At 33.8% G+C, this 136454-nt stretch overlaps 3 protein-coding genes across 5 annotated transcripts in view; 1 reads left to right on the plus strand and 2 right to left on the minus strand.

Moving 5' to 3' along the window:
* The window catches only part of LOC132706128 (uncharacterized), a 51298-nt gene extending 27348 nt beyond the window's left edge, over positions 1 to 23950 (minus strand). The window contains exons 1-3 of one of the 2 annotated variants that reach the window (XM_060677269.1): positions 23733 to 23950; positions 12944 to 13183; positions 11291 to 11430 (exon numbers count right to left, since the gene is read on the minus strand). In XM_060677269.1, the coding sequence (XP_060533252.1) occupies positions 11291 to 11430; positions 12944 to 13066 (263 nt within the window). In that variant the 5' untranslated portion in view covers positions 13067 to 13183; positions 23733 to 23950. Of the gene's footprint in view, positions 1 to 11290; positions 11431 to 12943; positions 13184 to 23671 lie in introns of both variants that reach the window. The other variant, XM_060677268.1, reaches the window with a different exon arrangement.
* A 6021-nt stretch (positions 23951 to 29971) lies between these two features.
* On the plus strand, positions 29972 to 100357 carry LOC132706108 (uncharacterized). 2 transcript variants are annotated; one of them, XM_060677219.1, is made up of 9 exons: positions 29972 to 30271; positions 80286 to 81274; positions 84063 to 84300; positions 84630 to 84834; positions 84887 to 85376; positions 86725 to 87230; positions 92907 to 93443; positions 94484 to 94694; positions 98532 to 100357. In XM_060677219.1, the coding sequence occupies exons 2-9, from the start codon at positions 80331 to 80333 to the stop codon at positions 98845 to 98847; spliced, it is 3447 nt and encodes a 1148-aa protein (XP_060533202.1). In that variant the 5' UTR covers positions 29972 to 30271; positions 80286 to 80330; the 3' UTR covers positions 98848 to 100357. The 2 variants fall into 2 exon arrangements, with proteins under 2 accessions (XP_060533202.1, XP_060533203.1); XM_060677220.1 differs by lacking the exon at positions 98532 to 100357 and having other exon boundaries at positions 92907 to 93447; positions 94491 to 94620.
* A 554-nt stretch (positions 100358 to 100911) lies between these two features.
* On the minus strand, positions 100912 to 121672 carry LOC132706112 (rabphilin-3A). Its single transcript, XM_060677229.1, has 13 exons — positions 121116 to 121672; positions 119225 to 121058; positions 116262 to 116350; positions 112087 to 112225; positions 111849 to 112033; positions 111095 to 111336; positions 108729 to 108777; positions 107706 to 107836; positions 107530 to 107645; positions 106846 to 107244; positions 105900 to 106117; positions 103251 to 103459; positions 100912 to 102250 (listed from the first exon to the last, which is right to left on the minus strand). The coding sequence occupies exons 3-13, from the start codon at positions 116339 to 116341 to the stop codon at positions 102159 to 102161; spliced, it is 1860 nt and encodes a 619-aa protein (XP_060533212.1). The 5' UTR covers positions 116342 to 116350; positions 119225 to 121058; positions 121116 to 121672; the 3' UTR covers positions 100912 to 102158.
* Positions 121673 to 136454: the final 14782 nt, after the last annotated feature.

Here is a 136454-nt window from a genome sequence, read left to right on the forward strand (position 1 = left end):
TGCAAGGTAATCAGATTTTTTAAAGCTGTATACTAGTGCGATATCGCAACACTGTTTCAATGTAGTGCCCATATTTAATGCAAATGTTGGAGCTTGATATGTTTTGGAATCCTTGTCAAATCGAGATGCAGCTTTAGTTGCCGAGACTAAAATATCGTAGTTATCCGGTTTAAGGGCCTCAAAGAGGCCCTTAATAGTGGGTTTAATTTTTTTTATCTCCAATAATAATCTGGCTAATTCTCTCATTTTTCTTGAAGCCACTAGAATGAAATGGTTCTCTCTGTGAATTTTTAAATATCTAGATGCAAATGCACATATTAAGGGATCCTTCTTAGCAACTAGCGATATCTTATCGGCCCTCATTCTTGGGAAAACATTAATTTTTAGTTGAGAGTCCACTTTTAAATTCCGAATTAGAAAGTTTTGAGCTTCAGCCTGAGAATTTCTCATAGAGTATCCTTTATTTGGATTTTCGCTGCAATTTTTGCGGTGTCTCCATAAATTTTTAGACGAATAATATCCTAGGCAATGTACGCATGGTAAATAATTTGTATCTTCATTACCTTTTCTAACTGGTTTACTGATATCGCTACTACTCTGCAGGTAATTTCCTTTCTTTCTTAAAGCAAAGAGTAATTTTTTTCTGTCTTTACTTTGCTTAATTTTTTTCTGTCTTTACTTTGCTTATCCAGTGATAATATTTTTTGTACATCAATTTCAGATTTATGGTTTCTTTCGATATGTCTAGGAAAATTTAAGACCTCCGTCTCGCAATAGTAACAAAACGTACTTTTTTTAGATTTTTTTTTAGAAGTTGTTACAGTAGTTGGAGTCGTATTGCTAATATCCTTATCTAAATTCAAATCTTCGCAGATTAAGGGACTGTCGGGTGGCGTGCAGCAGATTAAAGGGGAACTAACGTTAGAAAATATTTCCTGAAAAAACATTCATTTGATTTTTCTTACAACTTATTATTACTAATGCTGCCTAAAAATTTGGTAAAAATTAGTTTAGGACCGAAAGAGGCTGAGCTGGTATTTTCATGAAATACATAAGATTTTCTAAAATGAAGATACTTGGGTTATAGGTTACCATGAATTGCGTGGGATGGTTTTATTTTATACTGCAAATATTTTTTTTACTTTATTGAAGATTTTATTTTTCCAATTAATTTGTTCAGACGTTCCTTTTTATACTTTTTATACTTTTATATTTAATGAGATAACATTTTTTGTGAAATAATAAACGCCTTCTTAACATTTTAAAATCTGAAATAGATGTAGGAACGACAAGTTTTACAACCAGATCAGCATAGTAAAAAAAAGGAATTCGGAATTTGTTTAAGAAGAGAGACAAGTTATTATCCAAGTATGATTGAATAATTATGAATATTATTTATTCGACAATTTATAGTACCACCATAAATCATTCGATTCTTGTGGCTTCAAAAACAAATTGACAAATTAGTCAGATTTTAGTTGGAGATAAGAAGAGCAAAAGTACATACAAATTCCCACCTCAGCGTTCATTACCGACCACTATCTCGAAACTATGTTGCGCTATCAAATTTTATGTTTCTAATCAAGCCTTAGTATAAATAAACCTTAATATTCCACGTCAATATTCTTCAATATTTAAATATTAAATAAAACTGATTGTTTGTAAAAGATGTAGGAAAACTTTCTTTAGTGCAGAATAATCTAACGTAACAGATTACTCCGGGGAAGCAGGGTATGCAGGCTAGTTTGGTGAATATTTATAATCACTCTGAGAATATTCACGCAGATGAAGGATTTGGTGAAATTATTTTAGTGAAATTATAGAAAATTTATTCGATATCCCAGCAAAAAGGAAAATTTCATCTACGAGAATTGATGTGGTCTATTAGAAAACAACAATAAAAGTCAAAAAATTCATACGTCAAATTAAAAATTGTTCCCAGTATTTTCTTATCCTCTCTGTCTAATGTGTATTTTAAAGGGAAACCTTTAGCCTATTTCTAGTAAACGCTCTCCAACGTGGCTTATTTATTGTAGAGAAATGAATCAAGGCGCCTATTACATTAAAAAATGTTTCCATTTTAACAAAAGCGGAGAAACATAAGTCTGAACAGATTAATTATATAAGGTTGAACATATCATAAATCTTCCTCCGAAGATGGTAACTTAGTTTTTAAGTAAAATTTGTAGAGATGCGCATATAACTTCAAGAAATAAAATATGTTTTTTTTTTTATTTTAGTAATATATATCATTTCGTGCCTTTTGTTTTTCAAGTAGCATAAGTTACTAACCGACTCATTATCACTAGGAAGATATTCTGGATCTGCTTTGGAATTATTTGAAGGCAAACAATTAGAAGAGGATTCGTTTTCCTAAAAACATATTCCCTTTTGAATATATATAATAAATTTACGAATAGGACAACTTACGTCATTGATGTTTGCCTTAAATGAAAATGAAGCTCCAAAATCCTGCACTGGTTGCTGGTTTGATAATCTAATTTCTTCACACTATAGCAAAAGTAATCGCTTAGACGCAAATATAAATAAAAACATACTGTGTGTCGGAAGAGAAAGCAAAGCAATATCCATCCTTAAAATTTTATCTGAAAATTGGAAGCTATAGTGGAAGAACGTATTCAACGTTCACTTGCGTTTCACTATGAGATGTGGTTTTAAACAATCGGTGAGAATGTTTAAGAATATTTAAATAGTTGCTAAAACTTCTTAATTGTTTCTAAATCTAACAATATTTTCAAAAACTTTTAAATACGAATTTATAAAAATATCTGCAATTTCCTATCTCTTCAAAACGTACACTTACACTTTCAAAATCATTTGTGTTTAGATCTTTTGAAACGGCATTCGGTGTAAGAGGTGATGGTTCGTCCAGGGGTTTGTTACAAAACCACCTATTTTTTTTCTTTATTGAGTTTGCACCACAAACTGCATACTATAAAAAGTTATATTTAGATATGGATATTTAACAATAATGTAATACTTGCGTATTCTTCAGGAAATAACCTTCGCGCCATGCTGAAATAAGTATCCCATTAATATTTTTTACTTAATAAAAATCATTCAACAAAAAATAGCAAATTTGCAATGCCTAAATGGAGATCACAATCTCAAATTTTAATTACTTACCTAACAATTTTCCAACTACGAAACATGCACAGAACCGTAAAAACACGTGAAAATTAAAGGACGCACACAGCTTCAAACAGAAGTAACCGCCTTCGATGCTCTAATAAACGGTTCCAAATTCTGAGACATTTGGCAACGCGGGTGGTGAACTTATCCACCGTAATCTGTAATATTTAAATATACTCGGAAGACCAATATTGCGTAATATGTAATCCATTTATACATGAGGAGGATTCTTGACCGCTGGGAAATATGTGAAAATTGAAAAAATAAATAGTCAATTATTTTGCAGAACACGTTTGTATAGTTCCCAATTATCCAGTATACGCGCAAAAAATTTAAATATACACTCTCCTTCTCGGAGAAGACCTATTGCTGCGCCACATGTGGACGAGCTATATCATTACGGATGTAAATATATATATATATATATATATATATATATATATATATATATATATATATATATATATATATATATATATATATATATATATATATATATATATATATATATATATATATATATATATATATATATATATATATATATATATATATATATATATATATATATATATATATATATATATATATATATATATATATATATATATATATATATATATATATATATATATATATATATATATATATATATATATATATATATATATATATATATATATATATATATATATATATATAATAAACAGTAGCCAAATTTAATCACAGGGTCGGTATTAAAAGCACTATATTTTTGGTGGAAGTATACACTTGCATTTCGATTACGAATCGTGGAAGTTCCATCGCTAAAAATTTTGTCAATCTACTGTGCTATTAGCCGTATCGTATCGTATAACAATAATAATAATAATCTGAGAGCTAAGAGTTTGTTAAATAAACTAATTAGCAATTGTCAAACGCAATCGTCAAATCTTATTCGAACAAACCAAAATTTTCGCAAGGAATTTAGACGAGATATATAAAATACTTATTTTAAAACGTGACAACGCCGGAAATGAGCTCGCCATCAATTGTAATGATCGCCGAAGATTTTTTTTACGGATATAAAAGTGGCTTCGGATTCTTTACCAACCAGTGATTGTATATCTCGTATAAACTTCTTACGCAATTTTAGAAATTTTCTTAAACGGCGAGGTCAGCTCTCTGCAAAATGACAATATTTCAACTTTTTGAGTTAATGCGATTTATCCGTTTTTTGATACAGCACTCTCATTTTGTATATTTTTCGTTGTTTGGAGTGATTTGTGTGGATAAGAGTAAGACAGTTTGAAATTTTTTATACAGAAAATAACCCTGGCATTGGAAATTTAGTACAAATCTGCGATACGTCTAATGGCATACTGTACCAATTAAATTATAAATAATTGCTATTACAAAATATACGCAGCTTTATCGACAGTTCGAGTTTAATATACTATTATAAGCTTACAATAAAAAAATACATCACAACAAATACTTTAATTTAATTCCAAGAACCTTTGATTACGGGAGCATTTTTTTTAGTTTTCGTTATTTTGCATTTGGGAAAATTAAGTTCAATTGCGAACCATTTTGGATAAGTTTATATTACGAAGAGTAATTACAGACAAAATCTGGAGAATCGTATAATTTGTTCTTAAGTTTTTGACAGGTCAACTTTGTGATGAAAAGAATCCGGTGCCATAAATGTATAGCCGGGTTCGAAATATTTTATAGCAATCCCATTAGCATATGTTACCACTCCACTCGGATAATCATGGATGTCACACTTCCTCCTCAACTTTGCAATTAAAACCAAATCAAAACCGATTTCTATTGAACATTGTTTTTATTCTGTAGAGGAATATAAACGGTGATAAGATGTGATATTGTCCGATTATTGACAGTGTCCACTATTTGATTGTGATCGATATCTTCCAAATTATTGCTTTGCTAATTTTGTGTTTTTTATGTTATGTAATATGTTTTTATACCTATATCTATACATAGATCTACTCATCTATCTATTTGTTTATCTATCTACCAATATCTACACTAACATTTGTATCTATATCTATATCTATATCTATATCTATATCGACATCTATATGTATATCTTTTCATATTTTTAACTCCCTAAGTTTATACTTTTCCAATTTTTTTTTAATGTTAATAGGCTTCTCGTCTTCACGGATCTTGAAACAAGATGCAGAAGAAAAGTTTTCTGTCTTTATCAATTGATTTTTTCAAAATGCAAAAATCAAAAATTTCTATTCTGATATCATTGATCCACATTTTCTGAAATCAATCTTTTCCACAACTATCTATCGTTGACACAGTGTACCGAATAGGAATATTATTTTTTTAAAACTCGTCTAATTTTATTATCATTTCTTAGGCACTGTGAAGGGTCTTTTTTCAAAATGGTGTTTCCTCAGGTAATTTTTTTTGGAAATTAAAAGTTAGATTGAGGTTTTTAAATAATATAAAAAGCCTGATAGAGCAATGTTACTAGAAAATCAACTGACACTATAAGAGATTAAAGTTGTTTTATTAATCGAGCATAATATTAATAGAATTTTTGATAAATTGAACTGAGGTGGCTTTTACTTGGTGAAAATCCATTTATCAAAATAAATAAGAACTAAAAGTTCAGATTTTCACGAAATTATATATCATGTAAAAATATATAATTTCGTGAAAATCTGAACTATTAGTTCTTATTTATTTTGAGAATTTTTGATGATTGAACAGGGCCGTGTTGCAATTGACTTGGCAGACGGTGTTGCAAAGTCGCAATTGTTGCATTCGGTTAGTCTCTGCGGTCTGTTATTCGGTCGGGTTTTGTAACTCTACAAAGAGCAGGCCCGACGTCAGTCATGCGTTCATTTCGTAAGTGGAAAGAGAACCAGACGAAAGTTCAACAAAACAGAACGCTCATTTTGTCCCGTTATGGTAGAAAAACTCGCCTTATTAGCCAGTTTATCGTCAGGTAACGTTACCACCGTGACATCCCTTTATATAAACATTATAATCAAATCGTGAAATTTGGAATTATAAAGTTACGAAATGAATTTGGAAATCTAATGCATAGATTTCAGACTTAAAGAATTTTTCGTATTACTGTCAACCTTTTACGATGTTTTGCCCTATTACCTTTCATCGTTGAAAAGCACTTTTCGCTTTCAAATAACAGTGCACGGTGAGTAAGTAGTTGTTAAATATCAAAATTTGTACAAATAATAGCGATATCCAATGGCAAGTTTTTTAAATATCTCGCGCACCCTGTATGATAGACGAAACCTAAAACTATATCTCCACACAGTTTACGTTTACGACACTGTTTAAAACAAACTATCTTATCTTTTTTCGTTTTTCATTTACACAAAATAATTTACCCAAAGAAATGGAATTTTTCTGCATTTCTTAGATATTTTTGTCCATAAACGAAACATCTTGCATATAATTTTTAAAAAGTTCGAACTAAAGGTTATATCCCTGAATCTTCCACGTTTCCTGGGCGATCAATTTTGCCATTGGAGTAAATGGGTTTCGAGAAAATAATTCTTTTTTGAACTCCGTAATACAGCGTATGTGACGAAAACCATAAATACGAAAATTGTAGCCCTCGATGTGGCCTATAATACTATTTACACCAATCAGCCATATTTTTTTTACGAATATGGATTTATTCCCGAAGAGAGCGATTTTCACGGTCTTTCAAATTTGTGACTCGCGGATGTTCCACATCGGGTTAATAGTTTTCCGGAAGCCAAAATAATACAAAACAATTTTTCAAAAATTTTAAAAAATATTTGTGGGTACGTACTTTTGTTTCCCTTTTAAATTTGATGTTGTAGGCTGCGAATTTGGGACATCTACTATATATTTTAATATAGAACAACCCGTACAATACGTAAAATCCCTAAATACAAAAGTTTTCTAGTTCTGATCAACAACCATTAATAGGGAACCCCAATTTTCAATTTTTGGCAAATACCGGCCACACATGAAATATAAAAAGTTATAGAATTTGATGTTTTGGATCTTTTTGGTCGCGTAAGCCGTATTCGAAAATTTACTTGCCAAATTTGAAAATGATAAATTCAAATTTTGGACGCTTATCGTGTTTCATAGCAATGTCCAAAGGAACAGAGAACGGACAGACAACAAATATGTTTTTTTCGACTCTGATAGTTTCTGTACCAATGGGACCTGTATACACAAAAAATTAGAAGTTAAGGAAGCTAAATAACACTGTCCAAGTTTTTCATTTAACTTTCACTAGTAAATTCTGAATTCTGATGGCGTAGGAAATCTCATTTCGAACGCATACGAGTATATGGAACAATTAATTAAATTTATCTTTAGTAAGTGGTAAATAAGTTCGCTAATAAAAATGAATAATGTCTTTCGCCCCTTCTAAACGGCGAATATTTGATTTATCAAGGGTGGCCGCTATCGCGTTTGACTAAATGAATCAATAAATGAAGAATCAAAATTCCCGTTTCGTGTGGTTAATAAACTAAGAACATTTCCGTGGAATATTAAACCCACACTTCGTTTAACATGAAAATTAAGTGGGTAGCGGTTTTTTTTATTTTATTTCCCGAATTCATCTAACGCTAGTTTCACAAAACGTCATAAATTTCTGATTTAACGTGGCCAGTTTTGCGTTTTTATTACACGAATTCTCAGCGGCTAAGGTCGCACCGTCGTAGTAGCTGGAACAGCTTTAATCGAGAATGTTGACTTTTAACCTTGAAAATACCGCTAGTGTACGCGACAGAGCCGTCACACTGTCGGAAAAGTGAGCAACATATGAACGATTCGAGAGATCGTTCAAACTTTGAACGGTTTTTAAATAAATTCAACCACATTTTCATTGTGCAATCTTACCATCCCTATGTATATATTTTTTTAAATAATTTAATTAATTTCAGAAGCTATGTCCATTCATGGTGGAGTAAAAAAGCCTGTAAAAGCCGCTTAGTTCTTGAAAAAAAAATGTTTTGGTACCACATGCTGAATATATTATGAAAAGCCGATGATTAGGAGAATCAAGAAAGTATAGACGTAAGTTTAGTGAACTAACGTTTTTATTTCCTAATTTTTGAACAGGCAAAATATATATTGTTTCCAGCAGTCTTCGTCCATGTTGCTACAAAATTTGCAATTACATATTTCGTAGCACTTCAAGCATTGCGCTACACATTTGCATTTATTGCTGTCGCAGCTAGCATCAGAACATTGCAAAACCAAATTGTTTCTGATTTGTCGAAAATATTGGTGTCCAGGTATTGATCTAATTGATTCATCCATAAGGCACTGCAATACCGTTGATCAATGCATCGATAATAATTTTAAAAAAGTATCATAGGACTGAATTGGTATATACTTACGTTTCATTATAAATCGTCTACCTATTTAAGTGTTGAAATGCATTATCAGTTGGTGGCAGTTCTATCGGTAAATTAGACAGATAATTAAAAACTCAATATTCTTGACTAGTATGTCAAAGGCTATCTTCTTGCCAATTTCGAGAAATGCACTTGTTTTTTGGGACTATTTTTCTATTTCCAACCGCTATTTAATATTAGAGTTTTTTATAGGAGCCGTTTGTAAGTAAGTAGATAGACTTTTTTCGATTACTTATGTGGCTACTTTTAGTTGTTTGGGAACATCCTCCAAATCGAATGGATTGCACCAATTATTTACATTTCCTTCATCATCCATTGAAATAATGCTCATGGGTTTTGGGAAAAATATCTATATTAACAGCGGGCTTTCACTTACGATCCAAAAAATTCTATTTCAAACACCATTATAGATAAAAGACTGCGTTTTTTTTTTTGAATGTATATATATATATATATATATATATATATATATATATATATATATATATATATATATATATATATATATATATATATGCCATTCATTATGCTCCCATGTCCAATACCTGAGCATGATGATAATAATAAAAAAAAGCTCTACCAACATATTACGTAAAAACAGTTAATAATAAACCGTCTTCTTTTATTTGAATGAATCGGAATGATCGTTTACAATCGAGTTGCGGTTTTTTCTACTGTGACCGGCGGTAAATCAGTGTTTACATTGTTCGGTAAACATTTCACCTGAACCAGAACATCACCGTTTTATGGCAAACAATAGATTTTTGTATTGACGACGGTCTGCAGTGGCGACATTTTTTCCTGCAATTTGTCGTATGCGAACGCTGCTAAATGCAGCGTGTAAACAACTTGCCGCTTTCTTGTTTTCGCTAATTGATTTCGTCAGTTCTTAGAGAACGATACACATAACTTAATTGTGTATTTTCCTGTTTGCAGGATTCACTCAAAAGTGTGTGACGGGTGTACAGGGTGAGTCGACGAAAGCTAAACTTAATTTAAAACAAAGTAAACAAGATGGCTCAAGTGAAACATATTTTTTTACATGGACTACCCTATTTTAAAATTTTGTTTTGAATTCCTTTTAATATTCCTCTAGTCTTTTTTTATTAATAGTACATATGTACCGAAACCTGCCAAATAACTTAAATGGCACGTACATACATATCATTGTTTTTCCTGAAAGCTCTTGCAAAAACCTACAACTTTTATGACGTATATCACATCTTTAATATTTTGCGATTCATTTTAACCCTCCCAATATTTACGCTTCTTTCTGTCTAAGACTATTGCTGTGACGTGAGTTAGCAATGATAGAATGATATTGCCAATTTTTTTTCCAACATATGATTTACATACTGGTTAAGGCGGAAAAAATATACTTTAAAATATAATAGAATTTACTAACCATTCAGATAAGTTATACAACAGCAAACGGTACGTCCAAAATAACAAAGCATTGATATGGAGAAGTAACTAAGAACTATCGTTTACAAATCTAATATTGACAATACGGAAAATACGAAAGTTCGTTATAGCATATTAGGGCTAAGCATTCAACAGCTTCAAGTATTCATTAGTGTTATAAACGATATTCTGAATAAAAAAGTCTGTTAAGGTCTTTTCGGTAACGTTCCCAAAATAGAGCTAATAACAATAGGCCTCAAGAGACATCGATTCACGATTAGACAAGATACCCTGTCGAGTCGAACCTTATAAAATTAAAATTAAAAAGGCTCAAAATGGCCTTGCGAACACTATATTAGCTAATAGTTATATAGTTCAAAGTATCCAATCTTAACAAATATGCACAAATTGAATAGAAGAGATATCGATACACGATTAGACAAGAAACCCGGATGTCAACTTGGAGCTTTGTCAACCAATTTCATGCTTTAGAGAATTAGGTGAGTGGAGTTCTCAATTTATAATAAAAAAGGCTCAAAATACTATAACTATATTAGCTAATAGTTATATGATTTAAATTACTATTAAGAAGATTCTTTACATTTTAACAATGTTACGTTACCTCTTTGAAAAATGTGCTGATTTGAATAGAGGAGGTATCGATAAACGGTTACATAAGAAACCCTATCGCTTAGTTGCGACTACAAGCAGTATTAATTTCTTGCCGATATTTTGGTCGGTATTTTCAATGGTCTATGATGTCCGATTTTTTATAGTACTATGTACAGTACCAAACCATGACAAAAATTTTAAGGTTACGACACCATCACCAATGTTATCCCCAATTTGAATTGCAAAGATATCGATGGATGAATAGACAAGAAACCCGTCTGACAACTCGAGCCTTGTACAACCATTTCATGCTATAGAACCATGAAAAAAATGTCGAAAAGGATCCATTCAATATTGTTATTCAACTAAAAAGGTCTCTAATAATGTTACGTTTCCTTTTTGAAAGATTTGCTCGATTCGAATAGAAGAGATATCGATACACGATTACGCAAGAAACTCTTCTTGTTTTGGATAAAATATATCTATAAAAACAACTTTAGTGTATTCCATAATTCAGTAGGTATTTTGAATATTTTGTGATGTCCGTTTCTTTTATCAACACGACAGTGAAACAGGGTTTCTATTTAAATATGAAATTGTTAAATTTCAAAAAATAGCCTGTTACTGGGCAAGAATCTTCATGTTAGCAACAACTCTGGCATCTTTGCATTTCGCGTTTGGTATTTGGGATTTTTAGAAATAAATTAAAATTATTTATTTACCTGACTGCCGCACAGTAGTGGAGACTTTCGATCGGGAAAAACCGCGTCACCTTTTTGTGATTTTCGTCTACATTCTCCAATAGAATGCCGTTGGACCACACGCTCAACCAACTGTCAATGCCTTTAGCGCCCATCGCTCCCTAAAACAGAAAATTAATGTAAAAAAATTAAATCTTCCATCCACCTGTAACTTTATTTGAAAATTACAATCTTCATTAAATTATGCGGCAACTATAGTTTCACTCATAAACTAATAAAAATTTGTGTCTATATTTGAATATATAGTCCCCAATTTATTAACTACATTAAGAGTTCTAAGTAGCGGTTCCCTTTTTTAAATCCTTTATCTTCATTACATTTTCTGGAGATTTTTTTTCTTTCGATTTTACATGTATTTTAAATAGTTTTATCCATAAATTAATAGAAATTTGTATCTATATTGGAGTATATAGTATACATTTAAATAAATAGTGCGTAATTTATTAACTACATCAAGAGTTCTATATAGCGGTTCGTTTTTTAAAATACTTTATCTTCATTACTTTTTCTGGTGCGTGTTTTCCATTTTTCTTACTTTTTGTTTTATCTTCCGATTTTACAGGTATTTTCCATGGTTTTTATAATATATAATATAAATATATATAATATAAATTAATAGAAATTTGTATCTATCCTTGAATACATAGTGCGCGAATTATTAACTACATTAAGAGTTCCATATAGTGGGTCCCTTTTTTAAATTCTTTATTTTCATTTCTTTTTCTGGTGGGTATTTTTTTTTTTCGATGTTACAGGCATTATCCTTAGTTTCAGTAATAAATTATTATGAATTTGTATCTACATTTAAATAAATAGTGCGCAATTTATTAACTACATCAAGAGTTCTATATAGCGGTTCGTTTTTTAAAAATACTTTATCTTAATTACTTTTTCTGGTGCCTGTTTTTCATGTTTTTTTCTTTTTGCGTTATCTTCCGATTTTACAGGTATTTTCCATGATTTGTATAATATATAATATAAATATATATAATATAAATTAATAGAAATTTGTATCTATATTTGAATATATAGTTCGCGAATTATTAACTACATTAAGAGTTCCACATAGTGGGTCCCTTTTTTAAATTCTCTATTTTCATTATTTTTTCTGGTGCGTATTTTTCTTTCGATGTTACAGGTATTTTCCTTAGTTTCAGTAATAAATTATGAATTTGTATCTACATTTAAATAAATAGCGCGCAATTTATTAACTACAATTAGAGTTCTATATAGCGGTTCGTTTTTTAAAATACTTTATCTTCATTACTTTTTCTGATGCGTGTTTTTCATGTTTTTTTCTTTTTGCGTTATCTTCCGATTCTACAGGTATTTTCCATAGTTTGTATAATAAATTAATATAGATTTGTATGTAGATGTGAATAAACAGTAATTTGTTGACTACATTAAGGGTTTTATATTCAGTTCAGTAGAGGAACTAGATTACGCCAGCTCTCTGATTGGTTTCCCATGTTGTAAAACGCCGTGAATAAGTGTGTTGTTACCTTTTTTTAAAATAAATTATTTAATTTTTGTTATTGTTTTTATTAAACCCTTCACCCTGCAACTGGGTGTTATTAATATTTCGTTCTGGGAAAGAATTCATAGAATGTTTACCTGATCCGGGTATAACTCTTGCAGAGGTTCCTGTATCCCTTGAAGGCCGTCTTTTGTCTGGTGCGGTACCGCCGAACCCAAGTAGAGTACGCGGCACCTGCATATCGGGGTGGATTCCGACATTTTCTGTTGCTATTCCCTCGAAACTCGAGCACACTTCAGACCTTTGCCTCCTTTACTTTTTATCACGTCATAGCCGGGCGTTGAACCGAATGTCACCCGATGCCCTGTTGTAAAGCGCTGCAAGAAATAAAAAAAAAACGCTATAGAATCTAACGAAAGCGAATAAGTTATTGCGTAAAAAGGCAGACGACAATTAAAAAATATACGCTACTCTCTCTGCTTATTTAGAATCGAAAGCTTTATTCCGTGTACATTGTTTTTGCGTTCGTACATGTTGTTTCGAGTAGCGTCGCACTTTTGCAACAAAACGTATCGATTATGATAAGTATTATATATTTTTTCAGTAAATAGAACTTTTTTTGAATTTTTATAATATTTTGAATTTGAATTTTACATACACAGATATCATAGTTAAAAAATACGAAACTTAGGGTGCAATGATTAGTTATTGCCGCATTTGGGACATAATATGCCCGATAAACTATATAGGTTGAATCAATTTTAGAGTTAAGGTATTATCTGATTAGATTCAGAAGTCATATAAAAATATACTTTTTTAAAAATTTATTAATGCATACCCAAAAAAACTAGTTTTTGAATAAACTGCTACAAAGTGTTCAAAATAAAGGTTGTTAAATTGAAAAATCTCGATCTTGCAGAGAACTACAATTTTTATTAAATAACTTTTCCAGTAGTTACCCAAATGTTAAATCATTATCAATACAATTACAATTAAATATTAACTATAAACATGAGCGATCTATCTACCTTCAAAAATAAGAGCTACTATTCCGTTTAAAAAATATATGTTTTATTCGTCAAACTTTTTTGAGCCATCCTGTATACTTTTGTGCAATAGTCGGCTGCTGTTTTTAAAATTGCTTTCAGTATCAACGCAAAATACGACTAATATAAACAAAAAATTTATTATCTATTCATTTAATTGTTCAATATCACATCGATGAAGTTTATGGCGTTTGCGGAGGGATGTAGAAGCTTAGCCCTCTAAAAGTGACATATTTTTTGTATCACATCTTTCGTTATACAATATCAGTATAGTTAACCACTGATTTATTCGATAGTATATGCTTTGTACAGCTATGTACACACATGTACACACACTTAGAAGAAAATTACATAGGTTAAAATGACAATTTTTCTATTTTCAGTGTATTTATCGTTTTTCCCAAAAATCCCATACATTTTCTATATTATAATTGCATCTTATTTGCACTCACTACCCTAATAAATTTCATAGTTAGATGTTTGCGATAAATATAAAGTTACTTGTCAAAAGGGCGTTCAGAATACAAATTTGTTATTCAATACATAACTTATATAATTGCAATTCCTTCTGTGGGCCCCAGGATATTATTTCCGGTAACATTATGATAATGCGGCAGCGCTTTGCTTCTAAATTTATTACCGGCCTCACATTTTATGTGAATATGTACAGAGGGTGTGAGTACGTACAGGGTGTCTGAAATAATGCTCCTAACTGAAAAACTACGATCGATAGAAAAAAAGTTATATGGTTTCATACAGATTTTGTAATTTTTAATTTTTATAAATTAAATAGTGTTTCAGAGAAAAATGTCAAATATAAAAGTTATAGATGAGGCAAAAAAAAAACAATTAAAAATATAGGAAATCAAAATAATATATTTTTAAATGGAACACCCTGTATATTACGCCATAATATACTCTCTTTTATACTCATTCACCCAATGTTCGGATTTATTTAGTTTTTAAAATTTAAACACTTAAAATTACACAAAAATTAATATTTTTCATTTTGAGTCCGCTGTATAAACGATTCGACAAGTACAGGTATTAAACACAGGGAATTTTTGACGAAAAAATGGCGGTAAGTCCAGAAATGCTCCGTATAGAATATAACAACCCTTCATTGGGTGAATGAGTATAAAATGAAGTATATACTAATGTCATAATATACAGAGCGTTCTATTTTAAAAAATAAAGTTTGTCTTTTCACATTTCGTTCCCGAATTGATATTCTAGTTAATGTCGATTATCGTCACCTTGGTAGTACGATTGTTATTGTTTATTATATGAACAATTATACGCCTCACACTGTTCGAAGAGTTTCTTTTTTAATCTACGAAAATATAAAATTATTCTAGGCTTGATAATGATAATCTTTTTATCAGTAAACAACTCACAAAACGAATATAACATAACCTTAAATACAATATTAATTCGTCTTATCATATTCAAAAATTTTGAATTTCTGTCAGAATACTGCGTCATATGCATTAAAAATTAATATGAAAATTGTCATCAACGTAGAGTTCCCGTAATTTTAGTTAAATGGAACTGCAATAATGCAGAATCCCTAGCCGATCCTGATGTTTGTTCATAAAAAAAGTGTTTGTTTTTTTCAATCGTAACGCTCTTGACAAACTCATTCGTCTTTTCACCCACAAATTATACAAAATCAAACCGAAAATCAGATGGTGTCGACGCACTTTAAGTCACGAATCCGATGATTTCAAGAATTATCCGCAGAAACAACGAAAAATCACCAAAGCACACAAAAATTAAGCCAACGTAACGGGAGCTTTTTTGCATTTTTTGATTATCTCGAAATCTCTCCTAATTCGATGACGCCACAGTTGGCACTTTTTTTTCATCCTTTCATAACAATACCAGTATTCTGCCGATTGTGAGCGAAAGACAATGGAATAATTAACGAACCGTTTTCGCATATTGCCGATTCATAGAGACAGATAGCTGTATAGCTGTATGCAATTGTATATATGTAGGTATCGTTCACAATATTCAACATAAGAATCGGTGAAGTATTATGAGGTCAGTACACGGGTGAAAAGTTATTAAATTGGACAAACCATATTCATTGCAGCTTGAGTCTTTTCATTTTCAATTTCAGAAGTTTTTTCTGCAATTACGTCTTTTTTAAAGTATCATTTGAAACTTTTATCAATTTAATTAACTTATTGATTGATTGATTAATCAATCTGATACTACAGCCGGTGAACAATGTTTTCGTTTCTAAAATGACAATAACCTGGTTAAGATATTTAGATTCCCTCATTCTGTTGCAATTTATATAGGGTATCTTAATGTTAGTAGGTCAAACTCAAAGTTTGGTATTTATCATTATCTGACACAGTTATTTCAGTTCTGAAATATCTATTGACAGCTGTCGAATTTTGAAAAACGTTTTTTTATATATATGGGCAAGAATTATAACTGATTTGCGATTGTCAATTTCATCTATGTAAGTCTGGTAACTGAGATTGAATGTGTATTGACTTATCTAACAATAGGTACACTTGCACTTGCACTTTTTCGAATAGATCTTCATGAACTACGTAATAGCGTGACCAAATAATAGAACATTTGTACCGTGTTAAATTTATTAAATTTGAATGAATTTCTGATTATAAATCCCAACATTCCAGTGTCACTCCAAAGCCTATATCATCATATTGTTTTATCACAGTGGATTTAAACAAATCGATAAATGTTTTTAAGCTATTTGAAAACAAGCGGATATTAAGATATATAATATATAATAATAATAATAACATTCAGGTTGAGTCAAGCTCTGAAGAAGCCAACAGGATGATTGGTGAAACGTCAGCAATTTCGACTCAGCAAAAACCGACGCAGGAGGAATCCAGAAGTTTTGTAAAAGGTAATAACGTTTATTTTCAAAAATTCAATTTCATAATAGTGCAACATAGAGCCCCAGAAAGGACAGATTAGTGTTCTATGGCACGGATATAAATTTGAACCTTTCAAGCCAATAATATCATTTAAAACCCTGTCGATAAGTCGTAAATATCCACTGTTTTGTTTTATAATTAAATTGGTTAAAATTCTGTTTTTCTTGAATGTTGTACAGTATGGGCATATAATATTAAATTATAATATTTACTATTATAATTAATTATTTAATAATTTAATAAATCATAAATATTTAATGTTATGATAATATTAAATTATAATTATTACTTAATAATTAAATAATTAATTATAGTATTAATTATTATAATTTATTATTTAAAATTAAATAAATATTTAATGTTATAATAATATTAAATTATAATTATTATTAATCATTTGGGATTTTATTAGAATCTGCAATGTTTTAGCAAAGACTGATGACGTTTATATTGGCCTATAATTAACTATTTCGTCTGTTTCCGCTTTTGCATAAAGATTTATAATTCCTTTTTTGAGACACTTGGAAAACATAATTTAACCATCGTCACCTCAACCAATAGTTATTATATTATCGCAGAGACTCAACTCTGGGACGCGATGAAAATAAAAATGCATTTTCCATTTTAAATTTATTGTCCGGTCCCTTGTTTGTGTAGGATCGTTTGAAAAGCTGCGCATTTTTATGTGTGTTAATGTACCTGCCTCGCATGCCGATCATGTTTCAAACATACTAAACTGGTAATGGTTCTCTTTCGATAGAAAAAAACCTGAATTTCAAGGTAACACCATTGATGCCTATATATATTTTGTCTGAAGCATAAGCAATTTTTAACATACATACATTACATATTATTTGCCAGTGGAACAAACCCTTTCGGTATTTTAGTCACGACTTTGTATCTTTCTTTTTATATTTTTTTTCTCGACAGAAGTCTTTAACGAACACTTTTTAAATAATTTAATGAGAGTGAAAGCATTTTGGCTAGTTTAACTCCGAATTTAAAAGAAAAGCCACTTAAACTAAGGTAACATATTTTTTTTTAACCAAAGTGCTGTTGCAGCAATTCTGAAGATCACTTTCGGTCTTGTTCCGGCCTAACGGAAACAAGGGGTTCTTGAATTACATTCAAATCGGGGTTTCCTTCAAAGATGGTTCTTCAGAAGTGGGATTATTGATGACAATATCCAGCTCAGTTAATGAAGTGTTCTTTCCTCTCTTCAGAACAGATTTCTTTTCCCTCTCTTTAATACTCTGTAATACCGTAATATTTTATATTTTATTTAATTTCACTTTGAAGATAATGAAATATAAAAAATTAATCCTAGTTCATTATGATCGGCTAATAATAACTACGAACTGCACAGACTTTGGGCTACAGCTTGTACAATTTCACTTTTGCCGCGGGCTTAGTAAACCGTATGTTTGTTTTATCGAAATTTCTCGCTTTTTGACACACATTTTTCCTTGTCTAATTTATTTAAATGTTTCACTAATTGATTTTCGAATGTTATGGAGGTCAAACTACATGGCGGTTTATGTCTGTTTAATTTTATTAAATTTTACACTAAGTTAACAGCACAGTTTTTACTTTAAATTATTTGTGTATTAGATTTCGATAAGTTAATGGACTTAGGCCAGAATCACATCAAAATTTGTTGTATTAGGAATTAGCGATCATAACATACTGTGAATAGAAATAAAAAATACAAGCAATGACTTCTTATTGCCGATGCATGAAAAATTACAATAGTGACTTACCGCAGCAATCGCTTCTCGAAACATCGTGGAATAATAGTATTACAGATGTAAACATATTGGCTGGTGAATTTGTAGATAGTATATCTAATATAATAAACCAAATGTGTTCGAAAGTAAAATTGTATGTTCAACGGTACTTGAACAAAATGATGATACATTGCGTTCCTACAAAAAAGAAATCGCATTGTAAGCTGCATTAAATTAGAAAGAGACAGATGTTTTAAAGATATTATTGATAGAAATAAAACAAACTTTAAAGAAATGTGGAAACATTTAAAAACGCTACTTGCAAATAAAAAAGGTATTCTTCCCGATGAATTGCAGTTTGGCCAGCGAACTGTTTCATTTAAGCAAGTCATAGCTAATGAATTTAATAAGTATTTTATAGACGGTGTTAAAAATAATTTAAGTGGCATTCCGCCATCCCAGGCTATGAACGATATCACTGATAATACACCATGGAGAAATAGATCAGTTTAATACCATAACTATGCAGGACCTAAAAAAAATAATAAGAGATTGGTGATAAGTGTGGTATTTCAAAGAGTGTATTGATCGATGCCTGTGCAGTTGTTGTGAACAGCTCATAATCAGGGTGATCCCTGTACAGAAGGTTCCCAACACCAATTTATGTCAAGAATTTAGGTCAATTAATACCGTTCCAGTTTATGAGAAGGTTCTTGAGGCTGTGGTGAAACAGCAGCTGCCAAGTTATTGTGACGTAAACAACATTTTAGTGCCTACCCAGTCGGGCTTTCGCTCCAAACAATCGTGTGAGTCTGTCGTTGTTACTGTCTGTGATGATTTCTTGGAGGCCTAGGAGGATGGTAAATTTGTGTTGGCTGTATTTTTGGATTTTAAGCGTACTTTCGAAATAATAAGTAGAACTAGACTGCTAAGAAAATTGTACAAATTGTTAACAGATAGGGTACAAAAAATTAAAGAGACAGTTTTGGCACCATTGTTGTTTTTTATGTGTATAAACGATATTGTAAATGTTTTAGATGATACTAAAGCGGCATTACTTGCGGATGACACCATGATTTTTATTGTGGGTGAAAATGCGGATGAAATGCAAAGAAAAATGAATGCTGATCTGAAGAATGCTTTTGAATGGCTGCGCACTAATAACCTTTGTATAAACACGGACAAGTCAAAATTTTGTATTTTTCGTAAACTACATAAATTGAGTAAATTAAATTTCGATGTAAACATTTATATTAACAACAAAAAAGTAATTCAGGAAAACGAAATTAAATATCTGGGTGTTATATTTGACTAAAATTTGACGTTTCACACACATGCCGATTACATAATGAATAAATTTTCTAAAAATATTAATTTTATATCTAGAATAGGGAAAAAATTTTCAATTGACACCAAAATCTTATTGTATAACAGATTAGCTGCTCCCCATTTAGAATTTTGTTCACACTTTTGTTCAATTTACTTAATTATAAATTAGATCAATTGCAGATTGTTCAAAATGGTGCCATGAGAAAAATACTTAAGTGTAACGCCAACTCAAAGCATGTTGAGTGTTCCTAATTTCTTGTCTGTAAAACAAAAAGTAATGTTTAATGTCTATGTATTTATTTTTAAAATTAAACAGCAGTGTGTTCATTTCAGAGATATTCATTCTTATGATACAAGAAATTGTGGTAATTTTATGTTGGGAGAATGTTATTCTAGTCATATACAAAACTCTATATTACATAAAGGCAAGACAATTTGCCGCATGATATTAAAAACTTTGATACTCTTAATAAATTTATAAGACTTTTAGGACCCCATGTATTGTCCAAATTCTGATTTTTGTGTGCTCAGCTGTTGAATTCCGTTTATCTGGAATTTTATATTTTATATTTAGAATTTATATTTTGTATTTTTTATGTTGCATAATGCTAAAAAAAGGTTATATTATTATTATGATAAATTAATAAGTTTTTTGAAAAATATGATTAATTGGTTTCGTACTATGAAATTTATTGTTATAATTATTCTCTGAACTTTTTGTTTTCGAAGCAACTTCCATAAGCTACTGAAACAGTTGGATACATCTCATCCTCTCAAGATCAATGGTTTGTTCTAATTCGACTTAAAATGCAAAAATTTAAAATCATCCAACCTCCGATACGCCTCAGCAACTTGCGGCACTATTTATTTACATAAGCTTTACGTAAACACTGTAAGCCACCTCTTCGACTTTGTTGAATTTGTCGGGTTCATTTGCGTGGACAAATTTGAATAATTGTCAACGTTGCTTAGTAAATTTAATAAACGGCGCTGTTTGGTTGACTTGCCTATAAATCTGGCCAGAATAACGCGCTAGTTGGCCTTTACGTCAGACGGTCGAACCTTGTCGGTAATTCTGCAGCTTCCGCGACTGAAACTCAGCATCCATTTCGATTTCTAAACCACCACCAAAGGATTTATTGTTTTGTAAAATATTGTGAAGTATCCACAATATTTAACGATAGATATCCGACATGAAATAATACGCCATTGCTATTACGATACAATTAATTTAAAAAAAAAATAAATGAAAAAAAAATCGAAACTCAAATAGCGATACTGAAATCAACGAGAAGTTATGCAAAAACTCCTACAACTTTTTACTATCATATTCACAACTTTCTGTTGGTTGACTGAATTTAGGTAAAGTACATATTATACAAGAAATGTGCATACATTCTAGCCCCGTTAAAATATATATGACTTTTATTTGTGGTGGCTTACCATTTTTCGAAAAACTTTTGCATTTGTTGTTGAATAAAAAGGTTAGAGCAATAAATGATCATCCGGTACATAGAAGTGTACTGTATAACAGCTTCGGATTTCTTAAAGCAATAGCATAATAGTTTTCGTTAGAAAAATCGTTTTACGGGCCACTTTGTATATTCTTAAATTTTAAATAAAGGCGTTAATATTATGCCGCTCACTGTATGTATAATTGAAACGTCCGCCTCTGGGTTCGGTTGAAAACAACAAAATATTTTGAAACTTGTGGTTATTTATAGATATGTTTCCGATGATGCATCACCTTTTTAACAAACAGGACTCCACAAGTGGTCATCGCTAATTTTCCTGGGCGTATTTCTGCGCAGTTATTTTATTGATTTTATATTTTATAAGCGCTGTAAATTCCTTTTTCTGTCTCGCACGATCCTATTCAAAGTTCAAGTTCAAATACAACCCTAAATAAAAACTAGAAGGGAATAATAATTTCTGCGACATTTTTTGAAATTGCTTTTTATCAGTACTTTCAACGAAAATTCCATAAACCAAAAAACATGATATGCGATAAGACTCTTTCATTAATATTATAACATATAAAGGCTTAAGTAAAAGTAAAAACATTTGATTTTCACATTAAGAAAAAACTTAAAGCTTGTTGCTTGCGTTTAACTTTTTGGCCAAAAACAAACCCAAAACCATGCCTAGGCCGTCAGATTTACCGGATATGGCCCCCTGTGACTTTTTTCTGTTCCCAAAACTCAAGAAACCCATAAAAGGAAGGAGCTTTGGAACACATCATTTAAGAACATTTGCAGATTCAAGCGATTTTTAAATCCAAAACAGAAATATTTTCTCTGCTTGAATACACAGATGCGTCACACGGAGAACGTCTGTATTGGCAAATTAAAAGGTCAATTCAAAAATTGAAAAACTCTTGCTTCCGTTTTGCCTATAACATACTTTACCGTTACCATATCTTTTTTGAATAATTTAATTAAACTGGATATATTTGTTTGTAAAATTACGAAATCAGGTAAACTGACTTATCTTAATGAGATGTTCTAACTTCTTCCGTATTCCCAAAGAACAAGAAATTACCTACAGAGAACCTATTAATTAATTAAGTAAAGGAGTTGCTCAAGTTAAAGAGACATTTGTAAAAAATATTGTAAAGAAGGGCTTGGTTTTCTATTGCCTAACACCAAATGCTTTCGCAACCACAAATCAGTTATTCTAATTTATAATAGCATCATCAAATCCATCATGGAATGGAACCCGATGGAATCCGATCTATGGCAAGTATGCGATGGAGAGTATTAATTTTACATATAATAGAGACAGACACTATTTTTCTACGGTTGAAATATGCAGAAATTGCTCAGACGTTTGGTTATTTTAAATGATACACCGTGTATATTTCGGAATTTTTGGAATCCTTAGTTAAAATAAAGGTCACTTTCTTAAGAAATTCCTAATCGAATTGTTCCCTGTTTAGGCAAAATTATGTGTTTTTTGTTTTCATATTTTGATTGCCCCATATAAAATTGTGTTGTGATGATACTGATGCAGGTATTGCAAAGAAAAATTTTAAGCACAGACTAAGGAAACGATGCACTACTCAATCGATTTGAGAGATCCGCCTCAGCTTATACAGGGTGTCCCAAATAGGGGGTGCGGTTTTGGCGAATTCAATTAACAACATCTCAAGGTTTTCAAATGAAACACCCTATATTTTTATTCAGCTATCAATTTTAGGTCAATAAGCAAGATAAGTTTATAATTTATCTTATATTTAAATTTTACATACTATTTGAGGTATTCGAGGTTTAATATAATATCCGTATAAATTCTTGAAGAATTTAAAGCTGCCTACATTAGGTCAATTATGTGTTTTTTTAATAGCGAAGACATGATACTACTTCTTTTAAAGATTTGTCTCTTACTTTTCTTCTACGGTTAATAGCGATATCTCCCTGACATTTTTCTGAGAGCGACTCCTATTTGTCAAAATTTGATTCGTGGCGCAATTCATTAAATTAGAATGTTTACTTTTTTTGACAAATAAAGGATAGAATATTATTATTGTTTAAAAAATTTTTAGAAAATGTTTTACTTGAACATTGCTTTTTGCAATGTACCTATAAGTTTTCGTTTCAAGCTTATTGTACGACTGTCCGTGTACTGCTACGTAAATAAGGGTCAATAAACCCCGTCGTATTCTACTCGATAGTGAGTTATAGTTAAGTCCAGAAAATGTAAAGATTTATTTTGTTAATGTGATCTGAAAAGCATCCAACCTAACATCTGGTGCAAAACAACCTTCGAAATTCAAACCGCAGGCCGCGGTTTCCATTCCGGGAACCAAACGGCAATACTTTGCCTATTACACGTACCTTGGAAACGCGGAAAATGGTAGTCCGGGCACAGTTACGCCAAATTCTTCGCGATACACACCTAGAAATTCTCGAGAGATCTTCCTACACCTCCACACGCGTGAAAGTCTTTCCGGGTGCCCGGAAAATGACGCGGTTATCACTTCGGGCGCCCTCGCGGTACTCTTGTGCGATAATACCACGTCTAACACCCCTAAAATGTGCCAAATGTTTGGCTTAACGGTACGAGGTGACGCGGAGATTCTTGCGCTTGACGTGTCTCAGGTAACTGCGGTCGTAAGCAACAGGTAAAGGTTAGGAATGCGAGAATGGTGGGGAAAGACCACTAGGGAAGAGGTAAGCAGCCGATGGCGGATGCGCTGTAATAAAACGCCATTTGCAACATTGAAATCGTCGATGAACATCGTAAGCGAGGTCCAAAGCAACTGGCAAGCTTCACCCACAGCGCACAACAACAAAGTTTTTGGTAAGTATGTATACCGGCTGATCTAAATTAAGTGTTCATCATGAGTAACTTTGTTATTAGTAGATGGCGAAAACGGTAAAACAATTGAGTTTAGGGTTTAGGAAAAATAAAGAAAATGCACTGTTTTTAAACGGAACGCTCTGTATATTTTTTGCTCTAACGGTCGTAAACCACCAACACAGCACAACAACAAAACAAAACAACAAAAATTGAAAATTATGGGCTCATTTTTCCATTGATTTCATTTACTAATGTTAGAGTGAAAAATATACAGCGTAATTTAGATCAGCTCGTACATGTCTATTTTGCAGGCTAATTTCTCTTAAAATAAAGATTATTCTTACAATCTCGTCATTTCTACAAAAGGAAGTAAAAACCCCTTCCCTGTATGCTCATGTCAATATAGTTAATATTACTATTATTACTTAAGTAATTGTCTTTCTGTTTTATTAAAACACTTCAAAAAATCGAATACGAAGTACTCTAAGGTGTATTTTTCAATTAAGTCTTACAGACTGAAGCACGAAATAATAGCACAAAAATATAGGGAAAGGACAAACGATAAATTAGAAAATCTCAAAGAGACTCTAGTAAATAAGGACTTGGAGGAACTTTACAAAAGTACGATACTTAATTCAGCCGGAGACGCTTGTGGGATAAACAAACAAAATATTAAAAAAAAACAGACAGTATGGTGAACAGAAGCAATAAAAAACCCAGGTTAAAATAAAGAAGGAGAAATGGAAAGCATATTTAGGGGAAATTACGCACCGAAGTTATGAACTTTACAAAGAACAAAGTACGAAAGTAAATACAGTCTAAAAAAGGAAAATGGAAAGAATTTGGAGATAAATTAGAGTCAGAACGCAAAACCAATCAATAGCTTTTCTACAGAGTACTGAAAGGTCTTCGAGCCAATAAAAAAATAGAGACTGTAGCAATTAAAAACGAAGCAGGTGAAAAACTAACAACGGAAGCAGATATAATGGAGTGCTGGAGAGAATATTTTGCAAAACTGCTCAATTTCGAAAATAAAACAAAGGGCAAAAAGACAGAATACGAAGGTAAACAAATGGTAGACCAAGAAGAGACAGAACCAAATGAACAACCTATAATGAGAGAAGAATTAATTACCGCAATAAAACAGCTACAAAACGGCAAGTCACCAGGTGAGGATAAGATTACAGCTGAGATGGTAAAAAACATTGTTGTTAAGAATTTTCAATATGGTATGGGTAGAAGAAAAAATACCGGAAATTTGGAAAATGGCTTTAATACTGCCACTGCACAAAAAAGGAGATAACAAGAACTGCAACAAATATAGAGGAATATCATTGCTATGTACACCATTGAACCTGTTCGAAAAAGTAGTTGAAAAGAGACTACGATTAAAAGTAGAACCAACCCTAACAGAAACGCATAGTGTTCACTTTAGAAAAAATAATTTCGAGAAAATTGGCAAGATCTAAAGCAGTATACGTGGCATTCTTAGATATCGAAAAAGCGTTTGATAAAGTACCGCGAATAAAATTCTGGAAAAGCCTACAAGCCAGAAACGTTGACAATAAACAACAATAAGAGTTATCAAATGTTTATACAACGAAACAAGAAATTGCGAAGTAAATAAGAACATGAAATCAAAGGCATTTATAACACAAGGAGTGAGACATAGGGATAGTTTGAGCCCTTTATTATTCGTAACTTATACGGACGATCTAAGTAGAATGGCAGAACAGCGATCAAAAAACCTTTACGTTGGATAGCAGGAACCTCGAAGGATCAGGAGAAAAATCCAAATAATTGGAATCAGATACTAACAAAAAACGGAATGAAAATGAACATAAATTAAACCAAAGTTATGGCAGCATCACACGAAAAAGAGAAATTAGAGGTGAGAATACGTGGGACACTAATAGAACAAGTTAGTATCTTCCAGTACTTGGGAATTATGTTCCAAGAAACAGGACAGGACACAGAATTAAATAATAGAATACAAAAGGCAAACAAGGTATACTATGCATTGCGCAAGGGACTTATAAATAAAAAGGAAATTTCTAAGGAAACTAAAATGAAAGTTAACAAAACAATTTACAGACCAATCCTTACATATGGCTCCGAATCTTGGATATTGTCAGATCGGGACAAGAGCAAAATTGGAGCAGCAGAGATGAAATACTCGAGGAGAGTGAAAGGAATAACCAGAAGGGACAAAACTAGAAATGCACTTATAAGAGAAGAGTGAAAGGTGGAATCCATAGAAGAATTCATTGAAAAAAAACAACTTGGCTGGTGGGGCCATTTAAAGAAATTGGGCAGCACTGTACCGGTTAAGTTTGGCAGAGAAACGTGGGACAGTACATTGGGAAAGATTTTGAAAAAGAGGGGACGACCATGTGTAGAAGCAAAAAAACTTGGCACTAAATCGAAAAGATTGTAAACTTTTTATCGATAGCTAAATTGCATGCTGAAATGTCACCCTTACATCCTACGGCTAGAAAGGGACTGGATTATAGATAGATATAATTATCATATTATGTTATTTCATTGAAACTGTAAACGCAAAAGGAACAGTCTTCTAATATTTTTTTTCTGTTGGTAACTAAAAACAAGATATTTTGTTTTAGATAGATATTGTATTTTTCACAAAAATTTTTCTGCGTGCTGTCATATCAACTATATAGTTATGACCATGCAGTGAAGAGGTTTTTATTTTTTTTTAACTAAAAACGTTCAATGGATTGAAAAAACTGAGGAAATAAAATTCCCTTAGAAATGATTGTAGATTGCAAAAAAAATATTTTAAAAGAAATCAGTGGCGTACCATTAATATCTGCCATAATAGACGATGTCAAATTCCGTACACCCGCTACTGGTGCCTCTTGATTCATTGAAAATGTGTGCCAAAAATCATTAAAATTAAAATATCTCAAGTAGTATTTGCTAGTAATAAAAAGTATTATTTTCTTCTTTCTACCGCATTGGTTTAGAATGTAACGATATTTAAAAATGTTAATAAATAATTAAATATTTATAAAATGTTTTTAGAATGTGTATTTTTTTTAAATTATTATTTGTTAACACAGAGAATAAGTTGGAGTTCTTTTCTGTTTTGAATAAATATTATTAATATTATCCGGGGTTTTAATTTAAATAGTAATGACTAAAACTCGTTAGAATAAAAATTTGTGACACATTACATCAATAAATTGTTATACTGCTTTTAGTTTATCGATTGTAGAGAGTGATTCTTCGTGAACTTGCTCTATTTTTATGAATTCTTTTCTGGGGTTATCATATAAAAAGTGCATAAAACTATTCAAAAAATATCTGAGAATAGTTCAAGTTCAAAGCAAGTTAGTTTTAAGGAGCCTTTCTCATTTTGTGTGTCCCTCTAGCGAGCGGGAGCGTTAGTTAGTTTTGAAAACTTCCTGCAGTTACGAGAGTTCGCTGTAGTCAGCGGATAGATGGCGCAGCTACCTAGAGAAGGTTGAAATACGAATTCTAAACAATCACCAATATATTTTTCCTCTTTCCGACCAATACGACTTTTAATTCCGTCAATAAGGATTAAAACATTTAAAAAAAATCATTCACCACGAATCAATCTCGTATTTCAAACATTAGTTTCGATAGAAATGAAGGGCAATAAAGACATAGTAATATTTTGCTGTACAGAGTGTTTTACAACATACGCTTTTTGTTATTTACTTTCAATAAGCCAGTAAATTTATGTTTTTTTATCCCTAAGATATATTCACTATATGTATTTGCAAAAATTGCTCTAGACTAAATTAAATGCTTATAGGGCTGCAAAATATGAAAGATAAGTTGGATTCGTTTTTGATATAAAAATTAATTCTCATCATTTAATTGTTCTATCTTTAAATTTCTTAACGTAAAATGAATGGTATAATGGTATTATTATATTCTAAGAAAATTATGAAAGTACGCCATTTTAAATTGTTACCCGGCTCATAAAGAACGCATTTTAAGAACTTTCCCTCTGGATTAAAGTACTTGAAAACTAAATAATACTAAAAGATGATTTTTACTCTATCTCTAAAAGGAAACTGGTTGGGCTGGTCCAAATTTTCAGGAAATAAATATTTATAACTTCAAAAAAGCTTAATAGATTTAAATAAACTTGAAATTATCAAAAAGGGCTTGTCCTGGGATACCAAACACACTGTGATTGAATAATCTGCCGCCAGAAGACGTTTTCTTACTTATTGGCAAGAAAAATAATCTTGTGAATAAAAAAATAAATGCAACAATGTGGTTTTTGTTTAGGTCATTATCCTAACCTAACGCAACGCTTATTAATTAATTATATTAATCTTATAAAAAATAAAATTATAGAAACTTTTGATAAAGATAAAACACAACAAAATTCATTGAAAGAAAACGAATTTTTTTTATAAATGCTAAGTTTCTATAATTTCATTTTTTATAAAATTAATATAATTAATTTATAAGCATTGTGTTAGGTTGGGATAAAGATATTGAGATGCGATCTCAATTTTATAAAAGATAAATAGTAACTTAACAGTTATAACAAAAATTTACCCAAAAAATAACTGCAACAATATGATCCTAACTTACTCAACGCTTATAAATTAATTGTATTAATTTTATGAAAAACAAAATTATAGAAACTTAACATTGATAAAAATAAAACACAACAAAATTTATTGAATCGACAATGATTTTTTTTATAAATGTTATGTTTTTACGTTATTTGAACAGCATCTCAATATCTGTATATAACCTAGAGCACCAGTTATAAATTAATTAAATTAATTTTATATAAAATTAAATAAAATCATAGATAATTATAGTTTTTTTTATAAAGGTTAAGGTTCTATAATTTTTTTTTAAATTAATATAATTAATTTATAAGCTTTGGATTAAGTTAGGTTAAAGATATTGAGATGCGATCCTAATGACGTAAAAAAAATTATATTGTAATTGTATGTAAAATAATTAATTTTGTAAAAAATAAATAGAAACCTTACATTTATAAAAATGAATTATGCAACAATATGATTTTATTTACGGCACTAGAACAGCATCTCAATATCTTTATCCTAACCTAGCGCATTATATAATTTTCTAAAAAATTAAATAAAATCATAGATAATTATAGTTTTTTTTAATGTTCATTTTCTATGCAGGAATTTATGCTGCGACGCGTATTTAATACGGCTGTACTAATTTCAGCTCTTCCCAGGTTGCACACAGCATTTTCGATACGATCAACCGTATTTTCAGCGGTGGTAGGGCAAGTTTAATGAAGAATAAAATTGCACTACAGTAAGGTCTGGCGATCTTGCTAGTCACGGAAACAAACTGGCCATTCGCATAAAACTAAAATAATTCTAATTCATTGACTTTGGAATTAAAGAAAAATAGTCCTATAATTCGATTAGCGAAAATTCCATACGAGACGTTCACATTCTATAGATATTTGGATTGGTATCCCACACCTATCATAGAATTTTGAAAAAAACTGTCTATCATGACGAGTAATTTTATTTAATATGTTATTTTTTAGAAAATTTAATAGGACACATGTTGGATTTGTTAACCCAAAAATGCCTACTAGCAGATAAAAACGCACCATAACAATGAGAATTTCTGCTGACATTGTCAAGCAGTTAGTACGACGCGAAACTGTAAAACCCGCGTATTGACCGATCAAAAAAAAAAAAACGTGACCATTTTTGTACAATACAGTACCGCAGCCGAAGCTCGTTTGCGGGTACCACAATGAGAAGGGGGTACCACTTGTCCAGGTTGCCGAAGAAAGAAGCAGTCAGTAGCGAACCCGACGATTTTCGTTGGTACCGCACGAGTTTCTCTATTGTCGGTGACACACGCGCGGTGGTACCACGAAGCGTAAACGAAATATATTTTTAGCGCGAAATTTATAATTTTTTTCCACGGAGGGCCACATCGATCAGGTGAAAACTAGAGACAGTGCAACAAAAATCCATTTTTTTTTTCGCTATTATTAACTTTATTTTTATAAAAAACTTTCTATGTGGCTTATAAGTAAGTGTCGTGTTGAGGAATATGGGGAGATAAACGCCGTTCGAAGGTGGATTCGATTTTCACGAGACCTACCATTACAGGTGAGTACCTACTGGAGATGAATATTAGCTAGAAATTTCCTATTATTATCTTCGTCGCGATACTCTGACGGACGTGATTCGAGGTTGCTTTATTACGACGTAAATCGAGGTTTCCCCACTCAACTTGAGCTTTAAAAGGGCGAATTTAATTGTGTGTGCTCTGAAGGAGATTTTATTAAACAGATAGCGTGTCTTATTTTTAAAGATATTATTATTATTATTACCAATATTTATTATCATTAAATATTTCTACACTCTGAACCATTCGTTGCTACCTTTATTTATTGGCTATATTTAAAGAAACTCGGGCTGAAAATATTTCATTTTGTTCATTTAAACGGCCTCCTTCTGTTTTAACTCTCCTTTATGTTTAAAACTAAACATTTTCAAAAACTACTAAATGAACAAATTAAAGATATTTTGCGCGCTGGAACTCTATACAACATTTTAGTTTGATATTAGTTATGACGTATAAAATGGAAATTGATGTAGATACTTCACTTCAGGGTGGTTCAAACAAGTGCGACGAATAAAACAATTTTTTTTAAAAAATGAAACCGTTTTTTATTAATAATAGTACATACCGATAGCTAATAGTTTTAAATATATATTATTATTTTAAAAAAAGACGACGTATCAAACATTTTGATTGCAAATTCAGAAAGTAACAATCCAGTAATACAGAAGTGTTTGGCAGTTTCATGCAGTCCAATTGAGCTTTTTTTTTTCATGCTGATTTTAATAAAAACAAAAGTATTTTTCAAAACAAAAACTAAGTAATGGCTAAAGTACTGATAGTAAATAAAACCAATTCAAAAGATAATTTATTATACGCAACATTCAGAAGAAAGTAATAATAATTTTTGTACAAAAGAGATCTATTGAAGATCATTGAAGATACTGTTGCTGTAGATTTTTGTCCATCCGGATTTTTCCAGTAACAACGTACTACGAAACAACGTACTTTTTTATATCTCTTTAAATAAAAAATTTCGTTTTTTTTTCGATAAATACCTTCAAACGAACTTAAGCAAAACTAAGAAAACGTAAATTTTGTGAAATAATTATTCGTTGAGCCAGAATAAAAATTTATTGAGCTCCTCATTAATTCGTATTTTCCTATAGAAATGTGCGGCTTGCAAAAAAAATTTTTTTTCTGTTCTCGTTTATGCGTTCTCCGTTTCTCTGTAGATTTGTAGTCCACGCGGAAGATCCGGGGCCATAACTTTTATTTCAGGCATTTTTTCGATTATATACAGCGTTTTTCCGTTATAGACAAAAACATAAAAGACCCTGAAAATTGTTCTTTTCCAGAATACATTATTAGGCGTAAATCGAAATTCGTGAAAAATATGGCTATTTGGTTACAATTTTTCTATTTAGGGTTACCGTCTAACGCAGATGCTTCGCGAGAAATTTGAAAAAGTCCATGTAACTGTCGCTATATCGCACTCATTTACTATTACTGCATGATGTCAAAAAACGAGTATTTTCTCGAAAACCATTTATTCTACCGGATAAATTCATACACCGGGAAACGTGGGGGATCCAGGGCTATAACTTTTGCTTCGGGCATTTTATTGATTATGTACAGAGTGTGTCGATTATGGGTAAAAAAAAGATCCTGAAAATTAACGTTTTCGTGGATAAATAATAGTATAATTCGATTTAAACGGTATCGAATTGTTCCGTGAAGGCGAATTTAAAAGTCGAGACCACGGATGCAACGCCGGAATAAATTAACCAAAAGTACAGTTGCGGAACCGAAAAGCTGCTTTAAAAATATCGTAATAGTCGAGCCTTAACTGCGTACCGTATTCTTCACGATTTTCGTCACAACCCGATGGATTTCTACGTGGATTCGCTTCTTTCTGCTGCTTCCCATTTACATATTTATTGCGATAAGTAGACTGAGTGAGGTACGGCGCATACTTTTTTTCTGTTTTCGAAACAGTTCTAGTATTTTTTGGTATTCGATAACAATAAAGTAATAATAGTTAGTTAGTTAGTTAGTAATAATGGTTAGTTCCATAAGCTTCTTAGAAAAAGTAGTATCAACATTGAAAGTTTAAATGGGACACCACGTATATTATTGCACTTTCCGATCCGTTAATACTTTGTGGTAGGTAGCAGCGCTACGCAGGAAAAATACACATAAAAAAAATAAAAACCTAGTACGATCTGTGCAAATTGAGAGACTTACACTTTGGAAATACAGTAGACATTACTTAAATATTTAATTATAATAATACTTCACGCAGCTATGTGGAAAAGCTATTGTTTAGTAATTTAAAAGACTGATCCAATGCATTCTATGTTTTAGCCATGTCATATGTAAAGGATCTTTCAAAAATTCTAGAGGTATGACGTGGAGAGGTGAGCAGGGCTTTAAATCTTAAATTTAAATTGTGAACGTCCGTGCGAAAGCTGATTTTTTTGGAAATATAGCGTGGAGACTTCAATCTTATCAATCTTTTGTGATACAAATTACATTTATGGAGATATCGTCGATTTTTCATATTAAACCATCGGACTTCCTTCAGTTTATGATTAACAGGCCTGCCGCGTTTAATTCCAAAAATGAATCTTAGACAGTATTTCTGGATTTTTTGAATCCGTTCTGAGGCAGCCGCTGTCAGAAACGGGCCATAGACGACATCATAGTGGTTAATAGAAGATAAAACTATCGAATCACACAGGACCTTTTTTAGTGATTGATTTAAAATATTTTTAGAACCATATAAGCATTTTAAGTGGGCAATGATTTTTTTAATACATTGTGTAACGTGACCATTAAATCTTAGCTTATTGTCGAGCATAAGCCGACAGTTTTTTGCCTCCGTTTTCAAAGGAATGCACACGTTCGATATTTCTATTTCAACTAGTTGAGATAATCCACGGTCCTACCAAAGAACATTGCTATAGATTTTTTTGGATTTAGATAGAGTGAATGATCTAGGGATACCGTGTTAATGATTTCTAGATTATTATTTATGATTTGACAGCTTTCCAAAATTCTATCTCCCGAAAATGAACAATAAACTCTGCACACATTTGGGTTTTGCAACTCTGTAAAAAACTGAAAAACGCGGACGTATATATACAGAAAATTGGCCCCAGAAAGGAGCCTTGAGGCACCCCAGATATTATAGCACGGCAGTCTGATTGCTGTCGTAGCTACCTTTAGCGACCGAAATAATTAAATTTTTATACTACGACACTGGAGCCAGTAGGAAGTTTAAATTTTGGACTAATCTTGAGGAGATACTGTACGTTATTTCTTAATATCGAAATTAGTTCTGTATCATACAAGGTTGGTCAAAATTAATCACTTGCCTAAGAGATACAAAGGTGGTGGAAAATGCGTTTTTTGCAAGGAATACCCTGTATATCTGAACAATTTTTTGTGATATAATTAAATTTACAAAAATAAGTAAAAATTTTGCTAAAACTGAAATAATTGGTGTAATGTATGTACCATACAACACCATATGAACTCCTTTTATGCTAGGGAACGTCCAAGAAAATACACCAATAACGTGTGTCCGAGTAAAAGAGCATATTTTTGAAAATATATTGCTCCATAATAATGATTAAAAATAAGATAAATTAATTTGCAGTGTTAGGTTTTAATTATTATTTACCTTTTCTTTAAAATTTGACGGTTATTTTCTCCAAAATTGTCAATTACTTACTTGTTGGTTATCGGTTTCGTCAGTATTATAGCAATAGTTTTAGGCAGAAAGAACTGTGAAATTAAATCGCAAAGTTTCAAAAATAGATATGTTGCAGGTAGGAGTGATATATGTTGTGTGCCACCCAAGAGATTTTCAGAAATTTGGCAGATAGAATTTCCATGTTTCGTGGGTGTAAATAGGGGCAAAGCGTTTGATTTAATAAACCAGTAGGTTTGACCTCAACGAAAAATGTAAATAAAGTTGAAAACACCAAAGAATTCTCTTAAAAGTCCAAATAAATAAATAATAGTGTGTGTGTATAGATTGTGAAAAGAGCCAATGGACAATTTCTTTAAAAAAATCTGTATTTCAATATGTAACCCTAAATAAGTTCTGAAGAACACATGAATTAATATAATTTTTATGTATTATATATTAATTGATATATACAAGGTGTGTTCAAAAAGGAATTTGACTTTTGTGATTGTGATTTTTGAACACGCTTCGTATACATTGGAATATTGGCGTAATGAATTTATCATCATTTATTGTAACAAAATTAAAAGCGTGTATACGGTCAAAGTCGCGATCGCGTCTCAGTTGGTAAGTTGGGCTACGAGAGTACCGTACGAAATCTCTTTTCTTTACTGAACGAAACGAATTAATTAAAGCGCTTCTTTTCGAAATACAAAAATGGGCTCGGACGTTTAGCTGCGAGCGAGCGATAAAAGCGATGTAGATCTCTCGATACTCGCCTTATCTCGCGTTTTGCGATCCCCATCGACGCTCTAGTTTGTTACGTATCTGCTTTCCTACCAGTCAATTCGATTTCGAAAACAATAAAAGCAATTTGCTTCCCATTACGGTAACCATAATGTCCACTTTTAATCTGCCCGTATATCTTCGTCCCATTCGCATGGAATAACCTAGAATTGGAAATTGATATTGAAGCCAGCGGCGCCGCCGATGCTCTTATAAACATATGCTTTATAAATTTATTGTCTTAATAGCGAAAAAAACTATATTTGGATGAACGATAATATATATTTTATATTTTTAATCACCTAGAACAAAAGACCGAGGTAATACAAAAGAAATGGTCTTTCTAAAATCTTGTTATGTAAGTAATCAATAATAATTTTAAGTACTGAGCGCATAAAACAAACCAAAGTCATAACAACACGAAAAAAGACATTGAGGTTATTTGGTTGTTCTTTTATAGGCAAATTACAACGAACAATAGATATTAAAATGTCATCATAACATTTAAAGTCTTAAAAGCACATTAAATAACAGAAAACAAACTCTTATACCTTAAAAACAAATATAAATTATAAATCTGTTGTTAGTCGTGAGATACTCTTGAGTAAGTTCAGAGGTGTGCGGAGTGCCTCAGGGATCTATACCAGAGCCAGCTTACTCATTTGGTCTACAGTGACTTAACAAAATATTACAAAGAAACCAAAAAAAAAATTAAAACGATATCAAACTGTGGTAATGAACAAGGTTGATTCAATCGAGTAGCCACATAGAAAATTTCAAAAACAAAAAATTAAATGTGGAAAGTTCTTAAAAAACAATGTTAAATATAAAATTTACAATACCTTTTTAGGTATTAAATACTCCCTATGATTTGTATTGTCGGATTCACACGTACGATCTCTTCACTATACTAAAAGTTTTGATGACCTTTATGATCTTTAACTCAGTCAAATCAAAATTGAAAGCCAAGACTGAGGGTAATGTTTAAGTTGATTTTTTTAGGACATTTAGAAACAAAAAAACAGCAACGGTAAAACTAAACCCATACAAAATTGAACAAGTGGCGAACCCGCATATTCTGTATACTATGGTTGCCACCGAATGTGTGTAACAGTTACACACAAATTTAGGTAAGTAGAAAAAATTGTGAGCATCGTTTTTCAAAGAGAAATTATCTTGATTACGGGAAAATTACAGTTTTTAGTGCCACTTGGTGTCCGAAATCTTTGGCTAAAAAATATAATTTGTACCTTAACCGTGCACGTTATATATATCACGCTTTCTGCTTTATCAGAGCTTCGTTAATTGTTAGTTTTACGAGCTGCCGATTTTAATCTCGAAAGGTGGAGCTTAAGGGAATAATCACGGCAACGTAAATTCAGATTTCCGATAGTCTCTTATTATAAGTCGTAAATTAGGAATTGAGACGCCACATTGCTTCGCTAATACAGTTAGGCGGTAGACAGAGTATACTTCGACCAGAAATATAGTGCTTTTACAACCGACACGTGATTAATTTTGCCTAGTGATTATTACTCCAAAACCGCAGCCCCTTACCCGCAACCAGTCCAGGGCCGTCCTAAAATTTTATCTACCTAAACTAACAAGCGCTATATGTTTTTAATTTTTTTCCTCGAACAATTCCTGAAACAGTACAAAGTGGAAATTTATTACGTTCAATATCATTACATTTATACATAGAATCATTATTAATATACAAAATATTAAATATAATAATAATAAAAAAAAGATTATTTTCAAACTTACCTATAAGATAAATAGCGTACAGGTACTCCCTTGCCCTTAGAACAACCCAGTTAAAACATTTGTTGAAACAATTGTCTTGTGAAAATATATAATTTCGTAAAAATATTTTCTTAAATAGATTATGCACATTTTCTGTATAACATGTGCCATACCCGAATGCAACAGTTTTTGCCATAAAAGCAACATTCAAAAAAATTCTAGAATTTATAATTTACATCTTGGGTTCTTAAATCAAACAAATTCTCTAAAAGGGCACTGCGTGTAACTAACCTCCGATTGGAAGCTTCAACTTTCATCGAGTCTATGAAAAACTTCAACAAACATACAGGCCTAGCCATTAAAAAATATTCTGGAACTTATAATTTAGGTAGGTAATTATTTTTGCAATTAATTAATTTAAAAAAAACTTCCACATTTTACAAAACTTTTGGATTCCTGCTGAGTCTGTTTTCATTAAGCTAACGTTTCGCCAATCATCCTGTTGATTTCTTCAGGGCTTGACTGAAACTGAAACAGTAGTTTTGCTATTGGAATTGTTCAACTGGTCCCCCATTTTCTTCAATATATCTGATGTATGTTCTCCGTAATCTTTCTAGATTGCGAATAATCTTCATTTCGAATTTGAACTTCTGTTCCAATCAGGTTTTTTTGGATGCTTCCTGTTTTAGACGGTATTTATGTTTACGCCATATTTTAGAGTTCAATAAATTAATTTCACCTTAATTAATTTATTAACAGTCAATTTTGTTAAAAGAATAATAGTATTAGGTAGCGTTTTTTTTTAATAAGAACAGTTGATTATTTATCTTTTTAGGATTTTATGTTTTGTTTTGGAAACTTCCTTGCAATATCACTGAAACAATTCCTTATCGAATTTTCAAGATTCATCTTCATCTAGATGCAGATTAATTGCCCTCACTAATTTGACCTGTTCGTTACGCTCGTTCGTAAGTGGGTTTAAACCGATCTTCTTGCGAATTAACAATCGGATATAAGAAAGCGAAATTAAAACTAATTTGCGTAGTAATCGCATTCACCATGGGTTTTGTTTTAAATCTGATTCGATGGTCAGAAAGCAAGGAAAACTGTGTGCTCGACGAACCAGCAAATCTTTGGAAAGTATTTGGTTAGTTTAAAAATAAGTCTAAGCTTGCACGTAAACTGGCTTTAGTTGGTTCTCATAGGGCTAATAAAACTCAAGAAAACATTTTGCAATGTTTAGTGGAGAGCATTTTCTCATTAGCAAACGATTAATTAAGTAGCAGTTACGAATGTAAAATATACAATTATACCGTAAAAACAATTCCGCACATCATAAAAAAGGTTGTTAATTTCATATTTACTATTTAAATAAAAATTAAAATTAAGATGATTGCTAAAAGTTGGGTCAAAAGTCATATCTTCTGGTATTCTTATTGAATTCTTATTATGGTGCAAAGAGCAAGCGAAAAACCTCAAAAATTAGAAATATTAACGTTATTTTAAATGATGAAAAAGAACCATTTCCCTTTAATCCCATAATTTCTTACCCTCTCCACAAGCCTACTTGAATAAATATAAATAGATAAGAAAAAAGCGGTCTTTTGTTACTTGGCTTGATGGTCAAGAATTCCTACCAGATTTTCATAGCCATTCATAACCCAAACATACGTTTTACCATTGAATTAGAAACTAATAAAAACCTTCCCTTCTTTGATGTTCTTATTAATATCTGTCTGTGAGCGTAGGTTTTTTTTTCTATTAATAAGAATATCTAAGAAGGGAAGGTTTTTATTAGTTTCCAATTCAATGGTAAAACGTATGTTTGGGTTTATGAAAATGTAGTAGAGATTCTTGACAAATATATATATATATATATATATATATATATATATATATATATATATATATATATATATATATATATATATATATATATATATATATATATATATATATATATATATTTACGTATTGATTCACGGATGGAAAAATGTGATGCCAATATACATATTCAGATTCATAATTTACATTGATGAAACATGGTTCGATACCCACGACATTGTGTCCAAATAATGCATGTGGTTATACTAAAAACTGTCGCTGTGTGAGAAGGCAGGTTTGCCTCAAACTGTTTGCTGTTGTCTTCGAAGAATGTTAAGAATTTTAGCTTGGATTGTCATGAGGTTACAAGTGCCGCACTTTTTGAAAATTACTTTCAAAACAATCTATTAAAAAATATTCCCGATACTAACCTCGATAAATTCAAAAACCTGTACATTTGTTAGAAAATGATTTTTCTTTTGAATTCAGTTACAAAAAAGCGCAACTCTTGGAACATACTGCGTCTTCCTCCACCTAAATAAACAAAAAAAAACTACTACAACAGACTACACTTCTGTTGACGGTCTAATCTAATGTAACGTTGAACAATTTTGAATAACTAATTCAGATACATTGCCGGGAGGTAACTATAATTCTAACACTGACGCATATGTAGGTCAACTAATTACTATTATTATTAAATACAATTACAGTGAAACAAGGCGCCAAGGAACACATCCACACATCCTAGCTTATATATTTTGAAACCAAGTGGTAACAATATAAAAAAAGAAATATCAAATTAACCGAGGTTCTCAAAACAGAATCTTTTGCATTTACTCAATCATAACCCCGTACGAATGGAACACTGATACCCCATTTACACATTTTGTTTTTCATTTCGCTTAAATATATGGTTACGCGTACCGAACCGAACCAAGCGGCGTTATGGTTTCGTAACCGTTATGAAAAAATCAGACGGTAACACATTTGCAAGGCAAAGCGTGTAATTATTACTTGGAGCGTGCTTAACATAGTTGGCTAGAAAAATCGAAAAGTTTGAATTCGTAATGAATTAAATTCTCGGCAAATTAATACCGCTAAGCCGATTGGTCTATTTTTTCGTTTGGGGTAAACGAAAGTAAATGGACGTTTATTATTTACGTCACGAAGGAGGTCAATTCTGCAAAATTGTTTATTTAAGATCGGTTCTGCGATTTATACGGTGTGCGGCGGGCAACCAGTTGCTGTAACGATAAAACGCAATAAAATTGAACGGAAGGACTTATTAATTTTTCAAGAAAAATTCCACGGGGCGAGGATGGCACGGTTGGGAAGGCGCTGACCTGCCAACTCGAACTTCCGGAGGTTGTGGGTTAGATTCCCGTCGGGGGAGCCTACGGTGTCATTTGCAATTCTTTTTATTTTTTGCTTTTTACAAAACTTCTGGATTCCTCCTGCGTCGGTTTTTGCTGAGTCGAAATTGCTGACGTTTCGCCAATCATCCTGTTGGCTTCTTTAGAGTTTAACCGAAACTGTATTTGTCCGGAGTTTATCAATTAAAAACTAATGTGCTGGCAAAATGCTAAAAACTGCGCCAAAAAAACTTCCACGGGTTACTGTGATACTTTTTTTTTATAAAACTTGACTTCTTCAGGGCTTCAGGGATTTTTATTAAAAGCATTTTTTCAATATTTTTTCAAGGGCAAATCTAACTGTTTCGCCGATTTTGTCTCAAAGCCTTTAGTTCTCGAGATATAACACAAAGTTATTTTTTTTTAATTGAATACTCCATTTTTTTTTAAATTTTAAATTAGTTTTCTAATAAAATTTCCTGTCAAACGAAGTGACATTCTGCAATTTTTAATAATTACCATAGTAGGCTAGGCAGTCATGGTCAGATAAAAACAATTGCCATGATACACAAGCCCAAGTGACAGACGGCTTTAAATCTATATTTCCAGAGATATCCGGAAATGCGTCAACCTAGCTCAAAAATATTTTTGAAGATAGAACGTCATCTACAAGAATACTGATCCTAGCCACAGACAGAGAGTTGGAAGAACTAACGGTTCTGGGGGAAATAGAAATTAACCATAATATTTCCACCATCGCTATGGAGAGAAACAGTGGAATTCCACGCAGCAATGTCGTGCGGGTGCTTAAAAAATATTGTACTTGCACTTTGCAGGTGGTACCTAAATAAACGACAAGAAGATTCCGATTTTGCCAGGAAAGGTATTTGTTCGGATGAGGCAACGATTTCTAGTGATGGATATAACTATTACTGGAAAGAGCAAAATTCCCATATTATGATGGAACATGCGAATCAGGGAAGGTTCAGTTGGGTAGGTATCTACAGAGGACAAATTATGGGGATATATATTTTTTATGGAAATTTTAATGTCGAAAGATGCTAACAAATTCTAGAAGAGCAGCAAAATAATAAGCTATACTTTACTATACTTTATTTTCAACATGATAATTAATAATTTTATTTCCGTATATTATTTGAAGGTTGGTAATTATTGTAAACTTGAAGCTAAAGTGTGAGGTTTTGATTTTGATTTTCTATGAAAAAAAAACAATAACATTTTATTTACACAGCACCTACTATGGTAAATATCAAAAATTGCAAATATCTTTTAAACTATTTAATAAAAATAAAAAAGTTATAAAGGGTTTTTAGATGCACACATTTTTAAGAATCACCCTGTAGCTTAAAAACGTCTTCACACATCACGATGCGGTTTTTCGTTTTTGACTTCTTTCGAAAATCGAGCCCTTAACATGCATACTAGTTTTGGGCTAACTATGCTGCAAATGCCATAGAGGCCCCTCGAATTTGGACCACTCGGTACATACGGTTTTGCCTAAGAATAAAATCCTTTTCGATGCTCACAACTGAATGTAAATGTCATGTGCCTATGAACAAAGAATATTTTGGTGAGTTTGGTCGCCACTGCACTGGTCAAATTATTTTTTGTGAATAATAAAATATCCATCTAAAACGAAATAGTTACCAGAAAAACTGTTTTTTTTTATATTTTCACAGTTTTAATAAAACAACATAACATCTGTAAGACGCATTTTTTTTTAAGCTACCCTATAAAATTTTTGTAAGTACTAGGCAACCACTTGAGGGGCAGACTGTCGGTGTGGTTATTTGCGTGTCTCTGTCCTTGCGTATCCATTGCACGATCGGAATAATCAGTACTAGTGATTGAAATAACTACTATACCCTTACTACCAACCTAAACTCAGTTCCACATTTTATGCCATTACATATATATATATATATATATATATATATATATATATATATATATATATATATATATATATATATATATATATATATATATATATATATATATATATATATATATATATATATATATATCTGTTATGTGTGTTTTCTGGTAATATTAATTAATATTAAGTTTGTTTTATTATTTTTAATAATCTTTCGCACTCAGGTTATTTTTTTGTTAGTTTCAGATGCGAACTAATTAATTAATTAAGAGCTTAATTAATAATTAAGCTCTTATACGATCCTTCAACTCCTCCACAGTGTTAAGATGCCCCATACATAAAAGTACAAACCATTTATAATAATATATACAATATCGCACAGTTAATTATTGACAATAAATTAGAGATCACCCTATATACTATTTACAGTAGAAAATTTAAATGTTTGAATGTCGTTTGTTTTAAAACAAAATACAAACATTACTTACAGGTTGATGGGTAATACGGTTAATATCACTTCTGTTGTTAATTCAAAATCTAATATTAGCTCAGCTCTTATTTTCGTCTGGATACGGAAATTGTTTTTTTTTTTTTTGTTTTCGTTCGTTTTTACATACTTTTAGGGTTAAACTTTAATCAATCCTAAATTGCCTGCAGTTCCGTTTCCCGGATAATTAGAGGAATTGATGGATTTTGTGAATCATATATTTGTAAATTTATTTAATATTCTTACTTCTAAATATCAATTATTTGCAAATTTCTATGATTACGACCGTTTTATAATCTCATTTTCCTTTCACTATTTTAATAACACAGCGTCTGAAGTAAGGAAAGACCGCTACGGCTAAGCTAAGCCAAGAAAAATTATCGTCAGGGAACTCGGATCTATCTCAAGTGAAACGAGCTGATGGTAGAGAATCAAAGGAAAAAAAATCAGAATATCACCAACATTTGCGGGGGGGGGGGAAGTTAAATGAGACCATAAACACCGTCACGAATGATTGATTCCCATATTGGTGACAGTTAGAGACCTGAGTCGCGGTTAACATTGTTAGGTTGTTTATAGATTTCCATAGACTCTCGAATTTTTATTTATTAATAAACTTAAGCGAAACTAGATTTTCGACGAATTTTATAAGCGGATGAGGTTTTGACGTGATAGGATACTTTAAGAAAATTGGAGATAACGTTATGGTCTCTACAACGTAACAAAAAGGTCAATGTACAGAGTAATCGGAGAGAAGTTTTGTAAAGGGTATTACAGTAGCCTGTGGAAGTTTCTTTGAAAAATTTTATTGGACAAATTTTTGTTGCCTAACTTGGCTAAGGCTAGACAGTAATAATTCTGGAATTGTCTAATTTAGGTTTCCCTAGTAGTTGAATAGAACTTTTCACAGTTGACTTGCAAATTAATTGTTGTAGTAATAAATAAAATAAATAAGTGTTTCTCAGGCATGTCATCTTTAGGCACATTCCTGGCTTCCCAAACATCGAGGTTTGTAAAGAAAAAAATATTGTTTGACTTGCGTAGTCCCGATGAATTTGAATTCCGAGTTTTTATTTTAAAATAATCGGAAATTCAAAATTTGAAATAGAGATTTTCGGTCACTTATTTTTATTGAAAGTTATAATAGCAAAGTCCTCGATGTTGCTACCACTTATAAAGCATTTTTATTTACCAGAAGAACAACCAAACATGTATATATATATATATATATATATATATATATATATATATATATATATATATATATATATATATATATATATATATATATATATATATATATATATATATATATATATATATATATATATATATATATATATATATATATATATATATATATATATATATATATATATATATATATATATATATATATATATATATATATATATATATGGAATCCTGCAAAACTTGCATCCGACTGGAATCCTGCAGACGTTTCGCCAAAATCTCACTTGGTATCTTCAATGCTCGCGCTCCGAAAACACTTCGAACACTGGGAGGTTATCGGTGGTGCGTGCGGTGTTTATACTCTGCGCCGGAGATGGTAACGGTGCTGCTTGTGCGTGGGGGGAGGTGGCTCCGCCCCCTGAATTGTCGCGTTGTTAATTTCGCCCGATCGTAGTTGCGATGTCCCCGTTGGCTGCTGCGCATCGCTCTGCTGTTTGATTATCGTTCTCCACGTGTTGGATAAATGCAGAGCGTCGTCTCTCGTATTGAGGTGTCCGGACTTTTCTATTTCGATGGCCTCTCGTATAATCCTAGTCCTAAAATCAGCTAATATTAGCTATTTGTTTGCAGGTGCCGAAATCAATTTTATGGCCTGTCTGATGTTGGTGCTGAAACAAAGCAGATGTTGTTTGTTTGTTTCTTATGGCTAAACGATGTTCCTCGAGCCTGGCTGAAATCCTTCTGTTGGTCTGTCCCACATACGTCAGGCTGCACGATCCGCACGCTACACTGTATACTCCTTGGTTTTCCATAGTAATTTTTTGTTTTGGGTTCCTTAGTATAGCTCCGATGGTATGGTCAGGTTTGTATGCCGTTGATATGTCGTGTTTCCGTAATATTCGGCCGATTTTGTCAGTAACCCCCTTGATGTATGGCAGGACAGCGATCGATCTTCGTTGGGTCTCGTCCTTCACTCTCTGCTGCAGCTGTTGTTGTTTACTGATTGCCTTGCTGATGGTGCGCCTTTGGTATCCGTTTTGTCGAAGACAGGAACTAATTTTCTTCAGTTCTTTATCTCTGTTCCTCTCGTATGTGAGCCTGAAGGACCGAGCAATTAATGTATTTGCCACTGCCTGTATCTGTGATGGGTGGTGATGAGATTTAGCGTTCAGATATCTATTAGTGTGTGTTGGTTTTCTATAGACAGTGTGTTCCAAGTGCCCAGCTTCGGTCCTTGTGATGTGCACATCTGAAAAGGGCAGACTGTTATCCTCTTCAAGTTCTATTGTAAATTGAATCCTTGGGTGAATGTAATTCAGATGATCTAGGAATTTCAAAAGCTCCTCCTTGCCAAAAGGCCATACAACAAATACGTCATCAACGTATCTTGTCCATAGTTTTGGCTTCAGATTTTCCTTCTCTATTGCTTTCTTTTCGAAGTAAATCATGAAGAGGTTGGCAATCACAGGTGAGAGAGATGATCCCATTGCTGCTCCATCTATTTGTCGGTAAATTTTCCCGTTGTACATAAAGTAAGCGTTTTTCAGGCAATGTCTTGACAGATCCATTATGTATGGCGGAAGATCTTCGTTTTCTTCTATAAGCAAGAGTGCCTCTTCTACTGGAATACTCGGGTAGAGGGATTTGACATCGAAACTTGCCATAATGTCGTCCTTGTCCATCCTGAGAGAACCTAAAATCTGAGTGAAATGTTCTGAGTTTTTAACATATGAATCTGCCTTTTCCACTATAGGCTGAAGTGCACTGGCCAGATGTTTTTCCAGCTTGCATAATGGTGAATTAAAGGCGCTTACGATTGAACGCAGGGGAACCCCGTCCTTATGGATCTTTGGGAGCCCATAGAATTTTGGGCAACGACTCGATTTTTCCCTCGGAATAAGTTTCTTCTTTGTATCCTCGTTTATTGATGAATCGAGAATTTTGGACTTAGTTGTTTTTTCTAAATATGTCGTGGGATCTCTGGTGACTAGTTTGTATATTGGGTCGTTCAAAATATCCTCCAATTTTGCATTATAATCCGACGTATTCATGACGACAGTTGCATTTCCTTTGTCTGCTGGCATTATTAGAATGTTTTCGTTTTTGTTTAGATTCCTTAAGGCTTGCATTTCTTCTCTGCTTAAGTTTGGTTGCGGTGGTTTTGACTGTCTTAAGACTCTGGCGATATCTTGCCTAATCAACTCCGCATCTTGTTCGTCTACGGTGGAAAGACTTGCGTCGACGTTGGAAACGATCTCTTCGACGGGTACTCTTTTTGGAGCTATTGCATAGTTAAATCCTTTATTCAGTACGCTGACTTCTGTATCGGAAAGATGGTATGCTGAAATATTATGAACTGTACTGCTTCGGTTTGTATTTGGCACTTGTCCTGATTTTTTGGAATTTGACTGAAGGATTTCTAATTTCTTCCACAGTTTTTTTGACGTGATGTCCTTGTCTTTCTCAGTGCGCCATGATGTTAATAATTCTATGCGGTCCCACAGCAACTGATGGATCTTGTTGCTCAGTTTCAGGTGGAGTCTGAAAAGTTGTAGCTCAGTCTCACTAATTTCGTACCGGGTCCGCCTGATCTGGTCTTGAAGTAGGGCCTTGCTAGCTTTGTCCAGGATAGCTTGTGTCTTTCTAGTGCGTGTGTGATAAGACAACCTTGTAAATGTTGGCAGCAAGTTCTGGTTGCGGCAGTTTTTAAGAAAATTCAAGTTGCACAGCGAAATAACCCTTATTTGTCTTAGTTTTTCATAACACTTGGTGGCTGTAAAGGTCTCCTTCCCGTAAAGGTGTATGATATTCTCACGTATTCCAACGTCGAAGCAAGTCTTTCCACCGTAGACGAACAAGATGCGGAGTTGATTAGGCAAGATGTCGCCAGAGTCTTAAGACAGTCAAAACCACCGCAACCAAACTTAAGCAGAGAAGAAATGCAAGCCTTAAGGAATCTAAACAAAAACGAAAACATTCTAATAATGCCAGCAGACAAAGGAAATGCAACTGTCGTCATGAATACGTCGGATTATAATGCAAAATTGGAGGATATTTTGAACGACCCAATATACAAACTAGTCACCAGAGATCCCACGACATATTTAGAAAAAACAACTAAGTCCAAAATTCTCGATTCATCAATAAACGAGGATACAAAGAAGAAACTTATTCCGAGGGAAAAATCGAGTCGTTGCCCAAAATTCTATGGGCTCCCAAAGATCCATAAGGACGGGGTTCCCCTGCGTCCAATCGTAAGCGCCTTTAACTCACCATTATGCAAGCTGGAAAAACATCTGGCCAGTGCACTTCAGCCTATAGTGGAAAAGGCAGATTCATATGTTAAAAACTCAGAATATTTCACTCAGATTTTAGGTTCTCTCAGGATGGACAAGGACGACATTATGGCAAGTTTCGATGTCAAATCCCTCTACCCGAGTATTCCAGTAGAAGAGGCACTCTTGCTTATAGAAGAAAACGAAGATCTTCCGCCATACATAATGGATCTGTCAAGACATTGCCTGAAAAACGCTTACTTTATGTACAACGGGAAAATTTACCGACAAATAGATGGAGCAGCAATGGGATCATCTCTCTCACCTGTGATTGCCAACCTCTTCATGATTTACTTCGAAAAGAAAGCACTAGAGAAGGCAAATCTGAAGCCAAAACTATGGACAAGATACGTTGATGACGTATTTGTTGTATGGCCTTTTGGCAAGGAGGAGCTTTTGAAATTCCTAGATCATCTGAATTCCATTCACCCAAGGATTCAATTTACAATAGAACTTGAAGAGGATAACAGTCTGGCCTTTTTAGATGTGCACATCACAAGGACCGAAGCTGGGCACTTGGAACACACTGTCCATAGAAAACCAACACACACTAATAGATATCTGAACGCTAAATCTCATCACCACCCATCACAGATACAGGCAGTGGCAAATACATTAATTGCTCGGTCCTTCAGGCTCACAAACGAGAGGAACAGAGATAAAGAACTGAAGAAAATTAGTACCTGTCTTCGACAAAACGGATACCAAAGGCGCACCATCAGCAAGGCAATCAGTAAACAACAACAGCTGCAGCAGAGAGTGCAGGACGAGACCCAACGAAGATCGATCGCTGTCCTGCCATACATCAAGGGGGTTACTGACAAAATCGGCCGAATATTACGGAAACACGACATATCAACGGCATACAAACCTGACCATACCATCGGAGCTATACTAAGGAACCCAAAACAAAAAATTACTCTGGAAAACCAAGGAGTATACAGTGTAGCGTGCGGATCGTGCAGCCTGACGTATGTGGGACAGACCAACAGAAGGATTTCAGCCAGGCTCGAGGAACATCGTTTAGCCATAAGAAACAAACAAACAACATCTGCTTTGTTTCAGCACCAACATCAGACAGGCCATAAAATTGATTTCGGCACTTGCAAACAAATAGCTAATATTCCTGATTTTAGGACTAGGATTATACGAGAGGCCATCGAAATAGAAAAGTCCGGACACCTCAATACGAGAGACGACGCTCTGCATTTATCCAACACGTGGAGAACGATAATCAAACAGCAGAGCGATGCGCAGCAGCCAACGGGGACATCGCAACTACGATCGGGCGAAATTAACAACGCGACAATTCAGGGGGCGGAGCCACCTCCCCCCACGCACAAGCAGCACCGTTACCATCTCCGGCGCAGAGTATAAACACCGCACGCACCGCCGATAACCTCCCAGTGTTCGAAGTGTTTTCGGAGCGCGAGCATTGAAGATGCCAAGTGAGATTTTGGCGAAACGTCTGCAGGATTCCAGTCGGATGCAGGTTTTGCAGGATTCCAGTCGGATGCAGGATTCCAGTCGGAGTTCAATATATATATGTTATATATATTCGTATGACAATTGTTTCGACAACACCGTGTCTTTATCAAATGTAATATGACAATAAAACCTTAATTAATGTTGTGAAAATTTAAGTTTAATAATGGAGAAGTATTTAAATCTAATTGATCCATAAACCTTCACACACAGACACAGTCAAACGTAACTGCTCAAATCACCCTTATACACACAAAATGGCTGCATTTCACTCTTAATATCATTAAACAAATTTCACTGAACACCGGCTACAATCCGTCCATTATCAATAAAATTATAAATAAAAAACAAATCTAGACAACAGTACACTCTATTTATCCGAAAACTAATACGGAACACGAACACTTTAAAACAATTACATAGGAGACCCCAGTGAAAAAGTTTCCAAACATTTGTAAAAATGTGGTTTAAAAATAGCTTTGAGAACTAACTACACAATAGGAAAATTTTTAAAAAACAATAAAACGAAATGTCCGAAATCTCAAGAATCAGGTGTCTACAGGCTGAAATGCGGATCTTGTCCTAAAATTTATATTGAAGAAACAGGTAGATCCTTCAAGAAACGCATTAACGAACATAAGAACAATAGTCCAGATTCTAATGATGCTACACACTTAAACACAGAAACACGCATTTTTGACAACAATTTTGATATTTTACATACTGCCACAAAAAGTAGAAAATTAAGTTTATTGGAAGCCATGGAGATTAACAAAATGAAACATTCAAATGAATTAAAGTTAACTACATTATTAAACTTAAATTCTCACAACAACATTAGTCAAGCTTTTATTGACATTTTTTGGTAAATATAGTAGTGAACTTTTAGTTCTTATTTATTTTGTTAAATTCTTATCGCCGTTTTAAAAGGACGATGGCAAGACTCTAGTGAACAAAATGTTTTTTTGCTGATTGGCTGTTGTCATGCAGTTCTTATTTATTGGTAATTTCTTCCGTTTCTAATATTTTCATTTTGACAATTTTGATCGGGCAAGTTCTTTGACTACTACCGAATTTGAATTCCGAAAAACTAGCCTTGACCTGATTTGAAGACGATGCAAATGATCCCACAAAAACAACGTATTCGATTACAAGTGGGCAACGGTAACTCTCGAAACCATTGTGGTTAATAATCTCGGCATTGCGCGTCAGGTGTTTTTGGATTGTGAATGATTGTTACGCAAGTACCGTTCAGGCAGATGTTCGACGGGAACTCCGCTTTTAAAAAAAAAGGACAAAAACAAACGGGATGGCACTTTTGGGATAGTTACGACGCCAGACTGCATGCGTGGTTACCTGGGTCGCAATTGTACGATGAAAGGAACGACTGAGAAATGTTTATTAGAAGGGGACTTGTGGCGTATTACCGTTTCGAAATGACCCTTAGCTAAACATACATATTGTATTATATTTGTAATTAGGCTGCTAGTAAGTTAAGTAAGTGAGTAAGTTACGTGTGTTGGTAAAAAAAAAACACTTTTTGAAAAACTTTAATTTGTTTAAAGAATTTTATTGTTGTTAAAAACGGGAACAACTTATAACAACAAAAAGCGAGTTTTCTGTTTGAAGTTAAGAACAGAACCAAACTTTTCGTCTCAAAAGTATCTTAACGTTAAGCTATATGTAAATGACCTTATTTTTAAAGACAATAACCCTGTAACTAACATAACAGAAAAATATAATTATTAATACATTATAGATTATTGTCCAGATGCTGACATCTCTTATTTTAATAGGGTTAATTAGCTTTTTGATTTCGTGAGTCTGTAGCCTAGGGGTGGTCAGGTCTTCCAGTTGAATATCGTCTATGACGAGTGGTTCACTATTCGACGTCGGTTTTTCCATTTCTAAGGCTGTGAAGTTTATTGACAGGAGTTCAATATTTTTATGTCGTATCTTAGATTCTTCAAAGATTTTTATAAGGGTCCCTTCTAACTTTGTTTGGCACCAATTCCAGTAAATACGGTACTTTTAGAAATTTATTGTTACGACATTAACACTGGGAAAAGTTTACAGTTTGACACATTTTGTTTAAAATGGAGATGCTGAACTTCACAAGGCGATAATTTATCAATCTGCGTTGGATTGCCATTATTGCAAATAAATTCCCTTTCACTAATTTATTTACAGGGTATGTTCGTTAAAATGTATTTACTTTCACTTATCACCAGGAATCGGGCCATGGGAAGGATTGATTTATAGGAATCTGTTTTTGGAAGTAATTGTAATTTTCGTTTTTATAATATTAGTATATATATATATATATAGTAGCAATAGTCAATGCGAAGTTATTCTCAATATTTACTACAGCTCGGGCTATTTCTATTTCGCTACCTAAGATAGTATAGTCCGAAATACCTAAACCATTAGATTGGTTTACAGGGACTTTTATTACATTTTGGGATATACCGTGTAGTTACTGAATATGAGAAATTTTGAAACGGTTCTGACCTATTATTTTGTATGGACTCTCGTGTGTTTTCGAAAATCATTGGTATTTCAGTTTTTGTGGTTCTAAACGCTTTTTTGTTAAACCATCGTATTTTTCGGAAAAATTAAAGAGATAAAGTTTTATAACTTCGTTTGTTTTAAATATTTTAAATGCTGCAATTTGTAATACCTTGTATTAACGATCTAGAACTACCTGTATCTATTACAAAATATGAGTTAATTTCTGGGTTATAAATATATGGTAATTCAAATTTGTGGTGGTTTATATCAATTACGTTTATTGATTGGTATTGATTTGTCAGGTGAATTGTTGTTGGTAGAAGCATCCACTTGAAAATTTTGTTCATATAATTCAATTATGTTGTCGATTGATCAGGAATACTCTGATTACTTTTCACAGATTGTGCAAATACGTGTATTTCCTGAGCTCGTATCCATGGGTTCCAGTTGATTATTTTTTAGAACATTTTGGTTTCTAGCGGCTTAATTTTTTAACGTTTCATTTGCACTTTGATTAGCAATCGGTAAGTAATAGGTCTTGGTTGATTCTGTGGCGGCCCTTGGAATGGTCTAAACATTGGCTTATAGTTAAATCGATTTTGATTTGGGATTTGACGAGTTTGATTAGAAATTCGCGAAATTACCGAAATATCCGCTCCTACTGCGCCAGTGTGTTGGTCAAAGAAACACTTAAAAAAAATTGTTTAAAGAATTTTATTGTTGTTAAAGACGTGAACAATTTATAACAACAAAACGCGAGCTTCCACCCTGAAGTTAAGAGCAGAACTAAACTTTTCGTATCAAAATTATCCTAGCGTTAAATGAAATGTAAATGCATATTGTGCGATTAAATTACATTGGGGTAAGCAGGTTGTTGGCATGTAACTAGTATATAAAAGTTTTCCAAAAAAAAGTTGGTATTTTTCACTCTTCACTTGGAAGAAAAGTAACGATACAGACCTTTCTCAATATTTTAGATGTCAAAGGGACCTTTATTTTAAGAATTTCTAGAAAGGTTTGAGAACGAGGTGAAAGCTACATGGATGCTGATAAAAAATGAAACAGATAAAAACAGTAATATAATTGTGCTCTAAAACTTCGTCAAATTCACAGGTTTTAATTCAATTAATAGTATGCTGATCCCCGTTTTTATTCCATTTTAAAATACCTAAATTTTGTACAATAAAATCTTCTCAAAAATTTCAGTGTTGAGGTCCTATCTGGGGTGCCTCAAGGTTCTGATTTTGGACCACTTCTGTAAAACCCAACATCAATATTATCAAAGTTATACCAAAACTTTTAGAATAACTTCCAGTGAGTAAAGTCTAAATATCTCGGCATAGCGGTTTCTATCAAGTTAATGTTCAGCGTCAGCGTCAGCTTTTACAATTACAAATATTATACAATAAGTGCCAAAATGATGACGTTTCACAGGAATGTCAAACGACAAATTCTTCAATAAATCATGTCCATATATTGCCTATTTTTGGTTAAGTTTAAGAATAAGAGAGTAACCGTAGTCGTTTAGATGATTGAGATATACCGGCATCACTTACAACACTTCCTCGGGGAAAATGGAAGCGATAAGAAACAACAATATAAACAAGATCTTTTAGATAAGCTTAATCGCTCGGCTCTCTGAAGAATCGACAAGGTTAAACTATAATCACGTAATGATTGTAAAGACTTTGCTGACCGTTCAAGGGCGACACTATCAGCCGCTAGAAAATATGCAATGCAATGCAAAAACGAACATGGTAGTGGTACAGGGTGACCCAACAAATTAGATAGGTTTATTTCTGAAACACTTCCAATGATTCAACACAAAGAAGAGGAACGAAAACTAGTCATCATAGGAAAAAATATAATTGAAATTGCTATTAAAGTGGCTATTCGAGAAACCAATAATATACAGAGTGACTCATTTAAGAAAATTGAGAAAGGTTTCGTTTTTATTATTGCGTAAGGAAAAGCGTTATTTTCATGAAAATAATAGATAAAAAAGTTAATAAGCAACCTAACAATAACGGTTAGCTAAGAAGTTCGAAACGGTGCATCACAGACCCATACTCATATACATCGTTGAATTGGTATTTGAAAGGACTATTCAAAAATGCAATAAAATGTGTTCTATTTGAAAAAATATAACTTTGTTTTACCACCCCGTACATAAAAAAGTGACGATAAGGAATATAAAAAAAAGTAAAGGTCATTTGCTGAGTCGGACTTGCTCACGTTTCGCCAATCATTGTGTTGGCTTCTTCAGAGCTGAGTCTTCTGAGACCTGAGTCGCGGTTAAGATTGTTACTCGAACTTAGGTTTCGAGATAAGAGGTCCCTCTTAAATGGGTCACCCCTGTACAAGGTAGTCCAAATTCGAGGGGCCTGTATGGTTTTCAGCATTTTCCGCATAGTTCGAGAGAAGTCGAAAACTGAAAACCCCATCATGATATGTCAAGGCGTTTTTGAGCTACAGGGTGATTCTCTAAAATTTGCGATTTTAAAAGCCCTCTATAACTTTTTTAAATTTATAAAAATAGAGTTTTGGAAAAAACATTTTTTAAGTTTTTTTATGCAGGAATCTCTCTATTTTACCCGTTTTATCTTAGAGGCTTTAGTTCCCGAGATATCACACAAAGTTATATTTCTTGGGTTCAAGAAAGTGGGTTTTTAAGTTATTATCTGCGGGTTTGATGTAGATTTCGAGTCAGTGAATTGCCAGAAAGCTTATTTTGACCGGGATCTCCTTAAAATCAAAAACTATAAAGTATTTGTGCAGGTTCTGGCACTTTAATAATCTCACAAAATAGATTTTGTATTGCGTCGTTGGATTGTGCTTTCACAAGAATTCCGTTATTCTTTCGCTGTCGCTCGAAGGCGGGCGTTAACTTGCCAACTGTCGCGCGTTTAATTTGACTACCGAAACAAACAACCGCGAAAAAATTCGATTCGATTCGCAGCTATTTTATCCTCAAATTGACGAGTCGGAGTAATTGGCTGGAAGGTCAAGTGCCCATAATTTTCCACGAGCCAGAACCAACCCGAAAAGAATCTAAACTTTAAAATCTAAGCTTTAAAACGGAAAAAACCTTTACGGTGGAGCAAATTGTCGGAGTGCGGCGCACAAAGTTCAAATAAGGACAAGCAACAAGTTCCTCTCTATTTAACCTACAATCACTATAGCTAATCGACACGAAGTTCTCCTTCATTCTTCATTTTCAAGTAATTAGAGAGTCCTTTCCTTTTTTCTCTTGCCAAGAGCGTATACTTGGCAACGAAACTCATATCCCGGCAACGGTTGGTCCTAGGGGACCCCCATTGGTACAGAAAAGATCAGCGTCGAAAATAAAAACTTTTTCATTTATTCTTGATGATTTTTTAAAAATGTACAGGGTTTATTTTCACGCGACCATATAGTCCGTAAGGACTGCTAAAACCTTTGTATTTTAGGTTTTAACATAATGTACAGGGTGCTTGGGATATTCTGTACCACATTCAAAAATGTAATAAATGTCTTCAATTTGTAACTGTAGACTTGAAATTTAGCAGGCAAGTGAAAGTCCACACCCACATCTAAACCGTAGAAATTGGCAGCAATCAAGATCTGCGTTTTTTTTTATTTTGAAATTTTTGTTTTTGGTTTTTTTCTTCCAAATTTTCTTGGAAACTATTAACTTCATCGGCAAAATTGTTTTACTAGGAAACGCGGAAGATTCAGTACTATAACTTCTATTTCAAGCGTATTTATAGACAAAAATCTAAAAGCCCCTGAAAATTATTCATTTCGATATTAAATTATTAGTTGTAAAACAAAATTCGTGAAAGCATGGCCATTTATATATATAGGCCACATCGACATCTACAATTTTTGTATTTACGGTTTTCGTCGATCACATACGCTATTTGAAATACATACATACGATATTTGAAAAAATCCAAATGAAAATCGCCCTTCCACGCCCTCAATTTAACGCGATGACGGCATTTACTATTACGACGTACTGCATGGTTTCAGAAAACAGGTATTTTTTCCAAAACCATTTGCTCTATTGAAATCTATGAAAATCATATACCAGGAGAAATGGGAGATCCGGGACTATTACCTCTATTTCGAACATTATACAATTTGACAATTTTAATCTGTTAGGACTAAATCGAGTCTATAGTTGTTTAGATTTGAGAACCTTATATTCTTATGACATCTGCGCAGTGTGCAGATAGATAATATCATTTTAAATACATATTAAATTACATTACAAAAATTAGAATTACAAGTGTGACTTCGACTATGGTCGAATTCGTACAGATTTAATTTAATCGCGTTACGTGTTACCCAATATGCTAATCGATAAAGTAAAAGGGAATGAGCCTAAAAAATTTTCAAAATAAGAACCTGACGTGTGACCGCAATACCAGGTATTAGTTACAACGGCCTTTATTAACGATACTGTAGTATAATCTTACCGAACGAATATATCTAGTATAACGGAATGAATTATGCTTGACGTGGTTGCTTTCAAATCCACACGAATCTACGAACTAGGCACACATTCTTATAATGGGTTTTTATTGATCTAGCTTTCGCTGATGTTCCGGCTTCATGGGGACTCTATATAAAAATGCTCAATGTTCTCTTATAATATTTATTAACAAAGGTGAAATGAGTATTATTACATAAATCTTCTGTCTTTTTGTAACTACAAAAAGCAATATCTGAAATATTCGCAACGAACTTAGCTAAAGGTTGTGCTAAAGGAGTACGCATACAAAATAAAAGTTATAATGTACCTTCGAAAGCTGTAGTATTTGGGACACATTCTTGTTCTAGGAGTTGCCCTATGACCCCATTCAACATGATCCCAAAATAAGTTGAAACATTCCCAAGCAAGTGCATTGAACTTCCCAAGTAATCTTTTTCGTTTATACCAACCGTGATATTACCTTTATCAGATCTCATAATTTTTAATATAAATAAATATAAACGAAAAAAACGGATAGTTTTTTATTAATCACTATTTGCGATTATACCAAATTGTAATACAATGCCATACAGTGACATACACAATTCGGGCATTAACAAATCATTCTATGCAGTTTCTAACTAAATGTGTTTCAAAATTTTCCAAAAGAAAATTGCGTCTTTTATCTGTAAACACTATGAAAAATGAAAAAAATCGTGGCTGCAATAGATACAAAAGAATAATTGGTCACTTTACCACGAGAGTTTTGTTTCCCACGGATCCGAGCCACTTCAGACATTTCCGGGATTTTACTGCACTGTTTTTATATTTTGGACATTTCGTTTTATTGTTTTTTAAAAATTTTCCTATTGTGTTGTTAGTTCTGAAAGCTATTTTTAAACCACATTTTGACAAATGTTTTGAAACTATTTCACTGGGTTCTGCTATGTATGTAACTGTTTTTAATTGTTCGAGTTCTGTATTAAGTTTCGGATAAATAGAGTTTACTGTTGTCTGGATCTAGATTTTGTCGACTTTATGGATAATAGACGGATTATCGCCATTATTCAGTGCAATTTGTTTAATGATATTAAGTTCTTTGTTGTAATTTTCTGTTGAGAGTGGCGTATTAAGAAGTCTGTGTATAAAAGATTGAAATGCAGTCATTTTGTGTGTATAAGAGTGATTTAAGGTGTTATGTATGACTGTGTCCGTGTGTGAAGGTTTATGGTAAATGGAAAAATCTAATTTGATTTGCGTTTTCGTAATAGTTAAGTCTATAAAATTAATAGAGTTATCCTGTTCAATCTCGATAGTGAATTTTATACGATTATGTAATGAGTTAATGTAATTTAAAAAAGAATTCAATTGTCTGTCCGTTCTAACAAAACAAGCAAAGACATCATCCACGTATCTCTACCACCATAGAAAACTTTTACTGAAAGGATGTTCTAGTATGATATTTTTTAAATTATCCATAAAAATTTGGGCTAACAAAGGACTGGGATTTCCCATTATCAAACCTGTCCATTAAATTCAAAATAATTTTGGTCTAAAGATACTATTAAGCAATCTAATAAATCTTGTTTCACCGATGGGTTAACCTGTTTCGGAGTTAGGGTTAAATCTACTAAATCTATCATATCCATAGGTAGGTAGGAATACTGGGAAATAAGTTTTGTACATCAAAAGACAATAATGTTGCTTTACAATTTTGATATCTTTAGTTTTGTTGATTAATTCAAAAGAATATTTTATTGCAAATTTTGGTTTAAAATCTTTGAGGAACTTTAAAATATTTACTAATTTTGTTGAGAGTTTACATACTGAAGCTGTTACATAAGATACCTCTGGTCTAATGCGCATATCTTGTTTAGTAATTTAACTAAAGAAAATAATTTCGGCGGTTGTGGATTCATAATTATTAAAAAATACTTGTCTTTGTCACTAAATAGTATGGAGTTAGTAATTACTTCCTTGACTTGTTCCGCTTTAAGAAAATTGTTGGTTTTTGTAGAATATTCTGGGAGATCGATAGCTATGACTGTTTTCCCTTTATCTGCACCTGTAAATATTATGTTATTTTCAGAAACATTGTTTTTAATAGATTTTACTAGTGACATTTGAGAACTTTCTTGGGGTTTGTTGTTATCTATTAATTGAAAGTTTATTATATTCGCTAATAAATGTTTGTTTAAATTTGAATCGTTAATGTCCTTAATTGCTAATTCAAAATCGATCCCTAAACAGTTTAATTCTCTATTAATGTTCAAGTGCGGTAAGTTAAAGTTGAAACTTTTTCCAGAAATTAAACTTCATTTTTAGAAAATGTTGTGTCTGTTAAGTTTATGAACATGTTGTAAAATATTGGTGGTCGGTATACTTTGTAAATATTACATTTGATAAAGATGCGGTGTTATCGAAACAATTGTCAAATGAAAAAATATAATTTCGTGAAAATCTGAACTTTTAGTTCTTATTTATGTTGTTTGTTTTTATCAAGTAAAAGCCACCTACCTCAGTTCAATGCTTAATGATTAGTTGTAAAAGTTAAATAAACAACATAACGTTTCAAAATTGTGTTTATTCCGTTGTTTAGATGACATATCTAATAATACATCTCTCTTGTCTGACGAACACAGTTCAAAGGAGACAACAAAACGTGCCAAATGTCGTTTACCGCACTTGTTGCATTATTTATATTTATTAATTTTCAATTTTCTTTCACTGTTGGTTTAGGAAAGATAAGCCTTTTAGATTTTCGATAAAATTTTTTAACCAAGTCAAGGTTCTCGGCATAAAATATAGCAGCAAGTTCCCCAGAGAGTTGTGGTGATCATTTTACTTAGAAAATGGAATACGTGAATTTGTTTTTAGAAGTAACTTGTTTTACTTCACTAATTAAATCATTTACTAATGGAAACTGCCGAACTATTGATACCATGTGCGAAACAAGTAACGTCGTACCACTATTGGGCAAAAAAAAGTTGGACAAGTCCTGTTTTTTTCAATTGTTCAATCATTTCATCAACTTCATACCATATTTTTATTTTAAAATTTAAAAAATCAGGGTTCTACACCATCCAACGTTGTTCGATTTTTTTTGTTTTTGTTAGTGCTTTCAAATATCCAATAACTAATGTACCTAAAAGAAGTGACAATTATTTTATTTATTTATTTTTATTACTTAATAGGGATCGTAAATAAAATTTCCCTTTCGTTTAGCCGACTGCAACACAATCGGAAATGTTCGAATCGAAACTGAAAGTGAATTATGACGGCAACTAGATTATCGTACCGATGGTTCGCTTCGTGCGCTTTGTCGCACAGTTGTACGTTTCATGTTCCGCATAAATCATTCCAGTCAATGAGCCGCAACAACTCAGACGTCTAAAGAAATAAATCGTTGCATATAGCTATGCGATTTTTCCCGATGACAAATAGATTATGATTTGATACTCGCAGTTTCATTCGAAGAGTTGAAAGTAAACCATTGTTAGTCTGATATTACTGATTCGTCCACATAAAATCATGATTTCAAACTCTTATTTTTGAAAATCTTTTTTAATTAAGACCAAGACAAAAATCGCAACAGATATTATCACAAATAAAAAGTCAAACACAAAAGTACAAAACCAAAAGTACTCAAAGTTCGTTCTACTGAGGCAGTTGCACACAGGAACTGTTTTATTATTTTTAATCCTTGTATTATTTCATCCGAAACCTTATATTTTTTCAATGGGCATGGAATTCAATTTTATTACTAATGGCAAAGGTTCAGTGTTTCCATATAAATTATTAATTGTTTCTTTTCTTCGGGTGTTAACTCATATTTTGCTTTTGAGGATTCAACGTATAGCCTATAAAATGATATCGCGCGAGTGCCTGCTTATGTCGATCATGATTTTTTTTGTATTTTTGACAAAGGTAATTCTACAACATTCTCAAAGATATATTGTAAATGTTTCCAATGCTCTACAGCATCTGAGATAGTAACGTTTTTTTCTCTGCAAAATATCAAGAGCAACTGATATTGGTTTTTAAAGTTCTTAAATATTCTTGTGCAATATTTGACACCTTTTAGTAAATGGCAGAACCAATTTGGTTTTTGTTTTCTTCACTGATTTTTAATAATACATCTTAGTGAGTGACGTACATCTTTAACCAATCAGCAACGGTATTCCATCGCACATCACTTGGAAGGACTGAATACATGATAGTAAATTCAAAATATTTGCAGAGCAGACGTAAGTTATGACTTCTGAGTCCGTCGTTTCCTCCAAAGTTTTTCTCATGAGCACTCAATATCCCCAGTATACCCGGTAACATTTAAGTCTTAAGTCTCTTAAAATATACGTTAGCATATATACTAAGGATATACTGTGTTGGCAAGTCCTAAAAAAATCAAACCGTTAATATCAACTTGTTTTTATTATTCTTGGACAAAATACCACAGAAAATACGGATTCATGTAAGTGAAAAAATGACAAAAACGTAAAAGTAATATATTTGTTTATACCATCCCATTTGACAATACCGTTGCTCTGCAACCAATGAAATAACTACTCGCGGTCGGGCCGTGCCGGACTCGCTCGAGTCTCGTCGGCTTTCCCTCAGTCTCGTCGTCCGCCATCTTTACAACCTTGGCGTCTATTTGGAGCATTTTGTGTGCTGTGCTTACTGCTTTCAATGCTTTCATTTCAGTTATTTTTTATGATGTAATTATTACTGAAGAACTAATCATTCATATAAGTAAAGCTTTATAACATAAGATTTGATAAATTCTAAGCTGAAAGAACCACTGTGGTGTAGTCGACCAACATCATGCCTTGTTTTTTATTATTTTGCTAGGCCAATGAGATAACAAGATTAGGCGGCGGCAACAGTTATGAGTTTGTAGAACAAACTCTGACGTCGCTGATTTCAAATGAACTTGCAATGAAATTTAATCGGTTGGGCATGAAGAAAAAGCAGAAATTTTCAAAATTAATATTTGGAAAGTAGATATTATGCTGTTTAAAAATAAATAGGGCGTAAATGTAATAAAGTGTGATTCAATAAGGGTTTCAAGATTAAAATAATAAAAAAAACTCTGAAGAATATAAAAATATACAAACATTTTTATTTGCCATTTTAGATTAGTGTATTACAATTAGGTATGAAAGACGATGTCATTCAAATGACCCCCGCGACTCATGTGGCATGACGTAATTCGTTTATTGAAATCACTTTTTGACACAATTTAGGTTCTATGCCGGCTATTTCACTTCTAATCTTCTGTTTCAGCTCTGGAATAGTGTTTGGTTTATTTCTATACACTCTGCTTTTTAGATACCCCAAAAAAAAATCTAGAGTAGTAAGATCACATGATCGCGGCGGCCAATTGATATCGCCATTACGTGAGAAAATCCGACCAGGAAACTTGCCCCGCAGCAATTGCATTATTTCTCTGGATGTGGGACAAGTGGCTCCATCCGGTTGGAACCACAAATCTTCAAGATCCATACTTTCCAACTGCTATCAGAAAAAATCAGATATCATGTTTTGATAGCGAACACCATTAACCGTAACAGCGTTCTCCGCATTATCATAAAAAAAGGGGCAATTATTCCTCCGCACCAAACAGTCACTTTTTGAGGATGCATTGCTTTTTAAACAATCTCTCTTGGATTTTCTAATCCCCAAATACGAGCATTGTGTTTGTTTACAAAGCCACCAACGTGAAAATGTGCCTCATCGCTAAAGATGATTTCCGTTGAAAAATGAACCCCTTGTTCTCGTATCCATTCTGCAAACACGCGACGCGGTTGATGATCTCGAGGTTTCAACTCTTGAGTTATTTGGACTTTATATGGGTGTGGATCCAAGTCTTTTGTTAAAATTCGCTGTGTGGTTGAATACGTAAGGCCCACTTGCTGCGATCAACGACGAATCGATGTCTTTGGTTCTTCGGCTACACTTTCGCGAACAATGGCAATATTTTGATCTGACCGACTTGCACGAGCACGTTGAGGGACTTTCAGGTTAGCTACAGATCCAGATCTGAAGGTCGATTTTGCGCTCCGAAAAATTCACGTACAGCCCGAAATGCATTTTTTCTTCATCGACCATTTTCATAATAGGCTTGCGCAATTTTTACACGTTGTTCAGTCGTACATTGCTCCATGAATAATTTTGTTTATGTTTTGAGGTTAGAAATCTCATATGATAATAAACAAATACAGCGTTTCAAAAATATTTCAGATTGTAATCAGATTGTAAATAAAGTATAAGAAATATGCTTTAGTAAAATATATATTATGGTGATTGATTAGTTGAGAAAAAACTGACTTTTTTGTAACCTATATTCGTTTTAGATAAGATTTTTTTTTATTCTAGACTTCTCTTATCGTATCTTATTGCTTAGTTTTTGAAAACAAAAATAAAATCCACTCTCTCTTCGTGTTTTTTGAGCTGTTAAATTTAGGCCTACAAAAACTAAAGTAATTTTTTATTTAAGTAAGCAATGTTACAGAAAATCCCCCCCAATAAAATTATATTTTTAGTTAAATGGTATAGTTAGTACATATATTTTTTTAAATAGATGTAAGTATCACCCCGCACGAGCAAAGAAAACTAGGAAAATTTTTAGGTTGACAAAAAATATTGCCTTTACTGACAAAATGTCATATTTGTTTTGTTTTGTGCGCGATAGTACCTACTCTCATGGAAGAATTTAATGAGATTTGTATTTAATGGAATGAAATACCAATATCATCGTGGAGATTAGCGTCTAAGATCACTTTCATGAGAGGACTATCTGCGACTATCTGGATAAAAAGGCAAATACATCACAATCATCAAAAGGATGTGAGAATTCAATAGCTGCTTGGCTGAAAAAAGCTACTTTCATCAAATTATCATACTCTATCTTTAAGATATTTTAGAATGGTTGTTCTATATGCGTGCTATATTATACACATAACATTTTTTCATATCTAAAATAGAAAAAAATCAGATGTTTATAAAACGTGTCTTATTAATGGTATCAATCCTTCACTTTTACCATCAAAAGCAAAATTAAAGATTAATTGGAACAAACCTGTGCATTTCAAAAATCGCCTGCCAGTGATGACTTCACCAACCATACCCAATAGGATAATTCCATCCCACGCGAGTATCAAATACTGGAATAGAATTTTTGTAGTCGCACAACCAATTGGACTTTTCCAGTATTTCTCATAGGCTGTTGGAAATAACCTAATAATTAAGTTAGGTCCACTGGTATATCTATATGAGATCCTATATCCTCAGAGTCGGATATACTAACGACGTCTCAACTAGTATAACCTAACAAACATCCTACATTCATACGTATCTGATATTCTAAATTGCTAGCAATGATTGCCTTTGCCATTTGTTTGTCAATCTTTTCGTTTTCATAAAAATTTTCAAAACACAATTTACACCATTGTTAATAAATGATAAACCAAATACTCGCCCAATTTTCCTTTAAAAAATTAGTCAAGGGTTTATTGGATATTATTAAATTTATATGGTTAACTTTTTTTAAATACGTTGAAAATCGTGTACATTCTTTCCTAAGATAAAGAAATTACACAATATGAATACGAAATACTTTTATTATGTATGCATGAATTCAAATTGTGGCAAGAAAATACAAAAAGGACATGATATTTTTAAAAAAATGGAAAGTTAAATAAAAATGTCATAGGAAATAATAAAACAAAATTTAAGTCTTTGAACTGTCCCTAGAATTCCTTTCTTGTAAATTTTACAAACGGCTCTACACAACGATTTATTTGGATCTGTCCTTTTAATGTAAAAATGCCATATGCTATTTTCTTTTCTTCCAGTCATTTAAATCTGTTGACCTAATGCTCTATTTTAAGCTAGTTCCATTCTTTTGACAAACGACCAACTAGATTCAGATCAGACTAGATTAATTTATTGAGGACTGCATCGAAGAATAAAATGCAAAGACAAAAAAGCTTAAATCAATAGCCATTTAAATTCATAAGATTTTAATTTAATTCGGAGAGCTATAAGTAGTTGACGTTAAATACTTATATCAAATTATAAAATCGTTCTGTAATGAATTATGCATGGCGGCAGTTAATGCGTCTTCGCGAAAGAAGCAGATGGCTTGTGCGGGCAACTATTTTGAAAATGTGATGCTTATGACGTTTACCTTTTTCATGAAGAAAACAGTGTTCATCACTTTTATTATAAGAATTTATAGTTATTAAATGAAAAATGAAATTCCGTGGGTACCAAAGCTAAATACAGAGAAAACTCCCTATAGCGGAAACACTGTATTACGAACGAAATTGGTTGTACTATAGTTGTACTATTCGGTCTCCATTAATCTACTCTCTATAACGAATTTCTCACTCCCTATACCGAAAGAAAAAAGGGCACATCAGGTAACAAAGTAAGGAATGTAGGTCAACTTGTAATTAATAGAGTCTCTTACCTTCTTAAAATTCCTAACCCTAATAATCCGATTACCGAGAACCCGGTCGTCCCAAGTGTATTTCTCGTAATAAGCGAATATGTTAATGCCTTTATCGGTATGTATAAAAGCACACCACTGTTTCATTCAGTTCTAATTTGACTTAGTGAATACGGCGAGCAGCCAGTTAGCGAAAAATTTTATCTCTAGATGATAAAGTTGGTTTACTTCGGGAGATAGAACGCGGAGAAAAGCAAAGTGATGTGGGACGTCGATGCGGATTTATATCGTCGACTGTATCCACGATTTGGAAGTGCAAAGAAAAAATCATTCAGGCTGAAGCGGTAGGCAGTTATAGTAAAAAACCAAGAAAGCCAAAATTTGAAGATTTGAATCGGGCAATGTTGCAGTGGTTCCAAAACTAAAAGCAGAAACGTTTGCTGAACAGCTTGGTATTATGGATTTCAAGGCTTCGGAAGGAAAAGCAGAAAAGTTTCGGAAGAATGGTCGGGGAAGTTCAAACAGAGACATGGCATAAATTATGGATAGATAAGTGGCGAAGCCCGTGATGTCGACAGAAAAGTCACTAACGATTGGTTGGAGAAGACGTGGCCAAAACTAGTAGAAAAGTACCCTGCTGACGACATTTTTAATGCTGACGAAGCTGGTATTTTTTACAAAATGACGCCAGATAAAACTCTTAAATTTCGAAGGGAAAAATGTGTGGGTGGAAAACTTTCTAAAGAACGTACAACAGTGTCAGCAGCTGCCAATATGAGTGGGAAAGAAAAAAGAAAGTTAGTCGTGATTGGAAAATCAACTAACCTACGATGTTTTAAGCACATCAAGCATTTGCCGATCACTTACAAGATACGGAAATGGGATGCAGAATTAAAGGGAAGAAAAATATTACTTCTCTTAGATAACTGCCCTGCACATCCCCATATTCCAAATCTACGGAATATTGAATTGGCATTTCTTCCAGCCAAAACAACAAGTGTATTACAGCCGATGGACCAGAGCGTAATAAAAAGTCTTAAGAGTTGATACAGGAAAAACATTTTAATGGAAATTATAGAGTCCGAAAACAAATTTTCCATTAATATGCTAGATGCAGTCAACTTTATTAGTACAGTTTGGAAAGATGTGACAGCAAAAACAAGTCAATAGATTGCTAGAAAGATTTCGAAGATGATCAGTCATTAAGCGATTGGATAAAGCAGTTTCAAACAACAATTAAGTTTACAAGTGAGGAGTTGCAAGATTTTATGGTGATAGATCAGGATTTGCCTACAACAGCAGACTTGACAGAGAAAGTCATATTACAACAAGCAAGAAAGGGTGAGGAAGAGCACCAAGAGGATGAAGAAGTTGATCTGAGACCACCACCAACAAGCCCTATATTCAGTTAAGCTACTAGAGAATCTTTTTATGTATCATGGGGAAGATACCCCTCTCGAAGAAATGCTGAAAATACAAGCCAAAGTACGAGATGCGTATTGGCATACTAAAAAAATTCAAAAGAAAATGACCGAATATTTGAAACATTAAATGTAGTTCTTAAATATTTGTATAAAATGTTCCTAAGTAGATATTAAAATATGTGTAATTAAATATTACGGAACACATATGTGTATTGTTATTTTTCAAGTGCCTATAACTCTTTATAACGAAAAAAAAAACAATATATAACAGACTGACTGACTGACAAATAGAAAATAATGTACGTATCAATGTTGATCACAAATACAAACATTTGAAGATATTATTGCTACATTTTTTTTTAAATAGATGAACTTCTTTTTTGTTTAACTAGAGGCGTTCAAGAGGCCGTGTTAATTTATTTAAATATTAAAAACCAACCGGTTTTTGTTCTCGAAGAGACCATTTCCTTTATTTACTTAAGAAAACTGCGCAGTACCATTTAAATTGAATTGACTGAAACTGATGATTCACGAACGCCACTGCTTAAAAAAGAACAAGTTTATGGATGTTAGAAATTTATTTTTACACGGCAGTAATACCTGAACAAGTTTGATAGCAAAATCTGGAAGAGATTTTTAAAAATTGGATTTTTTTTACACACGCAGTAGATGTATATACGCATAATAAAATATAATATAAAATACTTATTACATTGTACTGTCGCGATAGATTACATATTCTGTTTTCATTGCTTAAACTTTTCGGTATGTTTAAATATCTATTTTTATTAAAAAATTATTTTTCAATTTTTTTTTAATTTGAATGCCCGTGTACAATAACATTTTAAGTATTATATTTGCAAGGCCGCGATGAGAAGCGCGTGCATCGCTATAATGAATGAACGAGAGAAAATTGTATAAATTTTGTTGATTACGCCGATATAGATCAGATCTGCGCGGGAGCAGAACCAAAATTGATCAATTAAGAAACATACGCCACTGCCGTAGGTATCCCATTTTCATCTTCTTGAATCGAGAATTTAAAAAAATATATATTTCCATTAAAATTTTGAATTCGATTTTGTCATATTAATTTTCAAAAATAATTTTTGCTAAAAACTACTAGCGGAATTGTATTATGTGTTTATTTGTCTTAAAGTTATCTTTTCAGGTAATAAGTAAGTCCTGAATTTTCCGCAATCTACACCAATGCATTTAAAATTACAGCAGCAACAGCAACAACAACTGCTTTCTTTTATATTTCATTGCCTCGCGGTTTTCTATTAGCATAAGCTGCAATTATATCGCGCTATGCTCAGTAATGGACATGCATCAAGTCCATTAGACCTAAACTCAAGTTTTAATATATATTTTTGATCGCGGGCTTGTTTGCTCGCGTCACTCTCGCGTCGGCTGTCTTTTATTGCATCTTTACGACGCCTTAAAAGCTCCATTCACGTTTTAACTTGACGACATTGTCTGGTAACACTGCGACGTCACCACTGTGGGTGGGTACTTAATCGGGAAGGCATATTTTCAGACGCCAATCTGAGTAGACACTTTCTGATTTGAATTAAATGGGTGAAAACATATGGAAGCGCCGCAGGTATTAATAAACAGTAAACTGTGGTTGGCATTTTTAATTCTTTTTTATTACTTGGAAAATTTGACTAATCAAGGCAAATTAAGAAAGTGAAAATAAAAATCAACATTAGGTTAATGGGTGAATCTTTGCCTTTTATCCGTTCTGATTAGTTCTGGTTAGATTTGGTGATGTTCTCTTCTGTTGTTAGTTCAGTTTTGGTAATTTATTTGCAATTTGGAATTAGTAACGGGTGATTCAATAAGAGTTTCCACATTACAATCTGAAATATTTTTGAAACGCCACTGTATTTGTTTATTATCATATGAGATTTCTAACCTCTAAACATAAATAAAATTAGTCATGGAGCAATATACGACTGAACAACGTGTAAGAATCGTGCAAGCCTATTAAGAAAAAATGCATTTCGTTTTCTACGTGAATTTTTCGGGGCGCAAAATCGACCTTCTGAGAGGACAATTTGGAATGTGATTCAAAAATTTGAGCAAACTGGATCTGTAACTAACCTCAAAGTCCCTCAACGTGCGCGTGCAGGTCGGTCAGATCAAAATATTGCCATTGTTCGCGAAAGTGTAGCCGAAGATCCAAACACATCGATTCGTCATCGATCGCAACAAGTGGGCCTTACGTATTCAACCACACAGCGAATTTTAACAAAAGACTTGCATCCACACCCATATAAAGTCCAAATAACTCAGGACTTGAAACCTCGAGATCATCAACAGCGCCGCGCGTGTTTGCAGAATGGATACGAGAACAAGTGGTTCATTTTTCAAAAATAATCTTTAGCGATGAGGCACATTTTCACGTTGGTGGCTTTGTAAACAAACATATACTCGTATTTGGGGATTAGAAAATCCAAGAGAGATTGTTCAAAAAGCAATGCATCCTCAAAAAGTGAGTGTTTGGTGCGCATTTTGGAGCCGAGGAATAATTGGCCCTTTTTTTGGAGGATAATGCAGAGAACGCAGTTATGGTTAATGGTGTTCGCTATCGAAACATGATATCTGATTTTTTCTAGGAGCAGTTGGAAGGTGTATACACTGAAGATTTATAGTTCCAACAGGATGGAGCCACTTCTCACACATCCAGAGAAACGATGCAATTGCTGCGGGGCAAGTTTCCTGGTCGGATTATCTCACGTAACGGCGATATCAATTGGCCGCCGCGATCATGTGATCTTACTCCCCTAGATTTTTTTTTAAGTATCTAAAAAGCAGAGTGTATAGAAATAAACTAAACACTATTCCAGAGCTAAAACAGGAGATTAGGCGCGAAATAGCCGGCATAGAACCTAAATTGTGTCAAAAAGTGATAGGAAATTTCAGTAAACGAATTACGTCATGCCACATAAGTCGCGGGGGTCATTTGAATGACATCGTCTTTCATACCTAATTGTAATACACTAATCTAAAATGGCAAATAAAAATGTTTGTATATTTTCATATTCTTCCGGATTTTTTTTATTATTTTAATGTGGAAACCCTTATTGAATCACCCTTTACAATAACCTCTTTGACCAATAACCTCACTGATTTTATCATTCTACTGTCTAAGTGTGCCGTCATTTGTAAACTGCTTTTTGATTTTTTTGTATCTAGAGAAAAACGAAATGTAATTGTAAATTAAATTAAAAAATAAATAAATATTTAAAATTTCCAAAATAAATATAAATAATATGTAATCATTTAAAAAATACGGACTTCCTATTTACCCCTGTTTTTTAGTTACATAAATACCAATTCAATACTTTATTAAAGATTGTTTTACTTTGAAACTATTTACATACAACATTAAAATTCCAATAAATTGCATACTTGTCTCACTTGACGTAATGAAATTGTAATTTCGCTTCTCTTTTATTGAAAGATTTTATAGAAAAAGTCAACCTAATATTGCTCATTTATTAATTATTTTATTAAAAATTTTACAATAATAATTATATTTTAAATTTGAAATATAGTTTTTAAAAAACGTTTCGTTGATGAATTTGGTTCTAAACTTTGTTATTAGTTTCTTACATGGCACTGGATAGCGTTAGCGATGCTGTTCCTATTGTCTAAGAGTAATGCTTCCCATCCACAACACTGTTTATGTCTATCTGGCAAAACGCTACACGCATCTTTCAACTCATTATTTGATATCTTATTTAACTTCTTGAATGGCTGGAGTTTAAATTTAACTGTTCATTGCATTAAAAATATTTTATTCCACTGTGAAGGAGTACTATCTACACTCTTATAATATTTTCGAGTAACAAGTGATTAAAGAAGATTAGTGGACTGTGATATTATGAGTGATCGAATAAAAGGACCGTTTGTCTTTAACGGGAAAGTCAAATGCCAAATTTATTGGAACTTAATATAAAACTTCTAGATTCCTCCTGCGTCGGTTTTTGTTGACTCGAACTAGCTAACTTTTCGCCAATCATACTGTTAGTTTCTTCAGAGCTTGACTGAACCTGGCTCGCATTTTACTCTGTACCTGTTTTTATATTGTTTGAGGGGCAGAACTAAATGAGGGGCATCAACACTGATTCCTATATTGGTGACAGGTAGAGACCTGAGTCGCGGTTAAGATTGTTAGGTTGCTTGTAGATTTCTATAGACTCTCGGATTTTTCGTTGGTAGGAGAACTGATCACATGTGTTCGGCAATAGAGTTAAACTCTTCATTGAAATAGAAAGTAATAACCACCTCCCTCCCATTCTTATCAATAGTAAATCAGACTTAACATTGGGTCATTGTGTTTACAGAAGACGTACGCACACAGACCGATACCTTAATGCATTGTGACATCACCATCCGACCCATAAATCATCGGTTATCAACTTTCAACGACTTTTCCATACCCTTGGGTCTACGATGCTGCACTACAACAAGAAATTGTGTCTTTTCCACGTGACCATCTACATAATTACACCCGTCTCTTTCTCATCGACTAGCCGATAGGGATCAATTCGTCCGCGAAACGAAACCTCTCACTCGCGGCTATGTTAATTGCGAAGCCGGGAATGTCGCACCGTGTATTTTTATTCGTAGAACTGCGATCGCTAGAAACATACCTATGCGTTTTTTTATTCCCGGGAAAACCAGTCCGGACGACCATATGGAATCGGAGTTGCACAAAATTTACAAAACAAAATTCAAATAATTATTACCGTTAGTCGAAACCGGCCGGTGCCATATGTTTTATCCGTTCTAGCCGAACCGTTCGAATTGGGTTACGAAAAATCTGGTTTCGGACGTTAATCTTGTTAACAAATTACACCGAAAATTTATATTTGGCGCAAATGCCTCGAACACATCGTTTTGTTACGGATACGAAGCGCTTGTACGGAGAAAGCCTACGAAATTGCACTTAAAAACCGGTTCCAGTACAAGGAATTAACCTCTTAAGAAACGCCATTGAAAGAAGCAAGAAAATCCAGAAGGAAAGACCAAAATAGCTCGAGGACGTCCGTAAAATGTCGTCGGAATATCCGACGAGACATGGCGTATATCCTAGGGATATACTGTTTCAGCGAAGGGACATCCTTAAGGCGTCTCAATGACATACGATGTTACTAATTGGATGGTCCAAAGTATATTAGATACGTATTTCCGTAGGATGTTTGTTCGGAGAGTTATACTAGTTATCTGATTTTTTCTTATTATAAATATGACAAAACTGTAGGTAAATAATATAGCAAAAATATACGGAGTAAGATTGTATATTTTGAACTAAACTCTAAAAGAATAAGTAATATTTGACAGGTTTTCTGTCAATCTTTGGTGAAAGTAGCTCTTTTCAGCCAAGCAGCTATTGAATTCTCACATTTTTTTGCTCGTGATAGTACTTACTATCACCATGAAAACAAACCTTAAAAAATAGGACAAACGATTTGGTGAATTAACCCAACAACCATTTTAATGTGAAAATTGTACTTTATGCATGGCGATTCCTAAAATTAATACTTTGTTTTTGGTGGCTGATTCTTTCATCCAATTTAAGAAAAAATATACTAACTATACCATATAATTAAAAATGTGATTTTGTTCGGGGGGATTTTCTCCAACATTGCTTACTTAAATAAAAAATTAGTTTAGTTTTGTATGCCTAAATTTAACTGCTCAAAAAACATGAAGAAAAAGTGTTTTTTTTTTTAAACAAAGCAATAAGATACGAAAAGAAGTCTATAATCAAAAAAGATATGTAATCTAAAACATAAACATAATATAGGTATATGGGTTACAAAAAAGTCAGTTTTATCTTAACGCGGTCCAGCCGTTATTCCTTAAAAAAGTATCAACTAACCAATCGCCATAATACATTTTATTAAATTATATTTCTAATACTTTATTTATATAACATTTACGACCTATTTATTTTTAATAGTATAATATCTACTTACCAAATATTACTTTGACCAATTTTAATTTTGAAAATTTCTCCTTTTTCTTCGTGCCCAACCAATTAAATTGCATTGCAAGTTCATTTGAAATCAGCGGGGTCACACACTCACAACTGCTGTCGCTGCCTGATATTGCTATCTTATTGATTTAACAAAATAATATAAATAATAAAAAACTAAATAAATAATACAAATCAAGTCTTAGGATTTAGGGGAGGGTGTTCGACGATCCAAGCAGTGTCTAAAGTTGTCAGTGGGATAGTTGAGGGCCTCGAGGGGGGTGAATTAGTTGGTTTGATCTTGAGTGATCTCTCCAGGGCCTTCGACTGTGTTCCTCACCAGCTTCTTATTAAAAAGTTATACAGATATGGTATACGAGGTCTGCCCTTAGAACTTATAGCGTCCTACTTGCAGGGCCGACAGCAATTTGTAGAATACCAGGATGACCGTTCATCACTTGAATCAGTAGTAAGCGGGGTGCCCCAGGGTTCCGTCCTGGGCCCTTTACTATTTACAATCTACATAAATGACCTTTATCATTTCTTGGCCCCCAATCAGTGCGTGATGTTTGCCGACGATACATCCTTCACTACATCTGCTAAGAGTATCGAGGAGTTGTCCGTTAGGGTAAGCATGTTGGAGGACAGGGCTAATGTCTGGTTCGAAAATAATTATCTTAAATTAAATTTAGACAAGACCCAGAGTATTGTGTTTTCCTCCAATTGCTTGGTAAATAGTGGACAGTCCGTCAAGTTGCTTGGCATTAGGATCGATGATAGTCTAAATTGGAAACAACATATCTCAGACCTGAAAAATAGATTGTCCAGCAACATATTCGTTCTTCAACGACTGAGAGGCCTGATAGGAAGAACGACTCTGCTTATGGTCTATTTTTCTTTGTTGCATTCACACTTATGCTATGGCTATGCTATGCTACGGTACTGTGGGGTGATTCCCCAGCTGCTGTGGAGATTTTTAGAATGCAGAAAAGGGCCATTCGAGTCGTTGCTAATATAGGATATAGGGACCATTGTCAACCTTATTTTAAAAAATTCAAAGTGATGCCCTTCCTTGTATCTATATCTACTACCAGTTATTAGAGATACAGAGAACGAAAGCAAACTTTAGCGCTAATTCCGATTGCCATGCCTATTCAACTCGTTCGGGGGATCTCCTTAGACGGCCTAGGTTTAGACTGCGGAAGTCTGAGAACAACTCATTGAACCTGAAATTGTATAATGTTTTGCCAGGTACCGTGAAAAAGATGGGCAATAGAAAATTTAAACATACTATTAAAGAATTCCTGCAACGTCATTGTTTTTACTCCCTGCGAGCATACATTGACATTATCGCTGGTATCGATGCGCTATAAAACTATATAGCACTGTTTAATTTTGTTTGTATTAGATGTGTGTTTTTATGTTATTTATTAATTTGATTTTATTGCACTGGAATATCACTTCTGACTTGCTACAATTGTACGTCCCTTTTGTACGAAACGTAGTCAATAAATGAATCTATCTATCTATATTAGAATAAAGCTTTACTTACATGAATCATTAATTCTTCAGTATAACAATATCAATAAAAAATAATTGAAATGAAAGCAATGAAAGCAGTATCACACAAAATACTCAAAATAGACGTCAAGTCCCGTATACCGCAAACAAAAACAAGGTTGTAAAGATGGCGGACGACGAGACGGAGGAATATATTATTTTTACGTTTTTGTAATTTTTTTACTAAGATGAATCCGTATTTTCTATGATATTTTTATTAAAAAAGCGCTTCTTGTTTCGTTCGTGTCCAAAAATAATAAAACAAGTTGATTTTAAAGGCTTCATTTTTGTTTCTGTAGATGTGCACAAAAGCGTTGCCAATAGACTGTATCCCAAAACACTACAAATCTAAAAAAACTAAGTATTTTCCTTCTCAGTTGTTGAAAATGTAACTTTTTAGGTTTCTATTCTAATGTTCCCATTATGGCGAAAAGTGGTATATCGTGCACAGTAAATCCGCAAGTTATCCACTCAGAGGATATGCCTGGGATATATTTTACAGTATATCCTTAGTATATATCCTAAGAATATCCTCCACATGTCTCGGGACATGCGACTTAAATAGGACATTGACCGGAAATACTGGGGATATTGTGTATTATCTGGAATAATTACTCAAACGTGTAATATAAAAGCTGCATAATAACTGTTTTATATCATTGGATTCCACTGCATTATAAACCACTTAACTTTGGATACAATTAAACCTTCTTCTTTATAAATAGGATAAAACAGTATGTATCAACATAAATGCATAATAACACTGTGGAATGAACGTATTAAGATACTTAAATCTGTTTAAGTGACAGCTGTTATAATTTATTCTCAGAAGAAAAAAAAAAATTAAAATCGTCGTGGAAATTTTAAAAGAGCTTTTAAGAAAAATTATTTCTTTTTCCTTCTACTTTTAACGGAAGTAGGCCTGATATCACAGAGCTTCAGAACATCATTTCTTCAATCACTGGATATCCAAAAACTGGAAGGAATATGCTTTCAATAATGAAAACGGCAATACTACGTCTAATATGTATGTAATTTTTTTGGGCCAAACCAATCTCATGGGAACGACATTGAATTCTATCCAATGCTTAAATCTTAAGGTGTTAAGTTATGAGAGGCATTTCAAAAATGTTCTCTGTAAACGTTCAATCTTATTTTTGAATAATAGGGGTCCAAATGACAGAAGCAAAATTTATTCTACTAAGGACATAAGCGCGAGCACACAGTATTTTAGTTTTCGAATTAGGGGTTAAATAAAAAGAAATTTAAAAAATGTTTGAGTTGAAAACATTAAAATTAGCTACCAACAATTTACTTCAAGAAGTAACTTATTGAAACAGCAACCTCTTTAAACCAAAAAAGTATATCTTTCTTTTTTTTACTATGAACTGAAAAAAAAAGAGTTAAAATATGGTTTTTACTTACAATTTACTAACAAGCTGTACAACTGCGAAGACCATGTAGTGTGGGTTTGTCCTGGATAGTTCGATATTTGTATCTATTCATATATAAGAAAGTGGTAAAGGACAGGTGCCCCCCAATAAATACTTGCTGTGTCGAAATTTTTTTTATTTGGCAATAAAATACAATAATTTCTCTATTATGTGTTATTCGCCAACTCCAGAAAAATTCTTTACTTTTCAAAGAGAGATATATCTTTTTTTTACACAAGGTTAGGTTAATTCTTTGTTTTAAATTTAAATTTCGAAGGCAAAGAGGGCTCATTCACCCGTTCAATTCATTCAAATATAAGACGAGAGACTAGGTAAGGTGAATATGGGTAGATGGAAAACGGAATAGTCATCTTTTTGCTGGCTAATACCTATAAACCCGGCCTCTTAATATCTAACTGGCGTATTGCATTTTACTTCCCACTGGTAGCATCTACGTGCCGTTTATCCGTAAAATTTATGTGTTTGTTTGGAAATTTTACAGCCCACGATATCGTAAAGTGCGTCGAAAAAACTACCGTTTAGTACCACTAGATGGTATCTCCGGTGTGGGTAGTATTTCGTCTAGATCAAACTTGTATGATAAATATTTACAAAAATTAATTCGAGCATTCATTTTTGTTTCACAAAAACTGCCCTTAGAGCACCGCATACTACTTGTAGACCCCAAATGGCTGGTCAGTAAAGTAACATAAAAGTTCTAAGATAGTCGACATTAAACACATTTCTAAAAATTGTATTTGAAAGAATTTATTTTCTGAATTTAAAACAACGGTTTTTTTATACAGTACTATTATACGGAAAATGCCTAAGTTTATAAAACAATCGATGTTATACGACATATCTATAATAATATTTACCATTTTATAAAAAACGTTACATAACAGTTTTTTTAATACAGATGTAAGAGATGATCCTAAATAACATTTCTGTTTTCTTTGAAAATACTATACAATTATTTCAAAACGTTGTTAGTTCTGAATCAGCGTTAGAGAATACTTGAGTACGCTCCATTTAAAAACAAACTGTGTTGCATGGGACAAAGTTGTTGCTAATGATTACTTGCGAAATACTAAAAAGCTCCCTTAATGCAAAAGCGCTACTTGGCTTTCAGAAGAAGAATATTTATAAAATCAAATCACTCTTTTATATGCACCTCTGCCACAGCCTTCAAAATTCTACAAAAAACATTTCAGTGGTTTTTATAGCCAACAACACCAACACACAACATAATTAGAACTGAAATACTCTCCAATTACTTCTGCAGATGTTGAACGAACTTTCCATTTTTACGTATGTTTACAGATAAAGGGCACAATTTTCTTTTGAGAAATTTTGGAAAACATGAAGTCATCAATTTGAGTTTGTTTGAGATTTAAAGCGGCGTTCACTCTAAGTATTATTTATATAAGAAAATATATACATATTCTGGATTTGCAATTTTCAAATATGTTACATATTTTTGCATATCATGATTTTAACAGGTCATGTTTGTACCATTTCGCAGATATTTTTCAACTTGAACTTTGAAATATAAAAAAAATGTAAAGTTATTACGTCAGAAATTGAGTTTTTCAACATTTTGGCAACCTGGCGACCTTTAAATTAATTTTTCGTTTTCAGCTAAGTTTCCCTATACCTATTGATTCAAGTTAGTTATTTAGTAGAACCTCTTATATGGTCAACTTCTCGATCAGGTTTGCCGCATTATTCTCGCTCGGTTTATGCTATTTTCGTGGAAAATACGGTTTTCACCGCGGTACCGTTCTCCTTCATCTGCTTCAGTTTTATTTCTTCGGTTCTGTCTCGACTAAAGTATACGGGGCAATAAGGAGCAATGAAATATCAACTCTTTGGACTCTATCATATCAAAATGGCTAATAATTGTAACTTATAAAATTAATTGAATTCTGCTATTCGCGAAATTATTTTAAGAACTTGCACATTGCACACACTTGCATCAGACGTTACTGTAAACTCAAAGAAAATAGTGCTAATTACACAAACATATTTCGAGAATGGTTGGAAAAGACTTAACCAAACCGTTTGCGGTAATAAATGAAAGTGAAATTTTGGAAAAATTATTACACAAATGAAATGGCATTTTTAATATGTGCAATTTGGATCTCAATTACCCTGATTCGTTGTGACAGACTGGTTTCGATGGGCGATATATCATCGAAAACGTGTTAGTCTCCTAAAGCCACAAAAACTATCTAGTTTTTTGGTAGAATTTTATGAATAACACAGCCGAAGGCCTTTATGAGGTATTAAAGAGACTATAGATTCAAGGTAATTAACAATACCAGGCTTCATAACTAGGGGGAAATTATTAAGATAGGGCGATAGTTATTAACTTTCTCTATATCACTGTTCTCGAAGACCTTAAAAAAAAGTCTCCTTCAGGAATGCACAAGTTGTATCACAGTTGCCCATAAAAAAGAAGTTTTTGTAAAAAGTATTACAGTAGCCTGTGTGTGTGGTTTTTTTGTATAATTGTGGATTGGTTGCTAGTTGTAGTAGATTAGTTGCTAGTTGCTAGTTAGTTCTAGTTGCTAAAAGGTAGTAAAAGCTGTAAAAACTCGAGAGACTTCGTTTCGCAAAAATCATTCAATTTGTTGACATTGCATTGTGGGCTTCAGATGAGAGTTATAATGAAAACGAAGAATATTTCAAACAAATGAAAGTTGTAAATGAAGCGGCGAGCGTGGTCTCTTTCTCATTTCAATACTTGCTGCATACTGTCAAAGAACATAGAGGACTATCTAATAACTAAATCTAAAATCTGTATATTAGTCTATTGATACTGTATTAAGGTATAAAATTTCATATTGCGGAACAGAATTCTTTTTCTATTAATTCATTTATTGATATTCCTTGAGTAAAGAACTTTTTTCTGTAATAGCTAATTCAATGAGCAAATTGAAAAAAAATCCTAAATTGAACTGAGGTGGCTCTTACTTCATGAAAATCTATTTAACAAAATATATAAGAACTAAAAGTTCAGATATTCAAGAAATTATATATATTCACATGACAATTATTTCGACAACACCGTGTCTTGATCAAATGTAATATTTGTGTTGTGGAAACAATTGTCATGTGAAAATATATAATTTCGTGAAAATCTGAACTTTTGGTTCTTATTTATTTGATTAAATTTCCTGTATTGACATTAAAACATTTCACGATAATTATTTTTTGATTCGGCTCATATCAATGATAAGGTGGTATTACCATACGATTTGGTGCATGAAAGTTGTTTTTTATTACATAACTTCTAATAATTTTTGAATCATTTTCTGTTCCCATTAAAAATTTCAAACAACTTCTAACAGTTGTTTTGTTCTTGTAAAAACCGCCACGTGTAACTGTTTTTATTAAATAACCTATTCGAGTTTTATGTATTTTACGCTATATCCGCAAAGTAATAAACCGCGTAATTACGTCCCTAACGTCTCCGGTTGATTACGACCAAATTAAATCGTCGACTTTAAAGTTTTCCTAACGATCGTCAGCAATACCGTCGGCCATTTTGCCGACGTTTCAATCGCGTTGAGTTTTTAGTCGACTACCGACTTCAGCCTGTAACGAGCGCAGCTTGTTTCCTTGTCCATAAATCCGTTTCACGCGTCAGGATAAACAGGGATCGTTAGTTTAATTTTAAAATAAGTAAATCTTCTACGTGATAAATAGGCAACCAACAATACGCTGATTAAAGCCCGATTTACGAGCTAGTCGGCGAGCTAGATATCGTCTTAAAAATTAAAGACCTGCTCCTTTTAAACGCAATATAAATGCAATACAACGTACAGGGCGTCCGAAATAATGTTACCTAACTTTTCAATCAGAAACTGCGAAGTGGATATATCGAATGTCAATGAAAAAGTACCATTTTTTCCCAATAGGAAACCGCTATTTCCGCAATTTTATCCCGATTTGCAATTAAAAAATAATCGGTGTTTCCGAAATAACTGACAGAAAGAGAAGTTTGATTTCTAAAAAACATACTTTATTAAATTAAAATTTAAAAACCTGATTTCTCAAAGACACTTCCGCAGGCTGCTGTAATACTTTTTAAAAATTTTTGATTGATTACACAGGTCTACAGTGATTTTGATGTTTGAACGCTTATTTGTATATTTTTGGGGGCCTTTCTTCCAAAAAAACGCCATATTTTTGCTCTATCGCGTCATTTTAAAAATGCTATTTTATTAATATACATACCAATGATATGAATATGTGTACATGTGATTTGGCAACATTGGATATTTCCTAGATTGGATATTCTTAGATTTCTATGAAAATCTAAGAATAGTCAATACAGCATCAATGCAGATTTGCACCTTATAAAGGATGCAACAGCGAGCTTTTACCTGCATCGCGAAAAAGATCAATCAATATTTTACTCAGGAAGGACCGCTAGTGTATTGCAACATTACATACTTGCAACTTATACATTAAAGCAGAATGGCATCTGTTTTAAAAGGTCTTTTATTGCACTCACTTTTTTTTTTAATAGGATTCCACTTTTTTCCTGTTTCCTTATGTGATAAATGCATAGAATTTTAGAAATCAGCCTACCAAAATTACATAAAATCAGTTTTCAAGTTAAAAACATCAGTCGAAAAGTTTAATTTGGTAGACCAGTGTTATTTTTATGATATGCTTTCGTTTTAAAACTCACTTTGATATGTATGGTATCATTTTGGAATGGTAATAGTAATTGAATTAATAGAAATATATGTATTAATATTGGATATTGGACGATGAAGAAGTGGAAAATATGTATGCAACTCTAATTAACTTACTAAAGGAATTGTAAAAGCATGACATTTCCATCGTGATAGGGTATCAACTCAAAATTCAGCAGTTCTAAGCTGCAGAAATCAATGCAGACAGGAGCGACACAGGGCTTAATTATTGAATATAAAAATCGAACTACTACGTTGTCATGTTCGGGGTAGAAACATGGAAACTTACCAAACTAACTATAAGTATGTCAGAACTATTTGGACACTGACTATTAAGAAGACTATTAAAATCATCTGGGATCTAACCAAGAAGTGCTACGAATGATGAATAAAGTTCCAAAGCTTGTGAGGAGCTAATGAGGAACGACAAAAGGTAATGTGAGTTAACGTTCGAAACCAGTCGGCAATTATTGAAGAGAAAAAAGAAGAACCATTGCTATTTTAGTACTATTCTTGCATTAATATTGACTACTAGAAGCTGGTAAACGTATCTCATTAGATTGTCATTGTCATCAAATATGAAAGCTCACTTTTTTTTAAATTAAAATGAAAACTAATAGTTTTTGCTTTTTTTATTTACTGCATACAGTAAAGAAAGATGTATGTTTTTTGGTATAATATAAAAACCTAGCTTTTATATTCAAGAACATAGCATAGCACTTAGGGAAGTATATTGGGGCCTCTATTATTTATTATCAGATAATTGTTATCTATCACTATTTACTGATGACACAGCTGTGGTTTCCTGCGGAGCCGACATGGAGGATCTCTATAAGAACTCTAACGAGGCGGTGGCTGATATTGTTGATTATTGTAACAGAAATAGTCTTATATAAAATTATGATAAAACTGAATTGATTCATTTCCCACTAAGAGGCATAGATAAGAGCATCTTAGTTAAGTGTAATAATAAAACGATCGACGAGAGGCGGGTTGCGAAATTTCTGGGAATTCATTTCGATTCTGGTCTTGCTTGGTCTCAAAAAGTTATCCACACACTGTTTTATTATTTGTCAACTTAGAAGAAGGGTCGAATATATTCTTTTATTGCTATATTATATTCGTGTATTCAGTCCTGTTTAAATTATGCTATTATTGCTTGGGTAATTGCTCCCGATCGCATAAAATATTTTTGTTCCAAAAAAGGATTATTCGTACAATGTACTTTAGACCGAAACGTTGTTCCTGCAGAAATATATTTATTAAAACGCAAATTTTGACATGTCTATACATACTAAATTCGGTAACGATGATCAAATCTAATTATAATGAGTATATATGTATGCGTGCAAGCAATGAACATTATAGTTTCGGACAGAATTATAACCTAGATATTCCAAAATATAAATTAAGTTTGGTAGCAAATATACCTCTAATTCGTTGTGTGTTTTGACATTATTATCTAAATGAGTCAATGGTATTGTCGAATTGTTAATTATATTATAATCGCAAACACCATTGTGTCACATGTCACGTATAGGTCTGTAGTACAGGTTAAAAATTATATAATTTCTGAACAATACAATTTTTCATATATTATATAAATGCGTATTTGCATAATGGTACCAATTTCTTAACTCTATTCCTATAAAATATTCGGCATGAAATGAGATACTATAAGCATTTCTGGTTGCTTTCAGATGCATCTCCTTCCGAATAGACCCACTATGCATTAGACTACAACCATGGTGATGTGTAACGCGATGGAATCGATAGTGATCCCAAGACCACCTGCGTTACCGCTGGGTCCTTTGGCATCCATGCCCAACAAGAGGAGCTCTCCGCCCTTTCCCACTACAAACGCCGACCTTACGCAGAACAACGAATCGAACACGGCTTTATACGAGGAACGGAAGTTCACCCAAAAGTTGGTGGAAAACAGCAAACTCATCTTCAGGAACGAAAGCGTGAGAAGCAAGATCAGCACCAGGAGCGCTACCTCTCAACATTCAAACGGATTCAGGCTTCGCGATACCAACAACAACGGGTTAAATAATGGTTTGAACGATAAAGAAGACACTGGTTCTATTTACAGCGTCTATAAGCAAAAAATAGATAGCATGTTCGAATCGGACTCTAGCGTCAGTCACGGCTCCAACCACAACAGCGTTCAGGCGAAAATCGAGAAGATGTTCAGCGACGTGGCCAAAGAGAGCGGCATCCCTCCCAATCAAATAGGGTTGCACAGTTTCTCAGTAGACTATCTTGGAAGTACATCGCTCCAAGACAAAGTGACCAGCCTCGACGGTCTGCAGAATCCCCTGAGGGAACTGTATTTCTCTTACAAAAAGCACACCAAACCTAAACAGAAACTGTCCGGTAGATTGGAGATATCCTCCCAAGGTTTGAGGGTGCAGTATCAAGGAGTGAACGGTGACTTGGAGCAGATGAATTCGTTTCCTACTATAGCGGTCTGGTCCGCGGTAAAGTTCGTTATCCAGGAGAGCAGCTCCGGATTGTGTTACGCATTTCTGCCGCTGATCACCGATCCCGATAATATGGACAAGCAGATGTTGTTCAGGAACTTGGAGGGCGCGGAGAAGAAGTACGTCCATGTCGAAGACCACTCGCCTTTGTTCGCGGTCGTGATGAGGAAGATCGGAGTGCAGAAACAACTGGAATGTCACGGGTAAGCGTTTGTTTTGATTACTTTTATTAGAGTCCTGCCGAGTTCTGATACCGTCTTTTTGGTGGTCTGCCTTGTGGTCTCCCTGTCGTTGGTTCTCTAAACCACAGCCAGAATTCCTAGTTCTCTTCTAATACAACGACTTCTCTTCCTGTCTCTGCCGCTGCCGCTAGTAACAATCCACGATCAGCATAGTAGCACATTCAACAATATAGGGCTAGTTCTGGTAATTGTAATTCTTGTAATGTTTCCGATACTCAGTTCTGTAATAACATTTTGATGTTTATGATGTATATTATTCTATTTTAAGCTAATGAAATTCGATCTGTTTGAGATACCAGGAGTTTGCAGCATTCCAAAGAATACATTGGAGAGACTAGACGAACAATATCAATTAGGAACAGACGGACAAAACTAAAACTCTTGCATGCAATCAATTCTTCTGCCAACGAAAAATCCTAGAATCTTTAGAAATCTATAAGCATCCAAGCAATGTTCCTTTGGAAAATTGGACAATATTTTATCCACCAGCAGCAAACATGCGAGCATGGGCTTGTTGAAGTCGATTGGTTATTCCATTTCGTAGTTATAGTAGTAGTTCTCCTCAATACTTGATACTTGATCTATATTATCAACACCAGGCGGTTTTCTTATTAAAGCTTCAACTTCCTTTATCGGTGCATTCTTTTTCTATGTTCCGCCCCATCTGACGCCCGTATATAGTAAGCTTTTATTGAAAATGTTTAATAGTACTCCTTCTTTGGTTGTCGTGTGTAACGGTTTCGTAAATTTTATATACTCCAATAGTTAAATAAGAACAAACGTTGTTAAGATTTTCACATAAATATATTTAAATGACAGCTGTTTCAGCAACACCTTTATCAAATGCACGGTGTTGCCGAAACAGCTGTCATTTAAATATATTTATGTGAAAATCTGAACAACGTTTGTTCTTATTTAACTATTTTAAATGGATTTTCATCAAGTAAAAGCCACTTCAGTACAATTTATATACTCTCTTTTTCCAGTGTTTTAATATCGTTGGTGAAACATTCCCTTATAACCTGATATTGAGTCTTCTTTGATATGGTGCTCTTTTCTCATGACGACTCTTTGTTGAATGTTGACACATGATTTGCAGAGAAAGAGGGAATGTTGTGCCTTTACATTCGATGATGTTAGTTAGTTAGTTAGTTAGTTTCGCACTTCCGTATATTACGTACATATTTTACTGGTCCGGGCAAAATACTCTTGATTTTTCATCGGATGTTACGCACCATCTATAACTTCTACTACGATTATAAAGTACAATATTTTCACTATTGTTCTGGTTATAAAGTACGGGTGTGCACTAAAACCGGACTATCGAGCGATGAGATTGGTATCGGTAAAGCAAAAGTTGACAAAAGAAACTGGCTAAAACAACAACATAATATTACTGAAGTTTTAAGCCACCGGTCGTTCAGAGTTCGAATTGGTAACGCTTTTTCCCTGCCACAAAATGTGCCTAGTACTGTTCCCCAGGGATCGATACTAGGACCAATGACATTCTTAGTGTACGCCGTGGATTTTCTCTCCAGTATTGATTCTCATATGAGCGCTTATGCTAATGACACTAAATTGACACATGTGCACGTATTGCAGAGACTTGAATACTATTTCCAAGTGGTGTTCAACTTGGCTATTGCCGCTGAATGCTCAAAAGTGCTATGTGCTGCATGTTGGCAAGAATAATCCCGGTTTGAATTATTATATCAATGGAAACTTTGTGTCAAGTATCGATTCTCAGATGAACCTAGGTATGATCCTGCGTAGTCTGTACATGTATCAAACATTGCAAAGAAAGCAAACTGCGCTTTATTTTTGTTAAAAAAGACTTTTAAAAATCCTAGTCCTCGCATCGCTTGCAGGCTTTTCACCACTTACATTCTCCCCATCCTGGAATTTGCTTCCCCAGTCTGGAACCCATGGCTATTGCGAGACTGTGATGTTCTGGAAAGAATGCAACGAGCCGTTACGCGTTGGCCACTTCTACTTGGACATACACCTTACTATGACCGTCTCTAAATACTTAATCTGCTAACATTAAGTCAGCGTCGGCTGCCAGGGGATCTCATTCAAATGTATAGGTTTGCGCATGACCAATTCCCATTTGACGTGCCCCTTGTGGCAGCAAAGATGACCGCCTACGTGGTCATCCATTTCAAATAAGAAAGGAACAATTCAGGACTTTGCATCGCCTGCATTTTATAAGTAACAGGACTTTCAATTATTGGAACAGTTTACCCCCAGATGTTGTATGTGCGCCGAACTTGTCTGTATTTAAACGTCGCTTGGACAGTGTAATGTTTCACAGCAATAACTAAATATTTATTACATATATTATGCTACTAATTATCAATGTGCACTTTATTCTTTGTAATAATAATAATAATACTAATAAAATGGTCCTCAAAGCTCTGGCAACGAAAGCGACGATGATGTTCAACATGACGAAGTACCAAGTTATTCTGAAGCGCTTTGCGCCGTTAAAATTGTTACACATTTTTGCAATCTATTAATAATGTAACTGATGATATTATAGATAATAGATGATCGATAAGTTTTTATTTTACTTAGTTTAGTTTCCTTCGTTAGTTGGTACCTATATTAGTGTTTATTAGTTTTTTATTGTTTTTTTTTTGTGTTTTTTTCGTAGCTCAGCTTAGTTTCTGAGAGCAAACGAATATCAATAATATTATTAACGATTTCCATTCGCACTTTTTTATTTATCAGTTTCTATTATTTCCAGATTTGTCTGCCAAACATCAGAAGATGCGATCGTAATAGCGGCCACTTTGTACAAATCGCTGGTAAGTCACATGAAGAACAAAGAGGTCAAGCCAAAGAATAGAAATGGCGTGACGACTTGCATGTCCACCGCTAGCAGTATCGTGGAAAAATCTAACGGATCGGTTCCCGTCAGACCACCGAGGAAAAAGAGAAGCTCCGCTTCTTCCATCGCTAGCGACACCAATTCCATCACCAACGTAAGTCCGACCTTTCGTGATGGTTGTTAATTAATAGGTGTTTAGGTTACTCAAAAACTACTATAAATATTAAATAAATAATTAATTTTTCATTTGCATTTGTCTATATTGCAACGCATTCAATTTTTTTGATTGCAAACAAGTCAAAAATCGACAAAAAATGCGGTGATACGATATTATGGTGACAACTTCTGTCACAAATTAGAAGTTATATTTATTTTTTGGAATGGTGATGTTTAGTAATAATTAAATTTTATGAAATCCTGAATGCACTTTATATGGCTGAGAACTCAATGTATCTAAAATGAATTCGCAAAACTTCGATCCAGGTTTCAGATACCCCACTCCCGTCGAGTTTGAACGAAAAGTCGCCGAAAAAAAGCATCAAAACGAAGCGTGCGCCGGATGCGCCGAAACACGAGGACCTGGATGCCATTTTGCCATACGAGGAGCCCATAACGATTAGTAAAAACGGTTTAAGCAACGATGGCACGCAGGAGGGGTCTGCGGAAGTCAAGCCCAAGACATTTAGCGGTAACTACTCGGAACCAGCTCGGAGATTTTGATACGAAACTTCTTTTTGCAGATAAAGTCAGCACTTATATGAGCGAAGAACAGAAAATGCTGGCCGCAGAGATGAAGCAAGTGGTGTGCGATCCGGATAAAGGCTTGAAGAGGGCTCAAAGCTTGCGCAAAAGGGACGAAGACCAGGCGAGGAAAAAGGAAAACTCGGGGGACATATTGACCAAGGTCACCATACCCAGATCCGGTAGCTTCTTGAACACCGGCGGATTGACCAGGTACAAGAACAAAGCGTCCAGGAATAACGACTCTGCCGGCGGAGGCTCTCCCCTCGGATTCCAGGAAATTTTCCACGAACTGTCGCTGCAAGAAGGACTTCACTCGATGGACGAGATTTTGTCGGTCATAATCGATCCGGACGGCATGTCCTTCAACGACCTGAAGCCCATCTACAAGGAATTTTTGCTCAAGCTGGCCGTCACTTTTACGAAAGACGAGCTGTATCAGAAAAGCAAGAGTATCATGAGACGGCAGAAAAAGAGACTCGTAAAAAGGTAAGACATTTTATCATTTACCTGTTTGTTGGGAAACGAATCTTACCGGAAGTAATCAAGGGTCAAGAGCGACTCTTTAGTTAACAAAATTTAGATCAAGGTCCATATTTGACGAAGAGTATTTCAAAAAAACGCTTGAAAACGTAGACTGTTTTGTCCCTGTTCTGGGGCTGACATTTACCATTACAAATTGGAATGAATGGATGCACCCCTGCATACTACAAACAAGATTCCTGGGAAGTTCTGAATCACCTGATTTTCTTCAGGAAGTGGAGAGTTGTTGGGAAGAAAGGCCTAGCCGCATTTTTTCTTCCTCTAATCCGTCTATCGAGTAACTTTCAAAGATGAGGAAATAATATTCCTGCAAAGCAGACACTGGCCTTGACTTTCTTCAAGAAGTCTGGTGATTGACTATTTCCACTATAACAGTCAAATTTATGAACAAATAGCAGGAACAGCTATGAGTTCTCCATTATCAGCAGTCATCGCAGATATATTTACGAAAGTTGTTGGGAAGAAAGCCTTAATCCGTTTATCCAGTATCTTTTGAAGATGAGGAAATAATATTCCTGCAAAATAGTCGGGTGACTGTAAGGGTCAAATTTAGAAACAAAAAGCAGGAATTGCTACGTTCTCCATTATCAAGAAAGCCTTATCAGCAGTCATTGCAGACATATTTATGAAATTTGTTTTGCAGAAAGCTCTGACAGCTTTTTTTTCCTTCCTTTAATCCGTCTATGGAAGATGAGGAAATAATATTCCCGCAAAGTAGTCCTTCACGAAGTCAGGTGATTGACTATTTATACTATAACCGTCAAATTTAGGAACAAATATCAGGAATTGCTATGAGTTCTCCATTATCAAGAAAGCCCTGACTTTTTCTTTTTCTTCCTTTAATCCCTCTATCGAGTACCTTTTGAAAATGATAATTGACTATTATTATCATAACGATGTAACATATGAACAAATACCAGGAACCGCAATGAGTTCTCTGTTCTCACCAGTCATTGCAGACATAGTTGTTTTGAAGAAAGCTCTGGCAGCTTTTTTTTTCCTTACTGCCAAGTAGTCAATGGTCTGACTTTCTTCAAGAAGTCTGGTGTTTGCCTATTTCCACCATACAGTCAAATTTGTATTCTCCATTATCAGCAGTCATCGTAGATATATTTATGAAAGTTTTAAAGCAGAGAAAGTCATTGCGACTTTTTTTCTCTTTTTTTCCATTAGTCCGTCAATCGAGTATCTTTTGGAGATGAGATGGATAGAGACACGTTGTACACTACCAAATAATGTTCGTGCAAAGTAGTCATTCGTCTGCCTTTCTTCAGGAAAAGTTTTATTGTTTCAGATCGCCCAGTATTAAAAGAAATCAGCACAAACTGGTGGCCAACAAATTCAAAAAACTGAAGCACATCTTCCAGAAGAATCCCAAAACGGCGTCGAAAAATAATCCCGACGAGAGCAGGAAAAACAGCGGCTGCTCGATCGAAACGCACATCAATCAGAAACTGGCGGAGAGCAGTATAAGCACCTCGTCTTACGACACTAGACAGTTCCGGCCCAAGGAGGAGTTTTTCGAGAAGAGGCCCAATTTTAAGAAGAAAGGGGAGCTGCGTAGGACCAGGAGGAGAGATCGGACGAGCACCAGCGAGGAATCGGACTTTCTGTCGCTCAGACGGCAACAAAAATTGAAAAACCGCAACACGAATTTGCCGGTTTCGAATCAAAACCGGAACTCTTCGTCGGGGTACGTGTCTTGGTCGGAATGCAGCTGCGATTCAGATAGCTGCGAGTGCGACTCCGCCGAGAAGTGTTACTGCAGCTTGGGGCAACGAAACTTCGAAGGCAGGAGACGTAAGCGATTCATTTTTACTTGTTACTTTCGAAAATCGATGAAATCGAATTTTCCGAAAGTATCTACGCACGTATAAAAACGGTAGGTCCTATGGGATCATCTTTGGTACAGAAATGATCACCGTAAAAAAAAAAATTAATTTTGTCTGTCCGTGCTCCGTTCTCTGTTCTGGTCTTTTGGTTTTTCCTGAATAGCTTTCGAACCATTGGAGCTCCTTTTTAACCCTCCACGAGGCACATAAGCTGATCCGACGTCGGTATCCATCTTTTTTTCGCGATTTTGGACTTTTTTTTGGACGTTGATATGAAACACGATAAGTGTCCGAAATTTGAAGCAATTGACTTCATATTTGGCATATATATGCAGCTTTGCCTCTTGACGGAACCTGGGGAGTCGGGAAGTATTCTAAAAAAATTAAAAATGGCGTGTGCAAGAGTCTACAAAAACACCATTTTTTAAAAACCGTTTACGAGAGCAAAAAAATTCTTGAACCAGAAGACCCAGAAGATACGACTCCATAAACTTTTCAATTTTTCAAAAATATACAGAGTCCGCTGCAAATTCAAAAAACTGAAAAATGGGTCCCCCTATTATTGAAAGTTGGTTATAACCGAAAGACTATGATTCAGATCTCACTTTCTTTTATATTGCGATATAGCCCGCCTAGACGGCAAAAACTTTTGTATTCGTTGTACAGAGTGTTCCCGATATTCCGTGCTAATTGAGAAATGTGTTAAGTGTCCTAAATTTTACCAAGTATTTTTTTAAAAATTGTGAATTTTTTTTTTTTTTTGGTAATTTTAGCTTCTAGAAAAATATGTTTTCCTCCATAATCGTTCACCCGATTGGCAAAATTCTTTAACCAGCACACGCGGGTGATCCAGTGAAATAACATTTATTTCAGGCATTTTTTCGATTATATACAGGGTTTTCAAATTATAGGCAAAAATCTAAAAGACCTAGAAAATTATTCTTTTGCAGAGTAAATTAACAGGCGCAAATCAAAAATCGTAAAAAATATGGCTAATCGGTTCAATTGGTTTATTTGTCTGTTCTTCGTCCTCTCCTCTCTGTTCTCTGTTCTCTGTCGACGCTTCATAAAACGTAAAGAACTTCCGAATAGTTTGCGTGAAAATTTGCTACTTCTAAACAGCCCACTCAATACATAATCTTAAAAGAAATAGCCGCGACCAGACCTTGACGTTCGCTATGAAACACAATAAGCGTCAGAAGTTTAAAGCTACCAAATTCAAATTTGGCACAGGTATCGATATATAAAAATTTTTTTAAACATTGGACATTTATGCCTACATAATTAAGTTAGCTGGTACTTGTCCATATTAATTCAAGAGAGCTGTAATATGTCCAGTTTATAAGCAAAGTCAGAGAAATTTGGTGACCAACTATCGTCCGATTGCATTAATTTCAAATTTTGCTAAGATTTTTGAAAAAATGATTTTTGTCAGATTATTCAACTATTCAAACTTAAGTCTTAGCTTACGGCCAACGGTTGTGACTTTTTTGGAGTACACAAAAGCTTTTGATACAGTTGATCCCGTTATACTAGTGATCAAATTGCAGAATATGGGAATAAGGGGTGTAAGTTTGTCCTTGATAGCAAGTTATCTGAAAGATAGACGCAAAGTTGTAAGGGTAAATGGTACTAAAAGTTAGCAAGTTAAAATAAATGTTGGAGTGCCTCAGGGCTCAATACTTGGACCAATATAGTTCATCTTCTATATAAATGATTTGTTGGTTTTGCAAGATACCTTAATTGCATATGCTGATGATACTGCAGTACTAATGAAAGCAAAATCATGGCCCGAACTTTCAACAGTCATCTCCTCAACTCTGGATATTATATACTCTGTCAACACAGACAAGTCTGTTCTTGTCTCTTTTGGAAACTATAGAAACTCTGTTCCACAGGATATTGAAATCAAGATTAACGGTGTGAATCTGAAAAAAGCTACCAGTAGTAAATATCTAGGAATAGCTTACGACTATAATATAAAATGGGATGTTCACGTGGCTGACACAGTAAAAAAAAACAAATACTTAGTATATGTTTTTTATAGACTCAAGGAAGTACAAATTTATTATGGTCTTTTCCGTAGTGTCGCTGTGTATGCAATCATAGGCTGGGGAGGTCTCTACAGTTGTTTGTTTGACCAGTTGGATCGGCTTCAGAAGCGTATTCTTAAAATTATTGGAATAAATTAAGTTATGTTAGGGCCAACCTATGTACGGGCAGTATTTGCCCCCTATAGGCCCTTTACTAAAAAAATATTTTTTATGTAAAAGGAATCTTAGGAAATAAATATTATTATTATTATAATTTAGGGTGGGTCATAAATTTGCAAAAAACTAAAAAAAGCAGGGGGCGTGTTGACTATTAAAATCCATTTTCTGCAAAATTTTCTTCTTCTGAATACTGAGACAAATTCTTTTCCGCTATTCTTTTTAATATATTTTAACAAACTCGAAGTTATCAAGATAAGATATATGAATGAATGAACGTATGATTTTTTTTACGTCATTGAATAATGAAACCTCAATATCCTACTACTATTCTAACCCGCAATATGAATAAAAGGCTTTAAAACCCAACCGAAATTGAATTTTGGTAAGCATCTTCGTAGTAGTGAAGTTATATTGAAATTTTAAATGGGATACCACGTATATCATTGCATTTTCTGATCCGCTGATGATTTAAGATGGTTTTTGAATAACACGTTCCTATACCTATTTTAAGCGAATTTATTTTCTCTATTTTTCCGAGCAAAAGAGCTTCAATTAAATTCTTATTACTACAAGACTGGAGCCAGGGGAAAGTTAACATCATACGGGGTTGGTCAAAAGTAATACGCATATTCTAAGAGGAAATTAAATTCCCTTTCTAATGATGTACATTCTGAAACAAAAGAGAGTTTCTCTGAAAACTGAATTATTTTGGCATTAATTCATCTTTTAGGTGGCCAGCTTATGTTACATAAATCATCGCCCACTTACCACTTCAATAGCGATTTACTCATTATTGATTGTGGCGCAGCTATTATCTATAAAATCGGTTCACAATGGTTGGAAACCAGTACTCTGATGCTGTTTTATGCATGGACAATGCAACAACATTATAGCCAGAACAATCATTTAATCATTTAAATCAATTTAGTTAGTGAAATTTTTTGAAGCACTCTCCTAGACAAAGTCCTGCGTTTTCTGGACATGAGGGATAGAAAAACATGGTGTCTTTCCGCAGTTTCTGGCTGTACCACATTCTGCATCTTTTTTTTTATTTGGTTTCCTTTATCATTTTTATCGAATTGCAAGAAAAGATGTTGATGTAGCTGGGCATGTTTGTTTATTTGTTTTGTTTGCTTCAGAAAGCAGTTCTTTTATAACAGTATGCCGAAAACTGTAATCAAGTGTTTTCATTAGAAGAATATTAAATAATAGAAAACTATTCAATGTTACATATTCATTACATATTCTTATTATATTCGCTCTTGGCTTGCCTTTTCCTTAGCTTCTTGGATTCTCTTGTTTTTCCAAAGTACCATCAAACTTCGTAGAAATAAACAAAACTTCTCCTTTATCTTGCCACTTTCCTATCACTACGTTTTCTGAGGATTTTCCCCACAGAGCTTTGCCTCTACATCGTCTTTTCTATTTTCTTTTCTGTCTTTTCTTAGAGTACCAGCGATAAAGGCGTTTCTTAGGAAAAGTTCTTTAGCAAGGGAAAAACTATTGTAGAAATTATTAATAAACACACTCTGTCCCATGCCTAAATAATTTTGCTTCAATGCTATAACAACATTCGGACATATCATTTTCTGCACTAGCGTAAATTTTTACTCTGCACAAGGATAGTGTTACATCTGTGCCAAAAATCATTAGGCAATAACCCAGGATGAAGGGGATATCATTTTTACACCGATAAATACTATACGGGCTTGCCACTTGCAGAAGAAATGTTAATTGTTCATTTGACAGGTATTATTTAAATCAACCGTAAATTTATACCTGATTCCAACCAACATTTGCAGAAGTTAATACATTTGCATGCAGATCAGGTAATTTGATACTTTTTACAAAACTTCTGGATTCCTCCTGTGTCGGTTTTTGCTGAGTCGAAATTGCTGACGTTTCGCCAATCATCCTGTTGGCTTCTTCAGAGCTTGACTGAAACTGAAACAGGATGATGGGCGAAACGTCAGCTATTTCGACTTAGCAAAACCCGACGCAGAAGGAATCAAGAAGTTTGGTAAAAAGTATTGCAGTAGCCTGCGGAAGTTTCTTTGAAAAAAAATCAGGTAATTTGATGTTATTGGCATATTTCATGAACATAACCTATCAACAAAAGAGTACGTGGAGGTAACTGGAAATGTTTAGTGTCAATGCATGTTTATAATATAAAATTTCACAATGGGGTCAAGACAAAAAAAAACAATATCACATCTAAAGTGTGTTCGGGAATTGGTTGACGAGATGACAAAAAACTTTAGGCAGGGGTGCAAAATTTCTGGCAGACCATGTTAAATGGTAAATTACATATTTTACTCCAAAATGATGGTGGTATGTTTTAAGCGTAAAGTATAAGGCAGCAGGCGGGAAACTAGGTATATTTGTGACACTTGCCCTCGTACACATTGGTGACTGCTTCGAACACTAGAACATTGTAGAATGTAATTTTTTTATATTGTGTATGAATTTATTTAATAATAACGGTAGTGATCATGATAATAATAATAATTTTTTTTTTAAATCCCACACTTTTTATAAAGCGATTTTTTTTAATTAAAAGAGAACAATATAAAAAAAATCAGATAAGTAGATAAAGTAATAGTCCGAGTACGGTGTACTCGCGATACGAGTGCTAAGGGTTAAAACTAAGCCGGAGGGTTCGCAAAGGATATACAATTTTACACCAAACCACACACAAACAATAAATAATAATAAATTTTATCCATTTTACTATTTATATAATCTTGAATGAATATTATTTAATGCAATCGATCTCCGTACCCAGGTTCTCCTCTCTTTGGGATTTTTGAACAATGCAAGCAACGCATTACGAGTAGAAATCGGTTTCTATTCATATGTTGCGAAAAAAGCCCAAATTGCAAAGTTCGTCTGTCTTTCAATAATCCTGGGTTCTCTTTATTTTGAACGGCCCATATAAAGCCAATATTTCGGAAAGGGTTTTCGGGATTGCTCAGTGGTTTTCTCTCTAAGAAAAACTTCTTCTGCATATTGATTCTTCCCGTCAACAACTCATCTGTGATTAATAATTTAAAAAATCCATCCGGGATTACCTAACAATGGAATTTGTTTTAAACTTATCCCTGCAGTCCATCCAATATTCGACAAGTTATTGCTTCGCCACTTGAGGAAGGCTCATACTCACTTCCACTATTCATAAACGGTTCCTCAACACTTTTTAAAGCGTTAGCCAATGTCAGCAGTTGATCGTCCATTATAGGTTCTATCCCACTCGATACATTTTTTTTTGCGCCTGAATAGACACCACTTCTTTAAAGAAATTCCCAAAACCGGCAATGCAAAAACACCTGCTCAAACGCGCCAAAACTGCTCAAAAAAGCACATGACGATGTCCCTACCAATATTGATGAGTGACTAAACTTAATTTGTCTATACCAACTCTGTGGTTGCAGGAGCGAAGTGCATGTGCAACGAAGACATAGAATTCTGCGGGTGCGACACTGATTCGTGTTCTGAATCTAACAAGTGCTACTGCCAGTACGTCGCTAAACGTCGCCAACGTCGCGGCTCGGGATTCGACGTTTCTCCCCTCTCCCACCAAAAGCTATGCAAGAAGTCCTCCAACACGAAGAGCTCGAGGAGTCTGGAGTACATGTCGAACCCCAGCGAGAGTTACTACGAGAAACTGAGGAGCAAAAGCAAATACGGCAGCGAGCGTACGCACTCTTATTACCGCAACAATAGCCTGAAGAAGAAGCGCAGGAATAGCCACTTGGGGGTGAGCACCGTCCAGGAGGAGTTTGACGTGGGCGGGGAAAAATTGTCAGCGATGGACCACGAGCTAATAAAGCTGATGAAGCGGGGTAATTTTGAGGACACGCGCGTGCTTCAGGAGGCGTTCGACGGAGCAAGATTCGGCGACAGCTTCGGAGATTACTGGGCAGCGACCAGGGGATACGCGGCGCCCATCAAAAGCAACGTTACCACTGGTTAGTTTTTGCTTGCTTTAATTTCTTCTTGTATGCTTTGCTTCATTTCAGTTTCGAGTTGTCTATCCTTCCTTTCAAAGTTTTTTCTAGGTCTTCCTTTCTTTGAGGGTGCATAATTTCCTTATATAGTAAACTATTTATCAACTGCTTCAATTTCTTCTTGTCCGGTGCGATTGGTTTTGCTTCATTTCAGTTTCCATTTGTCTATCGTCTCTTTCCGAGTTTTTCTAAATTTTGCTCTCTTTCTACTTTCTGCTTTTAATCTTTCCAAGTGCACTCCTGCACTGGCTTCACATTTAGTTCTGCTGTTATACCGTCTTTTCCAATTTTATCTCACATTTGCATTTCTTCACTATTCTTTGTTGTTGATTAAACCTTTACTCAGTGCGCGGCGTTCCTTAACTTTGTCGAATGCTGAATCAAGTTCATGCGTGGTAAGTGGTTTTTACTTGAAATCCTTACTAATCACGCCGTTTCTTATACAAACTTTCTCTATTTCTTAAAATGCTAGATATTCTGCCTTTTTTCTCTCTCATGCGACTTCCTATGATTTTTTCAAGTACTTCAGTAAGGTTGTACCTCTAGAATTGTTACAGTTTCTGTTGAATATAGGCAATATTAGACATAATTTACATTTCCATTATAATTCTCGTAGCTCCTCCTTGTCGCCTTTATTCTCACTTTCTTCTATTACACTCTCTTCTTTCGCATTCCAATATTTTTGATAGTTTTCCTGGCACCAGTTCATGACTTCTACTTCTTTTTCGTCCTCTTATGTCCTTTGGTTCCCCTATCACTGTCATTTTCACCTCTTTCCTTTTTGCTATTTTTTCCTCCTTCATTTTTTTATACTTACTTCCAGGTGCTAAATGAAAAACTTGCTCATTGGCTGTTCAAGCCGTTTTCATCGCTAGTGATACATCAGAAGTCCTATTATTATATTGTAGTTGTTTCCAAATTTCCTCATTTCTTTTATCAACTCCTTATTTTCTATACTAACTCGCACATCTCTATGCCGCTAAAAGCTGTTTTTGGTGCAGGTGGTAGAAACATTCAGTCGGCGATAGCGACGGGAGGGTACGGAGAGGCGCTGTCTGTTAAAAAGTCGGCCGAAATGGCGGCTCTATTTGCCGACATTAAACTGAGTCAAACGACCGACATTACCCATCTGTATCCCGAAGGATTCGAGCTCGACGAATCTGTTTCGTCGAGAAATGGCTACGGTACCGAATTTATGCAACCCAAGTACAGGTTGGTATGGCACTGTTATGTCGCAACTTAAACCCCTCCAGAGATAAGCACCTGACCAAAATTTTACTTGACCTATCACGGAAATATTAATTAAAAAAACTATTTTTAGATCACTCTGTAGTTCTCTTTAATTTCTTAAACTTAAACAACTGAATAAACATAATCGCCCATTCTTTCAATTTAGTTTTGAAAATTCAACATTTGTTCACTCAGTGAAATATGATCCTTGCCTTTTAATAAATCAATAAGAATTATTGTTGAAACTAACACTTAACACTTAAAACATATGTATTGTCTACGTACCTAAAATAATAAGTCGAGATCAAAATAATTGATATAATTGATATAAAAGTAACACGTTGGTAGTGATCACTATTTGGCTGTCTCAAAGAAGAAGCGGTTAAAAGCGCACACAAACACATCCAGAAAAACTGTAAGTATAGAATGCAAGTAAGATATAAAATAGGATTTAATGAAAAATTCACCACTACACACTGCCAAAGAAATCGGTGGAATAGAAAACAGAAAAAGGAAAAGCAACATGAAAACATATCTCAGCATTAGAGGAAAACTATGATCGTTATAAGACGCAGAGAAAAGGAGTCAATGGAGATTTAACAAATGTTTTTTTACAGAACTATCAAAACGCTTAGAAAAGATAACATGAAAATGGCTTGCCGCCAATTAAAAAGAACAATAGGTACTAACAATAGACAACGAAATTGTGCAATTATTATTAGAGAAAGAAGCCAATGATGGACAGGGATTACGAGAAGAACCCGCTAAATTAGGTAATAGAGCAATTCAAAAATGGAAAAGCACGAGTATGCGATAAAGTAGCAAGCAATATGATCAAACACGTTGGTAAAAGTGGAGTAGAAATCCTTGTCATATAGGATTACCTATTCACAGTAAAGCTGAAAAGGCAAATATAAAACTAATGAAATATATGATCCAATAGCAATAGGTGCAAAAGAGATAGATTTACAGAATTAACGCCCTGGTGCATAAAATTAAGACAAAAGTAGTGGTGATAGGAAATGAACACAATGAAATATTGAACTGAGGTGGCTTTTACTTGATGAAATTCATTTATCAAAATAAATAAGAACTAAAAGTTCAGATTTTTACGAAATTATATATATTGACATGACTATTGTTTCGACAACACCGGCTCTTTATCAAATCAATCCACATTTGATAAAGACACGGTGTTGTCGAAACAATTGTCATGTGAAAATATATAATTTCGTGAAAATCGGAACTTTTAGTTCTCATTTATTTTGACAATGAAATGTGTATTAACAGCAGAAAAGAAGAAAAAAACACTAAAACTGCACTTTAATGAAGAACAGCTACATAAGTTAAAAAGTAATATTAAAAAGAAAAAGAAAAATAAATGTCGGCAAGACTATATATAGTGGACACTGACTAGTCAACAAAAATTGGCAAAATAAGAAACACGTTAATAAGAAACGACCTTGAGATAAAATCAATACCGAAATACATAGAAACATGACAATAGAGCTAGTGGAGACATCTACAGAGGTTGGAAAACACAAGACAAGTAAAATGGACAGAGGAAGCAAAAAAGCGAAAAAGAAAAAAGCGTAAAAGATCAATATAAACATGGGACGACAGTATTGCGGACATTCTGTAAAAAAGATTATGACAAGAAATAAACATTAAACATTCATACTTAAGATGATATTAAAAGTAGAAATGTGGGATATTGATTGTAATAATAAAAAGGGTTTCTTGAAAAAAAAACACATTTTAATAAACAATTATATTGATTTATTACATGGTGATTTCTTATGCATACTAAAACGTATTAAATTTTTTTAAACTTCTGGATTCCTCCAGCGTCGGTTTTTGTTGACTCGAACTAGCTAACGTTTCGTCAATCATCCTTTGGCTTCTTCAGAGCTTGACTGAAACTGGCTCGTATTTTATTCTGTGCCTGCTTATATATTGTTTGAAGAGGGCGGTGCTAAATTGTGACAGGTGAAAATTGTTAGGTTGCTTATAGATTTCTATAGACTCTCGTATTTTCCGTTGGTAATAGAATTGATTATATGCAAGAATTTTAGTTTTATCGAATAAAATTTTATGACTGGTGTCGTGATTGTGTATTTCGTGATAGAACGCTTAATATCTTTAAATTGGAAATTATTAGAGATAAAAGCAGAAGTAAGGTGTTTTAATTCTGGTTTCAATGACTTGGGCTGGGGTAGCTTCACGGCTCTGTAAACACGAGAGTTGATAACCGATGATTTTTGAGTCGGATGCTGATGTGACAATGCATTAAGGTATCCGTCTAAGTGCGTAGGTTTTCTGTAAACACAATAACCCAATGTTAGGTCTGATTTTCTATTGATAAGAATATCTAAGAATGGGAGGTTGTTATTAGTTTCTATTTCAATGGTAAAACTTATGTTACGGTGTATAGAGTTTAAATGTTTAAGAAAATTTACTGGGGCTTCCTGATCATGAGGCCAAATAATAAAAGTATCATTGACGTAATGTTTTCATAATTTTGGGTTTGAGTGGAAGGTATCAAGAGCTTTCTTCTCAAAGGCTTCCTTTCGCGATGACTGGTGATAGTGGAGAACCCATAGCTGTTCCCGATGTTTGTTCAAAAATTTTACCATTATAAGAAAAATATGTTCCGATTAAGGTGTGAAGGGTTGGTTCCAGACTCTCGGATTTTAATATATCTGAAGTGATGGTGAGAGGTTCAGGAATAGGAACTTCAGTAAAGAGGGATTCTACGTCGAAACTAATCAGAATACCTTCTGTATCTAATGTAATCCTTTTTATTTGATAAATGAAGTGATAGGAGTTAAGTACGAAACTGTCAGTTTTCTCTGTAAATCGTTTTAATAAGGAAACTAGATATTTTGCTGGAGAATATGTTGGAGAACCAATGGACATCGAAGGGGTAATCCTAGTTTGTTAATCTTTGGGACTCCGTAGAGACGAGGAATTTTAGGGTCATGAGAGGTAACAGATTTTTTGACGGAGTCTGATAGAGAAGAAGCCTTAATGATAGATTTAAGGATGCGTTCCATAGATGACGTAGGACCTTTTTTAAGTTGACGTTATGATTCGTTTGTAAGAATATCTTGAATCTTTTCCTGATATTCATTTCGGTTCATCACCGCCGTAGCATTTCCTTAGAATTACGATGTCTCGATTTCATTTTAGAGATTTAAGGAAATGCGTTCAGGCTTTGTAGTATTAGATTTAGGGGGTTTTGATTTTTAAGGGTTTTTGTGGGTTCAAATCGAATTTCATTAGCTCTTTGAGATGGTAGTTTGTTTAGGATAGACTCGAAATTTGAAATGATTTCCTCTTTTGAGATAATACGTGGGGCATGCATATGGGGCAAAGAATATATTGGCAAGACCGGACGAAAAATATCAACTAGGCTCAAAGAACATGCAGAGCCTTAAGACTAAGACAAATAAACTCATCGGCAGTTGCCGAACACAACCACGAAACCGGTCATAAAAATTTTATGCGATAAAACTAAAATTCTTTGACCAGCGGAAAATCCGACAGTATATAGAAGTCTATATGCAACCAAACAATCTTACCCGCGATGAGAATCAGTTATCCGAAATGATGTTTATGCCCCTCATTTAGCTCCTCCTCCCTCAAATAATATATAAGCAGGTACAGAGTAAAATGCGAGTTTCAGTCAAGCTCTGAAGAAGCCAACAGGATGATTGGTTTTATAAAAAGTAATAGTAGTAGTAATACTTGTGGAAGTTTCTTTCAAGAACTAAAACGTAATATTTTCCTAGGTGTTCATTTTCGCTACATTTTCAGTAAACCATTTAAGGCCGCACCCCCAAACCAAGACGCCAAATCCATCACGCATTATAAACCTTTGCAAGGAATTCGTCCGATGGGCGCCAAAAACAAGAGTCATCTCTATTCGACGAGAAACGGACTCTACACGATCCAGAGTCAGTCGGACGACAGCCGTAGATCCAGCGTGAGCGAGGGAAAGAAGCTGGCCATCGAAAACGGAAACCTAGAAAATGACAGCAGCAACAAGGAACATTTCCAGGACGACAGTTACTCCAACGTTTGCAAGAAAGTCAGCAGTAACATCGAGAACTCGTTAGGCTACTTGCCATGATGCAGAAGATAAAGTCTTTCATTCAGTTATTCATTTTTGCTTGACTCTCGAGACGGGTAACCCAAGAATTTCTGCGTATTAAAAAGAAAACCCCAATCCGCGCGATTTTCCAAAGTTTTGCTGGTATTTTTAAACCTCTTTTTTCTTTTTACAGAAACTTCACATCAACTTCACCGAGTTTTTTTTTGCTTAACTTAAACAGTTTAAAGTTGAACTCTGAAGAAGTCCACAAATGATTGGCGAAATGTCAGTCAGCAGTCTTTTCCACAGTGTTGTGAAAACCCACCACAGCTCAGTCTTGAAGAATTTTCTTTAACATTAAACGACGTTTGTCACACATGGACTGACCAAAACTAACCATGCTGTATTTCATGCTAAAAAGTAATTAAACGAAAACGTCTTCAAGGCGGAGCTGGTTTTCTCAATTGCGCACAACTTTATGCACAAATGTTGCCAAAAAAGTTCTTTAAAGCCTTTTAGAAAAAAATAGAAGATACAAAAATTTAAGAAGTCTCTCAATCACCTCTTCAATTTATGGTGCTATAATGCGATTGATCATTTGTCGTTATCTTTCTGCACAGCGGAATACGAAGTCTTTTGCGTCTTAGAACCTCCCTAAATACCCGAAACTCATCTCATAAGTCCGCAGCTATCTATGTAGAGACTTTCACACTATTGTCTCCAGACTTTAGGTACTTCATTAAGATCAGCCTGTAGTTTGCAATTCTAATCTCCTATTGAAGATGATATTGGTTTCAAAATACGTAGGTTTTGCAGCGCAGTTTTCAGATGTTGAGTTTCCTTTCCCTTAAGTTTTAAAGTGTGATTGATTCTTTAATATATTTAGGAGTTGGCAATGCTCAATAGGCTCAGCATCGCCATCTTGTAGTAATCAGAATGTACTCTAGCCGCCAGTAGTGTTCAAAAAGTGGCAAAGTAAGAGGAACTTTGTTTTTTATGCTGGTGGGGTATTTAGCTGAATTAACTCAAATCTGAAAAAACTAACACTGCTAGTTCAGAAAAGTGAGTGTCATAGGCATAAGGATGATGAACGCAAAACTTAACGAAGATGGATGAAAAAGTCGCGGTGGATGATACCATCCATAATTTTGGTTTACCCATTTCGAATCACATTTAAGTTCATTACTCCTACGTTTTAAATATTAAGCTGACGCTCAATTTGTTTTATATTCAAAGTCGCGTTGAAGTCCTTCGAATGGACTAAAATTTGTCCTATTTTTTACTTCCTATAGCGTAGATGGTAGTTAATTTGCTAGACGTAATGCGATTTAATACTCGAAAATGTGTGTATATTAAACCAAAATGCCATATCTAATTGTAAGTGCAATATTTTTTATGGGGTCAAGTGCAATTAAGTTATATTGGGGCAGGTGGCAATGGGGTGGTGCAATATGGGGTTTTAGTATATTTTACACAGCGTCGGTTCGTGATCGCATGTGCAATACATTTGTTACGTTTACGTTAGACATTAATTATATTTTTGATTTGGTGCCGTTGCGTTTTTTTTTTCAAGCACAGGTAAAAATTATTTCGAAAGGCGTACAACAAATAGTTTATTAATACTGTCGATAACTTTCACAATAGTAAAAATAGCTCTTTCTAACACTCAGCGTGAAACCTACACATATGCAAACAAAGTAAAATTATTACGAGTTCATGATTTTTTTAGGTAGCAATTTAATTTTTCCAGATGTTTAGATTTAGGCCAAAATAAAATAAATATCAAATGTCAAATTGCCAAAAAATCTATATATATAGGTATATATATATATATATATATATATATATATATATATATATATATATATATATATATATATATATATATATATATATATATATATATATATATATATATATATAAAGTAAAAGTAAAGTAAAAGCCACTTGATTTCAATTTTTCAAAAGTATAAAGGTTTTCTCTTATAATGACAATAAGCCAAAAAAAATTTAGTGGCGTGACTGTCTATAGTTAAATCGAGAACTTCTTTTTGTGAAAAACGAAATGTCTATCTAAAACAAAATATCTAGATTATAGTTACCAAATAGTGTCTTTAAAAAAAAAATATCAGAAGACTTTTATTTATTTAAGTTTACGTACTTCGTATTTGCCTTTCGATGTTTCGAAATATTTTAATTAAACAAATAGACAATCATTTAAGTAAGAAATAATAATGATAATAATTCTTTGCATGCCGTCATGTTAACTATTGACCACCAAGCTATTGAAAAAAATCATGAAATAAAATTTCTTTAAAAATGATTGAAGATTGTAAGAATAATTTTTATTTGTATTTTTTTTAGGTATATTTTCAAAAAATTGTGCTATACTAAATAAAAGCACTTGATGAATAGTACATGTGTGCTAAATTTCATTAAAATATCTAAACTGGTAATACAGATATTAAAAAATATATTCCATTTTTAAAAACTTTACCAATCTGTATGTCAAAAATTAAGATGCTTAGGGCATAGGTTCACGTGCATATTTTCGTTTGAGATTAGTTATTAAAAAAGTTACAATTCACTTAGTTTTTTTTTCTAAATTTCGACTTTTTGAATATCGACTGATGCAAATGAGGCATCATCTTCAGTAAGTGATACAGCTGATGATCGGGAACATGTTGAAGTGATAGCAGTAAAAAATCCAAAAACATTCCGAAGAAAAATGAAATAATCACATTCACCGTGGTCCTAATTAACTTTTCTGATTTTTATGTGCTGAAAGTGTGAGAAAAATTTCTTTGCTTTTCTTGAAGTCTTTTGCAAATTGCAAAAACTTTTAAAAATTCATTATTTGCATTTGGTTCAATGTCAAGAAAGTTTAAAGTAATAGATGGTCTTTGTGATTAGAATTTTCCAAGAAACCCGCATTATATTCATGTTGTCCCCCAGTAAGATTTGGCGATCTTGTTTATGACTAAAATGAACTCGAAAATCGTGGTACTTTAGTCAGTTTACTTTTATTTAGAAAAAAATCTAATTTTTATGACTAAAAAATACGAGCAATGGAGATTACGATTAACTCGCTAACAATTTTATTTATCAATGAGTTGTTTTTTGGTCGAAGCACATGTAACAGCAATAAAGACTATTGCGACAAAAATAAGAAAACTGCACTTTCTAGATATTGTCTTCGTTTTCCTAAGCCATATATAATTTTTCAATATTCCGTACCAATACCCAAAACCAAACGATATCAACGCGGACTCTCGTCTTCAACACCGTCAAATAAATACACAAAAAGGCTATAAGAGCGCTAATAAACATATGTTCCTGCAAATAAGAGGTTAATCAAGCCTGTCTTCAGTCAGACTATGCCACTGCTCGTGTCTGTGGTCAGGGTAGCGGATCATGTCAAGCCAATGTTTCAGCCTCTGTCCTGAAAATAAACACATTAGATTATTTGCAGACAATAAGGAAGACAAGGAAGCCCTCAGAATATTATCCCGTTGGGATTATCAGCAGGATATCGACTAATACTAATAATTATTCTAAAATAATGTAAGAAAGAACCAGAAGTGCTTCTAAGATTGGAAAAAATAACTTTTGAAGAGGACAGCATTAATTATAATATATAAATAAATACTTTTCGATAAAACTCAAAAGTCACCTGACTTTATATCCTAAGGATATTCTGAGGCATGAGTTTGAACTTTTTGTATTCGGGTTGGACTCTCATGATCCAAGCAAAACCCGCAGACAAAATCACAATAATAAAAGTTAGACAAGACAAGTAACTCACATAAGTTTTGTCTCAAACTTTTGCCTAGTATATATTTATTATTAGAAAGCATCTTCAGTGAGCAGTACAACTCCCAGGTTCTAGTGTCATTAACTTTAATATTAAATCAGGGCGCATGATTTTTTATAACTGGTAAATCGCATAGTCTTCGCCATCAAAACAACAATAGCGCTGAGCGTCATCGGCAAATGCTTGCACCCTACTGCACATAACGCAGATCAAAATGTCAGCAGTATAAACTAAAAAGAGCAATGGCCCTAAAATGGAGCAATGTATTATTAGAGAATATTCTTTGAAACCTCTTTGATAGATATGATTCTAATTAAGCTACACGATGCTGATGAGAAACTATGAACCTCGGTATCTGCTGAAGATACAGCATGGTCTAAATTTGGAAAAAGTTGCGTATTTGTAGGGAACGGGACTTTGACAATAACGATTGCATTGTTTTCTGACTTCTTCAACTTTCAACTTCATTTTTTATACTTTTAGTTAAAAGTAAAATTGCGTCTTCTCCATTATTTAAAGGTACTTTGACGTAGGTGCTGCAAGCAAATGACGTAAACAACCGTCACCGACTGTGTCACAGATTATTTAGAAGATTTTTAAATGGTTTTGCAATAGAATGGGGGAGTACCTTTCGATCCGGAGCCGCCCAAAATCAGTCCGCCTAAATAATCGTTGCTTTTGCCGTAATCTTTATCAAATACGGTTATGTACAGACTCTGCATGTAGAGTTCTGTAGGTCTGGTTTCGAAGACGAACTCTTCGTTGAACACCGGGTTGAGGTTCTTCCATTTGATTGAGGTTTTGTGTTTTCTGTTGTAGGGATCCGGTTTCAGCTGCCTTCAAATAAAAACGTGCAGGATTAGTTCTCGAACTCCTTAATTCACACTTATACAAACATGTGTCCTTAAATTTTCAAGATTACCCAGATTAGAAAATATGTTTAGTTTTCGAAATTATTTTCTTTGCGTCGGGTTAAAACCGAAAGAAAAAATATTTGCTTGGGTATAAAACAATATAGGACACCCAATTTAAATACAAACCTGTCAGTTTTAACTACCAATTAATTGAAGTCCACGCCATTGGTAAACTAAACATTACCACAGTCCCACATACTTTTCTCAAAAACAAAGAAAACCACGCAAAATAGGTATAAAGGGCAATATCCTACCTTCTTCTATTACGCCCCGGTGTCGACAGAGAGAGCACAAATTACCGTATAATCACAGTAATTTCCATTACAAAACAGGGTCGCATGTTTGATTTTTTTTTAACATTGGTGTGTTTTGTTGTATAAGACAAGAATACTGGGAAAAATAGCCCAGTATTAGTTCCAGTTTTGGCTCTGACGATTAACATAGTCTCCGATGAATGATTTTGATATTGGCAAAAGGAAAATGAAAGCTTGTCTTGCTAGTATATTGAAAATAACTGTTTGATTAAATAATTTGATCGAGCCTACTACTACACGTTTCACTATTTTTGACAAGGCATATCTTAAATCAATCCCAGAGGCAAAAAATATTAAAATATTAAATTCCTTATAATGATTATTAACTCCTTAGCTAATTTTTCAAAGAAACTTTCACAGGCTACTGTAATACTTTTTACAAATCTTCTGGATTAATAATGCGTGGGCTTTTGCTGAGTCGAACTTGCTGACTTTTCGCCAATCACTATGTTGGCTTCTTGGATTCAGTCAAGCTCTGAAGAAGCCAACATTGGCGAAACGTCAGCAAATTCGACTCAGCAAAAACCGACGCAGGAGGGATCCAGAAGAGCATTAGAAGAGTTCAGACTAATTCTCCCCAGTCACTCTATTTATTGAAATCGGTATCTAATTAAAAACAGAAAAAGACTGCTACTCGAACGAGCAACAGGTTGCACTGTTCCTGTTACTCTCTTTTATTTCTATTTTGTTCTTTCCTTTACAGGTGTGCGATTTTTTCTCCCTCTTGTTTTAGTGTTGCTTCCCCAACAGCGTCAGCCATTTCAGATATTCTTTGCGTTTCAGTTTAGACCGAAAAATTTAAACTATGTTTTTTTTATTATTAAGATTTACATGACACTTACTTCATTGTTAGACCTTTTCCATAACTTCTTTTCGTTGTTTTTAATTAAATATGCCACAGCAAGTGACACTGATGTTATAATTAACTATCATTATAATTAATTAATAATAATATAACTATTAATATAATTAATAAAACTTGATGAATAAAATACCTCCGAAACAGTTACTTATTAATGTCGCTCCATTTCATTTAGTTATTTATTTATTTTTTTTTGGTGATATTAAGTCCTTCCTACGCAGCGATCTCGGAACGACATTTCGTGTATTCTCAAGTAATCTGTGAAGCTTCAATCTAATAACGATAATTTAGGGAGGGAGAGGATGGTTAAAAGCGAATCGGAAAGTATTTTTAGCCTGGTTCGTTCGCGAAATGCTCGCTTCAAGTTTGTATCCGATGTCCAAAGGACTGGAAGACTCGACAGAAGAAATAAACACAAATTTGAATATACAAACCAAATGATAATTTTTAATTTTAAAAAATATCTACGTAATTTGAATACTTCACATCACGTGCACGTGGACTTTAAAGTTCGTATAAAAATCACTATCGAAATTGAACAGAATAACAAAATATCCAAAATCTCAAACATCAGGTGACTACAGGTTGAAATGCGGATCTTGTCCTAAAATTTATATTGGACAAATAGGCAGATCCTTCAAGAAACGCATTAACGAACATAAAAGAGCGTTCAAAAACAATAGTCTAGATTATAACACACTAAAACCCAGAAAAACACATTTTTGACGACAATTTTGATATTTTACATGCAGCCACAGAGTTTGAGCATTTACTTTCTATTAGTGTTCTGCCAACAAAGCGGTTTCCGATATTTCGATATATACAGTATTTGTGCCCCAAAGATCTGGTTATAGTTGTAAAAGTGCCCTTGCAGATGTAATAGATGACACTTTTGAAGCTTATGATTTAAACAAAATTACTGCCCTGGTTTTACTTGATTCTAGCACAACCTTTGACATGATACTTAACGAAACACCCTTCAGACTCTTAGATGTTAAAAAGGAACTACCCCATAGTGGTATTTTTGGTTCACTTTTGCGATTTTTTCAAAATTTGGCGAAACAAGATACAATAGTTCTCGTCTCAAAAGGTAGGAATAGAAGAAGTATTATCTTCAATTTTGTAATGCTTAAATAATGGCTTTCTTCTACCATTTCAAAAATACACACCAACACCAATTTACTCACAATTTCACAAAGGGATCGGAGAACCCGTTATTGTCCATAGGCAGGAGGTTAGCGCAACGTAGAACTGTGACCAGGAGGGCTCTCTTTTTTGTCGAGTAGCACAGCGACAGCAAAATTTGTCCCCTGGACCACAAGTCGAAATCGAACCACTGATTCAATTCGGGTGCCGGCAGAGGACCCTTTTGCTCTGGCCTTAAGTTCTCCAACGGGACTGTCAGCTGCAATAGAGAGACACGTAAGTTAGCCATGAAATATATAACAAAAACCAAAAATATGGATGAACTACACTTCACAGTTGTTTGAAAATAGAGACGACAAACCCATTTTGAAATTATTGAAGTGCAACTGGGTTCAGACGTAGTTAAAGATGGAGATATATATGATCTGTACTTGTCAAGGAACTGCAAACTGCCGTCGGATGTTCTTAAACTAATAGGAAAGGATCGATAACAGATACCCAGTAAAATATCGAGGAAACTGGTAGTAGATTTCAGCAGACGAGATCTAAGCTTTGTACTGTTGAGATTAGAGGTCTGTGGACGTGGATATGTAGGAGAATATAGATAGCAACCAGCGTGGAAGTGATGGGCAAGTGGAAGTGATAGGAAGTGATAGGAAAAACTGTTGTACATGTGACATGCCATGAGGAGTCGAATGCTTCAAACCAGTATCCAGGGAAAAATCAAAGGAGAAAACTCTGGACTGCAAAATTTACCCTGGTTGAATTTTTAGTAAACGTTCAGCTGGCTCTGCAAGTTCTTAAAAAGCTAATTATCAATATATTATGCTTCACTCTGTATCGAAGAGAGGATTTATTAAATCAGAATTGTTTGATATTAATAGGCAACGCAATTAAAAGACAGTGAAAAGGAGTGGTTTTCTATTTTTGTTGAAAAGGAGAAATATAAAAGGGTTATGTCCCAACAAGACCAACCACACTACTTACATATATCGTATTTTGAACCTTTAATTTCGCCAACTTGATCCTGACTTCCCCCATATAGTCGTGTCCGTATCTATCATCGTCAACAACTAACACGTGAAGGGATTTGGTGGCCAAATCATTTTCAGTAATATCATAGAAGGTCAGATTTTCGTTGAACTCTGGGTTTCTGGTCTTGTGCACCGTCTTGGTTCTCAGTCTCGTGGACACTTTCGCGTTGGGCAATATATTCAGTTTGCAAAATGGATCGGACAAGCCGGCAATATCCATGGGCATCAGGTTCTTCGCCCTGTAGACGGTACAGTGTAGGGTGCTGGACATTTGGTCGTAGTTCAGCGAGAGTTCTATGATGCCCATAGATGTGTCTACGGGAGGCTTGTGGTCAGCGGCGTCGGTAGAACTCTGAGGAGGAAGTGACATGAGTGGTAATTGCTGATAATTGTTGGAGATGTAGTAACTAACTACTACATAATTACGACTGATGTGCCACATTTGGTGCCACAAAAATACCAAGAATAGGTAAGCAGTTGTTGTGAACTTTGAGATATCAATTCTTATCCAACGACTCAGCGTGTGACTTGACAATCATGACCGCACAATCACACCAAAAGCTTTTTGAGGATCTGTAAACACTGCCATTACTTTGCTTTGAGTATCACGGTCACAAGTTATTTTAAGTTAACTTACTTTCATACTACTGGTACTGGGAGACATCTTCTCTTCTGTACTCCTGGAGTCGCTCCAATTCCATTCGGACATCGATCTCGAGACCATCGACTCTCGCCTAGACGCCCCGAGACTATCTGGAATATCCACAGAAGAAATATTTTTGTCTAAAAATAAGCATCGCTTCTTGGTGTTACCTGCTTCACCTTTAACGTCATTCCCTGAGTCCTCCCCCGTTTTGGAATCGGTCAGAGTAGTGGATCCTACGTAGCTTCTCAATGGTTCGAGCTCCTTTGAGATGTGGGAGTCGCTCGAACTCGTCTGTCTACTAAATTTCAGATTTCAAGTTATACAGGGTGTTTCACAATTAGTAAGCTAAACTGGAACAGTATGGTATGGAAAACGTTATTAGACGGTCAAGTAAAAACCCAAAAACCCAGCAACAAACCTAAAATATGACATAAATGAATGAAAACCGTAAAAGAAGTTGACTTTTGGTAGGCATCTCCACTCTATGGGTTGTGATTGAAATAAAAGTTCGTTCGTCTAAAATAAACCCTAGTTGCGATTGAGTAGCCTGCCACCAGACCGCATCTCAATACCTTCATCTTAACCTAAAATATGAATAAAAGAATTGAAAGCTCAAAAGAAGTTGGCTGTAAGTGATATAAAAGTTTAGTTCCTTATTTTTTTATAATATCATAAAAATTGTTACTACGTTGCTATATCCCTATGTTTTCAAATATTAAATAATCTCACTTTTTTTAAATAAAAAATTAGCTCGAATCTAGTCCAGTCTAGTTTACCCACTCATCAATATTTTAAGCAGTATATTTGGACTTGGTTATGAGTAAAAAATCAAAATACTGAATTCTATAAAACACCTCCTTATCATATTGAATTTCATCAATCTCTTTTAGAAACTGATAAGAGATTAGACTACTGTAATTGGCTAAATCTATTATATATTTATAATACTTTCTTTCAATCAATTTTGTTGTGTTAATGTTGGGCTAGACTAGACTAATTAAAATGCGGTTTTCACTTTCACTTCACTTCAACGAGTTTCAAAGCTCAAAATTACGCCCTGTGGTGGCCATTTCAGTACATCGAAATTAGTTTTTTCCCCTAACTCTCTTAGTTAATCTATCAACCATATTAACTGCTGCCTAATGTGCTCGGTTAATGACAAAATAAGCTTTAGCGGCTCCAAAAATTACCTGAAATTGTTAGACATTACAAAACTGCCACTCTCATGATCGAGAATATCTGAAACATAAACGCAAACATGTATTGTTATAACATACATTGAAAAAATTCCAAAAAAATCGCTAGTCTTTGAGGCCTTGAGAGAATCGATATTTTTCAAATTAAAGTAATCTGAATATATTCTTTAATTTCGAACACTTTGTAGCATCTACTTCAAATTCCCTTGTATATATCTTTTACATCACCCTCGAATAACGGTGATACGTGAGATCTTCTTTTAATTTTTATTATAACAGAATGTGGGAGTTTCTTTGAAAAATGTAGAAACACGTTTAATAGCGTTGCACGCGAATAAACCAATATTTGCCTTTTTGACGTTGAAAAAATCGAGCCAGCCTGTTTATGAAGTTTCATTTTCAGTGCACGAAAATACGCCCGAGCCGCCAGACTGGGAGGCAAACAAAATTTCTGCCCGTATAAAAAGATGCAAAACAAAAGATGAAACGATGAGAAAAACATCACAGGATCTAAATATCGATTGAGGCAAATGAGGAACCGAATGAGAACGAATTGCACATGGAATGTTTTTCCCGCTCTGTCGCCTTTATAATGACCCGTTTACATCAGGTGATGGATGGGTCGCCTAATGACAGGATACGAGAAAATGGATTACAGCAGTTAACTCGATTTTAAATTGCCATCCAGAGAATTTGAATATTTGAAAGGCACGTTGTTTGGGCCCCCAATTACGGTACTAGGTAGTTTAATTAGTCAATTTTTTAGGGGAATATCTGAGAGGCAGGTCAGAATTTCTGAGAAATAAGACGTCATTTCCGAGAAACAAGTCAGCATTCATGACTTAGGTCAGACTTTCTGAGAAGCAATTTAGAATTTCTGGAGTAAGTAAAAATTTCTAAGAAACAAGAAATAAGTTCTAAGAAGAAAGTCAGAATTTTTGAGAAGCAGATCAGAACTCCGGATGTAAGTCAGAATTTCTGATAAACAACTCAGATTGCCCAGCTTAAATCAGAATTCCTTAGAAGCAGATCAGAATTTGTGACGAAAGTAATAATTTCTGAAAAAAAAAGTCAGAATTTTTGACTTAGGTCAGAATTTCTGAGAAACAAGTCATAGTTTTTTAGAAAAAAAGTCAGAATTCCTGAATATCTGAGAATCAGGTTTGAATTCCTGGCTTGAATAAGAATTTCTGAGAAACAATTTACAATTCCTGAAGTACGCCTAAGTGATTCAAGTAAAAATTTCTCAGCAACAAGTTAACTGAGCTAAATCCGAATTTCTGAGCAGTAGGTCAGAATTCCTGAAGTAAGTAAGAATTTCTGGGAATAAAATTAGATATTTGGAGAAACAACTCAGAATTTCTGACATTACTCTTTGTCCCAGGAGGGTTTGCGAATGGAAAGACCGGATGTACATTGTAATTCATAAATAATGGACAATTTCTTCGCTAGGTACTAGACACCAAAATATTATTAACATTTGATTTGAATTTTTTCCCATTTTTTAATTTATTTTGTAAATTGGTGATTCATTAATAAAGACATTATCATTTATTTATTTATTTATTATTAGTTTTCTATTGTTCTAATAATGTTTTCATTTTTTAAGTATATTTTAGCATTTACAAAAAATCAAAAAAAGATCTTTTAACTTTATTTTAAACGCAAATTTGTCGTAAAGTAGCTTCCCCTAGAAACGCCCATATTTTCCTGTTAATGGCTCTTCGGCGCTTTCGTAGTTTCTCGAAAAAAGCACTAGACCAAATAAATTATTCAGCTGCAGATTCTCAACTGAGAAGAAAATTAAGAAGATTTGAAAAAAAAAATCTTTTCAATTTTTTTTTTTTTGAGGTATGGATATTTATTTAAGTACAATATATATACAGCGTAAGTCAACGACAGAGTAAAGTTTATTATCTCGTTGATTTCAAGAGTTCCGAGAAAATGGTAAATACAAAAATTTACGAGATTGTTAGGATGCACATTTTAAAATTATTTTCAAGTATACGGGGTGCAGCAAAAAAGCGTGACATGCTTTTTTTTTAATTAAACACGCTATTTTTAAATTTCGTTTTGAATTCGCTTTGTAATTCTTCAACTTTTTGATTACTAACAATACATATCTACTGTAGCACCATTATTTTGAAGGCAGATCAGGTAGAGGTAAGCGTTATTTTGACGTAAAAGATATATGCATCGGAGTTGGCATTGGATACTACAGGGTGTTCAAAATTTACGAATACATTTGGGCCGTTATAAATTGAAAAATCTAGATTTTCTTAAACGGCACGCCATATATATTATTAATTTATATATATTTGGTATTTATCTGAATCAAGTAAGGTATAATAAAAACCAACCGTGGGTACTTTCTGTCCCGGAATTTCTTCTCTGCCTGGTCCAATCGATGTTCCTCTCGTCGTCCGAACTGCTGTCATCGTCTTTGTGCTTCCTGGACATGCGCGTACTCTTGTTCCTCTTGAACCTGCCTTCGTTGGGAAGGATGTATTTGGGAAGACTCTTGAAAAACCATGCTCCGGATTTTTTCCAGATCTCTTTGGTTTCCGCGCAAATGATGCACAGATAATGGTTTTTGGACGGGCTGTAACAATGGGGTTGAATAATAATCTCGGTTTTAAAACAATAATTTTGGTTTTTTGGTAATGGAAATTGATATGCTTTGACAAAATAAAAGTTAATAAAGATGCAATAAAGGTTACGCAACTTTTTTCATATAAAGCCCACTTTCTTCTAGATATCCGTAAATACAGGGTGTTCGGAAATTGATTTCGCGGAAATTTCCAGACAACAGTAAAATCTATTTATCCGAAACCAAATACAGAACACGAACAATTTAAAACAATTACATACAAGGAGTACTCAGTGAAAAGGTTTCAAAGCATCTGTCAAAATGTGGTTTAAAAATAGCTTTTAGAACTAACAACACACTAGGAAAATTTTTAAAAATAAAATTTGAAAAACAAAGCTCTAACTGGGAAAATATCCGGATTTCGAATTTTTGTTACATGACGTACTACCATTACTTTACCGCGTTGAGTCTTTTTCCCAAGTTTCCGAACTCAATTTCCAAACACCTTGTATAACTCGCCCTACCTTATATGCCTACCACTGGAAGCATCTATGACACATTTCTGACAGGCCCATTTCCTGCAATCCATGCACCGAACTTTTTGGGGTCCCAATATGCGGAAGCTGTCGCCACACAACAAACACTGATTTGGGCTCCTACCTAAGGCGTTCCTTCGAAGAGTCTCTAAACGTTCCACCAAACGACCGACCTATTTCAGATGGAGACCTTTCGACCTGAATAAATCTCGCGGTTTCCTCTCACCCTTTCTTGTTCTGTAATGTCCAGCTTTTCCGCCCTTCGTATCACTTGAACGATGGCGTCCTGTTCGTCTTCCCCAAGAGGTGGACCGGTGGAGGAATGTCCAAAACTGCCCGTTTTTACACTCCATCCCGTTTTCAATCTGCAAAAAAATTACTCGAAGGACGTCTACAAATTTCAAATCAGTTTTAAACAAAATTCACCAAATATGTACCAGAAACTACGAATACTTTATTTAAAAAAGGGAAGAATTACATGATCGACACAGTATATTGCCAATTCTGGAATGCATCCTGTAATGTCTGAAACTAAATTGAGAATGCCTGAAACAGGGTTTTTATTTTTTCTAAAACCCAACTGATTATTATTAAAAATGGCATTAATTTCAAAATATCAATTTTTGAAACAATTTGAAGTAGAGATATAGGTCAACAACCTCTGGGTTACCTTTTTTAAATACTGGTATTACCAGAGCTCTTTTTAAAATATCTGTAAAGGTGTTAGCTTGAATACTTAAATTAATAAGTTATTTTTATTTTTGAGATTGTTTATGATTTTCCTAACTTCATGTGCTTAAATACCAAAGGTTTCTTCAATATAATTCCCATCCAATAACTGTGATGGCGGGTAATAAATAATAACTGTGATATTTTGATCCTAGTTCAAACGCTGTTGGTTAAACATGAAATTGAAGCTTGTCGTGCCTCATATTAATTCACGGTAAAACAAAGAACAGCAGCTGCAATTTATATGTTTAACTTGTGCAGAATATTATTTAACCATATATATAAACCACGTTCTTTTCTGCCCATTCGAGCTCCGATAATAGTTGACGTAATTTAGGGGCGACACAGCAGCGGGAGATGCAAAACAACAATTATATCACATTCCGGCGCCAGCGGCGACGCTTGTAAGGGCGCCGCGACGCCTCGTCGTGACGTCCGAGACCTACTTCGTTTGACACAATAGAGGAGGAATTTTTTAATATATAGTCACGCATGAAGGGATTTATTTGGTCTTCTAAACGGAACAACGAGCTGAGTTGTATTAAATAAAAATTATGAACATTAACGTTATTTTAAATAGACCCAGAACTAGTTCTGGATCTATTAAGTAGAGGTAAGCGTCAAAATAACGCTTACCTCTACCTGATCTGTTGTATTGTTAGTAATAAAAAAGGTGAAGAATTTCAAAGCGTATTCAAAACGAAATTTAAAAATAGCGTGCTTAATTTAAATAAAAAAAGCATGTCACGCTTTTTTGCTGCACCCCGTATACCTTTAAATAATTTTAAAATATGCATCCTAACAATCTCGTAAATTTTTGTATTTACCATTTTCTCGGAACTCTTGAAATCAACGAGATAATAAACTTTACTCTGTCGTTCACTTACCCTGTAAACATATTGTATTTAAATAAATAGCCATACCTCAAAAAAAATTGAAAAGATTTTTTTTTTCAAATCTTATTAATTTTCTTCTCAGTTGAGAATCTGCCGCTGAATAATTTATTTGGTCTAGTGCTTTTTTCGAGAAACTACGAAAGCGCCGAAGAGCCATTAACAGGAAAATATGGGCGTTTCTAGGGGAAGCTACTTTACGACATATTTGCGTTTAAAATAAAGTACAAGGATTTTTTTCTGATTTTTTGTAAATACTAAAATATACTTAAAAAATGAAAACATTCTTAGAACAATAGAAAACTAATAATAAATAAATAAATAATAAATAAGGTCTTTATTAATGAATCACCAATTTACAAAGTAAATAAAAAAATGGGAAAAAATTCAAATTAAATATTAATAATATTTTGGTGTCTAGTGCCTAGTGAAGAAATTGTCCATTATTTATGAATTACAATGTACATCCGGTCTTTCCATTCGCAAACCCTCCTGGGACAAAGAGTAATGTCAGAAATTCTGAGTTGTTTCTCCAAATGTCTAATTTATTTCCAAGAAATTCTTACTTACGTCAGGAATTCTGGCCTACTGCTCAGAAATTCGGATTTAGCTCAGTTAACTTGCGGCTTAGAAATTTTGACTTGAATCACCTAGGCGTACGTCAGGAATTGTAAATTGTTTCTCAGAAATTCTTATTCAAGCCAGGAATTCAAACCTGATTCTCAGATATTCAGGAATTCTGACTTTTTTTCTAAAAAACTATGACTTGTTTCTCAGAAATTCTAACCTAAGTCAGAAATTATTACTTTCGTCACAAATTCTGATCTGCTTCTAAGTAATTCTGATTTAACCTGAGAAATCTGAGTTATTTGTCAGAAATTCTAACTTACGTCCGGAATTCTGATCTGCTTATCAAACACTCGGAGACTTTTTTTTGAGGAATTATTACTTTCGTCTGATTCAATCTGGGAAATATGAGTTGTTGATCAGAAATTCTGACTTATTTACGGAATTCTGATATGCTTATTAACATCAACGTTATTTTAAATAGATCCAGAACTAGTTCTTTATAATTTAAACAATTGCTTCAGAGATCCTAAATTTTTTTGCCTATAGATGTGTATGTAATTTACATACAAATCCAAATCTCTTTGGAAATTAGCGAAATTGCCTCTATAAACTTCTAAAATATTTCGAAGCTCATGTTATTTTCAATTTCTGCAAACTCAACAGTACCTAAAATTGTTTTTTGCAATCTACCTTAAATTAATTTATTTAAAAGCACTAAATCTGTTGAAAAAATGGAATCTCCAATTTCGTGAGTGCCCTAGATGCAAAAGAATCATTTGTTTTTATAAATATTCAAATTTCTTTTACTTAATTTGCTTGAAAATGACATCAACACTGTCTCTACGTATCTTAAATTGGGGTCTTTTAAGTAGTATATCGGCTCCAGGGTCTTTGCTTGGCAATAAAACGTATTAAATTCTCAAATATCGGACCTGTTTGTACAAAACTCACAAAAACTGCATTTTGCCTGTTCCTTGTGATTACTACTAACAATGGCAATAAAAATTAAAATAAATTTTCTCATGCGAATCCGAGCACTTCAAAACAAAAGTGACTTAGAACCGACACTACTATTCTACTTAAAAAATTAAAAAAAAAAAATTCTATTCATGATCACGATCAAAACAGCAATTGGAGTTTTTCCTTTATTAGTAAATAATCCGCATATTTCACCTCCTATCACATGACCTAACCATTGTGGTGTTCGATAATCCTTTTTGTTTCGCATGCGTTGCACCAATGACATCCGATTCGATTTAAGTTTTAGGAGTGAGTTTTCTTGATTCAGTTTGCAAGTATATCGGAGTATTTTGTACGTGATATCGTATTGGGGTATGAACGGTGTCCCGTTCACATGCAAATGTATTAAATAAATCAATAGATTAAACTGGTAATCATGCAAAACGCCATATTTAATTTCCTTGTTATCGGCGATGACTGTTCCGGCACGACTATAATAACTGTATGCAAACAGATAACCAAACCATTTTTTTCTCGTTTCTTGTGCTCCTTAATTTTGTAATATCTTGTTAATTTTTCAAAGAAACTATTTACACAAAATATTGGTATTGCAAATAACCACGAACTGAACCTACATATATAGGATTTACTAGGATCGAGTAGAAGCATTTCTTCAGTGACAGAATAGTGGAATCCATTTAAATCAGAATTAATAATGTTGCTTGTTTTAAGGCATTCTCAGAAAAAGAGTGTCATAGGCATAAAGATTATTAGTAATGATGTAATAATCGCAAACAGAGATTGATTTGTTTATTATTACTTTTTGTGCTTTGTTATTTAAAAAAAAAATTACAAGAGACTTCACTGAATTCTGTGTGATAAAGAAAAGCATTGCTAGAATCGAGAAAAACCATTATTTTCTCCACAATGTTAGAGAGTGTAAGCAGACTACTAAAAATTTGATTTTTAAAAACAAGTAGTGAACAACAACTTAACAGTAGCACCTGGGAACTCGATATCGTGAAACAAAACAGAAATTTTAGTTTACACTGTTATTATCTTCTATTTTCAACGCTTAGCAAGGTCCTGCAAAGTCTGCCCGCTGTTTGTGCTATTTCAAAGGCAAAAGTAAATACTCTATAGCCCATTTTGTGTTACTAAATTTAAGTTTTTGCGATTTTAGCAAAAAGGTGTTGCTTAAATTGTTAGGTAATAAACGAATTGCTAACTGTGCTATATTGTTACTTACTTCGCTCGAAGGGCGAGCTGTCGATCATTTGGACAAACGAACCTACTCGAACTCTCACCTGAGCCAAAATCGACCATCATTTGTTAACCCTGAAATAAAGGAGAGTTCATTTTAATTTTTAAATTTTAAAATAATTGTCATGTCAATGAAACAGCAAGTCTTGTCTTAAATATGAAAAACGGCTTTTAATAAGGACGTTAATTCAGAAAATAGGTTAGTTCGGTTCGTTTTCAATTCTACCTTCCAGACCACTTCCGGTTTCATTAGATGCCATATCAATTGTTTCTCAGATACGTTGATTTTTTTTTTTTTTTTTGGTGACATACACTTTTAGGCAGGACAATAATTCTTTTGAAATTTTCTATTTGATTTATCGTATGCATTTTCAGACGAGACAAATTGTATATATTTTCTGCTATAACTTTCCAAAATTTAACTGTCCTGCTTTAGTTTATTACAGGAGCGCTTATCACCAATCAAGAATGGATAAAATGCTCACTTTTAAAAACAGCAATGAATACCAGAAATCCAAAAGTAAAATAATATACTGGGTGTTTCATTTAGAATAATAAATAGTAAAACTATGAAATATTTTTAAACGAAAGGATATCTGGAATAACCCTATATCCCAGAATTTGAAACTTTCAATTTTTTTCTAACCCCAAATTGAATTGACGTTATCAGTTATATTTTCTAGTCACTCTAACCAATGAATTGACTGGTGTTTAATTAAGTAATTATTTGTTTTGTTTGGACGTAATTTATTCTCATTTTGCCGCTTGAAATTTTTGAAATCAAAAGCGGGCGGAAACTCAATTAAGCTCCCATCGAAACCTTGGCTTATATCCGTAACTGAAAGTGACAACTTGTTAAATAACAAAGCGTAATTTAGTTTCGAAATTTTTGTTGCCAATTTGAAATTGCCTGGACTATAAAGTTAGCCGGTTGCAGAATTTTTTTCTACAAAGCTACACGTTTTGAGGCTTAGGTTACATAAAAAGTCGGTTTATAGTACAATTTGTTTAATAATTAAAATTAAATCATAATAACATATCTTCATTTCATTATTTCTAACGGATGTTTCCGGACTTTCAGTTACAGCCAGCAATACATTTTTTATTTTTTCTTCATTTCAGGCTTTATTTCTTGATAAAACTTAGAATTTGTAGTTAATATTTAAAAAAATGATTTTACATTGGTTGGTGGCATTGGACAAATTGTCACGCATGGGATTTGATTTTTTCAGCGATTTTTTTTTCGGTAGATAGCCTTTGCATACCTTAATAGAAGCTGCCAATAAATTTGAAATAGTAATTAATTAATATATATGTCAATGCCTTCAATAATGATAATAATAATAACATTTTTATTTTCTATACAGATAAATAAACAAGTTTTACAACTACAGATGAAATTTATAGAGACACTAAAAAAGTATACAATCATGTAATGAATAGATTATATAAAAAAACTGTTTACAGTGAATCAATTAAAGAGGGATTTTATATCTGGCATTTAGTTTTGGTGTCTGCTGTTAAAAGCATGAACATCTTTATGTTTACTAAGGTGGTCTTTATTTTTGAATGAATATATACCATTCCTGAACATGTTTTATAGTTAAGATTCTCATCGATCGGAATAAATGAGCTACTGGACAATCATCTGTCTGCAAAATGAGACTAGAAAATATTTTCTGATAATGCCAGAATTTTCTTATCGGGATTTAAACACAAACCAACTTTTCTTTGCATTTATTCTGCAATAAAAGATCGCACCTATATGAAAATGAATTTGTGGAAATGGTTTTTAATATCGGACGGGGGTGGCTTTTACTTGATGAAAATCCATTTAACACAAATTAAATTAGAGCAAAAAATGTTCAGATTCTCACAGTTTTTAATGTTTTATAACAGCTGTTTTGGTTTTTTGTTAATAAAGACCGAAAGAGCTGTCAAAAAGCATTGAAAACTGTGAAAAACTGAACATTTTTTGTTCTAATTTGAAATGCTTTCTACATCATTGATACAGAGTGTAAATAGGACACAAATTATCTCTGTCTCTAGAAATATTTACCATATTTTTGGTGTATTGGAACTACCTTGCCCGTTTTTAACTGTAACGCAAATTGACTTTTATAATACGGTAAGTTCTCTATGTACGTCAGCGGTATTATAATGTAGATTAGGCTGTTTCTGATTAAAAAAATTAAAATGCCCATTACCCAAAGTCCTCTCATTTTTAATTTTTATAGAAAGTAAATTGTACGATTCCTCCACACCAACCCTATAATTCGTTTACCACTTTCTTGACACTTATCGTTTATTTAAAAAAATGCTTGTTACTCCTGGCATAAAAGGATAAGTTAACGTTATCATAAGAATACAAAGTGTCATTTTTACAGGTTTTCACTTAGATTGTACGTTAAGGAAATATGGATGGAGGAAAATTATTGCGTATTAATCTCTATTTTCCAAATCGACAAATACAATGTTTGCATAGGAAATTGTCAAAAAATAAAATAAAATGACGCATAATCCAAGACTACAAAAAAAAGACTATAAACAAAAATGTGTAATAAACCGTATCATAAAATTAGTGAAATTAATGATCTTAAAACAAACTATTATTCTATGTGTAGGTCTGTTTTAACTTAGGAACTATGGCTATGCTAAACTCTTATCAGTGAACAATAACACATTTTTCAAGTTATTTTGTAATTCTCGGTTTTAATAATTGAGGTGCCTTGCTTTCTTTTTTTGTTTTTTTTTATTATACTGTTGGTACGGTTTTTTTTTTCGGATATAGTTTCTGTAAGAGACTCAATGTTTCCTAGACTTCCTTTTAGAAGCCGCGTGTGGAATAATAGTATACAAGTTCATCGAAAAAAATTCTTAATTTAAAATTTGATCACAAACAAAACAAAACTACGGATAAACCCTCGAATTATAAAATAAACGGCCTACCTTATGTGCACTCTAGTGTAAGACCCCCGAGGCCTCTCGGATTTTCTTTCTCCACACCATGTCCATTGCAGCAATGTAGTGGGGGTTACCAATCGCAAACACGCGAAAACTATGCGCGGTAATTCGGCCAAACAAAACCCGAGGGCTCATATTATCGCGGTGAAATGACACGCGTTTTTTACCATAAAGTATATAAAAAATTAAATTAAAATAAAAATTGATAAATGTATTCGATTAACCCCGAATCATAAAGAAATCAATATATAGAAAACCCAGGTAATGAATTAATATTTAGTGTCAATATACAAAATAAATAACCAAAACTGAACATACCGCCCACCAAATACAACGGTATTTCAAAAAACAACAAAAAAAAAGAAAATAAACAAAATATGCTAATATTAAAGTTTATCAATTGTGATTAATTGGCCGGCAGAGGACATACCTTAATAACCGGTCGTTTGATTAAACCGTTTTGGGTTCTGACAGTGACTACTCGTGGAACACCGTCAGCACCAGGGTGAATGGAATCAATCCGTCCCAGTCTCCACTGGAGGGGAGGTAAATTATCCTCCTTCAGTACAACTAGAGTACCCGGCGTGATAAGAGTGGTATCTTTATCCCATTTAGCTCTCTGTTGTAAAGAATGAAGATATTCCATATGCCATCTTTTCCAAAATGATTGATGCATTTTGGTCAGTAACTGCCACCTATCAAGTCTATTCATAGGAACACAAGTGAGGTCGTGATCGGGAATAGTTGATAAAGGAGCTAAGGAGAGAAAATGACCTGGTGTTAAACTGGATAGATCGTTGGGATCACTACTCATAGCGCAAAGTGGTCTAGAGTTGAGTACGGCCTCAACCTGAGTGAGAACTGTGTAAAATTCTTCATAGGTAAGTAATTGTTCCCCTATGATTTTAGTAATGTGGGTTTTGACGCTTTTAATGCCAGCTTCGTGTAACCCACCAAAGTGAGGCGCTGAAGGAGGGAAAAATTGCCACTCGATTAATTCCTCAGCGGCTGCTTTAGCCATGCAATCTGCTAAGTATCGAGCTGCACCAACGTAGTTGGTACCGTTATCACTGTGCAGTTTGGAGCATCTACCACGTCGACTGCTGAAGCGACGCAATGACGCAAGAAAGGCAGAAGTGGATAGGTCTGATACCAGTTCCAAATGCAGGCACTTTGTAGAACAACACACAAAGAGAGATAGATAAGCCTTTTGAGTACGGCAACCTCTATGTCTTGACATCAGTATCTGAAAAGGGCCACCGAAATCCAAAGAAGTACATTGAAAGGGCTTGGCTTGGGTAATGCGGAAACTAGGCAAATCGCCCATTTTTGGTTCTATTACCTGAGGATGTGTTCGAAAGCAGCGGAAACACTTATGGACAATACGTTTTATAGCTCCTTTAGCACCCAAAATCCAAAACCGTTGAGATATAAAATAGCGCAAGGCCTGCTGTCCACAGTGAAGGTATCTTTTATGAAAATCCTCTATTATGAGATCAGTCAACCTATGTTTGTTGGGAAGCAAAACGGGATGCTTCTGATCGTAATCAAGTTGAGAGTGAGAAAGGCGTCCGCCTACCCTGAGAAGTCCTTGTTCATCGATGAAAGGAGCAAGCTTTCTTAACGGCTTGGAACAAACACTCTTGTTCGAAAGATTGGAAATGTCTTCATAAAAGGCTTCTGCTTGTACTTGCTTCACAATGCGGAGAAGACTCTGAAATAACTCGTACTCCGTGAAAGGACCCTTTTTAACCACTGAAACCACTTTTAAACGAATGCCAAGAAAACGACGCCAATAAGTAATAAGGCGAAGTATTTTCTGTAAGCATGAATACCTATTCAAAATATCACCAACAGGATTATAGCCTTTTATTACCTTGAGAATGGTCGCTCTTTCTTCTGGTAGTGGTTCGTCCAATTCACCAAGTTCGTGTTTGGGCCACTCTTCGGAGGGACGCGACAACCAAGCTGGTCCCGCCCACCATAAGGGACAGTCAACTAAATCAGACGGAAGGACAGGGCGACTCGCAAGGTCAGCTGGATTGTCTTCTGATTTGATGTGAAACCAACGTTCAGGTGCTACATTGTCTTGAATCTGACTCACCCTGTTTGAGACGAAAGTGCGCCAACGACAGGGCGGTGACCTTATCCAACCTAGGACTATAGTCGAGTCAGACCAAGCATAAATATTTTGTACGTCGGGAATGTTGTAGACATTTAAGGCATATTTAAGCAATTTGGAAGCCATTAATGCAGCACTTAATTCCAATTTAGGAAGACTCAATCTCTTCAATGGAGATACTTTACTCTTAGCATAGAGGAGATAAGTAGAAATTTGGCCATCTGGAGACACGAGGCGAGAATAGATACAACTTCCATAACCTAGCTCTGAAGCATCCCCAAAGGCATGGAATTCTAAACTAACATACTTTGAAATAAAACAATAACGGGGTATTTCTAATGCTGACAGACTTGGCAATTCATTTTTGTAGTCGGTCCACCTTTGGGCAATATCTGCGGGCACTTCACTGTCCCAGTCGATACCTCTCGCCCATAAAGATTGCATTAGCTGCTTAACTAATAGAGTTATGGGACAAAGTAATCCAATTGGATCAAAAATTCTGGAGATTTCAGAAAGTATAGATCTCTTAGTACATGTCGAGTTGAGAAATTGTATGTCGTATGAGAAGATATCCTTCTCTGGAGACCATCTGAGACCCAAAACCTTCAAGTAAGGATCGGATTTAGTGTCAAGTGCGAGAGGTTTCTGTAGAATATCTGAAGGTATAGTAGCTAAGAAGTCAACACAATTGTTAGACCATTTTCTAAGGAAAAAACAACCCTCATCCAATAGAGCAATAAGTTGTTGTTTGATATCCACAGCATCCTCTAAAGATTTACAAGATACACATATATCATCAACATACACTTGGGACGCTAAAATTGCTGCGGCCCTAGGAAATCTATCTCTACCCTCGGTGGCTAATTGTAAAAGACATCTCAGAGCAAGGAAAGGAGCTGAATTTAATCCGTAGGTTACGGTTTTTAGGCGAAAATCTTGAACAGGTTCTCGAGGGGAGAATCTCCATAAAATACGTTGGTAGTCTTGGTGGCTGTCATTAACAAGTATTTGTCGATACATCATTTTGATATCGGCAGTAAATGCTACAGGAAACCTTCGAAAACTTAACAGAATACTTACAATTTCATTTTGTAGTTTGGGGCCAATCAACAAAGTGTCATTCAACGATCGATCCCGCGGACTGCAAGATGCGTCAAAGACTACGCGCAATGCAGTAGTCGTACTATTCGAATTAGTAACCCCATGGTGAGGGATGTAGAAGTGGCGCTGGGCAACGTCAGAGACAGGAGCAGACACGGGTTCCATATGATCCAGCTATAAGTATTCCTTCATAAATTTGGAATATATCTCAAATAATGGAGGATCCTTAAGAAGACGGCGCTCTAAGCTATAAAACCTTTTTAGGGCTATGGAGCGTGAGTCAGAAAATAATGGCTCACCACTGGAAAACGGTAGAGTAACGATAAAACGTCCTTCAGGAGTTCGAGAATGAGTCTCGTTAAAAGAAATTTCAGCGGGATCGTCAAGGGTTAATGAAGACTTGCTACTTGGAACTTCCTCCATTTCCCAAAACATTTGAAGAGTTTTATTAATATCCCGGTTTTCTTCCAATAGTGTGCAACAGGAATATGAGGACTTGCTTTTTATACGATCAATTTTACCCATCACTACCCAGCCAAATAATGTATTGAATGCGACAGGTTCCAACTCTTTACCGCACACCTTCTCAGGCAACAAAATTAAAGGGAATAACTCGCACCCGATGAGAGCATCTATAGGTCCAGGAGTATTGTAGGTGTCATCAGAAACGACTAAATTCTCCAAATGTGACAAGTTCTCGCGACTGAAAGATACAGAAGGCATGTAGGAGCAAATCTGCGGTAAAACGATACATTCTATGGGAAAAGAAGGTGTGTTCTTACCCACCGGGCGGACCGTACAACAAGTAACACCATTCGACGATACAGATGTCATATTACCTAACCCATTAATTGGAATGTTCAAACGAGAGCGGGAAAGTCCTAATTTCTTAAAGCATCTTTCGGATATAAAATTGCCTTGGCTTCCACTGTCCAGTAGTACTCTAACTGTGTGGGAATAACCTTGGCTGTCCAGAAAATCCACTTTTGCAGTCGCAAGGAGCGTAAATGCACTATTAGAATTTATGGAAGTGGTGCCACAATGTGGTTGATCTACGGAAGAGTCATTAGCACTGGGCAAAACATCGTCATTAGGTGGACTACGTTCATTACCATGTGCCGACTCGAAATGTAGTAAAGAATGATGGCGTTTCGTACAAGAAGAACAGGTCTTATTAGAACTGCATTTCGAAAATTTGTGAAACGAACTCAAACAATTCACGCACAAACGGTTGCGTTTAACTAGTAAATAGCGCTCATGAGGAGTCTTACTTAAAAAGACGGAGCAGTTTATAATGGAATGCTGGGTCCTACAGATACCACAATTCAATGTAGGAACGTTATTAGAAGGAGTATTAGTAAAAAATGCTTTGGAGTGATCACCATTATTCCTAGAACCTGACTTATGTTGACGGTTACTGGCAAAAGACTTACTATTATAAATGGTTCCGGCATTTTTTGATTTATTTTCTTCCTGAGTATAGGTCAACGTATCTAAAACCTTACACCTGTTCTTCAGAAATAATTTCAACTGCGCAAAAGTGGGTATATCAAATTTTGCGTGCTCCATTTCAAATCGCTGTAAGGTATCAGAATCGATTTTCATTAAGAGTAAATTAAAAAGCAAAAAATCCCATTCCGCAGTAGGAAAGTTCAATAATTTTAATGCCTCCACATTTTCACAAAACTTATCAACAACATTACGCAGTGCTTGATTCGATGGATTTGAAATTTTGGAAATGTTCATTATTTCATTGAAGTAATGAGTCGATAAAAGCCGTTTATTGTCGTATCTTTTTATTAAAGTATCGTAGGCTACTGCGTAATTGTCATCAGTTATAGGAATATTTCTCAATAAACTGAGCGGTTCTCCGGTTACGAGAGTCAGCAGTAATTGAAATTTTTGTGAAGCGGAAAAGTTCATATTATGCACCGAACTCCTGTATAAATCAAAAAATGTCGGCCACTGTTTTAAATTGCCTGAGAAAACAGGTATATCTAAACGGGGAAGATTAAAATTTAGGTAAGGCGGCAAATTATGGCTCTGGCCTGGTGGCGAAGGTGGTACCATCATGGATATTTCAGATTTTATACAAAGTTCACTATAAATGCTTTTAATTGAAAAGTATTGATCATCAACTTCCGCTCGAATTAGCTCCTGCTGCTCAAGCATTACATCCGTTACTCTTTTATCAGAAATTATGTCCAAATGCAACCTATCAAACTCATTATATGTTGATTCTAACGCCGAATATCGTATTTTAAAATCATTAATTTTAGCTGGGTTCTGTGTAGCAGCAGTAGCTAAATCGTAGATTTCTTTCAATCTTTGTATAAAAACGCTTCTTCTATTTACTTTTGAATCTGCCATGGTTTAAAAATATTTTTAGAAATTTTCTATATCATAAAAAAATGGCAAGAAAGAAGAAATTAAATTCAATTATATTAAAATATGCGAACAACCTCGTAAAATCCACCAAAACCACAATTGATAACAAAAAACAATCAAAATATCGTACACAAAATCAAGACCGCAAAAAACTCTAAACGATTTAAATTCTTTACCTGTTTTCCGATACTTCGTCAAATTTATTCAAGGTCGTCTTATTTAAACGCCTTTATAGTGAATGAAATCAAAATTATTTTTACCAATTTAGTATTAGAAAATGAATTTAGAAAAGACAAAATAATTTTATTTTTGAATTACTGATTCTTTAAAAATCCGGGCTCGAAGACCATATGTAAGAGACTCAATGTTTCCTAGACTTCCTTTTAGAAGCCGCGTGTGGAATAATAGTATACAAGTTCATCGAAATAAATTCTTAATTTAAAATTTGATCACAAACAAAACAAAACTACGGATAAACCCTCGAATTATAAAATAAACGGCCTACCTTATGTGCACTCTAGTGTAAGACCCCCGAGGCCTCTCGGATTTTCTTTCTCCACACCATGTCCATTGCAGCAATGTAGTGGGGGTTACCAATCGCAAACACGCGAAAACTATGCGCGGTAATACGGCCAAACAAAACCCGAGGGCTCATATTATCGCGGTGAAATGACACGCGTTTTTTACCATAAAGTATATAAAAAATTAAATTAAAATAAAAATTGATAAATGTATTCGATTAACCCCGAATCATAAAGAAATCAATATATAGAAAACCCAGGTAATGAATTAATATTTAGTGTCAATATACAAAATAAATAACCAAAACTGAACAGTTTCAATGTTTCCAAACCTTTATTATTATTATTTATACAAATATCTATTATTCTATGACGACAAAAGTCTATACAATTACAGGCACATACAGGTATTACTTTACCTAGGTGCCAGATTAGCCATAATTAATTAAGTTGAATTGCGATTAAAAACTAATTGTTGAATATAAAAAAATAGAGTAATATAGTTGCTAAATGTAATATTCTTTTTTTCAAAAAAACTTGCACAGGCTACTGTAATACTTTTTATAAATCTTCTGTATTCCCCCTGCGTCGCACGGTGGGCTAGGGAGAGCCCAAATTATTGAAACGAACCAATAATACATTTTGTGCAATGAACGTTTTCCTTACCACAGATTAATTAGATAAGCCATAAAACTTCACAAAACAAACGATTTAAGTGGTCTCGTTACAAAAATTGAACTAAGGTGGCTTTTACTTGATGAAAATCCATTTATCAAAATAAATAAGAACTAAAAGTTCAGATTTGAAAAAATCTGAACCTTTAGTTCTTATTTATTTCGTCTTGTTCCCATGCAAACATCAACAATAATTTTGTAACGTTTGTTTTCAGTGTCATTTTGAGAATGTTTTATTCATACAATTTTCCGTGTGAAAAGGGAAGGGAATTTTTTTAAACAAATTAGATTTTCACAAAATTCAAAATGCATTAAGCCCGTAAAGGTAAGTCTTGACAATATTTTATGCTCTAAAAAAAAAGATTCTACATATTAAAAAATAGTTAAAAAAAGTATGTTTGTAATTTATTAAACAGTATGTTACAATTTTAACATAATTTGAGGATATTGTTGATACTATGTATTAAAGTAACATGTTGTGGTGTTACGTGTAAAACACAATCTTGCTCCCACCTGCTCCATTTTATAAAATTAATTTTTAAAGAAGTTACCGGGTGTGCAAAAAAAAACGGGGAAAAATGTATTTCGATATAAGTTTTGACCTATTAATATATAAATTTGTCTCCCTTTTTTTATAGAGCGACAGTATAACTTAAGTTTGATTCATGTAAGATATTGTTATTATTTTTGGCATTTCAATAGTGAAAGGTATTATCATAACTTTTGTTTACTACGAGTTGTCATTGTTGAAACTAAGACTAACTACAAATCAAAACCTTAAATGAACGCTCCTATTGCAAAGCAATGGTTTAACATTTTTAGAACTATGACTAATGCAAACATTGTAACAAAAATACAGCAAAGTGCTTAAGTGAATGATACTTTAGATGCATAAAAACCCTGTTATTGTTTTATTTTGTTTCTTTCACACAAACAAACTTTTGAAAAATGCGATAACAATATATTTTGCTTTACTCTATTTTAAATAAATAACTTTTTTTGGTTAAATTGTTACTTTTGGGACACCCTGCATTATTTTTTTTTATTTACTTAAATATAATTATTTCAAAATGTTTCTACGTTTTGTGTAGTTTTCATGATTTAATTCAAAACTGTTTGTAAATATGAACACCCTGTATAATAATTATATTGTATTAAAGTTTGATGTTCGTAATAATATTGTTGTGTTTTTATTAATATTAAGTAAAATTTATTTGCATTACAAAAAAATCGAATTAGTCAAACACGTACGGTTTCCCTGGCCCACTGTGCGTCGGCAGTTGCCGAACATAATCACGAAACGGGACATAAAATTTTATCCGAAAAAACTAAAATTCTTGGGTGTAATCAAATCTTCTACCAACGAAAAATCCTAGAGTCTATAGAAATCTATAAGCAACATAACAATCTTAACCGCGACTCAGGTCTTTACCTGCCACCAATACGGGACGATGTTTTATGTCCCTCACTTAGCTCCGCCCCCCTCAAACAATATACAAGCAGGTAAAGAGTAAAATGCAAGCCAGTTTCAGTCAAGTTCTGAAGACGCCAACAGGATGATTGACGAAGCGTTAGCTAGTTCGGGTCAATAAAAACCGACGCATGAGGAATCCAGAAGTTTTATAAAAAGCAAAATATTATTGGTGATCTATAATTAATAAAAAATAAGATAATAAAATGTTGTTAAATATTGTGGTACATAAAATCTAGATGAGTTTGATTTTGGCAGACATCAGCTTTTACTTTAGCTGGTGGCTGTTACAAATAAAGGCCGACAACGATGAAAAAAAGTACCCTAAAACCCTAAAAAACGAAAAAACACGCAAACTTTTGGACCCAGAAACGCAACGAATTACTAAATACTTATCGAAAACCTAAAACACTAAACGCTTTTTTATTTGATTAGAATTTTTAATTTTTTACTCCATGATATCTATCATAGAGTGATATTTTCACACGAGGAACCTCCTTTTCTACGGTGTTACATGCATCACCCAGTAGAAACAACATCAAACTATTTTTTTTATCAGCCTCCGGTGGATTCGATCATGCGGTTTCCAGGATAACGTCCGAAAGTAAATATTTGTTTACGCTAAATTGCGAAACCACTCTACCAAAACAGCGGCTCGAAACCCTACTTCGAGTGGTGTGACGGATAAACGGAAAATCGAACGTCAATGTGGACTTTTCAACTGAACGTATTCAAAAATAAACAAAACTAACCATAATAATTGCAAAATGATTCAGATATAGCGTGATCTTAGATCGAACTATAAAACAACGTAAAAGATTATTCACTGAAAGAGGAACAATACCAGAGCCGCTTTTTAAATAGACAAAAGTGAGTGACACATACAGGGTTGATTTTCGAAAAAAAATGTGAAAATACAAAAGTTTCAAGATTTACAAATACTAAAAATTGCTTTTTTTTGTCATCCCTTTCATGTACAGCCTTATTCATTATAGTTTGTCACCCACCTACAGTGTTAATCCTGATTTCACAAACATATAGCTTATTGACATTTCATTTTGCCGTTTTTAAGGTATTTCAGTTTAAAAATAATTATGAACCATATTATCTATGTTTGCAATTGCAAGATCTGCAGCGTAAGTTAAATAACTTAATACATTTCAAATGGATTATACTGAGGAGGAAAATCGCCAAATAATAAAATTAATAATTAATGCTAAACATTTTCCACATAACCTCCATGATTTTCTATACATCGGACACTATTGCCTTTCAATTTGCTATCAATACACGAGGTGAAAAGATCGCCTTTTTCTCTATTTAGATCCTGTAAAACGATATTACCTCAGTCTATTTTTTTTCATTTGTAAACTTTCAGGCCCATTCAAATAAATTTCAGGCCGAGTCAAGGAAAGAAAAAAACCAATTATCTCGTTATTTAGTTTTACTGACACTACAAAAGATCTTTATTACTAGGAAGAAGGGTAAATGTTGGAAAAGTTAAAATAGATAGCAAAGTATTAAAAATAGAGATTATGACGTACTTATTAGTTTTCACTTTCCCCGTAAATTTTTGTTCCAATTAAAAAAGTATTAAAAATAGAGATTATGACGTACTTAATAGTTTTCACTTTCCCCGCAGAGTTAAAAGTCCCCATACCTAGGCTGCAAGAAGGGACCCCAGCTCAAAAAGTGATTAACGCAAAGACTTCTGGTCTTTTCTTGTACTGTTTTTTCGTCTTTTGCTTAATTGAAGGTGAAAATCGAGACGAAAATATTAAAAAACATATACGAGGTGTTTTCAAAAAGTAAAGTGACTTTTAAGTTTTATTAAAAAGTATTTATGTATTTATTGTCCCCTTTAAGGTAATCCCCCCGGAAATAATTAATACACTTGTGCCAACGTTTTACTCCAATCTTCGAAGCATTTTCTGCTATGGCCTTGAGTTCTTCCAGCGATTTTTTCCTTATAAATGTTATGCAAGTTCTTTGCAGAAAATCTTATTCCGTCTCACAAGAGAAAAGTATCGGTGCAAACTGGCTGAAACCATGAACATATATTAGGGACGCGTGTACCAACATAACAAAACAAAATATCGATAAGCACCTTACTTTTTGAACAAACCTCGTACGTATGAAAAGTGAAGTTGATGATGGTGGACGCAAAAAAACCGAAAAGTGGTACTTAAAACTCAATAATGCCAACTTTTTTTTGTTTTTAAATTTTTGTTCCAATTAAAACCGAGAAGTATTACAAAAAAATAGTTCTTGGATATATCCGGGACTAATCTGTACTTTCTAGGTCGCTCAAATGTTTCGGAAATATTGCTTTACGAAAATTTTAACAATTAAATAATAGCGTTCTTAATGGCTACAAACTCACCTCAGGCTTTTGGGTGAATAAACTGTCACCAACGTGAATTTCGAACGAAAGAAACGAACGGGCCGATATAAAACGACAATAATTCGGTTCCAGATGTTGTAAAACGCGAGTGAGCGACCACGTGATTCTAGTCGGGCGTCGCGACGCAGACAGACGCTCGGCGTCGATGCCTGTTGAATATGAAAAGTTGCCGCAGGAGATATCAGCGTAACGACGGAGCAACAGGTCCGGATCCTACAGTTGACAGCGTGGAAACAGTGCTAGAATTGATATACTTCGAAATGAATGTCAATAAAGAGAACAAATTCCTCACGGTTATTAAGTACCGATGCCAGGTGATTAAGTACTCTGGAGTGACATCGGCAGAAAGTGTCCCAAAGGTCAATTTTGGGCCCCGTGCTATTTTTAATATATATAAATGTGGATACTACACCTGTTTACACACATTTTGCTGATGACACCGCCGCGTCTGTTTCCGGGGATTCATTAGAAGATAGGTTGAAGAGTTTCAGGATCGCACAGGAAAAGGCTGAACTCTGTTTCAGTGCAAATAAATTTGTTTTAAATAATAATATAACAGAGAAAGAAAAGGTTTTTTCCATGCCAAATTTAAGTACAGTTAATTGTAATAAAATGAATACCATATTTCTTGGCATCTATATTGACCCAAAACTTCAGCGAGACTCCCATATAAATTTTCTTGCTCAGAAACTGACCAAAAATTTGTATTTGCTTGACCAAAAATGTCTCTCTTGGTGTGTTAAGGACTACATAATTTGCACTTTTTCATTCCCACCTCCTATATGCGATCTTAGTATGGGGCCATGCTGCTTGTTCAGATTACAACGCAATTCGACTTGGTTATCGGGAGGACTGTAAAAATGCCTTTAGAGACCCGAAAATTTTTACATTGCTCTCGTTGTTTATCTTAGAAAGTCTGACCATCAAACCAGAGCTCGGGACAATGTGGTTATTACCTACTGCCGCTTAAAGAGGTGTAAAACTGGTCCAAATTATTGGTCCATTAAGTTTTTTAATGTGCTCATAAATGCTGTTCGTAATTCCAGTTGTCAGACGATTTTTAATTAATCAGCGTTTTTATTCTTTTGATATTCCAATTATAATGTAACAGGTGCATTTTAAGTATATATTATTTTATATATTATATAATAACATTAATAAATTATTCGTATTCGTTGTAGTACACTTCTTTTAATAATATAATCTATTCTCTTTCCTTCCGTAACGTGTAAGGGTGACATTTCTACCTACAATTTTGCTAACTATCCATAAAAGTTTTCGTTCGTTCTCTCTTATTCAAAATCTTTCCCAATGTGCTGCCAATCTTCGTACAGTTCTTTTAAAAATTTTAATTCATGCCCCGAAATGATGTAGTTTATGGAAGGAATTTTACTATAACATTTATTTATTTGGTTGGCTTTATTTTAACCTTATTTGACGGACATGCGCCCCAAGTAAAGTTGCGAATTACCAGGGGGGTATATGGTGGAACGTTCTCATAGGATATTTTCCGTAGAATCCAGTGGCGTAGTTTTTGTTTTTTATATCCTCTAACCGTTTATTAGTTAGGAAGCCAACATATATTTTTTTATTGTATATTATTTTTTACATTAGTTGGAAACCATTGAAGCTTTTCAGAAATATACATTTGTATTATTTATATCGTATTAAAAACAGTATCCAAATATACAGCATTAGATCTAAAGAATATTTTACCTAAAACTGCTCGCACATTTTTCCTGTATTAAGAAGTTCCCCTACAGACTCGTATCGTCTTTTATATACACCATTTTGCATATATCCCCATAATAAGAAATCTAAAACTGAAAGATCCGAGCATCGTAGAGGCCATCTTACAGGTCAGTTGGTACCTATATATTTATGAGGGCAGTTGTCACCTAAAAATGGTCTTAAGAGTCCAGAGTTATGAATTGTTGTACCATCCAAAACACATTTCTATAATACAAAAATTATAGCGACTTTAAAAACCTTACTTGTGGTTATACAATAGAAAAGCTTCTTGGGCATTTTCATTGCATTGTCCAAAAAATTCCAATATATCGCATTTCTGAAACTTTTCATTACACAAAATTCAGTAAAGTCTCTTGTGTAGTAATAACTTCTCAAACGTATCTGATTTTTAGTTGACTTAGTTGGTTTTTCAAACAACGTTGTACTAGGGCCATGATCATTTTGTCGACGGCATTCTTAATTTAAAAAAAAAGTAACGCAGCGCTCCCTATCTTAAAAAATAACCGAGATAAAAGATTGGATCATTTTTAAATAAAGGAAAAACTAATAATAAAACAAAAACAAAAATAAAGTTAAAATTACCTGTCATTTCACAGTCGATGACATAACCAAAAGAAAACAATACTTCTAATACCACATTTTCCCGTAGAGAATAAGTAGAAATAACAGCGCTACTGCTGTCATCGCCAAAAATACACCTTTGTTCAATATAGTTTGAGTCTCTCTGGCTTTGCATACAAATAATTTGCCTAAAATGATTTTCGGGTATCCGCTTTTGTTCAGATAAATGTAAAAATACCATTTTGTGTCGTGACTAACTGATAATTTAAAAAATACGAGTGATTGGAACTATTGACGCTTAAAAAGAGTAAAACGAAACTATACTAATTGAGTTTCCTCAGGGCCTTCAACATTTGTCAAAACAAGTTCTACCCAAAATTATTTATCCGCCTCCCAAGAAATGCATCATTTTTTTAAATTAAAAATTAAATAGCAAAACAACTCTAAGTGGCAAAAAATCTCTTTAAAGTTCCAGGCAGTCCTCATGTTTTTCTGGATTTTTGAAATGAATTCGCTACTAAATAAATGTTGATGTTATTGTTTGAATGCGAATAAAATTGCAATAAGGAAATAAATAAGAACTAAAAGTTCACGAAATTATATACTTTCACATCACAATTGTTTCGACCCCAACAAATGAAGTTGAATTTCTGGTTTCAACTTTAACAGCACTCGAACATTAATAGAGAACTAGACTGTTTAGGGATCGACTGTGAATTAGCAATTAAAGACATTAACGATTCTAATTTAGACAAACATGTATTAGCGAATAAAATAAACACTCAATTAATATATAACAACAAATACCAAAAAATTTCTCAAATGTCACTAGTACAAACTATCAAAAACAAAGCTTATGAAAATAACATTATATTTACACGTGCAGACAGTCATAGCTATCGATCTTCGCAAATATATTTCAAAAACCAATAATTTTCTTAAAACAGAACATTTCCAATGTATCAAACACGATCCTACCGAGTTATATCAAAGACAAGTCAAGAAAGTAATTACTAACTCCACACTATTTATTGACAAAGACAAATATTGTTAACAATTATGAATCCACAACCATAAACAAGATATGCCCATTAGTCCAGTCGTGTCTTATGTAACAGCTCCAGCAGTTAAACTCTCAACAAAATTAGTAAATATTTGAAAGTTCCACACAGATTTTAAACCAAAATTAGTAAAAAGCAATTCTTTTGAATTAATCAACAAAATTAAAGATATCAAAATCTTATTTCCCAGTATTTATTAGTAGACTCACTCAGAAACAGCTTAACCCATTATTGAAACAAGATTTATTAGATTGCTTAATAGTATCTTTAGACCAATTTTTTATTTAATTTAATGGGCATATTTACATCTCCAAGGAAGGTTTGATTATGCGAAACCCACTTAGTCCTTTGTTAGCCGAGATTTTTATGGATAATTTGGAAAATATCACACTAGAATATCCTTTAAGTAAAAGTTTTCTATGGTGGTATAGATACGTGGATAATGTCTTTGCTTTTTTTTAATGACATTAACTCATGATATAATAGTATAACTATCGAGATTGAACAGGCTAACAATATTAATTTTTTAGACTTAACTATTACGAAAACGCAAAACAAATTATATTTTTCCATTTACCATACATATTCACCCGCGGTCACAGTCGTATATAACAGCTCAAATCACACTTATACTGTTCACTGGTTTATACACAGACTTCTTAATACGCCACTCTCAACAGAAAACTAAAACAAAGAACAAGAAAGAAACAAATTGCACTGAAAAACGGCTACAACCCGTCCATTATCGATAAAATTATAAATAAAAAACAAATCCAGACAACAGTAAACTGTATTTATCCGAAACCTAATACAGAACACGAACAATTTAAAACAATTACATACATAGGAGAACCCAGTGAAAAAGTTTCATCAAAAGTTCAATCTCAAAAATCTGGTTGCAATGCAGATCTTGTCCTAAAATGTATATTGCACAAACAGGTAGATCCTTCAAGAAACGCATTAAAAAACATAAAAGAGCGTTTAAAAACAATAGTCTAGATTCTAATTATGCTGCACACTTAAACACAGAAAAACACATTTTTGACGACAAATTGATATTTTACATACAGCCACGAAAAGTAGAAAATTAAATTTATTGGAAGCCACGGAGATTAACAAAATGAGACATTCAAATGTCAATAAATTTAAATACCTCTCCATTATTAAACTTAAATTCTCACAACATTAATTAAGGATTTATTGTCATATTTCGGTATATATAGTAGCAGGTAGTTTGTAAATATTACATTTGATAACGACACGCTGTTGTTCGAACAATTGTCATGTGAATCTATATAATTTCGTGAAAATCTGAACTTTTAGTTCTTATTTATTTTATTAAATGGATTTTCGCCTAGTAAAAGTCACCTCAGTTCAATTTTTGAAATAAGGAACATAACTAACGAGAAGAATAAAATCACAAAGTTCATACGGTCAAGTAGCAAGACGAGGAAATTGCAAAAATTCAAATCGGTTTGAAATGTAGGTGATTCCGGTTTTCCGCAGAAGAATTAAAAGTACAACAAGATAATAAACGCACCTTTATCGGAGCGCCATTGAGATCGCCTTCCGCATCAGCAAGCGCCTCATAGCTTGCGAGTTTAAAGTCATTTATTCCGTGGAAACATTTGTTTTTATTATATAAAATCAACATGAACATTAATATTATTAAGAATAAAAAAAGAAAGAAAAATAACAATTTTTATTCATAAATACACACATCGATAATCACACAGCAAATTTGGAAACGTCATATCTAAGACACAAACATATTACAGTAATTATTAATAAATTTAAAATACAATTAATGATTCAGAAATACTGTGGATAGGTTCAGATAATATCAATTTGTGGTTCCAGAAAGCAATCATAATTTTGTGATTATCACATCAAAACATCTACAGTTTCCTCATAAAATTGAGAAATTGAATGTGCTTTTCGAAATACTTTTTTTACTTCATTAATTAAATGATTTACCAATGGAATACTTATACTTTCTGCTGCTCTATTAATACCATGAGCCAAACAAGTGACATGAAATAGGTTGCAATAAAATATTTTTAAATTTTGTGCTGCCTTAACCATATAACAATAATAATATATTCATAATAATAATAATGCTATGCTTTTTCTGTAGAAGACAAATGAAAATTCCGCCACATATTGCAGAAAGTCACATTAATACATGTTTACAGGAATTGCTACATAATTTTTATAAAATACAAAGTCCAACCTACATAATATAAAAATTTTAAACATATGCAAGGGTTGTTTTTTTTCGATGTATGGAACTTTAAGTTGCAATAAAACAACGATGGATTATTCGATTCACATGAAATTTATTTATCCGAAAGATAATCTTGTGGCATTACATTTTAAATATGATTTGTGGCATATGACCGTCACGGCTGGCGCGGATGTAGTCCAATCTGGTCGTCCAATTTTCGATGACTTTTTCCACCATTTGTGGCTGTATATCGGCAATAACACGGCGAATCTTGTCTTCCAAATGGTCAAGCGTTTGTGGCTTATCCGCATAGACCAATGACTTTACATAGTTCCACAGAAAGTAGTCTAGCGGTGTTAAATCGCAAGATCTTGGAGGCCAATTGACAGGTCCAAAACGTAAAATGAGGCGGTCACCAAACGTGTCTTTCAATGTTGCGCCGTCTTGTTGAAACCATATCTTCTGGACATCATGGTTATCCAATTCAGGAATGAAATAGTTAGTAATCATAGCTCTATACCGATCACCATTGACTGTAACGTTCTGGCCATCGTCGTTTTTGAAGAACTACGGACCAATGATTCCACCAGCCCATAAAGCGTACCAAACAGTCAGTTGTTCTGGATGTAACGATGTTTCGACATACACTTGAGGATTAGCTTCGCTCCAAATGCGGCAGTTTTGTTTGTTGACGTAGCCATTCAACCAGAAGTGCGCTTTATCGCTAAACAAAATTCGCTTATGAAAATCGGGAACAACGGCAATCTCGTTTTGGCTTCAATTCTTGCACGAGTTGGATTTTGTAAGCACGTAAACCAAGATCCTTCCGCAAAATCTTCCATAAAGTGGATGAACACAGATCCAATTCCTGTGCTCGATGGCGGATTAACTCATTCGGGTCTTCCTCAATGCTACGCTCTACAGCAGCAATAG

The sequence above is a fragment of the Cylas formicarius genome, unplaced genomic scaffold (genome assembly GCF_029955315.1).
Source record: "Cylas formicarius isolate icCylForm1 unplaced genomic scaffold, icCylForm1.1 PGA_scaffold_8__14_contigs__length_24414737, whole genome shotgun sequence".
NCBI classification, from domain to species: Eukaryota; Metazoa; Arthropoda; class Insecta; order Coleoptera; family Brentidae; genus Cylas; species Cylas formicarius.

Excerpts from the sequence above, each read along its gene's own strand:
- LOC132706108 (XM_060677219.1), top strand. The coding sequence starts at position 80,331 with ATGGTGATGTGTAACGCGATGGAATCGATAGTGATCCCAAGACCACCT. Across the intron at positions 81,275-84,062 it reads AAACAACTGGAATGTCACGG|ATTTGTCTGCCAAACATCAG; the intron begins GTAAGCGTTTGT and ends TATTATTTCCAG. Across the intron at positions 94,695-98,531 it reads TTTATGCAACCCAAGTACAG|TAAACCATTTAAGGCCGCAC; the intron begins GTTGGTATGGCA and ends CTACATTTTCAG.
- LOC132706112 (XM_060677229.1), bottom strand. The coding sequence starts at position 116,341 with ATGATGGTCGATTTTGGCTCAGGTGAGAGTTCGAGTAGGTTCGTTTGT. Across the intron at positions 112,226-116,261 it reads CAGCTCGCCCTTCGAGCGAA|ATTGAAAACGGGATGGAGTG; the intron begins GTAAGTAACAAT and ends ATTTTTTTGCAG. Across the intron at positions 107,245-107,529 it reads CCAGTACCAGTAGTATGAAA|AGTTCTACCGACGCCGCTGA; the intron begins GTAAGTTAACTT and ends CTTCCTCCTCAG.